The following is a 144,179-nucleotide window of genomic DNA, read 5'->3' as shown; positions in this document are numbered from 1 at the left end:
AGTTCGCCCCCAGTGACACACTTCCTCCAGAAAGGCCACACCTCCTGAGCTTTCCAAAAGGTGCTGGCAACTGGGGACCGAGTATTTACACATCCGAGTCTACGGGGTACATTCTCGTGTAAATGACCACAACTATAGAGCAGGTGAACCTGGAGCTCTGGATGCTGTGTTCCACACGGGAGTAGCCATCCAGAGAGAAACAGGGGACACAATGGAACAGGATATTATCCATTCCCTACAGCACGCAGTATACAGTGAACTTGAGGCCAAATCTACGCTGCTATAAAATTCTGAAGGCTCTAGCCCAGTGCTTCTCTTTCCCTATGGACAGACACCCTCACAAGTCACCCAGATAACTACTTCTTCCTTGACACAAAGGTCTCACTGGTGACCCAGACCTACTAGGTATACATCCTGCCATGAGACTCTGGAGATAGGCATGTCTGAGAGGTGTGTGTGTGTGTGTGTGTGTGTGTATGTGTGTGTGTGCACCCATGTCTGTCTGTCTGTCTGTCTCTGTGTAAAACTGTCTGCAGAGTGAACTATGGACTTGGCTTTTGTAGTGAAGGAGGTGAACACTCCTGTGCTTGATAGTAAGCCATGAACAAGGAATTTTAAGAAGAGCCCAGGGACTAGTCAGGTGTTTTCCTGACTGTACAATCTCAATGGGTCCATAAGAAGTTTAGAGATGTACAAACTGCCAATATCTAATAGATTTGCTTCTCCTAAGTAGGTTAGATTTATGAGGTCCCATAATAATTAAGTCCGTCTTATTGATAGCTGGACTTGAGTAACTGTCACTCACAATATAGTCCTGATCAATATATGAGGACAGCCAGACTGTGGTTTTAAAAATAATACTACTTTGAAATGAAAAAACCAGGAAACGATGTTTTACTCAAACAATAGAGGTTCCTGTGGTAGGCAGTTGTAGATTGAGATATTAAGCCATCCAGAATTTCATTTTTACGGGAAGGGAAGTGTGTGAATCTTTCAAGTTAATAGACTCATAAGGAACATGAAGCAGTCAGAGTTCCATCAGATAAGAGATTTAAAATAAAAATGTTCTGTACATGCAGGGAACATTATATGGACCCAGCAGGTTAGACTTAGGAATCTATGTGTATGTACATCTATGCATACATTGACAATGAAACAAAGAGGCCATGATTTGGAAAACAGCAAGAAGGGATGTATAAAAGTGTTTGGAGGAGGAAAGAAAATGGGAAAAAAATGTAATTATATCATTGTTATCATCATCACCACCGCCGCCATCATTATCATCATCATCTCAGCCAGGCATGGTGGTGTACACCTTTAGTCCCAGCACTTGGGAGGGAGAGGCAGGTGTTCAAGAACAGCCTGGTCTACAGAGCAAGTTCCAGGACAGCCAGGGCTACATAGAGAAACCACGTGTTAAAAAAAAATCAAAACCAACCAACCAAACAATCAAACAAACAATAAAAACATAATTTAAAAAGAAACTAAACCAAAAAATGTCATTTTAAAAATCACTTTCCTGGAGTCAAAAAAAAAAAAAGTTCAGATGCTCACACTTCTGTTCTAAAGACGCTGACATACAGAACACTGTTGAAGTCTCACAGGGAATTAGGTGCAAAATTAGAGCTAGAAGCCCCACGGCTCAGCCCAGCCTCTCCCTGCTGGGTGGCAGTGTCTGCAGAGGCAAGGGTTTCAGAGCTGTGAATTGGTTGGAAATAGCAGAGGAAGAAGAGTGGACTGGGCCCCATCACATATATTGTGTTTCTGGCCATACTAGCAGAAGTAGAAACCAGAGGAGTAACTATGGGGTGGACGTTTTTGCTGAATCCTTGTTTGTTATTCCTCTTTCCACGGGGACCTATCAATTCAGACAGGAGAGCATGAGTTCACAGAACATCCTGCCTTCTACCTACACCACACACACTGCGCCCCCATCCACACACAGCTCTCTGACAGATGTGTCTAGGGGAGCCTTTACTTCTCCAAAGCCACTCACTCCATCACAGGAAAACAGAAGAGCAGGAGAAAGAGCAGCCTGTGCTGCCTGTCATAAACAAAGCATCCTCAATGGCCCAGGACATGGTCCTGAAGCTGAGCAGACTGAAGACTATCCAGCATCAGCCTTGGCGATGTCTCTGAGAAGCAGTGTTGGCCTAGAAGAGAGACGCTGGTGGCCGGGCACCTGCCACAGTCTGACAGAGCTTGTGTGTGAATGAGATCAACAATCAGCTTAGCATAAAGACCCCCTTGAGCCTAGGGTTGGCTGTCTAAGGGTTTGGGTCCTTTCCAAAGGTGAGCAAAAAATTGGATGTTCAGGAATGGACAGAGTAAAAGCTCGGAGAAACTGTTTAATGGAGCAAACAGAAATCATGGGGTCGGGCTCTAGAGCTCTTAAACCTTTAAGTGATCTCTGGGCTGGTCTTTGTAGAGGCTCCGTGGGCTCTCCCTTCTCTTGGTCCCTTTTCTTCTCCCAAGTCCCTCCTCCCCTCTCTCATCCTGATGGTCCTTGGCCTGGGGAGGTAACAGAGGAGAGTGAGGCAGCCTCCCAACGGCTCTACACGTCCCAGTTGTGTCTGTGGGGATGTTCGCTTCCTTCACCTCTGCCCTGGCTGCCTCGTCCTCGCTATCTCCTCACTTTAGGAAATTACCTCATCATTTGTACAGATGCTTCGGAAGCTCACTAAGGTGAGGGGAGCATTTTCATTAGAAGAAAAAAAAAAGATCATTTGCTAATGGACGATTCACTGAAAATGTAAATATCTGTTTCTTAATCAATGTGTCTTCTATAAATAGATGATATTTCTATTTCAGGAAGTTAATCAAACAGGACAGGAGTTATTTTTGGAGCAGACGGTAGCTACAAAACAGTATTCTTAATTCTCCCCAGACTGAGAAACAGTCAGCATCCGGGAGATGAAGCTCTCTACTGTGTACTGAAGAATAACACGGAGTCCAGTAGCCTACAAGAGAGCGTTCAGAATCAGATGCCTGAAAAGCAACAGATCTCAAGTTCCAGCGTGTGTTGTAACCTGTTTATCTCTGTCAGAAAGATCCAAGCTTTCAAAAAGTGAGAGCTTGTTTTGAGTGTCCTTCTCAAATGGATGCTGATACCAGTGTAGAACCATTTCTCAACGATGAAAGAACAGGAAACCACAGTGCCCGGCTCACATCTCTTCCCTTCAGAAGCACAGGGCTGGACCATATCGCTTATGGCTCACATATCCAGCCAGGACAGGAGTCCTGGAGCATGAAGGAGAGACACCAAGGGGAAAAGCTACCACACAGTACTGTGGTCTGGAGATGAAGCACACTCCCCTAAAGTCTAGTGTACCAAAGGCTTGGTTTCAACACAAGCATTTTGAGAGGTGAGGTCTTATGGGAAATGATAGAAGTTTTGGGAGGTGGGGCCTGATTAGGAGAAGCATGTCAGTGCAGTCATACCTTGGAAGGATAGATATACCTTGTCCCCACCTTCCCCTCTCTTCTCCCTTCTTGCCTACCCCTTTTCCTCAGTCCTGACTGCCAGGAAGTGAGAAACTTTGCTATGTACCATGTTCCTGCCACCATAATATGTTACTTCACTGTGGGACTACAATAACAGGGTAGGTGGTAGATCTCCCTAGACAGTAAAAGGAACTGCAAAACTCATGGCAAAAACTGCAAGGGGCTGGAGAGATGGCTCAGTGGTTAAGAGCACTGACTGCTCTTCCAGAGGTCCTGAGTTCAAATCCCAGCAACCACATGGTGGCTCACAACCATCTGTAATGAGATCGGATGCCCTCTTCTGGTGTGTCTGAAGACAGCTACAGTGTATTTACATACAAAATATATAAATAAATCTTTTTTAAAAAAACTGCAAGCTGGCCATATAAACACCAAAGGGAAACACCAAAGGGAACACAAAGGGGTCATAGTTTAATTAAGAACCAGAAAATGCCAGTCAAGCCTGGAGACCAGTCACACGTACAAAGTTAGCAGCTAAATGAAGCAGAATCCAAAGATGGACAGAGGGGGCTTCAGTATATGACCACCATCCCAGTGGGTACATAGGGAATGAATACAGTCACCTCACTAGTTGAGGTAAGGGACATTTTTAGGGTGATAGACCACCATTGACCCAGCACATGATATGCCGAAAGATTTAACCAGAACTAATAGAAATTACCCATCTTTGGTACAAGGGAAGGATCCAGTGAAAGGTGAAATCTTAGTTCTATTAAAGCAAAACAAAAAGTAATACACACACACACACACACACACACACACACACACACACACACACATACTTTCAGCACTGTGGAGATTGAGTTCAAGACTGGCCTAAGGTAAAAAGTGAGTTTAAGGTCAACATGGTATCATGGTATGTAAAGCAAGACTTTCTTCCTACCAAGAAAACATGAAGCTATCGATATAATCACAGAAACAAGACTTGGAGTTTTAAAGATCAAGTTGAACAATATCAAAAAGAAAAAAAAATATTGAAAGCTGCAAAAGAAACTATTGCAACCAATACACACCTTTCAATAATTATTCAATAACTCAATTTCATTCAAAAATAATAATGACTTCAATTCTCCAGTCAAAAGATACAGTCTAGCTGAACAGATTTAAAAAAAAAAAAAACAACCAACCCTAGCTAGGCATGGTAGTACATACCTTTAATACCAGCAGTTGAGAGGCAGAAGCAGGTGGATCTCTGAGTTTGTGGCCAGCTTGATCTATAGAGCAAGTTCCAGGATACAGAGAAATCCTGTCTCAGAAAAGAAGAATAAAAATATCCATCTTTCTGTTTTCTGTAAGAAACTTGGCATTGCAGATAAACACCTCCTTAAGCTGAAACCTGAAGAGAACAGCAAAAAAGCCCGGAGTGATGCCCTAGGAAACACAGACAGAGGCTGACCGAAATGATGAAGGCAAACCAGGATTTGAACACTGAATTCAACAGAGATGGAAACATCAAAGAGAACTCACACCAAAATGAAGATGGAACTAAAAAGCAATAACCCAGTTAGAAACACTCACAAGGTGAAGCCTTACAGGGAGAAAGGACCAAGTAACAGAGCATCGGGACTAGACGATAAAGCAAACGAATTAGAACACAAAAAATAGGAAAAAAAATACAATGAAAGAAAGACTCAGGAATTATGGGACATAATGAAAAGATGAAGCCTTCTGATTAAAGACCAGATCTTCAACAGAATCATGGAAGAAAACATTCTCATATTAATGAAATGTCCTACAGCCACAATCTACCTATACAAATACAAGGACACAGAACATCCAATAGACAGGACCAGAATGTCAACTGCTCATTGCATAGCATAGTTAAAATGCTAAATATACAGAACAAAGAAAGAGAAAAACACCAAATCAGGTATAAAGAAAACTCCATCAAAAGATCAGTTGTTCTCAGTGGAAACGTGAAAAGCCAGAAGAGCCTGGATCAAGGCACTCCACGCTCTAAAGGATGATGTATGGTGACATGGATTACTGTATATAACAAAAAACTCTCTGCCGTGTGTCTCAGATAGGGTTTCATTGCTGTGAGAAGACACTATGACCAAGGCAACTCTTATAAGGACATTTGATTGGGGCTGGCTTACAGGTTCTGAGGTTCAGTCCATTATCATCATGGCAGGAGCATGACAGCATCTAGGCGGGTATGGCACTGGAGGAACTTCTTGTTCCGAAGGCAAGCTGGAGAAGACACTTTGCAAACCGGAGGAGAGTCTCAAAGCCCACTCCCTACAGTAACACACTTCCTTCAACAAGGCCACACCTCCGACAAACATCCCACCACAGATGATGGAGAAAGAAAGAATTCCCATGACATAAACAAGCTAAAGGAATTCCTGTCCTCCAAGTACATAGACTACGGCAAGCAATACTTTGTACGGAAGATAGGAAGAAACATAGCCAAAACCCTAGCACTAGTTTTCATAGAACTAAGAACAGAAATTATAAAATTCATATGGAAATACAGGAAGTCCCCCACAGCTGAAACAATCCTTAGCTGAGAGCAGTGCTCAGTGCCTGGTCTGAAATTATATTACGGAGCCAGAGTAACAAACACACTGTGGCACAAGTACAGGCATGATGGCTAATGAGGTTGACTAGAATACGCAGAAGTCACCTCATAGTTACAGTCCCTTAGCTTCTGACAAACAGGGGTGGGAAGACAGTGTCTTCAACCAATGGCACCGGAGAGCTGGGTTTTTCACACGGAGAATAATGAAACTCCCAGTAATTCATTCTGCACAGAAGTCCATTCAAAATGGTTGACACCCTGAAAGTGATACAGTAAAACAAAAGATGTAAGAATGGATGATCCCGAGGCCCTATAGTGAACTGCAAATGTTAACCCCCACAAGGGGCTGGAGAAAGGCTCAGCAGTGACAAGCACTTCCTATTCTTTCAGGGGGCTTGAGTTCAGTTCCTAGCACCAGGGTCTGGCAGCCCATGGCTTCCTGTAAACTCCAGCTCCAGGGCATCTGACAGCCTCTTCTGACCTCCACAGGCACCTGCGTACACGTGGCACGCTGTCACACAGACATACACACCTACACATAAATAAGAATAAATAATTAACATAATCATTTAATCAATAAATGAGCAAATAAACTAATAACACAATTCTTAAAAGGAGAACATGAGGGACCAAGAAGAACTTGGAATTATTTAACATCTTAAGCTACCAAGGAAATGCAAGTTAACACTGCTCTGAGAAGCCCTCTCACCCTCGCAGAGTAGCTACTACTAGGAGACAAATGACAAATGCTGGCGAGAATCCTGAAGAAAGGGGAGGCAGGATTCACTGTTGGTGGGAGGATAAATGCCATGGCTCTACAGAAATCAGATGGTTTCTCAAAAAACTGAGAATACCATACGACCCAGCACACCACTCCTAGATACACACCCAAAGAACTATTAGTTGAAATACAACAGAGATATTTGCACATCATATTTATTTAACAATAATAAATATTGACTATTCACAAAATCCAAGAATAAGAACCAGTCCAGATGTCCATCAATGGATGAGTGGATAATTAAATGTGGTATATACACACAATGGGATTTTATGCAGTCATTAAGAAAAATGCCATAACTTCTGCAGAAAAGTGGCTGCAACCGGAAAAATCACAAAATAAGCTGGATTCAGAAGGACAAACACCATATTTTCACTCATATTTGGACTCTAGGTTTAGAATATATATGTATGTATAAAAGTATGAAGAGTGCTCCCACAAAGGTTCATATATTAAAACATTGGTCTTTAGCGTGGTTGTATTGGGAAATGCTGTGGCCCTTTATGGCCCTTTATGGTAGGACCCGGTAGGAGGTTCTTAGGTCACTGTGTAGTCTGCCCTTAATGGACAGGATAGGGAGACCTCTCCTCCCTCTCCCTCTCTCCCTCCCCCTCCCCTCCCCCTCCCCTTCCCTTTTCCCCTCCCTTTCCCTTTTCCCTCTCCCTTTCCCTTTTCCCTCTCCCTCTTCCTTCCCCCTCTCCCTTCCCCTTCACCCTGCCCCTTCTGCTTTCTGATTTATGCTGTTTGCACTTTCTCTATGAATGCAGTGTATCACTCTTGGAATAGCCCCAAGCCAAGGCACCCCATAGAGTCTTAGACGTCAGCTTCCAGAGCCATGAGCCACAATAAGTCTCTCCCCCACTTTGAGGTATCCAGTGTCAGGTGTATCATTCTAGAAGCATGAAGCTGAATTATGTAGTGGACATATCTAAATGGTAAATTCAAGATCTGACAGTACATGGAGATATGGATACCAGTCAAGAAAAACCTCTATGTAGAGCTCAGAAGTTCCTTTAGATGGGTGAAAATTAGTAGCATAATGGGAGATGCACAAAAAGACTTTAACATGAACTTAAGTGATGTCTTAGACTTTAGAAATACATATGTGACATTATTAGTGATTTCAAAGTGATTCCATGGTCACACAAAGGAGTGTGTGACCGCTATTCGAAATCAAAGGTCGTTTCCAATAAAGTTCAGATGTCTAATTTTCTGAGCACACTGCAAGAAAATATCCTTAAAGCAGAGCAGGGAGGGTTGGAATGGAACATGATGGAACGGCTTCGAATCTCAGCTTAGCAAAACCTAAAAGGCATCGAGGAATTGTTTTCCTCTTGCAGGTCCCCCCACCCCCAACTTGTTCCAACTTAAGTGTTTTAACTGTAAGTGACAAAGAGAAGAAAGTTGTTCCTTTAACTTTAAGGTGTCTGCACAGCCGGAATTTCTTTACCCCTGCAAGGGGATCAGGGAGCGTGGACACATTGGCTGGGGAAGGATCTCAATTTGCCATGGCTCAGTTTTCAGCACCTCACCACCAAGGTACACTGTGAGGATTCCTACCCCGAGGAGACTTAAGCAATGTCTGTCCCCTTCTTATAAAGTTCCAGCGACAAACCAAAGTTGAGCAGTCAGTTTATTGACCTTACTCACAGAGCATGAGTGAAAGGATATAGGAGTATGGGTGACCCCAAAGTAGATACACTGGGAAGTCTAAGTCTTCACACAGAATGGATGATGGCTTCCCAGCAGCCTCACAGATGGAGCCCCTTCCCCTAGTCTTCTCCAGCAGATATAGTCAGTCACCTCCTGAGAGTCCTATGTGCCATAAAGATGGAATTGTATTCAGGTGGCTGGGAGGTATGGTAGGGAGCAACCAGAATCTTGGTGACAGTCCAGTGACCCACCCCACCCCCTCCTCTGTGAGAGAATGTCAACAGTCAGCAGGCAGAGCTGACCCGATGACAATGGCAGCTGTTTTATTATTTATTACATCCTGATCACAGCCCTGCCTCTTTCCTCTCTTCTCAGTCCCACCCTTACAAACCCTTCCCTTCATTGCCCGCTTCCCTTCTTCTCAGAGAAGGGGAGCCCCCTTGGGTACCACCCCACCCTGGGGCATCTAGTACCAGCAGGACTAGGCACATTCTCTCCCACTGAGTCCAACAGGCAGCCCAAGAAGGGGATCCAATGGCAGGGACAGAGACAGAGACAGCCCTCACCCCCTACTTCCTGCTCTACTTGTTATAGGACCTAGATGAAGACCAAGTTGTGCATTTGCTACAAATGTGTAGGGAGTCTAGGGCTAGCTCCTGAATGCTTCCTGGTTAGTGGTCCAGGCTCGGTGATATCCTATGGTCCCAGGTTAGCTGAGTCTGTGTGTCCTTGACCCCTCTGACTTGCTCACATCTATCCCTCAGTCTTCCACAAGACTCCCTGGGCTTTGCCTGATGTTTGCCTGTGGGTCTCTGCTTCTGCCGCCATCTGCTGCTGGATGAAGCTTCTCAAGAGATAGTTACGTTAGTGTCTGGAAGCATAGCAGAGTGTTACTAACAATGTCAGGGATTGGCTTTCTCACATGGGATGGGTCTCAAGTTGAGGCAGTCATTGGTTGGCTGTTCCCTCAATCTCGGCTCCATCTTTATCCCCGCACATCTTTTGTAGGCAAGACAAATTTTGGATTGAAGGTTTTGTGAGGCGATGGATGTCCCCCTCCCTCCTCTGGCTACAGGAGGTGGCCTCTTCAGTCTCTATATCCCTCTCTGGTAGGAATCTCAGCTAGGGTCACCCCCATAGACTGTATGCTCTCCTGTCCCAGGCCTCCAGCTAGGCCCAGAGATGCCCCCCACCAACTGATTTCCATTCTCACTCCCAGCCTTCTTCCCACCTCCACACACCTGATGCTCATCCCTGTTCCCCTCATCCCCTCCCCCACCCATTTCTCACTCTCCATCCACCTCTGATGACTGTTTAGTCTCCCCTTCTGAGTGAGAGTCACACACCCTCCCGTGGGACTGCCTTACAGCCCAGTTACTTTAGGTCTGTGGTTACTCTATGGCTAATGTCCACTTCTCAGTGAGTCCATACCATGCGTGTCTCTCTGGCTCTGAGTTACCCCATCAGACTGATTATTCCATCCATTTGCTGAAAAAAAAAATCATGACGTTCTTGTTTTCAATAGCTGAGTAGTATTCCATTGTGTAGATGTGCCACATTTCCTTTATCCATTCTTCAGTCAAGGGACATCTAGGTTGTTTCTAGTTTCTGGTTATTGCAAATAAAGCTGCTATGAACATAGATAAAGCGTGTCCCTCGGATACAGTGGTGCATCTTTTGGGAATATGCACAGGAGTTATATAGCTTGGTTTTAAGACAGAACTATTCCCAGTTTTCTGAGAAAGTATCAAATTGATTTCTAAAGTGGTTGTATAAGTTTACACTCCAGCCAGCAATGAAGAAGAGTTCCCCTTGTTCCACATCACCATCAGCTGTCTCTTGAGGTTTTGATCTTAGCCAATCTGATGGTTTTAAGAAGAAATCTCAGGGTCATTTTGATTTGCAGTTCCCTGGTGACTAAGGGTGTTGAACATTTCTTTAAGTGCTTCTCTGTCATTCAAGATTCCTCTGTTGAGAATTCCCCGTTTAGATCTGTACCCCATTTCTTAATTGGGTTATTTGAATTGCTGGTGTCTAACTTCTTGAGTTCTTTATAATTTTTGGATATTAGCCCTGTGTCGGATGTAGGGTTGGTGAAGATCTCTCCCAATCCATAGACTGGATGGTAGCTATTTCAATCAGAGGATGGCACTCTACAACAGTCCTCAGGGATGGAGGCTTAGAGTGTGAAGAGAATGGGAGGAAGCAAGCAAGTCTTAGAAGCAAGTCTTGGTCCTGGGATCATGTGTTTCTAAGACTTGTGGTATGATGAGCACATTCATTTTCTGTGCATTCTGAGAACAGAGAATTTTATTTAATGAGAAAACACCATTCTTTTCCTAATAAGAGAAGAGAGGTTGGTGGGAGATGATAATAGGGATAGACTTAGCCATGGACTGGTTCCACTTCCTAATCTATATGTCTGTCTCTATATCCTTATCTTTAGAAAGCCACGTCTACTGATCACAGCATTGTTCAAATGAGTGAGCTAAGAAGACACACTTCCAGACATTTAGAAGTGTTTAGCATTGTCTTAAAATGGTTTTGACTCTTTATGTTTGAAAGCATGAAAGAAACATGGAAACGTTTAGACAGGAAGTAGCATAGGCTCGGCAGACGTTGCCTCAATTCCCTCATCACAACCTTGACTTTACCTCACCATTGTGTGTGCAGCCCAAAGATGGGGCAGGGCCTGTGCTGGATCATGGTGTGGCAAATCATGGCAAATCATGGCTGCAACCATGGAAGAAGTTTGAGAGCCAATTCTAGATGATGAGATATCAGACACTCCTCCCAGGAGGGACTCTGTGATAGATTTCTAAGTCCTTAAAACAAGATACAAAGAAAAGATCTCTTTCTCTTCTGCTCTGGGCTTTAGAAGGCCGGAGTGTGAGGAGCAAGGTCCTGGAGCACTGACCAATGGTTAGCTGAGGTTCGGAAAGGGTTGGCAGAGGAGAGGCTGGGGAGACGATGGGTTTGACTGCAAGGCTGAGGCAGCCTGGTATCACACTGCTCTGGACCTTGCTAGTGTGTGAGCCAATCCATTCCCTTATCTTTTAAGCTGCCACAAGGTGGGGTGTTCAATTACTTGCAGCTGAAAGCATTCTGGATGATATGGCGATCCCCATCTAAACACACATGATGGATGAATTTTCAGAATAGCCAGGATAAATCTTACAAAGAAAAGAAAAATCCTAAAAAGCTGCCAGCAGGGAGAAAGACAGATAGCCCTCAGAGGAATGAGAATCAGACAAGCAGAAGACTTACGGCTTCTCCAGGAGCTAAAACTATGGAGCAGAAACTTCAAAGACTGAAGGGAGATGGTGCCGCCAAGGTGACAGCCAAGTGTGGGGATGCACTAAAGGAAGCCTGGGACACCTCTGAATTAAAACATTCACCCAGGCTTGGGAGGTGGCTCATCAGAAACAGGCCCTGCTGCACAAGCCTGAGAATCTGAGTTTGGAGCCCTGGCACCCACGTACTAGCAGATGTAGTCGTGCACATCTGTAATCCAATACTGTGGAGATAGCAACAGATGCTTCCTAGAGGTCTACTGGGTAGACAGCAAGCATAGCCTAAATGGCTAAGTCAGGTTCAGTGAGAGACCTAGCTTCAAAAACCAGGGTGGAAAGAGGAAAACATACACACACACACACACACACAAACACAACCATTAAACAATGGTGCATTTTCTTCTTCATAAGAAAGATAATATTCTAGCAAAGCATGACAAAGAACCACCAGAGGGAAACCAATAACCCCAAATACAGATGAGCAGACAGGAAGTCCCAGAACGACATCTAAGCAGCAGCCTGGCTATGAAGCACTTTATACTACAGCCAAGTCTTGGAGAACTCTGGGGGGAGGATCCAGAACAAAGGTAAACCACATGCTGAAGGCCTAGGTGAAGGGGAAGCCATGACAAAGGCATAGCATGTCAGAAGGATGGGGAAAGGCATCAGTGCTCCATAAACCACTGAACGGCACAGGCTCATGATGTCTGTGTGAAGCACCTGGCCTAAACTGGTACAACCTCCGAGTAGGCATGCAGAACAAGAGTGAAATGGGTACTGAGCACGGTGGAGTCCCAGAGAGCTAGCAAGCTCAAGTTATTCATGTTAGGAAGGCCTACATCTCTTCACTCTCCAGACAGAACAGACAAGATAAGATTTTCATACCAAGACACCCAAGAGATTTCATGGGTTTTATTATAGTAGAAGACCCAGAGAGTTTGAAATGATTTCTTAGAATGTGCCAAGGACACTGGCAGAAGACCCACAAAGGAGGCCACACTGGTGGGGTGGGGTGCACATACCTTTACCCCCAGCACTTGTGAGTTAGGAGCCAATGGCTCTCTAAATAGCAAGTCCCAGGACAGCTAGAGATGCACAGTGAGACCCTGTGTCACAACCAAACCAAACCAACAGGATGGAGGAGAGGGGGAGGAGGAGGAGGAGGGGGAGGAGGAGGAGGGGGGGGAGGAGGAGGAGGAGGGGGAGGAGGAGGAAGAGGAGGAGGAGGAGGACATATTGTCGATTTGTGTGACAGTTTAGATGAGAGTAAGACATCCTGGTGAGACACTGCACAGTAGGGTGGTGACAGATGGCAAGCGTGCACTGTATTTTAAAAAGCCAAAGGATTTTTTTTTTATCAGAAATGTGTCATAGACATTGGAGGAGATGACAGTGTTTATCCTGAGCCTGACACAGCAGGACTTGTCTGTAATCCCAGTGCCTGGAAGGTGGAAGTGGGAGGATCAGAGACTCAAGATCAGACTTGGATACATAACAAATTTGAGCCCAACCTGAGATACACGAGATCCTGTTTGAAAACAATGATAATAATGATTGATGGTGGTGGTGGTGATAATGGTGATGACGATAAAGAACTGAGGTCAGGTTCCAGAACATGACTTGGCTCCTCAGAGAACAGGACTCATGTGATAAAAAGGCAGTAACTTTATTTCCTCGTCTATCAGTTTTTTTCTCTTGACCCTCAGGTTCAGATCCAACCACAGAAACCCATCACAACAGTGGAGGGCAGAGGGTGAGTGTCTGGGAAGTGGAAGGCAGGTGAGTAGACAGTAAAGACTCGTATGTGAAAGTAAAGACTCCGGGGACACACTGTGCAACTCTGGGCAGGGACATAGATGTTGAAGATCCGTGAATGTCTCCTTCTGACTTGAATGCACACGCGTATCGTGCTTCTTCGGTGATGCTGATTTTCTGTGGCTCGTTTGTTTCCATCTTTTGGAAAAGAACTAATCAGAAAGTTCCCACAAAGCCCCCACTTCCCGCCATTTCCCCATTTTTAACATTTTATATCAGTGTGGGACATCTGTGACCATGAATGAGCCTGTGTTGACTCAGTGGCTTACCTGTTCTGACTGAGAAAATTCCTTTATAGTTTTGCTTGTTGAGGATTTTTAAAAATCAGTCTAAGTGGGAGGTTTTTAAATGTAAACAGATCAGGACAAATTTTTTCCTCTTAATATATTAGTAATATGCATTATTAGATTTTCAGTAGTAACTTAAAACAATGATAAACATATTTATCAAGTGTTAGGTGATTTGGGGGAAAAAAAGAAAAAAAAAATCCAATACCTTAGACTCTTACCTCACAGGTCACACACACAAAAGCAAATGCCAGGTATGTTAAAGACCTAAAGGTAAAAAAAACTCTGCCATGAAAGAATCAGGGGAAAATATGGGGACATATTACTATACCCCTGAAGCTGGGAAGGCCTTTTCAGCCAAGATCCAGAATCCAGTTTCCAGCAAAGGAATCCAGAGAATTGATTACACAGAAGTTAAAAACCTGTATTCTACTCCCCTGTTCCTGCCCATCACATTCCAGTAGAAAATTCCCACTCACAGAAAGCAGATGAGGTAAAGAGCTGACTGGTGGCCAGTGGTTAGGGGAGGAGGAGGAGGAGGCAGGCAGAGCACAGAAGCCGGTCAGGGCTGTGGTCCTGGTGCTCATGATGCTATAGCAGTAGATCCATAGCATTACACATTCACTCAAACCCTCAGACGGTGCAATGCCACAAGTGAGCCCCTTATAAAGAATGGGTTTCGGGGCATAACAGTGTGTCAACATCATTGTAATGGTGTCCCCATTCATCAACTGTTAGAAATGCCCCACTCGTGAGGATGTTGACAGTTCAGAGAATGTGTATGTGTGGGCAAAGAGGGCACAAGGGAGATCTCTGTACCACCACATGCAGCCTTCCTAAACAGAACTGCGTGCCATAGACAAACCCAAACCGAATGCTGAGCGACAGTGTTTGCCATGAGAGACAAGGGTTAATGCACATCCCATGGAGAAAGGCACTTCACACCAGCAGGAGTGGGAACAGCTCACACTCAGTCCCAGGCTGAGGAAGGAGGGGTGACTGAGGGTGAAGCCAGCCTGGACTGCAAAGCAAGGCATCAAAACAAGACAGGCACAAAAGGGGAAAAAAGGAGAAAGGGCCTGCTAAAAAGTGGATGAAGGTTAGAAGCGGGCAGTTTGCCAAAGAACTCCAAGTGCACAGGAACATGTGCAAATACACTCAGAATCAGGGTGCGACTCTGAGCAACCCTCCAGAATGGCAAAGATTAAAGTGGGCAGTGGGGCTGGAGGCTGGTAGGAAAGTAACCAGGGAGATTTCCTAGGAAATGGTGAGGAGGCAAGTGCCATATCCCCAGCGGAGGAAAGCTGGTTGTGGAGAGACAAGGACAGGCCTGTGGTTGAGACTTCCCAGCAAAGAAGACTGGGAAGGCCAGTGAGGAAGTCCACAGCAGTGAGACCTGCCATGATCCTGGGGTGGCAGCTGGTGATGGTCCGGTCTTGGTCACGGTCGGGTGGATTTGTCAACCTAAACCACAGCCAGAGGCTCTGTGGAGAAAAGCCAATCTGTTCAGGAGTGAGCAGAATCTAAGAGATGCTGGCTCTAACAGATCACATCCCAGGGGGTTGAGGCAGTAGAATTTTAAAGGAGAGAAAGAGAGCCCCATGCGAGCTGTTTTGAAATAAAGATCAGTGGCACAGAAATGTACTGCTGGTTGGGGTCATGGCTATGACTAGTTCAGCCCAGCAGCTCACTGTTGCCAGGGAGATATCTTCCTAGGAACAACCCAGGCTTCACAGTTGTGAAGGTTACAGTTCTCACCGGTTGTGATTAGACAGACGTCCTCACAGGCATGGCCGTGGTTGACAGGTTATATCCAGCAGTCTTTTCTAATAGTACTTCTCATCTACAAACTATGCATGAGGTTCCCCACTGCATGGTCTCCCAGACTCATTGATTCTGATTTTGGTATGAGTGACTCCATTTTAGCATCGGCAACGTCCACAGATAGCGTCTGTCCGCTAGAGGAGTGGATGACAGGGTTGGTTACAAGAGGGCCCAGTCCTTCCAAACAGCCTTCCTCAAGGCTGGTCTTCCTGCCTTTCAGCTCTCCTAGAAGGGCCCTCACCACTCCCTGCCCTCCACTCACAACAGAATATTTCCCTCGAGCTACCTCCTAGCTTTCTGAGTCCCTGCCCCAAACCCATCCCTGCCAGAGAAGTGTACACTGAACACAAAAGATGAGAAACTCCAACATCTATCTGTGCTGTCCACACATTCTGTACAATTTAGGAATTTCCAAACACAAACAAACAAACAAACCCAGCCAGTATCAATTCACCAGGAAATCAAAATAGTTTGCGGCATGATGGTATTTGTCTGAAATCCCAACCTTCAGGAGACTGAGGCAGGAGGACTATCAGTTTGAGGCTAGCTTAGGCTACATAGTAAGATACTATCTTTTAAAGAGAAAGAAAGAAGGGAAGGAAAAGAAATTCATGAACAAATTAAACATAAATGCATCAATTTATAGTACATAATTAAGCACAGAAGCACTAAAGAGAAATTACTCCAGCCCCTTCCTTTTTTGGGCCGATTTAACCCACAATTTAGCCCACAATTTACAGAAGATGACACTTATTCTCAGCCCCAGAGCTAACTTGATACCCAGGAATGAGCAGGGAGGTGTTGGGGTCTGGGAATCACTGCACAAACCACTGAGACACTGATCTCAGCCAAACAGGGCTGGTTTACTGAAAGCATACCCCAAGCCTGATCTATTAGACTCAGGGGCTGACTGTGACCAGGAATGTTTCTCGAGGCCAGTTTAAAAAGACAAAACCCACAATGAGTTCATGGGCAGGTGCAGGAAGTGCTGTGCAGTGGTCGGCTCTGACTCAAGCTATTTTGGCTAGTTAAACAGAACAGTTCTAACTAACCTTTGTTCTGATTGGTTCCAAGTGGAGCTTATGATTGTTGAATTTCTTAGGATTAACAAACCTCAGAGGATAGATAAAATAACAGGGTATGTGGTCAGCATGACCCTGCTCTGAAACAAGCTATTCTGTGTCAGTAACATTGTGACTGACTGGCAGGAATGTAACAAAATGTCTACAGCTATGCTCAGGGAACAGGCTTCAACCGGAGGATCCTTGAGATTCCAGACCCACTCCTCCTCATTCCCATCTCCTGTCCAGGTCCTTCCACAAACCCTTCCTGTTGGCCTAAGCATATCTCAATTGTTGGTAAGACCTCCCTCCCTCCCTCCCTCCCTCCCTCCCTCCCTCCCTCCCTCCCTCCCTCCCTCCCTCCCTCCCTCCCTCCCTCCCTCCCCCTTCCTGTCTCCCTCCTCCTTTTCCTCCCCATCTCTCTTTCTTTCTTTTCCTCCTTTCTTTCTTTTTTTTATGTATATATGTATCATGAAACTATTTCCCTTATGTCTTAATCTTTTGTCCAAGTCCTTGTGATTTCCAACACTGCAGATGTGTGGCGCAGGTCTGTGATTCTCAATACTCTGGGAGTGGACACAGGAAGATCAAGAGCTCAAGGTCACCCACAGCAGCTACATATAGAGTTCAAGGCCAGCCTGGGCTACAGGAAACCCTGTCTCCAGAAAATAGAAGTGAGTTTTGCCCTATCCTGTCTAGCATGTGTATGCCCTTCTCTGCCCTTCTGCTTTCTGTCATGGATAAGGCGGCATAGAGCTTCTCTAGATGTACAGCCACGGCGTTGGGCTACTGTGCACACCGAGATGTGGAACTCCAAGGGACCCAAGGATCATTCATAACTCAAGGTTGCAAATGATGAAACTCCAACTCAAAATGCTTGTCAGTGGGAAAGAGGGGAGCCTGAGGGACTTTCTGGCTTGTGTAACAGGAACTTCCAAGGGAACATTGGGCTTCAGGCAGAGAGGGACCAGTGGGATGAGCAGCCTACTGCCCAGCAACTCTAGAACATGCTATGATTGGCCCAGCTTCAGAGGGACCTTCTCACTCTCAAGAAAGTGAGTTCTCTAATGGCTTGTTCTGAATCAAAATGTCAGACCCTGCAGTTAGAGAGGAGGTGACACTGGACAGAGAGAATGAAGGAGGAGTCTGCGGAAGAAGGTGGCCCGATGAGGCATACGAACCTTCAGCGGTACACCATACACTGTCTAAGCTCCAGTGAGGCTCAAAGTCCTTATAGATCAAGAGAGACTCTTTGCTGGGCTCAAACTCTTTTGTGGGGGCAGAGGATTCTTCTCTAGAACCATTCTCTTCCCAGCTTGAACACCGGGCTCAGCAAGTCTGCAGGGGCATATTAAAGTATAAAAGGCACAGAAACAAAATTGAAAACAAAATTTATGACCCCCTTTCAGACCAATATCCTAAAGCTGACCAAGATAACCAATCAGATAGAGCTCCCTAAATTGCAGAGGAAATTTAACGGACACTTATATTAAACTGCACACATGCAGGGGATTCTGGTCATTTCCTAGCTCCCCAGGGAAGGGATGAAAAATGTCTCAAAGACTTCACTGGAGTTAGAGAGATGAGACGTACTTGCCAACAGCCAGCTCATCCCTTTCTTATTTCTGCTAATATCACTGATGCTCATCTGTCATGGGGTCCTCAGGTCACCTTAACAGGCCAGTATTGCGGCAGAAAAAAATTTGATGAAGCTAAAGAACTTCTGTTACTCTAGTTTAGAGGTATAGTTTGTAGGATACACAACTTGTCCATGGTGTCCTACTGTTGTGTGATATGACAATATTTTTTCAGCTTATGAAGTGGGGTTGTCTGGGCTGTCTACTAATCCTGCAGTATGTGCACATGCATACTCATGCACCCATATAAACACATGTGTACATGCACACCATGCAATCCTCTCAAAGGGCTGGGGGGAGACTCCAAACTGCAGACCTTTCACCCGGAAAGCTCAAGACACTCTATGGGACTGGCATGACTCTTTATGAATGGCAAGTCCCATCCTTACTTCACCCATCAGCTGTTTTCTGAGTTTCCTTGTCAACAGGACTGTGGTTGCATCTCGATAGCAATGTGCTCAGTGTGATGGTGTGCCTTCATTATTGTCTTTCTTAGGGTTGCTATTGCTATGATGAAATGCCATATTCAAAAGCAAGTTGGGAAGGTATGGTGGTTTGAATGGACTCATGTGTTTGAATGCTTGGTCCATAGGGAGCGGCACTATTAGGAGCTGTGGCCTTGTTGGAGGAAGTGTGTCACTGTGAAGGCAAGCTTTGAGGTCTTATATATGCTCAACCTACACCCAGTGTTGTATATAGTCTCCTCTTTGTTGCCTATAGGTCAAGATATAGAACTCTCCATTCCTTCTCCAGCACCAAGTCTGCCTGGACATTGCTGTGCTTCCCTCCATGATAATAATGAACTAAACCTCTGAAATTGTAAGCAAGACTGTCTTAGTTAGGGTTTTACTGCTGTGAAGTGACATCATGACCAAGGCAAGTCTTATAAAAACAATATTTAATTGGGGCTGGCTTACTGGTTCAAAGATTCAGTCCATTATCATCAAGGCAGGAGTATGGCAGTGTCCAGGCAGGCATGGTACAGGAGGAGCTGAGATTTCTATATCTTCATCTACAGGGAGATAGAAGACTGATTCCCACATGGTCAAGAGAAGGGTCTTAAAACCCATGCCCACAGTAAAACAATTCCTCCAACAAGGCCACACATCCAAATAGAGCCACTCCCTGGGCCAAGCATATTCAAATTACCACACAGCCCCAATTGCATTTTTTCTTTTATGAGTTGCTATGGTCATGGTGCCTCTTCACAACAATGAAACCCAAACTAAGACAGGAAGATAGTGGTTTTTTTGGCTTATACTTCCACATCAGTGTTCATCACTTGAAGGAAGTCAGAAATGGAGGTGTGCTGCTTACTGGTTTGTACCCCATGGCTTGCTCAGCCTTTTTCCTTATAGAACCCAGGACCACCAGCCCAGGGATGATACCACCAACAGTGGGGCTGGGTGAAAAATGCATCACAGCCTGCCTACTACTCCAGCTAATGGAGGCATTTTCTTAATTGACATCCCTTCCTCTCAAGGTGACTTTAACTTGTGCCAAACTATCACAAAACAACCCAGCACACTCATCAACCTGACAAGACTTAGAATCACCATTTAAATGTATCTGTATATGTTGTGAGGTGTTTTCAAAGAGGTTCAAGTAGCGGGAGAAGGCAGACCCTGAATGTGAGCATCAGCATTTCATAGACCAGGCTCCCAGGAGAGTAAAAAGAAGAAAGTATGCAGAACACGAGGCTTTATCTCTCTCTGCTTCCTGATTGCCGAAGCCATGTGACCGGTGACCCCAGCTTGTCAGTCTTCCTGCCACCATGGGCTGAGACCCAACCTCTGAGCCATAACAAACTCTTCCTTCCTTAAGTTGTTGTTGTTTTGGTTTTTTTGGGGTTTTTTTTTTTCACATCAAGAAGGGAGCTAAGTCATACAATTAGCAACCAGGGAAAGAAATCATGAGTTCCTCTACCAGTGATTGGTCTTAGAAATGAACATATGACCAGATCTGGCCAATGATATATAAGGACATATCTTCTAGGAAACTGAGTTCGTTTTCCTTTCTAATTGGAGGGAAAGTGTTCCTTTTCTTCCAGCTGTGTGTGCATGCTACGGTGCAGAACAGGGGACAAGGGAAGAGAACCCGAGAATAAGAACATGCACAATAAAAATGTTGTGACGAGATTAATTATTCTGCTTACTAAAAGTTTTAATGTAAATTTCAAGAAGCTCAAGGCCCTGGTGAGCATGACTCTCTACATGGTCTCTTCTGCTACACACTAGCGAGCATCCCACTCCCCCTGCCCTACCTGGTAGAAATGGCTCTAGTCATGGGTTGTCACTGTGCGGGAGGCATGAGTAGGATGTCCACACAGACTCAGAAGTGGGCGGCCACACACTGGAATACTCACGCTACAGGCCCAGCCTGGAGTAGACTCGTAAATACCGTGTCATCGCTCTTACCTCCAAGGTCTGATGATTGTAGTCTTCAGACCCAGTGTCTCTTCCTGAGATCTGGTAAGTGGACTTTAGGGACGTCCTGGCAAGAGTGATTGAAACATCAGAGTGGCTCAGAAACACTGAGCTCTGTCATTTTCAAGCATCAGACAAGATACACCTAGCGCCTATCATAAATAAAAGATGCTATTTCCTCAGAACCTTTTGAAAGTAGGCATCAAATCACAGAGGCAAGCCTTCCAAACGCCCCGTTGAGTTAACAGCGCCTGCCTGCCTGCCTGCTTCTGCCATCCTTTTGCATTTGAAATCATCGTCATTATTGTCTGCTGCCAGGATATCTCCACCCCACACTGGATTAGAGTCAGTGCTTCTGACAAATGAGCCTCCTGTTGTCTACTGAGGGCTACATTTGAAATGTTACCTATGCTTTCTTTTTTTCTTTTGACATAGTAGATACATATAAATTTAGAAACCAAAAGAACACTTTCATTTATATTCTGCGACATCTGTGGGGGAGGCAAGAAGAAGCTTTTTGATATGTTTTGTGCTTTTAGGTTTAGCCCCCCCCCTTCTTCTTTGCAAATAGGATGGAATGTAGTATTTACCAGCTGCAGCATATTCTCTAGGTTGGAGATATCCGTTAAGCGGCCAGTAGGCCAGCCTTCAATTCTTTCCCTCCTCAGAGTGAACCAATTAGGAAATTGTCAAAGCCAAGACTTCCCAAGACTATCAGTCAAAATTGTTAGGGGTGCCTGTGGTGGGTCTATTCTGTTCTCCCAGGTGCTGTTTGTCTGTCCCGTACTCCTGGGTATCCTGAAAAGTAGAACCCTGCCTTATTTATCTGTATGTACCCCACCCCAAACCAGAAAATGTATGTATTTATAGATTATTTATATAGTGTAGTGAGTGTCGTGGACAGTGGGGCGACCCTAAGTATGATGGATAATCTGGCATGTCCACTTAACTGAATTGAAGGATGCCCAGGGAGCTGGGAAAGTACACTTCAGCAAGGGACAGAGAATGCTTCCAGAGAAGACCGGCATGTGGGTCTTAATCTACAAGATCACAGATCACACTAAGTGGAGAAGATGCCTCCTGAATTTGGGTGGGGCACCACTCTGTTTGCAGGGTTGGGGAGGGGTTGACCTGATAGACCAGAACAATGGAAGGAGACTCTGTCTCTTTATGCCCCCTTCCTTCCTTCCTTCCTTCCTTCCTTCCTTCCTTCCTTCCTTCCTTTCTTCCTTCCTTCTTTCCTTCCCTGCCTCCCTGCCTCCCTTTGGCTCTCCCTTTAAGAGCAGGCATGGTTCTCATGTTGCTGCCCTTACACCAGGTTCCTGAGCCTTTGGCCTTACACTGGGGACCACATCTCTATGGTTCTGAGATCTACTGTTTCTGAGACCAGCAGCCTGTGGAAGATGGCTCCTCATGGGATTTCTCAACATTTATCAGGTGTAAAAACCCAATACCTGCCCCCCATATAATACACATCTATCTCCCACTGGCTATGTTTCTCTGAAGAACCCTGACTCCTGCTGAGGGCTCTGCATATTATTTTCTTAAATATTCTCTATGCATTTTACACGATCTCTACTTTGTGAATTTTGCCTTCTAAGCAATTACCTTGCCCAGTGTGCTGGTGGATTCCCCCCAGGTACTGCATGAACTCATGACAGGTCAGGTAAGGCAACTGTCTGCCCGGAAAACAACTGGGTCTCTGCAGTACTGCGCTCTAGAACCTCAACCTCCCAACTCTCAGCCTTTAATATTTTTAAAAATTTATTTACCTTTATTTTATGTGCATTGGTGTTTTGCCAGAATATATGTCTATGTGAGAGTGTCAGATCTTGGTGTTATAGACAGTTGTGAGCTGCCGAGTGGATGCTAAGATTTGAACAGGGGTCTCCTGGAAGAGCAGCCAGTGCTCTTAACTACTAAGCCATCTCTCCAGTCCTACTTTTTAATTTTTTTTTAAGTTTTGTAGTGAGTTGTGCCCTGAGCTCTTTCTTGTTAAAATTTTAAGGTTTTCCTTCTATTTCTAGGGGATAAATTTGTGCCTTCCTTAACGGAGTCTAAGAACTACTAGAACTTTATCTTATGGCAATTGTACATAAGTGATTACCTCCACTTTAAAATAGTCTCAAGAGCTTAAAAGTACACTCTGAGCTCCTCAGGAATGGGGAATGCATCCACAAAGAAATTATCTTCACTAACATACTGTGTTCTCTTTCTTTATGACCCTGGGGACTTCAGGCAAGGGAGCCGGCAGCTTTTGCTTTATTGGTCAATGAATCTGACTTCCAACTTCACTCAAGGTCTTCAAGGGACTATGGAAGGTCTAGGCCGGACCTCAGCAGGCAGCCACAGGAAGACACCTGCTTCTCACCTATTACACAAGCATGGCATGGCCAACCACAAGACAAACCAGACCCAGCTGGAGTCGTTTTTGCATTTCAAGCTTTCAATTGTGTCCAAGAGCCGGGGACAAGAAAACTCTTCACTAAGCGTGCCAAAGTTCAAACTCATCTTCAGTGGAGAAGGGTTCCACGTTAGGGATCAGCTAGAGATTCCCTCTCATGCCAGGCATGAGAACCTTGGGAGGATTTTGCATTTAATTTTTAGCTGTATCTTATAAAATCATATGCTTCTGCATCGTGGTTATTATAAATTCTCTAGAGAGCATGGAAAATACACAGAAGGGTATTTTAAGTTATATGCGAATACTAAGCACTTTATAAGGAATTTGGGCATCCATGAATTTTGTTATCTGTGTGGTCCTAGAAGACAATTCTCTCTCTCTCTCTCTCTCTCTCTCTCTCTCTCTCTCTCTCTCTCTCACACACACACACACACACACACACACACACACACACAGAGCTAGGACTTATATTTTTGGTTGTGAGCCTAGCCTTTAATGGCTGAGCCATCTCTCCAGCTCGAGCTAGGACTTTTTTTTAGCATAGTAGATAGCATGTCAGTCTCCTAAAACTCCACAAACAATTCTCACAGATTTCCTTTGTTGAGGGTTTTACTTTTATTAAAAGACAAGGTCTTGTTCTACAGCCCCAGGCTGGCCTGGACTTCTCTCCATCTTTACACTTCTAAGTGCTAGGATTTATGTGTGAGTCACCATGCCTCCTGGGACTTTTGTTGAGTTTTGCCAACTCTTGGGCCCATAACTAACCTGGGACTGGGTATGTTTCAGACATAAGAGCCCTGTGAGGTTTTCATTTATGTCAATGAGTGAGGCAAAGGTGAGACAGAGAGATGGATGCTGGGACTTCACTTACCTATCAATGACCTAATGACTTCTATGCCAAATCAGCTCAGGTAAGTGTTCTGGCGTTTCCTAAGCCAGTTGGCGCTGGGCACTATGGTCTCAGATTTTTCAGTGTGTTCATTTTCTTATCCTCATTCAAATATGCAGTGAGGTAGTGTGTCCCAAAGACAGCCAGGTTCTAGCCCACAAACCCTGTGGTTGTTGTACATAGTAAAGGGGACTTTGCAAATATTATCCTGGGTCAGTCTAGTACCTTTATATGAAATCAGGAGTGTCCTCCTGGGAGGGGACACAGAGATGTTTGACACAGAGGGTTAAAAATACCAAGCTGCTACACAAAAATTGTCATTACATATATACAGATACATATACGTTATATACATATGCATCATATAAACATACATCATATACACATATATCATATACATTATATATACACACATACATATTCATTACATACATATGGATATATGCTACATATACATATGCATACACATGCACAGACACCATATACATATACATATACATACATACACACACACACATACACACTATATACCATAGTATGAATGTGGAGGTGAGAGGGCAGCTTTTGAAACTCAATTCCCATCCTCTCTCATGTGTGTCCCAGGCATGGAACTCATGTTCTCAGGCTTATCAAACAAGTGTCTTTACCTACTCGGCCATCTTGGCCACTCAAAGCTGCAACTTTTGACAATGAAAAATAGAGCTAGGAGAAATTCGGCTCTAAACAGCCTTGGAGAGAGGGAGGTAGGTAAGTGGTTTCCCTCCTATAGCCCGAGAGAGTGACCCTCCTAAAACCTTGACAGCTGGAGCCAAAGTGCTTTGACATTTCTGACACCCAAGCTTCAAGAGGAATCTCTGTGTGTTACTCTAAGCCATGAGTTCATGATGGTTTGTGGATGAGGCTTCCCGTTGTTTCTGGGTGGCTGAGGGAAGAGTCAGTTATGCAGATGTGAGGACATCTGGTGGAATCTGCTGGGCCATCAGGCTGAGAACACCATCCATCCACAACCTTGCTTGTACTTGGTAAGTACTGTATTCATCCCTCTCTGCTCAGACCCTGGTCCCAGCCTACCAGGAAGCCTGCCTGGTGCCTCAGGTCCCACCAGTTGCAGGCACCTTTGCAAGCTTCCCCTTCAGCATCTGCAGACCCAGAACTTCAATTGCTAATCACCTACTCCCAGGCTGCCCACTTTGGTCTCAGCTATGTGGATCCCTTCTGGACCATTCTGTAGCTGGCTATCACTCTGTCCAATGAAGTCTGTATCCATGACAGCATTTTACATACGTGGGTAGCTCTCCTAAGTCTCCCCAATAGATTGTACTTTTATTGTGGTTAATAATTCTATATTAAGTTCCCCTGAGTGATGTTTGTCTCCTGGTCAGATTTAGCCTACTTTGTATGATTCCATGATGAACTTTTAAATTAAATCTGCGTTATTTTCTTATCACAGTCTAGAAAAATCAACAAAACAACATCTAAGCCCTCACTTGTAATGTTGGCCAATATCCCTTCTACTTCCAATTTCCAGCTGTCAACACATCACAGAACATGGATTTAGGAAGAGAGAGATGTCTTGTGGCTACCATTATCTACAGTTTCTATTGATATAACACACAGATACAAGCCCTAAGCATAAATAATTTGGTAAAATTAATTAGGAAGTGTTGGTTCTCATATAGCATACTTAATTGCAAGTTCAAATAATTAATGGTTAACATGCCTGTGTTTAACAACTGGTTCGCAAAAATTCCAGATCACTTAAAAGTTGGCTTTTCTTGAGTACTACAAACCAGCTGCTGGCCAGCCCTGGGACAGAGGCCTTGGGCAACATGCCAAAGGTGCTGAGTACACTTTCTGTCAGGGCTGGCCTCTTCAGGGAGCAAAGGCGGTCTTTTGATGGCCTGCTGGGGTGAACCTGGGTCAGGAGGAGCCTTCACTGACCACATTTGTCGCTCCTGTCTTCCACTGTGACCTTATCTGCCCTCCATCGTGCCTGGTAACACGTGCACTTCTGGACAGCAGCGTCAGTTACCAGGCCCCATGCTTCTTAGAGCAACGAGTGTCTTGGTAGACACTGTTCCCAAGTATGGCTGAGGTGACTGGGATCAGGCAACCATACCTAGGTGTGCAAGCTTCAAAACTCACCTCACTACTCGCTAGCCAAGGGACTCAGAGCCAATCATCCACCGCCCACACATGCCCAATGAATCATGGTTCCAATGAGGGTGGAACAAGGTCATGGAAGCAAGGACAGGGCCCTCTAACTGAAGCAGCCGTGCTGGAGCCAGCGGCATACTCCCTGGGAACCAGCAGCGGGTCCAGATCACAGAATGCTATCAGATAGCCCAGCCTTCCCCCTACAGAAAACAAAACCCAGGCAAGCCACCTGACCTTTCTCTTGCATGTTTCCCAGGGATCAAAGAGCCTCTAACATTAACCCCAGAGGAGCTATTCCCAAATAGAGATAAAAATATTCCCTGTGCCCACTCCTGAAATTTTCTAAGGTATCCTCTGCGAGGGAGTGATCAGTGCCACCAAGGGGCCAGCTGGCTGGAAACAGAGTGGGGAAGCCTGGGTCGAGGTTCCCAGTCTGCTGCCTGCCTGGGGCCTGTGCTGTCCAGGGAATGAAGCTGCACCAAGACTCACAAGCATCATCCAGGCTGCAGCTTGGGTGTGGTCAGTGTGAAGGTAGCCTTAGCCTGGTTCTTCCTCGGCAAGACACTAGGAAGATGGTCCATGAAAGTGATCCCCGAGCATACATGTGAGGCTAACTCAGAGAGATATGGACAGAGACCCTAGAAAGTTATGGCCAGTGCCCCCACCCTCACCCCTGACTCGCTGCCAAGGGGATTCCCATCTTCCACCTAGGACCGTGCTCTCCTGCTCCCTCCAGCCTGGAGCTGGGGCCCATCCTGGGTCCAGTAGTCCAGGCCTTAGCAAACACCACATTGTGGTGCGGGTCCTCAAAGGATCAAGATTTTCCTCTGGTAAATCCAAAGGGGATGTTCTCAGAAGAGACGACCCCAACCCCAGATGGAGATGCCAGCACTGGACCTGCCCTCCCCACCCTGCCTGCTGCCTGTCTCCTGGCTTCATCCAGAATATCAAACAGCAAGTCTGGCTTAGCGGACCTGCAGGAATGGCCAGATTGTGGGATCTTGCTGTCCAGGAAGACTCCTGTCTAGTCAGTCCTTCCTCGTCTCACCTTTTCCCTTATCCCAAGTGTGGCCAAGCCACCAATTCACAGACATGTTAGCCAATGTGCCTTTTCTTCTTGGTCTTGTTAGTGAAAGGTGGATGACAGGTTAAAAGCAAGGTTCCAGCCACCAGAAACGATGGATAGAAAAACACCAACACACTCTGATATACAGACCTGCAGGAATGTGCAGGTGTACACGTGAGCATATAGTTACCCGCCCACAGTTACAGACATTCACACATGTACGTGTGTCAATGTACATTGTGTATGCATACACTGACTGTTGTCCCTCAGTACCTTCTGAGACTGGTTCTAGGATCCCAATCCTTGCAGTGTTCAAGTGTGGCACGTAAAACAATTGTAGTGTTTACATGTAACCTTTGCACGGACCAATACACAGAGTGAATGCCATCTGAAGAGCTGGTTCTTCCAAGGCTGTATATTTAGAGAATAATGAAGAAAAAAACATCTGTACAAGACCAGGCAGTGGTGGCACATGCCTTTAATCTCAGCACTTGGGAGGCAGGGACAGGTGGACTTCTGTGAGTTCAGGACAGCCAGAGCTCATAATAGAGAGACCACGTCTCCAAACCAAACCAAGCACCTGTACACTCACATGTATTTTCAATCTATGATTGCTTGAATCCATGATCACAATATTTGGGTGCAGGGGGGTGGGAGGGAGGGAGGGAGGGAGGGAGAGAGAGAGAGAGAGAGAACGAGCCATTAATGTACAGGGCTTAACAAGGCTCAAATAGACAGACACCTAAACCAAGCACCAGGTATGGCCTTCACAGAACATTCCTTCCAGACAAGGATTCCAGAGAGGTGCCTGGGCATATCACTTTCATCCAGACCAGGAGGTGAGTGTCCCTGGTTTTCAGGCTCCTGGTGGCAGAGAGTAAAGAGGCCTCTGCTCTTTCCCTTGCTATTCTCTTCCTGCTGTGATATTACTCATGCCTGTGGTTTTAAGTACCATGAGAGATGTCAAGGACTCTTGTCTTGTTCCTTTGGTCTGACTGCCCCTGGGCTCCAGAACCCAGAGATACTGTCACCCTTTGACATCTTCCTCAGACTGCCTACGATGCGTCCATCATCTTCCTGGTGCCCAGCCAGAGCCCTGAGTACTTCTGGGACCATCGTTTTCCCCCATGGCCATCCTTCACCTAACATTCTCATGTTTCATTCCCTAGTATTACTTGGGTCCACTGTGGCTCAGCATCACCATCACCACCCTGAATGGTACCCATCTTCACTCTCCAATCAGTGTGGCCAGACTGGTCTTTGCAGGACTCAACTCTCATCCCACCCCTGTCTTAGTTCTAAGTTTAGTAACAGCTCTTCCGTGCTTTGAAACTATTCTTGTTCCATTCTGCTGATGTAATAAAAATTAAAACAAAGCAAAACAAAACAAAAGAAAAGCACAAAAAACATTTGGGCCAAAAGCAACTTGGGTGAGGAAAAGATTTATCTCTGTTCATGGGTTTACTGTCCATCACTGAGAGAATCAGGTCAGGAACTTGAAGCAGAAACCATGGAGGAAAGTTGTTTGCTAGCTAGCTTATACATGCTTAGCTAGCTTTCTTATACATCCCAGAAACATTGCCTAGGGAATGGTACTACCCACAGAGGGCATGAACATGAATACACACACACACACACACACACACACACACACGCAGAGAGAGAGAGAGAGAGAGAGAGAGAGAGAGAGAGAGAGAGAGAGAGAGAGATGCCCACTAGCCTAATTGATCTAGGTAATCCCTCAGTGGCCACTTTCTTTTCAGGTGACCCCCGGCCATGTCAAATTGACAGTAAAAGCAAACTGCAGCACTTTCTCCTATGCTAGAGCTTCTCTGAAGACTCAGCCCAAAGCCTCCCACGTGCTAGGCTGGCACTCTACCATTGAGCTACATCCCAAGCCTTCTCTTTGCTTGTTTTTGTATTCAGAGTGCCCAGCACATTGGCCTGCGTGATGTAGATGCTTGAGATGCATTTGATAAGGAGGGCAGAGGGAGGAAGTGGGGGAGGAGAAGAGAGGGAGAAAGGGAGGAAGGAAATGGAAGTGGGCAGGGCCCTATCTGTCTGACCAAGTCTCCAAGCTCCCATCTGGTCCTGCCTGGAACTTTACTCTGACTTTTTAAAGTTGAACACAAGTACTGGTCTCAATATGGTCCCTAGGGTTCTCAGGTGTCTAAATCCCATAGGACATGTCCATGTGCTAGGCTGGGGCTAAGCATGTTTCCCAGGTCTAGTGGAGCCTCCCTGTGGATGTCAGTGCTACACACATCTCTACCCAAGAAGTTTCGGACTCCTTCAAGATTTCCCCAGTGGCCAATAAGTAGGTTGAGAATCGGTCCAGACAAGTGTGAAGTGTGTCCAGAGCAAGTCCTGGCTTTATGAGTGTGTGTGCATAATGTGTGTGTGTGTGTGTGTGTGTGTGTGTTTGAGTGTGCATACATGTGTGCTTGCGTGTTCATATGGGTACATATGTTTATCCAGCAGTTTCTAACTCTTTCCACCTTTCTCCACTGGCCAATAAGTAGAGAACCTTGACAGGTATGCTAAGTGCTGGTGATGACTCTCTCTCTCTCTCTCTCTCTCTCTCTCTCTCTCTCTGTATGAGTGTGTGTGTTGCTTGCTTGTATGTGAGTGCCTGTTCATGTGTGTGACTATAGGCATGCATGTGGACCAAGGCATGCAAATGGAAGTCAGAGGACAACCTCCGTTGTTTACACTGTCTGATGCAGAGTCCCTCTATTCATTTGCCACTGAGAATAAGCTAGCTTGGCCTGTAAGTCTCTTGGAATTCTCCGGTCTCCATCCCACATCTCACTGAAGAAGTGCCAGGATTACAGGTGTGCACCACAGCATCCTGCTCTATGTGCTTTCAGGGGATCTGAGTTAGGTCCTTCTGCTTGCATGAGCATCCCCACCATCCTGTGCTGGCTTTAAAGAGAAGCCAACCTGCCTCATCCCTGCAGAGCTCTTGCTTAGCACATCCATTGGGGCAGATACACCTGGGCTGCTCTGCATGGCAGGAGTCTGCTGGCTGAATAGTCAAGCACAAGGGCACTGGACAGAAGGGTACAGCACTGACTAAACCTGTCACTCCCACACAAAGGAGCCATCAAAGTATTGGAGCAAGGCTCTGGCTCCATCCAGTAGCTCTAGAAGGGCAGCCCTGGTCACCAGGGAGGAGAAAGACTTCAAAGAGACATTGGAACTCTAGTATAGAGCCTGTGAACAACCAACAGAGCATGTGGCAGTGAGGCACCGTCCACTGCCATTCATCCATAGGCTAGAGTCTCACAGCAGTGCTTGGGGCATCATGATCCTGCAGCAGGTGGGGGGCAAGGGCACTGACCTAGTCTTGGGCACCCCTGCAGGATCCCAGGAATCCCCATGTCTGGGTGCCTGCTACAGGGACCCCGATCTAGAGCACTCAGATCAATCACAACAGACACTCTGCTCCTGACAACCTGTCCCTCTAGCTACCTCTGTCTAGTACAGCACCCAGTCTCTACCCGGCTCCCAGCACAGGACCTTCCTCAATTCCCAGGGCACCGCCTTCCTTCTAAGCTCTTCCCAGTTGTTTAATAGAGTCAGGACTGGTGAGGTTGTGTGTGTTTAACCATGGCTGCAAGAAGAGGCTGAGGTGAAGTCTTACGTATGGGATAACACACATGCTAAATAGCTTTCCACTCTTCTTACTTTGGGGTAGGACTTCATCTGCTACCCCTCAGCACATCCCATGAGTCATTACTGAAGTTTATTGTCATTAGTGTTTCTTTAAGCAGTTCACTCTGGCTACCTCAAGTACAGACTGACCTTGACCGTCCTGATTAAGACCAAATAGTGAAGAACATTTTACTGGGTGGGACTGGAGTGGAACCCACGAAGCCAGGCAGTAGACAAAGGCTGTACCGAGGAGCCCAGACTGATGCTATTAGCATGGTACTAGTTATCAGCAAGTGAGATGGGGAGCTCTGCTCTCTAGCCTGTCATACCTCCAGTCTGCCATACCCATGTCCAAGTGAGTAAGCATAGCATGACCGAAATCACATGCTGTTAGGACGACCCACACCCCCACATCCTATGAAGCTATGTCCCTGTATTTTCAATTGTTGGTTGCTGTGCAGGCAGAGCTAAGTGCTGGCAGCAGGTTTGGTACTGTCCTCTCAATAGCCCATTACAAGACTTCCATATGTAAATGCTTGTTCTCCCTCGTCTGCCCAATCTCAGACGATTCTCTGAGATTATATTAAAAAGCAAGCTGCCCTCGTGAAGGTCACACACAGCCCTTAACACCAAAGGGCAACCCAGAGATGTATCAGGGTTGTCTTCCTGCTGATTGGTCCCAATGAGAACGTGGCTTTTTGCACAATAAAGAGGTGGCAGCTGGAACAGGAAGTACAGGTGAGACTTCCAGGCAGGCAGAGATGCAGGAGAGAGAATCAGGAAACAACAGAAGCCTACACACATTTTCTGTATCCCAGCATATGTAGCAGAAGAAGGCCCAGTCGGCCATCACTGGGAAGAGAGGCCCCTTGGTCTTGCAAACTTTATATGCCTCAGTACAGGGGAACGCCAGGGCCAAGAAGTGGGAGTGGGTGGGTAGGGGAGCGGAGTGGGAGGGGGGAGAGGGTATAGGGGACTTTTGGGATAGCATTTGAAATGTAAATGAAGTAAATACATAATAAAAAATTGGAAGCCGGGCAGTGGTGGCACACGCCTTTAATCCCAGCACTCTGGAGGCAGAGGCAGGCAGATTTCTGAGTTCGAGGCCAGCCTGGTCTACAGAGTGAGTTCCAGGACAGCCAGGGCTATACAGAGAAACCCTGTCTCAAAAAAACAAACAAATAAATAAATAAATAATTGGAAAAAAAAAAGAAACCCACACACTCATTAAAAAGAGTGACTTCCCAGTGAACTGGTGGGAATGGGCTGGGATCAATTACACTCCTGATGTGAGCCCCAGCAAGTGATTCTGGTGCACAACAGCCTGTGACGAGGCCCATGATCCTGCAGCGGCCACCACACTGACCGGGACATAGCTGAGGACCTGCTATGGCTTGACTGTGGTTTGTGGCTCTCTGTCACTGAATGCTCTCCAGTGATAAAAGGCTTAAATACAAACTGCTTACTATTGAGAAGTGACTGGACTTGGGGAGGTAGAAGCCTTTGCACTAAGTCCTGAGCTACCGACTGTGTAGCCTCGGGAAGTCCAACTGACCCAACAATGAGGAGCTGTGACTGAGAAGTCCAAGAGTCTAGTAGTCACTCAGTCCCACAAGGTTAGGCGTTTCCGCTGGTCTTCTGAATAAGCTGGAATCCTGAAGAAGCAGGTTCCAACAGATGTGCTGGCCATCAAGAGCAAGCAGGTAAAAAAAAGTGAGTCTTCCTTCTTCCATTGCTCTTATGTAGGCCTCTAACAGAAAGTATGGCCCAAGGTGTGTATCACCATGTCTGGACTTGGAATTTGCTCTGTCCCAGGCTGGCCTTGAACTCTGATCTGCTTGCCTCTGTCTCCTGAGATTGAGGGTGTGTACTACCTTGCCTGGTTCTAAGCTTTTCATGGCCACTATGCCTCAAGATCTGGATCAAAAGCGTGCATTATCCCATGTCAAGATCCGGGTCAGAACCCTGTGTCTTCCAACCTCAAGATCAAGATCATAGGTGTGCCCCCCATTTCTGGATTGTAGTTCAAGATGTAGTCAAGTTGGCAACCAGGGATAGCCATCACGGGAGGAAAGGACTTATTCAGCTCACAGTGTACAAGTCCATCATCACTGAAGGAACCCAAGGAAGGGATTCAGGGTACATCCTAGAGCCAGGAACAGAGGCAGAGACCCCGGAGGACACCGTTTACTGACTTGCTCCAGCTGCCATGTTCAGCCTGTTTTCTTATACAACCCAGGACCACCTGCTTGGCAGAGGTCCCGCCCACCACTTGTGTCCTCCCACACCAATAATTAATCAAGTAAATGACCCCACAAGCAGGTCCATGGGCCAGTGTGATAGCGGCAATTCTTGAACCGGTGTTCCCACATCTCAAGTGTCTGAGGTTCGTATCAAGCTCGTGTTTTGCTGTTACTGTCTGAATGAGCACCTCTGCCCAGAGACTACCTACACGGCCACAGGTCTGAAAGAGAGCAGGTACAAACAGCACAGGGAAGCTGTCCTCGCCATCACCATTGGCCACAAGGTTCTCACCAGCACAGAGCTAAAGGAAGCGCTACGCCCTGAACTTCCAGGACTGTGAACTAAGTAAATCTCCCCCTGTCCCCTTTTAAAGCTAGCCATTTTGTAAGAGCAAAGAGCAGTCAATTATTAGAATACTGCACATCCTGAGAATATTGTGCCGTACAATTGCAAACCATCTAAGGGCTTTTTCCATCCACGTAGACTTGTTAGCAGGTCCCTAAACTACCTGAAACTCTTTGAGGAGAATGAGTCTGGGCAGGTTGCTGGGGAAAGACAGGCTTTTGTTCAGAAACTTTGGAAATCATGTGACAGGAGCTCTAGGTTATTTTTTTTCCCATGCTAGGGGATGGAAAAGAAGGGACCTGTTCACCTCTCTCCACCCCTCCCCATATCAAGTCCAGTATAGAAGCTTGGGAGAAGGGTTCTACCACCTCCCAAGACAGGAGGAAGATCGGTGAAGAGGTCCAGGGAGCTTACGGTGTGAACAATGGGGATGGTTGGTAGCAGAGATGCAGAGGAATAGCCTACTTGTTCCAAAGCAGGACAGAGGAGACACTGCAGAGAGGACCTGAGCTCAAGTCATCTTGAGCCAATAGATCTGCTCCAGAAGAAACCTGCATTTATGAAGGACACCAGCAAGGGTTGTGTGAGCTGACAGTTGCCACAGGGTGCAAGAGACAGAGTCCACCATGGATGAACTAGTTTTGAGCATCTGATAGAAAGGACTGTAATGTCTGTGGGCCTTGGGGGAGGACAGGCAAGAACAACTAGTGAATAGGGTGGAAGACTACATCAGGGAAGTGAGGCAGCAGGCAGGTGTGGAGACTGGAGCCCCAAGGCCACACCTCCTATGCTTCCCCAAACAGCAACTGACAACTAAGTATTCAAATATCAGAGCCTGTGGTGAGGGGAGCATCACAGGGCCCTTGCCTCACCTGGCCAGTTTTTTTTTTTTTTTTCCATTTTTTATTAGGTATTTAACTCTCCTGGCCAGTTTTTAAGCCCTGTTCTCATCACAATGAAGATATAGGGATACAGCATGGGAGGAGGGAGGAGGGAGGAGGGAAGAAGATGAAGTAAAACTGTAAGGCTGGGAAGATGAAGCGAGGGTGATACAGGATTCAGAGATGAGAGAAGCAGGTATGAAGGGTGTAACCACGGCAGAGGGAGTAAGGGTGAGGAAGTGGCAGATGGTGACTGAGAAAATGATGGGGTACAGGGATGAGGGATGGAAGATGGCGGAGGAGAGGCTCAGAGAAAGAGACAAGAGTTAGAGGAGAAATGGACGCAGAGATAAGGTCTTCTCTTAGAAGCTATATGTTATATGCTGACAATAGATTTCAAATTTGAGTAAACAAAACCAGATGGGCGGGCTGCCGCCAGGCAGAGGTGGTTCTGGAGAGCCTCCCAGAGGCTCTGTGGGCTGTGTATGCACGTGCTAATGGGAGTAGGAAGGTGAGCCCTCCTACCCCTGCTGCAGTCTGCACTGGCAACATTGTTGACTGCCTTCTATTGGCTAAGTTCCGGTTGTCATTAGAATCCGATCGGCCCCACAGGCTAACCATGACGCCAGCCTCTGTCTCTTAGTGCTTTTCATGAGTATCATGTCACCAGCCCCATCTTCTGAGTATTGTCAACGAGCTTATCAAGTCATCAGCCTGTTTTCTTTGAAAAGACAGCGGTCAGAGGTTAGTTGCAGGTAAGGAAACAGCCCTCTAGGCGGACAAGCCTGGAGGCATCATCACTGAACTCAGGAGCTTTCAAAACGGAAGGTGAGTTCTGCACTGTTTGGAGATATATCCTCTCTGGCTCTGCCTGGGCAGCTCAGCCCATTACTTACCCTCCTACCCCCCATCAGAAGAATCGCTGTTCTCAGTGACTATAATGTGGTCCTAAGGATTCAAAATCCTAAAGGCTGTGGGCATTATAGCCTGGGGGTGGGGAAAGGGCTTTGGGTCTTTTGAGTTCCATCGGCAGTCATGTGCCTTTCTAAATGCTATGCTTTGATGTGGTTTTCACTCTGCTTTGGTCTTCCTAAAATTCCAACATATTAGAAACCCTTTCCTTGATAGCCAGCCTGACTTCACACCTACTCTCCTGTCTAGTTACTCTAAGACCTGCCTGGTTCATCTCACCTCTCCCTGCACTTTAGGCCTGTCCTTCCTGCACCCCAGACCATCTCAGCCACTCATGAGAGTGTTCTGAAGAACACCCAAGCACATTCAATCCCAGGTGCTTTGCAGTCTGATGGGCCTACGTCCTGTTATGAAGTGGCATAATGAAGCAGCATACGGCCCTGGAGGGCTCAAAAAGTGGGCACCGTCGCCTTCAGAGCCTTTGAGAATGGGAACATGGAGGAGGGAGAAGCTACCAACCAGCTCTACAGGGCAGAAATGACAGTGCAAGAGGAGCCTGTAGAGGCAAGCTCACATCACCCTGGGTAGGGTGTTGATGATCCAACCCACAGAGCACCCTCCCTTTAATGGGAAGGAGGCTGGAGTGTGAAGGCTCAGGGCAAACCTGCCTGGGGTGCACCCTGACTCTGGGGCGCACCCTGGCTCCTGGGCTCACTGAGTGAACACTAGTGAACTTTAGCCTGGAATCTTGGCTGAGATCACCCTAAGATGTATAAGTTGTGTCAGGGGCAAAACCAGGGTTCTAACCACACACCCTTAGTGTGGCTAGTGTACACTCTGGCCTTTGGGTGTCCACAGATGTTAACCCAGAAGCCCGTTTCTCACTCTTTTTCTGTCCACCAAGATAATGTTCTGACTTGGTACAGACTCCATGCAGCAGTTATGTGGAAGCAGTTTGCTTTTTTGTTTTGTTTGGTTTTAGTTGTGGATTTTTTGTTTTGTTTTGACTTTTTTGTCTTCAAATGGAACTATATTGCCCCAAATGCTAGAGAAGCCAGGTTTTAAACAGGCACTAGCCAAACCTGGCATTGTCACATAGCATTTTTAAGTATATAGTATAGGGCAGCCTGCCAGGTCTCATGTAATGCCACTGGGATCTCATGTGTGACACTGGAGCTGCACTAGACATGCCCAGGCCACTCAGGGAAGAAGAGCGGCACCTGACTGACATAGGAGGCTTTGGTCCACCCACATCCCCTTACCTGCCCGACCCCCTTCCTGTTTAATTATTGAACTTTTACTTTATTTTTTATTAATCGTTTTATTCATTTACATTTCAAATAATATCCCCCTTCCCGGTTACCTCTCCACAAACCGCTCATTCTATCCCCTCTCCCCCCTCCCCTTTGCCTCTATGAGGGTGCTCCTCCACCCATTCACCCACTCCCTCCCCCCTCTAGCACCCTCCTATACTGAGGCATCAAGCCTCCCTCCCCTCCCTCTGAAGAATGTGTGTGTGTGAGAGAGAAGGGATGTACACATGAGTGCAGGTGTCCACTGAGGCTAGACCATCACATCTCCTGGAGCAATCGTTGTGACTGGTTGTGAGCCGCCTGATGTGGGTGCTGGGAACAGAACCCAGGTCCTCTGCAAAAGTAGTGTGTGCTTTTAGCTTCTGAGCAGTTTATCCACCCACCTTCACAAGCAGATTACAAACTAGACCCTCGGAAACCACGTATATGGCATTCGAGGTTCTCTGACTGGTCACTATCAGATGCCTAATATCTTGCTTGCCCCGCAGGGGAAACACGGTGTCTGGGTGTGAGTATGGGCATGCGTGTGAGCAAGGCTTGTGACGTCAATGACAGGATAAGGTGTGCGATCTGATCAGTAGGCACACAGCTGGATCTGTTAGCTGCAGGATGAACAGCTCTGGCTCTGGAGTCTGTCTCCGCAGATTAAACACCTGAAGGGAGAGCCTGATGCAAGAGAGCATTTACTGCACCGGCGTCTCATTAATCCAGTCCAATCCAGTCCTGCCAGGGAACGGCGATTGCCTCTGAAATCCTCCTAACTTTCGAATTGGTGTTTTATCAGAAACATTTTTAGCCTTAACTGAACTTTTCTTTTTTTTTTTTTTTTTTTTTTTTTTTTTTTTCTTTTTTTTTTTTTTTTTTTTTTCCATTTTTTATTAGGTATTTCGCTCATTTACATTTGCAATGCTATACCAAAAGTCCCCCATAGCCACCCACCCCCTCTCCCCTACCCACCCACTCCCCTTTTATGGCCCTGGCGTTCCCCTGTACTGGGGCATATAAAGTTTGCGTGTCCAATGGGCCTCTCTTTCCAGTGATGGCCGACTAGGCCATCTTTTGATGCATATGCAGCTAGAGTCAAGAGCTCCGGGGTACTGGTTAGTTCATAATGTTGTTCCACCTATAGTGTTGCAGATCCCTTTAGCTTCTTTGGTACTTTCTCTAGCTCCTTCATTGGGGGCCATGTGATCCATCCAATAGCCGACTGTGAGCATCCACTTCTATGCTTGCTAGGCCCAGGCATACTCTGACAAGAGACAGCTATATCAGGGTCCTTTCAGCATAATCTTGCTAGTGTATGCAATGGTGTCAGCATTTGGAAGCTGATTATGGGATGGATCCCCGGATATGGTAGTGTCTACATGGTCCATCCTTTTATCTCAGCTCCAAACTTTGTCTTTGTAACTCCTTCCAAGGGTGTTTTGCTCCCACTTCTAAGGAGGGGCATAGTGTTCACACTTCAGTCTTCATTTTTCTTGAGTTTCATGTGTTTAGGAAATTGTATCTTATATCTTGGGTATCTTAGGTTTTGGGCTAATATCCACTTATCAGTGAGTACATATTGTGTGAGTTCCTTTGTGAATGTGTTACCTCACTCAGGATGATGCCCTCCAGGTCCATCCATTTGGCCAGGAATTTCATAAATTCATTCTTTTTAATAGCTGAGTAGTACTCCATTGTGTAGATGTACCACATCTTCTGTATCCATTCCTCTGTTGAGGGGCATCTGGGTTCCTTCCAGCTTCTGGCTATTATAAATAAGGCTGCTATGAACATAGTGGAGCATGTGTCCTTCTTACCAGTTGGGGCATCTTCTGGATATATGCCCAGGAGAGGTATTGCTGGATCCTCCGGTAGTACTATATCCAGTTTTCTGAGGAACCGCCAGACTGATCTCCAGAGTGGTTGTACAAGCCTGCAATCCCACCAACAATGGAGGAGTGTTCCTCTTTCTCCACATCCACGCCAGCATCTGCTGTCACCTGAATTTTTGATCTTAGCCATTCTGACTGGTGTGAGGTGGAATCTCAGGGTTGTTTTGATTTGCATTTCCCTGATGATTAAGGATGTTGAGCATTTTTTCAGGTGCTTCTCTGCCATTCGGTATTCCTCAGGTGAGAATTCTTTGTTCAGTTCTGAACCCCATTTTTTAATGGGGTTATTTGATTTTCTGAAGTCCACCTTCTTGAGTTCTTTATATATGTTGGATATTAGTCCCCTATCTGATTTAGGATAGGTAAAGATCCTTTCCCAATCTGTTGGTGGTCTTTTTGTCCTATTGACGGTGTCTTTTGCCTTGCAGAAACTTTGGAGTTTCATTAGGTCCCATTTGTCAATTCTCGATCTTACAGAGCAAGCCATTGCTGTTCTGTTCAGGAATCTTTCCCCTGTACCCATATCTTCAAGGCTTTTCCCCACTTTCTCCTCTATAAGTTTCAGTGTCTCTGGTTTTATGTGAAGTTCCTTGATCCACTTAGATTTGACCTTAGTACAAGGAGATAAGTATGGATCGATTCGCATTCTTCTACATGATAACAACCAGTTGTGCCAGCACCAATTGTTGAAAATGCTGTCTTTCTTCCACTGGATGGTTTTAGCTCCCTTGTCGAAGATCAAGTGACCATAGGTGTGTGGGTTCATTTCTGGGTCTTCAATTCTATTCCATTGGTCTACTTGTCTGTCTCTATACCAGTACCATGCAGTTTTTATCACAATTGCCCTGTAGTAAAGCTTTAGGTCAGGCATGGTGATTCCACCAGAGGTTCTTTTATCCTTGAGAAGAGTTTTTGCTATCCTAGGTTTTTTGTTATTCCAGATGAATTTGCAAATTGCTCCTTCTAATTCGTTGAAGAATTGAGTTGGAATTTTGATGGGGATTGCATTGAATCTGTAGATTGCTTTTGGCAAGATAGCCATTTTTACAATGTTGATCCTGCCAATCCATGAGCATGGGAGATCTTTCCATCTTCTGAGATCTTCTTTAATTTCTTTCTTCAGAGACTTGAAGTTTTTATCATACAGATCTTTTACTTCCTTAGTTAGAGTCACGCCGAGATATTTTATATTATTTGTGACTATTGAGAAGGGTGTTGTTTCCCTAATTTCTTTCTCAGCCTGTTTATTCTTTGTGTAGAGAAAGGCCATTGACTTGTTTGAGTTAATTTTATATCCAGCTACTTCACCAAAGCTGTTTATCAGGTTTAGGAGTTCTCTGGTGGAATTTTTAGGGTCACTTATATATACTATCATATCATCTGCAAAAAGTGATATTTTGACTTCCTCTTTTCCAATTTGTATCCCCTTGATCTCCTTTTGTTGTCGAATTGCTCTGGCTAATACTTCAAGTACTATGTTGAAAAGGTAGGGAGAAAGTGGGCAGCCTTGTCTAGTCCCTGATTTTAGTGGGATTGCTTCCAGCTTCTCTCCATTTACTTTGATGTTGGCTACTGGTTTGCTGTAGATTGCTTTTATTATGTTTAGGTATGGGCCTTGAATTCCTGATCTTTCCAAAACTTTTATCATGAATGGGTGTTGGATCTTGTCAAATGCTTTCTCTGCATCTAACGAGATGATCATGTGGTTTTTGTCTTTGAGTTTGTTTATATAATGGATTACATTGATGGATTTTCGTATATTAAACCATCCCTGCATCCCTGGAATAAAACCTACTTGGTCAGGATGGATGATTTCTTTAATGTGTTCTTGGATTCGGTTAGCGAGAATTTTATTAAGGATTTTTGCATCGATATTCATAAGAGAAATTGGTCTGAAGTTCTCTATCTTTGTTGGATCTTTCTGTGGTTTAGGTATCAGAGTAATAGTGGCTTCATAAAATGAGTTGGGTAGAGTACCTTCTACTTCTATCTTGTGAAATAGTTTGTGCAGAACTGGAATTAGATCTTCTTTGAAGGTCTGATAGAACTCTGCACTAAACCCATCTGGTCCTGGGCTTTTTTTGGTTGGGAGACTATTAATAACTGCTTCTATTTCTTTAGGGGATATGGGACTGTTTAGAAGGTCAACTTGATCCTGATTCAACTTTGGTACCTGGTATCTGTCCAGAAATTTGTCCATTTCGTCCAGGTTTTCCAGTTTTGTTGAGTATAAGCTTTTGTAGAAGGATCTGATGGTGTTTTGGATTTCTTCAGGATCTGTTGTTATGTCTCCCTTTTCATTTCTGATTTTGTTGATTAGGATTTTGTCCCTTTGCCCTCTAGTGAGTCTAGCTAAGGGTTTATCTATCTTGTTGATTTTCTCAAAGAACCAACTCCTCGTTTGGTTAATTCTTTGAATAGTTCTTCTTGTTTCCACTTGGTTAATTTCACCCCTGAGTTTGATTATTTCCTGCCGTCTACTCCTCTTGGGTGAATTTGCTTCCTTTTTTTCTAGAGCTTTTAGATGTGTTGTCAAGCTGCTAGTATGTGCTCTCTCCCGTTTCTTCTTGGAGGTACTCAGCGCTATGAGTTTCCCTCTTAGAAATGCTTTCATTGTGTCCCAAAGGTTTGGGTACGTTGTGGCTTCATTTTCATTAAACTCTAAAAAGTCTTTAATTTCTTTCTTTATTCCTTCCTTGACCAAGGTATCATTGAGAAGAGTGTTGTTCAGTTTCCACGTGAATGTTGGCTTTCCATTCTTAATGTTGTTATTGAAGATCAGTCTTAGGCCATGGTGGTCTGATAGGATACATGGGACAATTTCAATATTTTTGTATCTGTTGAGGCTTATTTTGTGACCAATTATATGGTCAATTTTGGAGCAGGTCCCGTGAGGTGCTGAGAAGAAGGTATATCCTTTTGTTTTAGGATTAAATATTCTGTAGATATCTGTCAGGTCCATTTGTTTCATAACTTCTGTTAGTTTCACTGTGTCCCTGTTTAGTTTCTGTTTCCACGATCTGTCCATTGATGAAAGTGGTGTGTTGAGGTCTCCCACTATTATTGTGTGAGGTGCAATGTGTGCTTTGAGCTTTACTAAAGTGTCTTTAATGAATGTGGCTGCCCTTGCATTTGGAGCGTAGATATTCAGAATTGAGAGTTCCTCTTGGAGGATTTTACCTTTGATGAGTATGAAGTGTCCCTCCTTGTCTTTTTTGATAACTTTGGGTTGGAAGTCGATTTTATCCGATATTAGAATGGCTACTCCAGCCTGTTTCTTCAGACCATTTGCTTGGAAAATTGTTTTCCAGCCTTTCACTCTGAGGTAGTGTCTGTCTTTTTCCCTGAGATGGGTTTCCTGTAAGCAGCAGAATGTTGGGTCCTGTTTGTGTAGCCAGTCTGTTAGTCTATGTCTTTTTATTGGGGAATTGAGTCCATTGATATTAAGAGATATTAAGGAAAGGTAATTGTTGCTTCCTGTTATTTTTGTTGTTAAAGTTGGCATTCTGTTCTTGTGGTTGTCTTCTTTTAGGTTTGTTGAGGGATTATCTTCTTGTTTTTTCTAGGGCGTGGTTCCCGTCCTTGTATTGGTTTTTTTCTGTTATTATCCTTTGAAGGGCTGGATTCGTGGAGAGATAATGGGTGAATTTAGTTTTGTCGTGGAATACTTTGGTTTCTCCATCTATGGTAATTGAGAGTTTGGCTGGGTATAGTAGCCTGGGCTGGCATTTGTGTTCTCTTAGTGTCTGTATAACATCTGTCCAGGCTCTTCTGGCTTTCATAGTCTCTGGTGAAAAATCTGGTGTAATTCTGATAGGCTTGCCTTTATATGTTACTTGACCTTTTTCCCTTACTGCTTTTAGTATTCTATCTTTATTTAGTGCATTTTGTGTTCTGATTATTATGTGTCGGGAGGAATTTCTTTTCTGGTCCAGTCTATTTGGAGTTCTGTAGGCTTCTTGTATGTTCATGGGCATCTCTTTCTTTAGATTTGGGAAGTTTTCTTCAATAATTTTGTTGAAGATGTTTGCTGGTCCTTTGAGTTGAAAATCTTCATTCTCATCCACTCCTATTATCCGTAGGTTTGGTCTTCTCATTGTGTCCTGGATTTCCTGGATGTTTTGAGTTAGGATCTTTTTGCATTTTCCATTTTCTTTGATTGTTGTGCCGATGTTCTCTATGGAGTCTTCTGCACCTGAGATTCTCTCTTCCATCTCTTGTATTCTGTTGCTGATGCTGGCATCTATGGTTCCAGATTTCTTTCCTAGGGTTTCTATCTCCAGCGTCGCCTCACTTTGGGTTTTCTTTATTGTGTCTACTTCCCTTTTTAGGTCTAGTATGGTTTTGTTCATTTCCATCACCTGTTTGGATGTGTTTTCCTGTTTTTCTATAAGGACTTCTACCTGTTTGGTTGTGTTTTCCTGTTTTTCTTTAAGGACTTGTAACTCTTTAGCAGTGTTTTCCTGTTTTTCTTTAAGGACTTGTAACTCTTTAGCAGTGTTCTCCTGTATTTCTTTAAGTGAGTTATTGAATTCCTTCTTTATGTCCTCTACCATCATCATGAGATATGCTTTTAAATCCAGGTCTACCTTTTCAGGTGTGTTAGGGTGTCCTGGATTGGGCGAAGTGGGCGTTCTGGGTTCTGATGATGGTGAGTGGTCCTGGCTTCTGTTAGTAGGATTCTTACGTTTACCTTTCGCCATCTGGCAATCTCTGGAGTTAGTTGTTATAGTTGTCTTTGTTAAAAGATTGTTCCTCTGTTGATTTTGTTACCCTCTATCAGCAGGCGTGGGAGACAAGCTCTCTTCTCTGAGTTTCAGTGGTCAGAGCAGTCTCTGTAGGCAAGCTCTCCTCTCTCAGGGAAGGTGTACAGTTATCTGGTGTTTGGACCTCCTCCTGGCTGAAGGTGAAGGCCCAAAACAGGATCTTTCCCAGAAGCTGTGTTGCTTTGGCCAGGAAGGTGGCCAGTTGTCTGGAGTCGAAGATGTTGCCGCCTCAGAAGCTCTGTGGCTCTTGCCGGGAAGGTGGCTGGTTGTCTGGAGCTGAAGATGGTGCCGCCCCAGAATCTCTGTGACTCTCTCGCCCGTCCCAGAAACGGCTGGCACTCTGTATTCCCCACGGTCACCCGTGCAGCCTGCCCTCCGCGGAGTCCCGGAGCCAAGAAGGCTCCCGCCGGCGCCTGTGCCACAAACCTCTCAGGCCAGGCAGACCCCCGTGCTCTCACCAGGAAGGTGGCCGGCTGTCTGAAGCTGAAGATGGCGCCGCCCAGAAGCTCTGCGACTCTCTCGCCCGTCCCAGAAACGGCTGGCACTCTGTATTCCACACGGTCACCCGTGCAGCCTGCCCTCCGCGGAGTCCCGGAGCCAAGAAGGCTCCCGCCGGCGCCTGTGCCACAAACCTCTCAGGCCAGGCAGACCCCCGTGCTCTCACCAGGAAGGTGGCCGGCTGTCTGGAGCTGAAGATGGCGCCGCCCAGAAGCTCTGCGACTCTCTCGCCCGTCCCAGAAACGGCTGGCACTCTGTATTCCACACGGTCACCCGTGCAGCCTGCCCTCCGCGGAGTCCCGGAGCCAAGAAGGCTCCCGCCGGCGCCTGTGCCACAAACCTCTCAGGCCAGGCAGACCCCCGTGCTCTCACCAGGAAGGTGGCCGGCTGTCTGGAGCTGAAGATGGCGCCGCCCAGAAGCTCTGCGACTCTCTCGCCCGTCCCAGAAACGGCTGGCACTCTGTATTCCACACGGTCACCCGTGCAGCCTGCCCTCCGCGGAGTCCCGGAGCCAAGAAGGCTCCCGCCGGCGCCTGTGCCACAAACCTCTCAGGCCAGGCAGACCCCCGTGCTCTCACCAGGAAGGTGGCCGGCTGTCTGGAGCTGAAGATGGCGCCGCCCAGAAGCTCTGCGACTCTCTCGCCCGTCCCAGAAACGGCTGGCACTCTGTATTCCACACGGTCACCCGTGCAGCCTGCCCTCCGCGGAGTCCCGGAGCCAAGAAGGCTCCCGCCGGCGCCTGTGCCACAAACCTCTCAGGCCAGGCAGACCCCCGTGCTCTCACCAGGAAGGTGGCCGGCTGTCTGAACTTTTCAAAATACAATATAATTCTCCTTCATGACCCTAGGTCCTCCCGGTGAAAGCTGGGCTGTTCCATGGGCTTTGATGAAGATGACGTGTGCGACCATCTGGTTCCCACAGAAAGGCTCAAGGTGGCTACATCTGTTGGCCTCATGTGTGCTCGTTTTAATTGTCACTTGGAACTGTGTGACCACAGCAATTTACAAACATCCAGGAGGGTCAAACACCTGAGGTGAGTGAGCGTTTGTCATAACCAGTTGAGTTGTTTTGGTGTAGCTGACAGGCAATCCATCTTATAATCCTTCAGTTTCAGCTTGCAGGAGCAGGGGAGTTGGCTGGAACAGGGACCAAGGAGACAGAGTAGCCACAGGGATGCATTGGAAGATTGCATCTTCCAGTTCTGGCTGGGTTTACATGTCACGATTCTCCTCCCCCTACCCGTCCCCATCCAGTCTCTTGGGGCTTCTGAAGGGCACACCACACTATGATCCACTGAGGGTTAAAGGGGAAGACACTTGTTGCCCTGTTTGGGGCACATGACCACTGGCAGCCTTTGGGCTCCCAATAGCCAGAACAGGAGTACCTGCAGCGGGTAGCCATTCTTATCCATGAAAACCCTGTTCTGTATCTAGGGCCAGGCCCACAAGGTGGAAGCTCTCTTAGCCCTCATCCCATTCTCCCTTAGGACCTAAAGAATCAGGACATAGTGCTGAGGTGCTGTGAGCCGTGAGCAGAAGCAGTCCTCACTCATAAGAACAGGCAATCCTTTAGTTTGTAAACTAGAGTGGGTTATGGGGGTATTGGTGCTGCTCCATGTAGATAATCTTGTTGAATGCCTGCATCAACCCCTGAACTAGCTCACCCCGATCTGCAGAGGAAGAGACTGAGGCCTGCATAATTAAAGACCACAGTCACGTCTTTGAGAAGCCCGGGCTTCATTGCTTTTCTCCATTGCTCCCTGACTCTTGGTCAGCTTGACCTGCCCACTACGTTTCTGACCTCACCTGCCTTCTGGTTCATGAGAGAGAGAAGGATAAGACACACTGCAACCTCTTGTGCACGCCTTTTATCCCAGCACTGGAGAGGCAGAGGCAGGCAGATCTCTCTGAGTTCATGCCAACCTGGTTTATACAGTGAGTTCCAGGACAGCCTGGGCTACACAGAGAGATCCTGTCTTAAAAACAAACAGAAACAAATGCTGCGGCCTTTTCCCGCAGCGTCACAGACTGGCAAATCTTTCTGAAGCATCCAGCCCCCTTGTGTACCCACAATATGCTTTCATCAAGGGAACCTCATGTTAGCAGAGCTACTTGCCCAGTGCCCTTTTGTGTGCTACACACCCAGGTCCCCGGCACTGCTACATGCCGCTGAGCCTGAAGGGTCAGCTCCGTTAGAAACAGCTTTGAAGCCTGAGAAGGGTCGTGTAGCTTAAACAAGAAAAAAATGTATTTTTTCTGTGAAACACACACACACACACACACACACACACAACCGAAACTGGAGCTGGGGTGCAAGCTCCATCGCATGCCCCATCTTTCTGCTCTTGCTCTCTGAGTGTGACCTTGCAGCAAAGGGCAGTCTATCTTCACTGCAGCCCAAAAGAAACAGCAGGCAGGGTCCACTCTGTAAGACGAAAGCAAACAAACGCTGGAAACCGTACTGGGTGCATCAAACACGAAAGGGTTAATACAAGTACACTGTGAGCCTCCCTCATCTGGACCAGGAGTGCTTGGGAGTTTTTGGATTTGGGAATATTTGCATAGCCTTTACTGGTTGAGTGTCACTGATCTGAAATGCTCCCAGATGTGACACTGTGCTGACACTCAAAAGGCTTGGCATTTGGAGGCATCTCAGACAGTCAGCAGAAGGATGCTAACCCGTACATGAAAAATGGGATGAAGAAAAGGGCAAGTATGGGTACCAAAAATGAAAACAAGATTCAAACCTCCGGGAAGCAGGAGTGAGCCCTGGGCTGAGGGATGACTTTGGAAAGAGGGACACTATAGCTCTGGGCAGTGGGACCAGCTGGGGAGCAGAGCTGGAGGCCATGGCATAGTAGGGGCTCTCAGGGACTCTTCTATCTATACCCACACTTCACAGTTCCCTGTAGAAAATGGAAATTTACAAGGCACCCAGGGAGTGTACCACTCAGGGTTCTGCTTCACCAAGAGTGAAGGTTTTCCCCTGTGCAGCAGGTGAGAATCCGCCGTTTTCAGTGAAAGATGCTATCTTCACTCACTTTCTTTTGCTGTGCATGAATGCCACACGCTAGGTAAAGGAACAGAGGTGTGGTGGTTTGGACATGCTTGCCCTACAGAGTGGCTCTATTCGGATGTATGGCCTTGTTGGAGGAAGTGTGCCACTTTTGGGGTCACTTTGACACACAGTGGTGTGTCACTTTGATACCCTCATCCTAGCTGCCTGGAAGTCAGTCTCTCCTGACTGCCTTCCAATCAAGATGTAGTACTCTCAGCTCCTTCCCCAGGCCCACATCTGTCTGGATGCAGCTATGCTTCCTGCGATGATGATAATGGACTAAATCTCTGAAACTGTAAGCCATTCCCAAACAACTGTTTGGCTTTATAAGAGTTAGCATGATCATGGTGTCTGTTCAGAGCAATGGGAGCCCTAACTAAGACAAGAGGTTAATTGAGTTTGTAATTTCGGAGGCTGGAAAGCCTAAGAGTGTGGTACCCATACCTCTTACGTGTCTGGTGAGCATGCTGAACCATCACATGATGGAAGGCATCACATGGTAAGATAGAGCACGGTTGCTAGCTCACGTACCTCTTCCTCTTCCGGCAAAGCCACTGGTCCCATCATGAAACCCAGCCCTCATGAACCTCCAGAGTTACCTCCTAAAGGCCCTACTTCTGAATACATCAACAAATGAACTTAAAGGTTAAGTTTCCAATGCACAAACTTTGGGGACACTTATAGACCAGCAGATGTGTTCTTAGCTGTCTTGAGTCTGTGGGCTGCAGCAGGTGATATAGTTAAGACTCCCGAGTCATGCATACTGGGATCCTGATATGGAAATCATGAGCATAGCTGATACTCGGTATTAGTAACTGTCTTTGTCGCTGTGCCAGGATACCTGATGAACGCAACATAAGGAGGTGAGAGTTTGTGTTGGCTCATGGCATGCAGTACATCCTATGGGGCAGAGGAGGCATGGTGGGAGCATGAGGAATACTGATGCTTACAAAAGGAAAAATGGGGTACACTCCCTCACATTCATGCCCAAGAAGTCTGTCTTCCAGGAGGTTCTGCACCCTGTCATGTAGATAATCAATATTAACCCCCCTGGGTCCCTTGAGGCACTGTCTGTGGCTAATGAGTTAGAGTATAAGATCCAGGAACTTCATCAGGCCCATCAGTGAGCTGAATGTTGCCTATCTAGACAGAGTGTTGGAGAACCCTGCTATTAAGGTCGCCATCCCCTATGACCAGATGGGTTCCCCCATGACCAGATGGCTCTCTGAGCTTGGTGCAAAAAACAGAGGACACCCTTTGTCAGCCTGACTTTGTCCGGATAGTGTCCCTGAACACAGGTGCCTGGCCTTATCTGAAAAATGACCTTACGCAGAGTGACTTCATGTAGCACTTGATCTAGCTTGCTATCTATCTACATGATAATTAGCCACTGTATTAAGGCCTGTTAGCCCTTCCCACTGCACAGGTCCACTGCACAGGTCCACTGCACAGGATGAAGTTCTTGTATACCCTATTCCTGGAACAATAAAGTTGAGCTGTCTCTCTAAAACTAATCCTAGAAGTTAATCCATTGATACTCACAGCCATGTCACTGAACCCGCCCCAATTGGTTCCAATTGGAGCCATCTTCTCCCTTTGTCCTTGAGGGACATGGCCAACAGTAGCTGAGGAGAAGGGAGACCACACAGAAGGGCAGAGGAGGCCCTCCTTAAAGCCAGCTCACAAGGCTGTCCTCTCCATGGATTGCTTCTTGAAGATAACACTGCAAACATGGAAGGCAGACAGAGAAAAGAACTCTTATGTCCAAACTTTAACAGGCATCCTGGGACAGTTTCTGAAGACAAGGCTTCCGGACATTGCTGTCTTGACAACCGCTGATGCACTCAGGGATTTGTCTTGGTCCAAGCCAGGGCTTTGTTCAGAGAAAACATTAGCTTGCTCCATACTTCCACAAAACAATTCTTTTTTGTTTGTTTGTTTTTGTTTTTGTTTTGTTTTGTTTTTTTTTAAAAACATCTCTTCATCTCTGTTCCCTCATTAACTTCTATTTATTTGTTTGTTTGTTTATTTATTTATTTATTATATGTAAGTACACTGTAGCTGTCTTCAGACACTCCAGAAGAGGGAGTGTCAGATCTTGTTACAGATGGTTGTGAACCACCATGTGGTTGCTGGGATTTGAACTCTGGACCTTCGGAAGAGCAGTCGGGTGCTCTTACCCACTGAGCCATCTCACCAGCCCCCACAAAACAATTCTAACTCATACGATTGATATTATAGTGGAGAGATTGACTCCAGGAATACCCCCCACACCCACACACACTCACAGAATGTCAAGTGTCTTACATAAGTGATGACATGTTTGCATGTAATCCATCACACATTTCATGATTGTTTATGATACCGACATGATGTGTCATGCCTCATCACTTACAGTTGGCATCTCAGTGACCCAGTTACATTTGAGTCATCATGTTCCTGTGAGAAACCGCTTCCTCATTCAGATAAACTCACTGGCTCGCTGAAGTAGATGTGTGTGGGGGGGAATCATTACTTTGGTCTATTGCCAGTCCTTATTGGGCATAAACAGACATTTTTTTGTCATATCTCCCAGAAAAAATGTCACAACAGAACTCAAAAGGGGGCGGGAGGGAAGGAGAGAGAGACAGACAGACAGACAGACAGAGAGAGAGAGAGAGAGAGAGATTGATTCTGAACAGGCTCCGAGACAAACATCTTCTCTATCTCTTAAAAATTGATTATAACAAATTGTATTTTCTGAAAATGGCCACTATGATAGCTCTCGTTTTGTAGTGGGTTTTCTTAAAGCTTTTTATTTCCCTCATTAAGAGCTAGAGTTTCTCTCTTTACCCTAAACACAGCAGAGCTTTGTCACTGGATCAGTCAATGGCCAGTTGTGTGACTGCTCATGTGTGACTCCTGGGCTAGAGTTGAGACACGCAACACAGCTGCCACCTAGCTGACAGCATTAGCCCACCTCCTACTCTGACGAAAAGCATCTGAGGTGAGTGCTAAGAAAAAGGGGAGCCAAGCAAACATTTGGTTCATGTGTCTACAAGTTCAAGAGCATAGTACTGCAACTGGCTTGGCTCTGATGGGGACGTCATGGTCGATGGCACCCTGGGCACATATGCAAAGGGAGGGATCATGGTGGTAAAGTTGAGAGTGGCTCATCCTGCCAAAGACAGCACCCCTGTAACCTAAACAAATCCCACTGCACCCCTGTAACCAAGTCCCACTGGTCTCCGCCTCTTGAGAACCACCTTTTAACATCTGCACACGGAGATCAAGCTTCCCACACACGAACCTTTAAAGGGCCAAAGCACAACCGCACTAGGGCTGAGCCAAACCAGAGCCACGTGAGGAGACCAATGCAGAGGCGCCTCCAGGCACAGGACTAACAAGTCTTCCAATGCCTGCGGTCCCAGCCTCTGAGTCTCCCTGCTCTGAGGGGCCATGCAGCAGAGATAAACCATTCTCCTGTGCTTAGCCAAATGCCCAGTCCACAGGAATCTTTGAAAATAAGGCACTGTTTTAAACCACAAAGATTGGAGGTAACTTGCTGCATACCCATAGCAATTGGAGCATTAGGTAATCATAAAATTGTCTGATTTTACATTTACACTTCAGCACTAATCAGCTAAGATAAGCAGATCTAATACACATGTGGTTTTTTTTTAACATGTTCTCTTAAGAACCTATAGGACCTACTGCCTTGGTTGGCTGCAGAGACCTCATATACATTTAAATGGGACTATTTGAGAATTTCCGAGCAAACAGATCATACGCTATTCCTGAAATTTCTTTTAAGGGGATAATCTTTCTTAAGCTCCTGCTGACGACCTTGTGGCAGGTTAGCCACAGCCTAAAACCAACCAAACAAACACAAAACCTTAAATAAAATACAGTAGCTCAATCTAGAAAAGCGGTTCTCAACCTGTGGGCCACGGCCCTTCTGGGGGTAGTCCAGCTCTTTCACAGGGGTCCCCTAAGACCATCAGAAAATGCAGACACTTACATTGTGATTCATAACAGTAGCAGAAGTACAGTTATGAAGTAGCAACAAAAATAATTTTATGATTGGGGCACAACATGAGGAACTGTACTAAAGGGTCACTGCACTAGGAAGGTTGAGAACCACTGGCTTAGAACAATATAATTGAAGAAAAACTAGTCAGTACAATGCTCCTGGTAGATCTGCAGACAAGTTTCAGTGGCAGTAGCTTTGATTTGCAACCTTTCATTCTTGCTCTCGTCCATGCAGAACAGGGAACGCTGCAGAGATCAGTGAGAAAAATGAGCAGACGACACCGGGATTATCATTTTTGGTTTTGATCTAGCAGAGATCTGAGGCTGTAAGCTGTCAAGGAAGCTGAATTCCGTGTGGATCTGGCTCGACAGCGAAACTGGATTTCAGCCCTCTGGCAGGGCACAGGAGACTCGTGTGGCTGCCGTGAGGTATGAGGGCATTATATAAATCTTAGCAGGTAATGGGAATCGAGTCTGGGCTGGGATGCAAGGGTGGAGCAGGACAGAAGCAGGCCTGGAGAAGTCCGTATTCACTTTGGGGGTACTAGCAGGAAGTGTCTACAGCAGAAGACCAAGGAGTTCCCAACTACACAGGTCCTAAGCACGCATCTACAGCAATACTATCCCTCCCCGATTATATGCTGCAACCCCCCACCCATAGAACCCCCACCCTTTGCTTCTGAGGAAGAAGGAGCCTCTAGCAACAAGCACACACGGAAAGATCCGAACAACAGAGGACTACAATCAAACACCTCTCACTTCAGAGGGAAAGAAAGACAGGAGACCACACAGCAGGATCACACACCAACCAAGCAGAGGCTACAGCAGGTAGGCAGGGAATCCCTGTCCAGGAGCCTCTACAGACACAAGGCAGAAGCTAGCTGCAATGGGAGGGAGAAGAGGCAGAGTCTAGGAAGCCCCACACTGGGGTTTAGGGTCTGAGATTCAGGCTGGACCCGAACAGCAGAGAAAACCAGCCCTGCTGTATGACACTCAGCCACAGGGAAACGTGATGCCCTGAAGAAGAGGTAAGGATACAAAAACGGTCCTCTGTGACACAGGCATGTGGAAGCTCTGCGGAAAACCTTACCTCCCTGTCTCGTCCCCAACTTAGAGCAGGAGCTTCCCCTGTTCGCATTCCTTCTACACTCTGCTCAAGAGTTACCCAGCAATAGCCAGGTAGGCCTGGCTTGCTATACAAGGGACTGTTAGGCCTCTCCCTCTCTCTTATTCTCTCTGACTCCCTTTTTCCCCTGTCCCCTTTTCTCCCTCTCTCCCTTCCCCCTTCCCCCACCTCCATATATGTTTCTGGCTGATCTCTCTCTCTCTCTCCTTCTCTCTCTCTCTCCTTTCTCCCTCTCTCTTTCTCTGTTCCCTCTCTTTCTCTGCCTCTACTCCCTTCTCAATTCCCCTTCCCATGCCCCCAAATAAACTCTATTCTACACTAGAATATTCTACACTTGGTTGATACCAAGGCATGGGCCTGCTGAGTTACCCCCTCCCACCTCACCATCCCTTGACCCGTGAAGCACATCCTTAGCTTTTTATAAAACACATCATGCCCCAGTTAGAGAATTGCAGAGCCGTGCCTGTGTTGCATGTAGTAGTTAACTGATGCAAAATCCTCAGTTCCTAGCTAGGCTGACTCATCCTTGTACTAAAAGCAGGTTAGAAACAACACGGACATTTGCTGAACTATCAGATACCTGGGTTCATACAAATGATGTTTTGGCCTTTGATAGAAGAATCCAATTTAGTAAAAGAAAAAGGAAGAGGAGGCCATCTTGAGATGAAGTGAGTTACAGAAATAGACTCCATGGCCTAAGGAGTTGGAACAACCAGATAGGAATTCTAAAATAACTTTGACAAGTATGTCATTTCGATGCACGTGCTGAAAGTGGCAGCGGAGTGGAGGGGTCAGCAAGCATGAGGAGAGGGAGAATCATGTCTGAAAGATGGAATTCTAAGAGTGACGCAGAACACCAGGCATATATACATATTCATATATATTATATATAACTATATAACATGTATTACATATGTGAAAATTTAGACATGTAAGTAAATAAATACAGCTTTGGTTTTGTTTTGTTATTTAAATACAAATTTAAATAACAAAACAAAACCCTTGAAACTACAAAAATAGAAACCATCCTGACCAAGCCAGCTCAGTCAGTCAACCTGGTCTCAAGGGACAGATTGAGGATTGAAAAGAAAAAGGCAATTAGACAACGCTGTAACAGGACTCCAGCCACTGCTGAGGCTGAAGCGGGTTTATTTTTCTCCAGCCTACTTTGATAGCATTCTAAGCACATGCAAAGAATAAGGTCAGTTCTAAGGCATAAACAAAGTAGTCAAGGAACAAACAAAGCACAGACAAAGGTCCTGTGGTTACTGTATTCAGGCCTTAACAAGACCATCAAGATACAGAGAATACACTCCTCAGTTCTATTCATCCCGAGCCTACTTCCAAGTCCTAGCCCAAAGTCAAATTCCTGCCAAATTCCTACAAGGCAGCCCCAAAAGCTCTCCAGATCATCCAAACAGGAAAACATACAACAAAACCAACCTAGACTATTTGGGGGCTATAGGACATCATTAGATAGTCAAGCATACATGTGATTGGAGTCACAGAAGGATAAGAGAGAGAACTGAGCAGGATATATATATATATATATATATATATATATATATATATATATATATTCATAAAGAGATAACAGCTTAGGCTGTTTCAAAAGCAACAAACAATAAACCAAAAACTTGAGCATCTCAAAGGACCCAAAGCCAAAATACCAAAAAGAATGGGAGTAAGACAACCACAGTACATCACCACCATACTACCCCCAAAACATATGTCTATACACATTGTAGTCAAACTACCTAAAAGTAAAGGGACACCATGTTAGGTCCCAAATCCCCAGAATGATAGTCTGGCCTCAGCTCAGGTTGGGTATTCACAGGACAGAAAGAAAGATTGCTGGCCAGACGGATAAAAGCTATCTCTCAGCATCCTCTGGCAAATGTAACCTCCCTCTAACACAGGCAAACGGGGCATCTAGTTAAGTATCAAAGCCCCAGCTAACCTCAAAGCTGCTTTTAACATGCACCTGCAATGTGAATCAAAGCCACTGGGATCTGTTGGCCAGAAAGCCAGTTCCTAGGCTCTTCTGGCTTGCACAGCTACATTTCTGAAGCTACCCTCCACCAGTTCTTGGCAGCATCCCCCCTGACTCCCCCTGCCCATGGCTTCACTCCTCTCTGCCTCCTAAGAGGTAGCCAAGGCAGCCTTAGACTCCCCCCCCCCACCAAGTGTCTATGGCTATTCTTTCTCCACCACCTGAGAGATAGTTACACGGCAGTGCCATACTTACAATAAACCTTTCCACCCATGGAGTTGTCCTGCTCTATGGTTTCACTGTGCCATTGCTTACAAAGAATAAAGCTTGAAAGTTGTCAAAGAAAAACACACCTCACTCAGAGCAGCAAAGGTAAAGGTCCAAATAAAAGAAGCTTGCCACCCAGACGACCATGGTCAACAAGACCGGCTTCCAGGCATGGAGGTAAATAAAGGTGTTCTTCTGTGAAGGAAATTAAAGAAAATTCATTGCTAGCAGACCTGCTCCAAAACAAAACAAAAATGTTAGATAATTCTTTCAGACAGAAAGGATGTTGATAGCAGAAGGAGCCACAGTCCAATAGGAATGAAGCATGCAGAAAGCACACGTATTATTTAGGGTTCTCAAGGGAACCACTAAAAAATAGATGATAGATAGATAGAAGATGGATGGATAAATGGATGGACAGATGGACAGGCAGACAGATAGATTGACTAGACTGGTTTACATTAGCAGAGGCAAAATACTCTTCCAGTGTCCTTGTGTGGGCTGGAAAGAAAGGAAAACCAGGGGACATTCAGTCCATGATGACGGAAGCCTCAGGAGAGAAGCCAATGATGACATCCACTCCAAGGCTGAAGGCCTGGAAGCCTTCTGGGGAGTCCCTGGTGCAAAGGATGAAGATCATGGAGTCTGATATCTGTAGGTTATGGTAGCAGAAATATACCCATGCAAGAAGAGTCAGGCACGCCTACATCACTTTCCATTGTCTTTAGGCCTTCACCCTCTGGGATGCTACTATCTACATTCAGGGCTGGTCTTCCCCCTTAGCTAAGGCTTTCTGGGAACACTTTCATAGACACACCCAGGGGAGCATTTAGTTAACTTCCTAGGGACTTCTCCATTCATCCAATCAGATCTTCAGTCAAGACCAACCATTGTTGGTCTAACTGCTAGAAATGTTCCTATAGTTCAGGTTGAGTCCATTTCTGAGTTTTTGGACTGCCTTTTGGAGTTTGGGAAATTGAAGTCTCCTTTGGACCTAGCAATAGGTAAAGGTTATTTAAAATAACCCTTTCTTTTATTAATTTATTAAGCTTATTTTCTTAAAAGTTTAGGTATCAAAACCCAGGGCCCTGAGCATGCATCATCTTGAAAATGTTGTATATTACATACTATATATTATATAATTCTATATATTACATATTATATATTTCACAGTACATATTTCATATATTATATCATGAATTAATATATATCCATATATATTTTAAGTGAATAAGTTATATTATATAATGTATGACATATATCATAAAACTTGTATATGTTAAATGTTATATGTAAATATATAATGTATTAATACATATATATATAATATAAGCATGATCTCATACTTGGTATTGCAGGATGTAAAATGGACAAAAAGGCTGTATATTCATCCCAGAGTGTGTTTATTACAGTGAGTTCAAATCCTTGTTCCCTCCATGATGGAAGGACTTCAAGAAAGCCCTATGTTTGTGCCTAGACTTTTGTCACAAGAATATATGTTCCTAACAGAGGGGAATGGTAGAGTCCCTATTCTATGCAAGACCCCAGGCACAAGCCCTAGAACCACAAAACCAAAATTTCAAAACTCATAATTTTATTCTTCAAAAATATTATACAATGTATTTTCATCACATTCATCCCTCCTCCACCTGCCTTCCTTCCTCTTCTCTCTGTCTAAAAACAAGCAAATTAATCATCAAGTCCAGTTTGTATTGTCTGACTACTCTAATATGGGTTCTGCCCTGCAGTGGTTGCGATATCAAGTATCGCTTCATTGAAGAAAACCCCAGTTTCCCTCTCCCAGCAACAACTGAGTGTCAGTAACTCAGCGGCTAGGGCTGAGATTTAAGTTTATGAATTATTTATCAGTTGGACATTTGGGTTGTTTCTACCTTGTTACCATTAGGAATAACATCATGACGACAGGGTCTCACATCCTTTGGACTTACATCTGAAAGTATAATTCCCCAATCGCCATGATCTTCCTATTTTACACTCCTTAGATCTGCCCTGCTGTTTTCCAAGATGGTTGGCTCATCTTCTATCCACAAAAGCAGTATCTGAGGGATGTAATTTCTCCACATTTCACCAGTACTCATTCTTCTTCAAGACAGTCATTTTTGTTCTTGGATGATGTGTATATCTTCATAATAATGTATTAAAACACTCGCTCTCTCACTCCCTCTCCCCATCTCCCCACGAGCACTTTGGTGTTCCATTCAGCATCCTGTGGGCTAACATCTTCAGGCGACGTGGAGACGCGGAAGCAGTAGCTCTACTCCAACATATGGACCCCACCTTACTTATGAGGATCTTCTAACTATCCTGAACCAGGATGCCCGCGCATGTGTTGGGAGTGGCTTTCCTGATTGACAGCTTTTACCCCAGGCTTTGTTTCTGTTTCTGATTTAGCACGGAGACTCCACGGCATCAGCATCTTCGTCCTGGTGTTCACCAGCCCCTGCCCTGGCCTCTTCTCAGCCTGAAGAGAGAAAGATAAAGACATTGCCCCCCTTCTGCAAACTGCTCTATTCCTCTCTGACCTCCTCTCTCTCAAGTCCCTGGAGTTTGCTGACCAGTTTGGTAGTAGCTTTATACTCCTGCATAAATTTTCCCTCTTTCTTGGCCATTTTTGGTCATCCTGTCATCTTTTTTTCTTGTTTGCTGGTCTTTGTCTGCTTGTTTGCATGTTTTGGGGAATGATGTAATGGTTTCCACTATTTTCTGTTTGTCTTTTTATTTAATTTTATTTTATTTTTACGGAGAGATGTTATTATCCAGCTGTTCTCTACCATCATTTAAAAATCTTTTAAAAGCAGATTTACTTAGTATTAATTGTGTGTGCACTAACTGCTGAGCTATCTCTCCAGCACTCATAGCACCTTTTCAATAATGTTAGCAATACCTGCAGATATTCTGTTCCCTCTCAAGACATGCCCAATGGTTCGCGCATCGCTCACCCATTGTGTACCTCACTTATGTTAGGCACCGCTCTTCAACCTTACTGTTTTCACAGAACAGAAACTATGTTACACGTCAGCATGTGTTCACGTCCCACTTTATTATTTTTATAAGAAAACAATGGATTTATAGAAGGTAATTTCAATACCTCGAATTCAAGAACGTGGAGTAAACTTTTCTAGATTATCAGGTCAATGGACCAGGTGTTATGGACCCTCCTTCAGAGGCTCAGGCTTTGAATACTCATTTCCTAACTTGCAGCACTGTTTTGAAGGCTGTGTAGATTTTAGGCTGTGTAACCTAGCTGGCAAAAAGTAGGTGACCAGGGGTCTGTCTTTGAAGGACATACCTGGCTCTGGTTCTAGGCTCTGCTCTCTGCCTCCTGTTTGTACCATGTTAAGAGTCACTGCCTCATACTCCTGCCTCTAAGCAGGCAGCTACTCCTGATGCTACATCTTCCTCACCACGGTGGACTGAAACTTCTGTGGAACCAGGAGCCAAAGCAGGTCTGACCTTCCCGAAGTTGCTGCTGTTAGGTGTTCAGTCACAGTGAGAATAAAAGTAATGTAGAACTGGTACAGAAGAAATGGGGCCACTGGTGGGATGACGGAACCTTGTGTTTGACTTTGGAGTTGGGTTACAGTAGAAACTTGAAAGAGTCTAGAGCTGTGGGCTGTTCCTCCACCTCCACTGCTGTCAAAATCTTGCCACTCAAGGAAGTGGGCCTATCTATAGGAAGTGACTAGTCGTGGGGGCTGAACCCTCATGGATTACAGGAGCTCTAGGGGGACCCTGTTTATGAATAGGATGTGATGACCCAGAAAGACAGTGCCAAGATGAAAGGGGTCCTCAGTGTCTCTAACTCCACCAGCACTTGGATATTAGACTTCCCAACCTCCAGCCCAGCGGACACAGAACCTGAAAGTCACACTCAAACCTGGCACCTGGTTGCCAGCAGGGTTTCGGGGGCTGTGACGCATGGAGCCTCCTCTAGGAGCCTCTGCAAGTACGGGTCTTTCTGTGGGTCCCTTCGGGGCTCATGCATGAGTTCACCACTGTGTTTCAAGACTCATTCTTTGTGAATCTGTTTAAACTGTACTTGAAAGGTTCTGTCTCAGAGCCCAGCGTGTAAGCTTCTGGGTATACTTCCAGCTAATGCCCCACTGCCCCCAAAAGCTACCCCTTCCTGCCAACTTTTTAGTATTTGGGGCATAAGTTCACTCAGGACCCCCTCTACGGAGTGTTGACATTCTCAGCTTTAAAACCTGCTGCTTATCTGAGACCTGGAGGCCACAGGGAGACCAACTGTACAGCATGTTGTTAATTCTTTCTTTCACTATCACGTTTAAGTCAGCAACACCCCCGAGGCACTTCCCTTGCTCCACCTCCGCCATTCAAAAGGGAAAGCCTACAGAGCTTTGTTCATAGTGCTAAGGAAGGGCAGGAAGACAGAGTTGGCGAAAGGGTTACCTCTTGCAAAAGAATATAAAAAGTTACTTTCTACACAAGAACACCTGCTTAACCGTCTCCCAGATAAGAGAAGTCAGCCGACTCTTGGAAAAGCCCACACAGCTGGAAACACTGCTAAACTCAAGCTTGGCAATTTCAGGAAACAGCATTGGAACGTAAGGGGCGCGCCCTCTAGTGGCCAGAACTGGAACTGCTCCCACCTACACCCATGTCTCTAATCAGAGATCCTGGAAGATGAACCATCCTTAAAGAGGCGCAAAACCAATTCTCAACAATAACAGAACTTCTGGGGGAACCATCATCCCTGACCGCAAGCTGTACTACAGAGCAATAGTGATACTGGTACAGAGACAGACAGGTTGATCATGGAATAGAATCGAAGACCCAGACATAAAACCACACACAGACACTCGATCTTTGGCAAAGAAGACAAAAATATACAATGGAAAAAAGAAAGAATCCTCAATAAATGGTCTAACTGGCAGTATGTAGAAAAAAATGAAAATAGATCCATATTTGTCACCTTGTACAAAGCTCAAGTCCAAGTGGATCAAGGAATTCAACATAAAACCAGATACACTGACTCTAATTGAAGAGAAAGTGGGAAAGAGCCTCCAACTCATTGGCATGGGGAAAGGGGGAGGATTTACAAAACAGAACTCCAATGACTCAGGCTCTAAGATCAAGAATTGATAGATGGGACCTCATGAAACTAGAAAGCTCTTTAAGGCAAAGGACACTGTCAGTGGGACAAATTGGCAACCTATAGATTAGGGAAAATTTTCTTCACTAACCCTACATCCGATAGAGGGCTAATATCCAAAACATATAAAGAACTCAAGTTTCCTCCAAACAGTTCTTGCTTATAGAGCTAAACAGAGAATTCACAACAGAGGAATCTCAAATGACTGAGAAGCACTTAAAGAAATGTTCAAAGTCCTTAGTCATCAGGGAAATGCAAATCAAAACGACCCTGAGATTCCACTTTATACCAATCAGAACGGCTAAGATCAAAAACTCAGGTGATAGCACATGTTGGAGAGGATGTGGAGAAAGAGGGACACTCCTCTATTGCTGGTGGGATTGCAAACTGGTACAACCACTCTGGAAATCAATCTGGAGGTTCCTCAGAAAATCAGAAATAGATCTATCTGAAGACCCAGCTATACCACTCTTGGTCATATACTCAAAAGATGCCCCACCATACCATAGGGGCATGATGCTTCAATCCTACTTGGGAGGGAGAAGAAAACAATCACAGGAGGCAAAAGGGGGGGACCTTGGTGGGAGGGAGGGAGGGAGGGAGGGAGGGACCTTGGTGAGAGAGGGGAGGGGAAGAGGGAGTGTAAAAGGGGAACATGATCAGGTGTGGGGTGGTGGGGACAGGAGAGAAGCCCTGAGAGCCAGAAGAATGGATGGAAATATGCAACCTGGGGGTGGGGAGATTGGGGAAACCTCTAGAAAGTAACCGAGTCCTGGGAGGTGAAAGACTCTCAGGACTCAAAGGGAGGGACCTTAGATGAAATGCCCAACTCATTGCATCTACCTCCAGTAGAAAGGCAGGGCATCAACTGGAGGGACGGGGTTGCCATCCCACAGTCAAAAACTCTGACCCAGAATTGTTCCTGTCTAAAAGAACTGCAGGAACAAAAATGAAGAGGAGACTGAGGGAAAGGCGGTCCAGTGACCAGTCCAAGTTGGGATCATCTCAAGGGGAGGCTCAAAGGCCTGACACTCTTACTGATGCTACGTTGTGCTCACAGACAGAAGCCTAGCATGGCTGTCCACTGAGAGGCCCAACAAGCAGCCGACCAAGACAGAAGCGAATACTTAGACCCAACCAAAGGACTGAAGTCGGGGACTTCTGTGGTTGAATTAGGGAAAGAATGGAAGAAGTTGAGAAGGGTGACCCCATAGGAAGACCATCAGTCTCAACTAACCCGAACCCCTGAGATCTCTCAGACACTGAGCCACCAACCAGGCAGCATACATGAGCTGGTTCACATATACAGCAGAGGACTGCCTGGTCTGGCCTCAGTGGGAGAAGATGCATCTAACTCTTGGGAGTTGAGGCTCCAGGGAGTGGGGAGCCCTGGTGGCAGGGAGGGCGGGGGGCGGCGGGGGGTGTGTGTCAGTGGGGCGTGGGAGGGGCATCTTCTTGGAGACAGGGGGAGGAGGAATGGGATGAGAAACTGTGGGCGGGCAGAGTGGGAGGGGGCAATGACTGGATCATACTTTAAGGCAGCCCACACTTAAATCATCTAAAGAAAGGCTTGCCCTCTGGGGTTTCTTTTTCCCTTGGAGACAGGCTTTGTCTCTGCATTCTAGCCTGGAACATACCACGTGGTGGTCCAGGTCATCTTCAAAATTCCTGCAACATACTCCCTGCCTCAGCTTCCTAAGTGCCAAGGAGACAGGCATGAGACGCCGCAGCTGGCTGTCCTGTGCGGTCAGTAGAAATATTCCCCAGAGGTACGCTATGGCTTCTGGATCTAGATGTTGGCTAGCAGTCTTGTGCAGATATTAAATGTAGGACTCAGTTTCAGAACCAACCCTGAGCAAGGCTCCCCTGGACTACACTGTTACTGTCTTTTCTCTTCCATAAAGGCCTACAACAGATCTGGGACCACTCAGAAAACACTTGTCACACAAGGAATTTTTTTTTTAACACTTCCAGTGTGTCTATGATCCAGAGTTCTCACCACCTACCTGTTGAAATGCAGGGATGTGTTGAAAACCAACCTTTTCCTTGTATAAGCAATGACGGCTTTACTCCTGATGGACACTCCGACCCGGAAGGCACCGGGAAGGCAGGCTGCTGAGTAATCCTGTCCTGTAAGCTCACCAAGGTTCAGTACTCCTGCCACTGTTTACATCACTCACAGGACCCACTGGCATCTCCCTTGAGACAGGTCATACCATGAAGGCGTGACATCCCCGACTTACAGATGTGGAAGTCTACGGAGGAACTTTAGCTGGGAGGGTGCCTAGCTGCCCAGCCCCCGTGGCTGAAGCTGAAGGGCTTGAAGGTGGAAGATTAAGTAGCACAGTGGGACGCAGGCAGGCCTTTCTGCCATTTTCTTTTTCTGCCTTTAAGTTTATGTTTTTAGTTCAGCTCCCCCTGCCCCCCTGCCCCAAAGTGATTTCAGGCAAATAAAAAGTTCTGGGTTGTCGTGGTTCAGTGTTCGATTTCTTTATTTTACCTTCATCAAGGCAAGCCAAGTACAGATGCTGTACATTAAAAACATAAATCCCCCTCTCACACCGCATCCATCTCCACACACAGGACTCTACACTGCTCTCTGAAGCACATAACCTCGGCTAAATGTACAAAGAGCCATCCGCTGGTCCCACATAGCCAACTCCAATCAGCAAGACATCGATTAGGGTCCATATTCCCAGGCCGCCAAAGCTGAAGAGCTTGCCGAGGCCTTCTCGCCACTGGCCCAGGTAGAAGCGATCGGCTCCAAACCCCCCAAGGGTGATGCTGCAAAAGAAGAGCAGAGGTCCAATGATGTTGGGTGGTTCCCACCACGTAGGAAAGGGTCTAGGAAGACGGAACCCCTTAACCACACATTCACAACAGGCAAGAAGACTGCTAAGATGAGCAAGGACTCAGCATGTGGGAGGCCTGGAGTTGAGTCTCGATGCAGGGGAGAATAAGGACACACAATTTTCGGCTATGCTGAAACCTAACATTTTCTGTTACAGAAATGAGCCTCCCTGAGGGACCCAGCTTGCCGAGTGCTGTTCTGGAGGCGGGAACTGAGTCTTGAGGCACTTGACATACCTGTCAGACCCAAATCAAGTCACCTAATCTCAGGTACTTCTCCCTAAAGGCTTAGTACTGTGCATGGTTCTTAAAGGTTTCCTTTAATTCTACGATCTAAGACTGCTGGGAAATAACGGAATGGCTCAAAGCAAACCTCACAGCGCCCAGGGGAGGAGCCCGAGTACTGGGGCTAACAAGTACCCACAGCGGCTGACTCTGTTAGCGTCCTACCCCTCCCCAGAGCAGAGCAGTCAGCGCTCAGTATCCAAAGGAAGGTTCATCATCCCAGCCAGCCGAACACAAATGCATCTGTACTGGACAACTACAAACTGTACCTCAGCAAGTGACAAGTATTCACTCAGTGTTTACAGTGGATGGCTTAAGTCAGGTCAGATGACAGAAGGTAGAGGAGTGTATGTATGGGTGTATGTATGCGACGTGCAAGCACTACACTATTTGATAAAAAGGGGACCTGAGTGCCCGGGGTTTTGGTATCTGAGGGGGCCATGGAACCAACAGCGTTTGGAGCAAACCACAGACATCTCCTTAGAGTGAGCACTCTGAATAACCCATGCTGAGTTGCGACAAAAAAAGCTTTCATAATTCCAATCAGTTATTCAGTGCAGTGTATGATGTAAAATGTTGACAAAGTTAGGGCCCATGAGAAGGATGCCATGGGAACTCTATTTCCTTTGCAATTTTCTGTGAGATTAAAATTATTTTAAATTTAGATGAGATATGGCTGGTTCAATAGTACTGGGAGGTTGAGGTACGACTGTACCTCTGTGTACGTCTGTGACCAGGCTGGACTACATAGTAAGTTCCAAGCCAGGCAGAACTACACGGCAAGAAGCTATCTCAAGAAGCAATGTGAACAAATGGAGAGACTTGAATGAAGGTCAGTTGTTAGCTTCCACTGAATCACTGCAGCAAAGCCCTGTCCCTTGGGTTCCTCTTTCATTTTTCAATTCTGCCCCTTCCCAGGCAGGGTCCTTCCCTTTCCTCAAGCCCAGATCCTTCTACAGAAGCAATGCTGCCACCCAGGGGACCTCTGGCAAGGCCCGGAGAGATTCTATCAGAACTGGGTGTCCCCCAAGACAAAGAATTTGGCTCCAAAGGTCAACAGTAAGAGGAGGAGCAGCCCCGCCCACCCCAGCATCACCCACTGCAGGCCTCAGGTCTGGGCCAGAGCTAAGACTTCAGCTGTCAACAGCCTAACTTTTCACCACTCATTTGACTGGAGTCCCTTCTGGTTTCTCCTTTCGCGGGAAGAGGGGGTACGATTCTTTTAGACACTGCTGGAAATTTTAATAATACGTGAGTGCATTTTCTTTCCTTTTGTGCATGTAGTACACAGTATGTGTGACAGTGGGGGCCAGAGGCTAACCTGGGGTATCTGGCTCTGTTACTAATCACCTAACCACTTGACTGCACCTGAAGCTCCACTGAATCCCTGGGAGCCAGCACTGCTGCAGGAGGTGCTGGGACTGCTCGTGCAGCAAGCACTCTACACACTCAACCCTCATTTTTATGTAGAGTTACAGGTATACAGTTAGACAGCACAATTACAGGCAGTTTAAATGTTTTTCTTGGGCCAGGAAGATGGCTCAGTAGGTGCAGGTGCTTGCATCGAAGCCTGGTGCCTGAGTCTCATCCCCAGAACCCAAGCAGAAGGGGAAGGAGAGAACTGACTCCACAAAATTGTCCTCTGGCCTCCACATGTGTGCTGGACAGGCAGGCAGACAGACAGACAGACACACACGGCAAAACAAAAATGTTTAAATTAAGTGCTTTAATTTTATTTTTTTCTAATTTTCAGTGAGCACATTACTAGTCTCTGCAATAAATGACTTAAAATATTCATTATTAGACTGTTTTAAACAGTATTTTAGTCATTCAGGTGGGCTTGGGTGTGAAACCCTGGCTGTTTCTAACAACATGTTAACACTAATCCCAGCATGTCAGTCACACCTCGGAAGAGAAGCTAGCAAGGCTCAGTCCCTGAGTTCCATCTCATCTCACATCTGTCTCTTAGCATCTACTAACGAAAGCAGGATACTCAGACGGAGACGAGCCTGGCTGAGCTCCCACTGACCCCACGAACCCCAGGAGCATCTAAACTAAGGAGGGTCAAGTGTACCTGAGAGCCAGGGCTGTCGACCACTTGTAGCCACCTGTCCAGTTGCAGTACAGCAGCTTAGGGAAAGTCCGGTTGCCTTCCAAAAAAAGGGAACATTTTACACTGAAACGCAGGCTAATAAAATATTCTCAGAGACCACTTATGAACAATGGGCTTGGAATTTAAAAGTTATCTCTCTTTACAAAAACATTTGCAACAGCAAACTCTTGCCATTTATAAGATGGATGTAGAGCTTATGTTGTTAACTTAGGGCTAACCACATGGAGAGAAATAAAAAACTGAATCTACCTTATATTATCTAACAAAAATGAATTCCACAAGGATTATAAACCTAAATATGAAAAGCCAAATGTGGTTCTTAAAAGAGAATGCCTTTTATCTTTATAACCCCACAATAAGAAAACAATAAAATCCCATGATAACGGGGCTGGCTCTGAAAGTAACTTAGCTTCTTGGCACTAACTGTGTTGACTGGAGAAAAAGGCTTGAGGATAAGCACTTCCCATGCACGCAGGAGAACCAGAGTCTAGATCTCCAGATGTCATGGAGAAGCTGGGCAGACATGCTACGCAGGCACGGAGGAGGCAGGGACAGGAAAGTTCCCAGCCAGCTGACCAGCGAGAGCGGGAATGGGGGAGCTCTGAGCTCAGTGAGAGATCAAGGGAGGCACCCGACACAAATTTCAGGCCCCCACAAGGGCCAGCACACATCTCCAACCCCACTCCCCCCCCCCCGCACCCCCCACACTCATCATCAGACAGAGATCTTCCACAGAAGGTAGAGTTAGCAGCTAGGGCGACTGAAGGTTGCTATAAGCAACATAAATAACTCCTGTCAATAAAAAGACAGTGGCTGCCAGAGAAGAGCTGGGCCATCAAGGGCAGTGTGCACTATCCACTGCTGGGGACATTCATGAAGACAGCCATTCCAGAAGACAAAGCTAAGGGGCAGGTATCTTCCTGAAAGGAAGCAGAGAATAAAATCCAGATGGCAAGTCACCTCTGTGAGGCCAGAGCAAGGGGAGGAAAGCAAGCGATGCCCCAGGTGGGTCCAGGGCCATCAGTGTCGCTGGAAGCTAGTCTGAGTGAGGCCACCTTGTCTTGTAGACCTGCGGCAGTGCTCTTGTTTATCACAGATTATGGTGAACGTAGGAGAACCAAGGGTCTTTCTGAGAACTGATATATTTGGTTTATTGATTACAAGTCAATAAATGTAGTTCTCAAGTGTGGCTAAGGGCTCCCGAGTAAGCTCAGAAAAGACAAGTTTTCTCACAGCTCCCTCACGCTCCGTTCCTTACCCAGGCAGTGAATGTGGTCACGCACGGTGCAGTTGGCGAAATAGCGCTGCCGAGGGCAAGCCACGGTCATGCAGGTGGTGGAATTTGAACACTCGTAGTCTGTTTCAGGAAGCTGCCAGCAAAACCTGCAAGTCATGTTGATGACGAAGTTCCTCTGGGGTTTGAGGTCTTGATCCTAGGACCAAAGCACAAACTCAATCAGTTACAAGATGGCAGCTCGTTATGATATCAACAGACCCAGATTTCTGAAACACTGTATTTAGGGCCTAGCAGTTCATATAGGAAGAAGGCTCGTATGTAGCATCGAGGGGAAAAAAAATCTATACAGTTTACCTAAAGGAAAAAGGCTATGGACTGGGCATGCTGGTGCACGCCTAACCCCTGGGAGGCAGGGGCGGGTGGAGCTCTGAGTTTGAAGCCAGCCTGGTCTATCTATGTAGGGAGTTTCAGGACAGCCAAAGCTGCAAGGAGAAACCCTGTATCAAAAAAACAAAACAAAAACAAAAACAAAACCGAAGGGTTTTTCAGAGTGGTATTTCATTGTGACTTTTGTTAGCTTTTTAATAATGAGTGTTCATATTTTTGCAAAATATAAAAGGGGGGCTGGAGAAACGGCTCAGTGGTTAAGAACTGACTGCAGATAGGGTCCCAGTGCTGAGAGCGGGGAGAGGATAAGAGCTCCCACCCCTAACCAAAAAACTATCTGCAACTGGTGCCCATCTGCCAAGAAGAAACTGCTTTTCTCTAATGGAGTCTCCTGGGGTTATAACTACACTCAGGGTAGCTTACACGCCCAGGAGCAGGTGACAGCCGGCACAAAGTGAACTCTAGAGTAGTTCTCTAGACTTTTGTCTCAGAGAGCTTTGTTTGGGCGTATTTTTTTCTTGTCTTATTGGTCTTTTGTGTATAGTCTCGTTTCCAATTGTGTGTGTGAGAGTGTGTGTGTGTGGGTGTGGGTGTGGGTGTGGGTGTGTGTTTCTTGGGTTTTGGTTTTTTAAAGAGAGACAAGGGTGTGAGCTGGGTGGGTAGAGAGGTGGGGAGGGTCTGAGAGAGGGGGAAGCATGACCAGAGTATACTGTAAGAAAAGCATTTTTTTTCCCCAATAAAAAAGGACCTCCCTAACTAAGAGTTAAAGAACCCAAGTTTCATTCCCAGTACCCACAACTACCTCTAGCTCCAGGTGTAGGGAGATCTGGTTAGATGCCCTCTTCTGGTTACCAGAGGTACCACATGTATGAGGCAAATACATGCACGTGGTAGATATATGCAGGCAAAACACACATACACTTTGGGGGGTGGGGGGAATGTGTGCTTTCTACCTCATTCTACCTCAGGGCTCAGAAGAACCACACGGCATGTACAGCTCTGAGTCCTGCCATCAGGTGGCTCTCAGTTAGACTGCATTCTGGTTGGCCTGTTAAGTGCTCATGAACTTTACCGAACCCATCTTTCCACCATGAAGAAAGAGACTGAATAGAAAGAAGAAAAACCTTCGGAGACATGGGAAGGGACGAAGTCCCTACCCTGGAAGCTAGTCTATAGTTCCTGCTAGCTGACAGTTAAAAACTTCAAGTCAACTCATAAAGCTAACCCTGCCCATAGAAGCAGTGCTTCCTTCCCTAAAGACAAGGCAGAGTGCTCAGGGTCAGAGTGTCTGGAGCCTTGCCTGCTCCTGTGTTAGGATTCCACAGCTCTAAATCGCATGTTCCAACCAGCTGCACACTTTCATTTGGAAGGCTATGCTTTAAGAAAACTAAGTAAACCAGATCAGACTTTTCATTAAAATTGAAATCAGAAGAATCTTTAAATCTTGTTTAAATTACAGCCTCCATGGCCTGTCAACTTAGGAAGTTACAGAATCACATACACAGCCACCGCGAAGGCACCGAAGTGCAACCCGAAGGAAACAAGCAGCCTTGTCTTGGGAGCGTGTACTGTCCTTCTCTTACGGCTTGCTTTCTTTCTCAACACCCTTTTTTTCCTTTCCTTTCCTTTTCTTTTCTTTTTTTTTTTTTTTTTTTTTTTTTTGAGACAGGGTTTCTCTGTGTAGCCCTGGCTGTCCTGGAACTCACTCTGTAGACCAGGCTGGCCTCGAACTCAGAAATCCGCCTGCCTCTGCCTCCCAAGTGCTGGAATTAAAGGTGTGCGCCACCACACCCGGCGCCAGCAAGGTCTTAAGGTCCTCCTGAACCCGCCTCTGGGATACAGGTGCACGCAGCCACGCCTAAGGTTTTACCCTGGTGCTAGGGACCCAAGCACTGGCCTTCATCTGTGCACAGACTGTTCTCACCCCAAGATTTTCATGTTTGGAAAAAAAAATTAGCAGTGAGTCAGAGGTTGTTGAGGGCAGGGCCTCGTATATACTAAGCATATGTTTTACCGCTGAGATATACTCCTAGAACCAAATGCAAGATTTAAAAATACTTTCCAGTGCAGTTATAAAAGACCACAGTGAAATCATTACATCATAGCGCTGACCAGTAGAGGCTACGCTTTTAATGTTATGATGCATGCCGTTGGGAAAAGTGAACTACAATACTTACGACACAGGTAACAGAGGGCTTCACTGTGCAGTCGAACGTGACAGGCTTCCCGTAAGTGCAGGAGACATTGGTCGCACATTCTATACAGTCTGCAGGAAGTCTGCTACACAAACCATTGCTTGGACACTTCGTCATGTAAGGAGGGATTTCAGTACTTTCTGTGAGGTGAGAGAACAGCTGATTCTCTACGGATGGTGAGCAAAAGAACAGTGAAAGGCAATTTTCAATGGTGGCGAGATCAATCAGCAAGGACACATGTGCTAGAATGCAAACAGCTTGGAGTTGGGGTCAGTGACACCTGCAATCTAAGAGGGTTTCTGTCACCAGCTGGCTGTGACCTGCTAACTGGTGTGATTAGTAAAACGTCTCTCCTTCCTGCTTCCCACATGGCCATGAAAACTATAAGTGCTCATTGAGAGACAATGTGGGCCCAGGTCAGACCCAAGAGCTATTAGCACAGAGGACAAACTAAAGCTTGGATAAGGCAGAGTCTATGCAAAATACCAGAGGACATGTTGGACAGAACTGGAACCAGAACACACAGCTCTCCAAATCCAATCCAATGTCCTTTCCAGCAAAAGTTACTGATGGAAAAATGAAGCCCGGACACGCCCCCTTCGGCGCGCCCCCACCACAAAAATGACAACACCCTCAGCCCTCCAATTCTAGAAAATACTGGTGTTAGTATATACGTCGAAATAAAAATCTGTGAAATGCCTCTGCCAGTTTCAAGTCCAATCCCTGAAATAATAGGACTCCAAACAGATGAACCTAAAGAGCTAGCGGACAGTTAGCAAAACAGGAATACTTGGAAGTGACATGAAGTGGCTAACGCTATAAATACCATTTCCCACTATTGTTCCTATCTCCATGTGGCCCGAGGTTGGAAGGTTCAAATCACAAGGCTGAAAAGGCCTTAAATCAAGATAACTACAGTGGCTGCAAAGGTGAGGAAACAAAGATCCCTCAAAGCCCGATCTCACCCGGATTATCCTCCAGGTATCTATCCAACCTTCTTAACCCAGCACATCATATAACATTAGGGAAGCATTGTAGAGTTCGGTGTTTGGTTGGTTGGTTTTTAACTCAAGGGAAAACAGTACTGGCTAAAGAACTGGAAGAGAGTGGAAAATAAAAAATAAACAGAAACGAAGAGTCCTGTAAGGCTGGATGAAGAGGTAAGTCATAGATTTCAAAAAGACCAAAACTGTCTACTGAAAGCGGCTGTCTGCCCTTAATTTACATATCTAAACAACACCACATCTAACAGCCAAAACCAAAAGGCGACTTCTTATACTAAAGAAACCTGTATCGAAAACAAAGGGGGGCGGGCAACTACTCCTTATAAATATGCACATTTACTAGAATAGAAAACGTCTAGTACCTGCTGCCCTGGGAACTACAGAGAATGTACGTGTTGGGCCCGGATCCTTTATTGCCTGAGCCAGCGGCTGCGAATGCTCTAAATTTAAGGATCCTACAATTAGAAAGGCATGTTATCATGGGATAGGATACCCTTGGTTTGTGTGCTTAACAGGTAGGGGCTGCACTGGGCATCTACGGCTCAAGAAACGGAAATGACGGGGTCGACTGGGGTTCTGGGCTACCGACTCAGGGAACACCGGTTTTCGGGGCGGGCTGGAGCGCAGTGCTGCGGCCTCGGGCTGCGGCGCCCAGGCGTCGGTCGCCGGCCTCCTGCGGCTCCGGGGACCCCCTTGCCACCAGCTCACCCGGTGCGGCCCCCAGCCTTGAACTCACCATCTCCCGACAGAATGTAGCACTGGGACAGGAAAAGCAGCACGCGGGACAGGTGGCGGACAGACCGCAGCGGCTCGGCCGCAGCCTCCATTTTTGTCGCTGCGCGTGCGCACTTCCGGGCCAGGAGGCGGGGCTGTGGTGGGGGCGCGCCGAAGGGGGCGTGTCCGGGCGCGGCCCGCAGGCGCACTGCTGCGGGGCGCCGCCGGCGGGTGTCATTGCTTCCCAGCTCGGAGGTTGGGTGGTCTCCTTGTCGCCGTGCTCTGAGTGCTGTTGGCCAAGGGAAATGAATGAAACTGGGGACCCGCAGCAGCAGGAAGTAGCTCGGACCAGAATAGCCCCTCACTGCCTTTGAAGAGATGCCCTTCTCTTTCCATTGGGAGTCTGGGAAACGGTTGTGATGCGATGTGGTTAGCCCATTTTAGTTCCGCTGACCCATGAAGCCAGGGAAGCAGCTCCAAGAGTCCCATGCACCAGGACCCAGGGCTCCTGCCTTAGGTTTTACCACAGCCTGTTGGGGGACACGCGGAGTTTAGAGTTCCTCTGAGACTGGAAAAACAGGTTAGGTCTCAGGGCCTGGGACAAGAGCCAAGTGTGTGGAATTTTCACGTAGGAGCAGAGTCCAACCCCAAACTGGCCAGGAGAGCAACCTCGAGGAGGGGGAGCTGCTCTCTGCAACCTACGTTGTTTCTATGGCATATACTTCAGGAAGCATGCTGTTGGTATGTCTCTCTCTGTTGACTTGCACTTTGGGGTCCCCAAATTCCCACTTGCACATCTGATAAGTGAAAAAGTACATGAAATGGTGTTCGGCGCACAACAATCCTGCAGTAAATGTTAGCTTTAAAAATGGTTACAATTCGCACCCTACACCCTCACACTGGTTTCATCTATGATGCTTCACTCTTCATGTTCAGGAGAATCAATAATATATCAAAGACTGATGCTTCTCTGCATCTAATTTGAATTCTGCTGCACCTAGTGAAATAAATCTGTAACTAATTTCTCTTTGGCATAACGGTATTTTAATTAAGTGCCAAGACAATAAGGTTGAAATCGGAACTACAGGGTCTGGAGAGCTGAGTCGGCAGTTAGGAGCACTGGCTGCTCTTCCAGAGGACCTAGATTTGATTCCCTGCACCCACCTGCGGCTCACAATCACCCAGAACTACAGTTCCAGGAATCTGGCACCCTCTTCTGACCTCTATAAGCACAAGACACTCTTGCAGTGCCCAGACAACAGACAAAATACCCATGCACACAAAATAAAAATAATTTAAATATATCAGAAATGCAGTCCAGAGGCACAGACAGGCAAATCTCAGTGAGTTCTAGGCCAGCCAGAACTACATCGTGAAACCCAGTCTTGATTTAAAAAAAAAAAAATCAGAAATATACTCGATTCAACATACAAGTGAAACACCCCAGGAAAGCAGTGGTTCAACTCCAGGCAAGCGTCCAACAATGGAACATACCGAGGCTCTAGAAACACCATGTGATGCATTTTATTTAGGACTTTAGTGTTTCTAAAGATAAATATAATGAATTATGATTAGAAGCATTAAAACTGTAACTCTTAACTCACAATGCAAATAACAGATTGTACAAAATCTCTTTGAGGTTTCATAGTCCTTTGCCACTAACAGGATATTAGTACTTCTCTTATGATTGCACACTAAATGAAATAGCAATTCCAGCTTTGGGCATGAGTTTCAGTGTGAACTTTAGTAAAGCAGCCATAAAAATACCTGAGATGTGTGTATTAGAAAATAAGACATCTCCCCTCCATGTTACAAAAGGGCCATGGGCTTTTATTGAAAGCCTATTCCTGTCATTGTTGGGTGAGAGGTGGTGGCTGCTGGGGATGGAGCTCAGGCCTCATACATGCAACGCGGATGCTCTGGTCACGAAGCTACAGCCCCCAGGCTGGAAGCACATCTTTTGAGAAAGAAACAAAGCATGATTTCTGATAATTCTCGCTAGTGTTCCCCTCTTTGAATGGACACCATTTTATCACTGAGGTCTCTGGAGTCTTGATAGCTTGCAAATTTCTCCAGCTTCTCCTATTTAGTCTCAGAACACAACAAATTAAAATTTTGTTTATATCAAATAATCACTTTTCCTTCTTAGGTTGAACTCATTAGAGCCCTACAAGTGGCCCTAGGGTTCTTAGAAGTACTAATATCTTAAGTGACAGGGAAAATACATTTCAGAAGTCAAAACAAGGTTATATAGAAGCCCAAGGAGAAGCCTTCAGAAGTCTTCCTCGGCATTTAGCGTACGTGATTTTTTGAGGTTCTTCAATTTTTCAATGACGGAAGCTATTGATATTTCTCCATGAATTTTGTTGTCTCTTGTTCGAACATTTACTGCATTGTTGATCTTTTCCTTTTCGCCAACCACTGTAGAAATGAAAGAGAAATAAACATTTTTAAATGAGTGATTTACCTGCCATAAGTTAACGTCATTTGATACACACCCGAGTTTCTCCTCAATACTGCTTACTGAATTCCAGTCTCATGAGCATGATTGAGGGGAAGGGTGGCGTCTGAGCCCCTCTCCTATCCACTTCAGAGCACACTACTAAGGTCTTGGAACACAAATTGGAAGGGAACTTTTTTAACAGACACCTGATTCTTCCTATACTCTTTGATGACTAAGGAAATACCACGTGCCTGGATCCAAGCAAGCCAACCAGAATTTTGTAGGATGTGGGGAAAGCCTGTTCTCTCTCGTACTGTGAGAAGAGGTGGGAACCTGCATCCGTGTTTCTTCCCATACAGAAAGAAGAAACAAGTGGAATTAAGATATTCCAAAGGATCAGAGCAAAACAGGAAGCAAACAGAGACGAGGTCCTGGTGAGGCTGAGTCCCTGGTCACTCTCTCAATAGCTTGGCTATTAATCCAACTTCTCAGGTCACCAGTCACCCTAGCACCTTCCAATAAGCTAACGTGAGGTTTGTTTCTATCATAACAGAAAGCCTGACTGACACATGTCACTTCCTTCCGCAGGCAGACCTTACCAGCGATCAGCTGCTGACAGAACGGCTCTGGCTTTGCTCCCTTTTCCTTCCCACTACAGACCCTTTCTACTTGTGGGATGTGATCAGGCCAGACCTGCAGACATGTCGATAGCAGTTTCTCCTGATTCTATTGTTAACTTTCAATTTTTTTTTTGAGCCAAATTGTTGGACTTTGGACCTAATTATTCACAAAACCAAAGGGGAGCCTCTGGGTTTTACATCAAGCTGGGGCCAAAGCAGTGCAGTTCCACTGAAGAAGTCATCCTGGTGTTTGTCTCCACTTGGGCTTGAATGTTAAGTGTTGCCAGTGACGCTGCACCACGGACTCCATGTGGAGCTCTGGGATCTGCCTTGCGCACCACATTTCAACAGTCAACTCGTGATACCTAGTTACACCACATTCCTCCTTTCTATGGCCTTTGTGTAAACCCCCAAGCCAAGCATTGAAAAAAATGAGCTTAAATTACCCAAAATGAAATTATACTGAGCCAGCTGTGCATTCCGTATTTTCTTATTTAGTGTACAACTGTCATCTAAGTCCACATCGGCCATGAAGCCTTCTTCGAAGCATTCCTTGGACACCTAGAAGAAAGTGGGGTGTTTTTGTCATTACACCATGTAACCAGCAGCCCTGTTCCCATCTTCTGATACTGATAGCTCCGTATAGCTCCTGCCATTTTGTTCAGAGTTGGTCAGAAGGCATGGAAGGGAGGGCTTATTACTACTAAATCTAAGTTGCCAAAGCCTGCCACGTGCTCTCTGCAGATCCCTTGCTCTGGAGGGCATCCATCCCAACAGCGTGAGAAGCAACCACACAGTGAAGACCTCAGGAATGGCACCTGTGCCCAAAGGTTCCCCATGAGATGCTATGTTGGAACCAAACAGTTAGGGGCTGGCGAGATGGCTCAGCAGTTAAGAGCATGTGTTGCTCTTGCAAAGGACCTGGGTTTGGTTCCTAGCACACACATGGTGGCTCAAAACTGACCCTGACTCTAGTTCCAGGAAATCAGGTAACCTCTTCTAAACTCCTATAGACACCAAGCATACAGACAGGCATGCAAAACACTCATACATAGAAAATAAATAAGCCAGGTATGGTGGTGCACACCTTTAATCCCAGTACTCAGAGGAGGCAGAGGGAATCTCTGTGAGTTCTAGGTTAGCCAGGGTTACATAGAGAGGCCCTGCCTTAAAAAAAAAAAAAGCTCAAATAAATACATAAGCAAATAAATATATTTTTTAAATGTTTGAAAATAGAACCAGCTAAGCTGCTCCCAGACTATTACCCTCTTCCCCTGAAAGTGAGGTAATAAGTATTTGTTATTAGAAGCTGCAGCTAATAAGGTGTCTCCAATAAAAACAAGTGGGAAAGAGTAAGTGTGAGATGCTTGAAAACACCCATTTCTCAAAAACATTAAGGACACGGTTCTAACACAGCCCATAGACATCACTCATTCATTGCTTCCAACAATGGAAGGAGGAGGCGGCCATCAACATGCTAGCAGGGCATTATCTTAAAACACAAATGACGTTTCAAGACCGTGACCACACAGAATACATGGCAAGTCATTATGTCCTTTGGATGTCTGTGACCTTACCTGTAGTGCATAATTTTCACAAGCTGGGCCTACTGGGATGACCATTACCTGGCGAGGGGACAGCCAGAGAGGCCTGAAAAGTATATAAAATATGTCTATTTAAAGTCACTTCAAACTGACCACTTAGGTGGCTAAAAGTAATCAGAGCTTTCTCAGGGTGACAGTCATGAGACAGTGGTACTGGTAAAATGGCGCAGAAGCATATGAAACTTTATCAAGTCAGAAGGCATCAGAACAGAGTGGAAAGGAAATTTGGAATTTTGATAAGAAAAGCGGGCAGACACATTTTGCCCTCCTGAGCATCTACCCCAGAGAGCCTTGTGTTCACATGCCACACCTCCACACTGACATCCAGGATGGTTTTATTTAGAACAGCTGAATACTGGAAACACCCCCATGTGCTTCATCTGGTGAATAGTCAATCATGGACGACCACACTCTTGAATGCCAAGAGTAATCACGGTGAACCAACTACTGACAGAATAAAGATGGCTCTCAAGAGAAGTCTAGTGGGGGGAAAAAAAGCCAGTCTCAGAAAGCTGCTCACTGCACGACCCCATTTATGGGACGCTCTTGAAATGACAGAATTGCCATTTGAAGAACAAATAGGCTCATGGTTGCTGGATTAGTGGACAGCGGCAGAGTAGAGCATCTGTGTCTGTAAGAGGAAGCGTGATTGGTTCTTACAGGGGATGGCACTCCAGGACTCCGTGTGGTGATGACCTCATGCTTACATGTGTACAGTCTTATGGAACTAAACACACCACGGACAGGAGCACATGTAAGACGGGAACACGCAAACAGGGTTAGCAGCATCAATGCTTATGTCCTGGTTGTGATGCTCTGTACAATTCTGCAAGATATTTCCACTGGCAGAAGGTGGGTGTACTGACTAGTCTTAGGTCAACCTGACACATGCTAGAGTTATCTGAAAGGAGGGAACCTCAACTGAGAAGATGCCTCCATAAGATCTGGCTGTAAGGTGTTTTCTTAATTAGTGAATGACGGCAAAGGACCCAGCCCATAATGGGTGGCCCATTCCTGGGTTGCTAGTCCTGGGCTCTATAAGAAAGCAGACTGAACAAGCCAGGGGAAGAAAGCCAGTAAGCAGCACCCCTATGGCCTCTGCATCAGCTCCTGCCTCCAGGTTCCTGCCCTGTTTGAGTTCCTGTTCTGACTTCCTTCAGTATGAACAGTGTAAGCAATGTAAACCCTTTCTTCCCCTAGTCGCTTTGGTCATAATTTTTCATCATAGCTTTAGAAACCCTAACTAAGACAGCCATGGTGTGGAATTGCCCGGCAGCGGGACCTTACTTTTGAGGACTTTTTGAATATTCAGATAAAGAGGACTCAATCAGTGGTTCATGAACAGCAGCCACTAAGGGATGGATATTCATCATCTCCACCACATGACTGCACCCTCACTAGGTTCCACCTTGCTGCACGTCTTCTGAGGACCCAGTACTTGTCAGTAGCGACGAGTCCTAATCCAGGGGAGCAGCAAGCTAGCTTTGAGCAGTTGACTGCTTTGGGTCCCTTTCATTACGCAAGGCTGGTTTCAGAGGACAGTGATTCCCCTGTAAACATGGTATCTCTGGATGTTGGTTTCTTCTGTTCTGCCAGCAGTGCCATGGGACAGTTCCTTAGCAGAGGAGTGAGGGAGTGAGCCAGCATCGCTGGAGTCAGGAACATCTGTGCTTAGAGACAACTGCCTCGGTAACAACCATGGCACCTCTGGCACTAACACAGCCACCCTGGGACAGGGGTGCGCACACCACCTGCCACTAGTGAAACAATTGCTTGGCCATCAATCACAAACTAAGAAGATGCCCTAGAGCCGGACTTCTCCATATCTGGCCTTGTGATCAGAACGGTACCTGCTCACCACACTTGTGGCAGCTTGCCTTCCGGAATAGAGGACCCCAAGCTATAGCACGTGGGAGCCTTTCCTTTCCTTGCTGGGCCTGTGCTGCTGGGGCAGCTTGTGTACCTAGTGCTGGTGTACTGTGTGGGCTGTGTGTGGATCGGATGGATGTGGTTTTCTCTGTAGTCAGGGAACCGCCCAGGGCCACAGGGATCCCCCAGCGTAACAATCAGAGCTGAAAGGGACAGCAGTGGTAGAAGACTAGGAACACTGGAGTCGGACTTGCTTTACAGACAACCCTGAAACTCCGGTGGGCTTGGGAAGGGTGGAAAGGTAACTCTTCACCACCTGGAGTCCATGCTCCTCAAAGGCAATGGTACGGCTTTCTGTCACTCTGCCTGCGAGCTTCTCTGCTTTCCCACCTGGCAAATAGAACAAGAGCCCTCCATTTGCAGTGTGGATACTTGCTAACTCTAAGCTGGAACTTAATCTGTTCAGACTGGATTTTAGAGCAGTCCTCCAGCGCTCCCTCCCATGTGACTCACCATTTCCCCCCGTAGTTCTCTGAGAGGATGGCTATCATCCTTTCCACAGACCCCAGGATGGCGCGGTGAATGATCACAGGCCTGTTCTTGTCATCCCCATCCTTACTGAAAAAATGAAAAAAAAACAAAACAAAACACATATATTAGGTATGTTTCAAAGGCTGGCTATAAGTTTATCTCCTGACTGTGGTCGGTCTTGTCTGTCGTTAGTGTTTTGGGGCATCTTTATTAGAGAGTTGGCACCTTTCCCCTAGACTTGGCTTTGCTTACTAATCCCTTTTAAATTTATTTTTAAATCACATTGTCAGAGAACATTGCAAATATACAAAAGCAGAACACTGTAGTGGACACCACACACCACCTCTGAGATTGACAAAATGTCCATTCACAGCCAGTCTTAATGATCCAGATCTCCCCTCATCCACTGCCCCACTGTGAGCCTTATTTTTCCAAAATATTTCTGATATTTACTTTAAATACCCATCAGTTAAATTTACCCACAGACTGCAAACCATCATGACACGGGCATCACAGTTCATCATTCCCTCCTCCTCTACAGAAAAAAAAAAAAAAAACCCAAAACTAACGAAGCCAGTTGTGACTGCCAACTTCAATGAAGCAAGACACACCAAAATCCGTGCACACACTCTCAGAAGGTACAGCTCAGTTTACTCAGCATGTAATCCATAACACAGATCTCAAACCTGCATCAGTTAACTATTTCTAAAACATACTTGAAACAAATACAGAGAGGTCCTCTCTTAACCCAATTCACATGGGTTAAAACTGGACAGCATGGCAGCTAAAAGTTGCTGCTGCTAAACACTGCACTCAGGCGGCAATCTGCAGATCCCAGAGAGCTGGGCAGAGCGGGTCGGAAGGGGACGCTCGGAAGCATCTGAACTCATTCTTCTGTGAACTTCTGCAGATGTCACTTACTCCACAGCGGGGTGTGTGTGTGTGGGGGCAGTATGGAATATCCCTAAATCCCTAAATACTGTTTCATGTGGGAAAGGAAAGAGAAACACAATACTGTCTTCACAGGCCTCTATGTATCCAGAATTTTCTGTCTCATCTTTTATTTTAATCAATTAGTGACGTAAAATTATGCTTACACACTGACGCTATCCAATAAACCTTAGAATAACCACCAAACTTCCCTTCAAATAACCCCAGCGGATTAGACTTCATAGGTAGGTTTGAAGATAGTAATTTTGCCATATTCATTCCAAGACTGTGGCCTGAACCTTCACTTAAGTAACTGCTTTGCCTTTGATAAAATCTTATGACGTAAACACCACAGTCTATTTCTTAAGTCCACACTCTTTGGATACTCTGCACTGCGCCATTGTTTCTGAAATGTTTTTGCCTTGTCTTTCCCAGCAGGTGACTGCTGACAAGCAGGGAGGCACACTGGATATTCCACGCTCCACTCACTTCCAGCTCCCTTTCTTTGTCCCTGGCTTGGAGTTCTTATCCATTTGATTTATAGGATTTTTCGGCATGAGAGCTTCCATACGGCCCCTAACTATCAGCAGATAATTCTGGGCAACACTAAACAGGTAACATTCCCACCTTGTCCCTGCTTCTGTTGAGATGCAGCTGTCATTTGCTGGTAAGTGCTCCCTGTCACATTAGGACACTTGTTTCCATCACTTCACAGGAATGGATGTTGAGCTCTGTCTGATGCGCTTCCTCCAGGTTGTGTGCAATGGGTCCCCTCAGTAAGCCTCTCTTACTCTCTAAAGAGGCACATCCATGGTGATGCTTCATTCTCTTGCTCCCTAGGCCTGAAAATCACACCAGCTCCTTCGCCAACATACACCCCAGCACCCCCATGTGGCTCGTCTCCTTGGTATCACCTGGTTCTAACCTTGAGCTGTCTATGGACCTCACTAAGCTCCGCCCCCAGCCGGAGAGGTGGCAGTGGGAAATTCTAGCTAGTAGGAGGTGATTAGGCCAAGAGGGCTACCCAGGAAGAGATGGCTGCCATTCTCACACAGGCTAGTGCTCCAGAGAACAGGTTACTATGGAGCTGGGCTGCCTCCTGCACTCGCTGTTTTCTACACAAAGCTATTTCCTTTTCCACATCTCTGCCCTGTTCAGAAGCAGCAGGGGACCTGTGCCAGATGTCTGTGCCGTGATATTGGGACTTTAGAGCTGCTGTAATTACGGTCAAATAAATGTGTCATTTGCTTATTAACTTAAGGCTTAACTTAAGCCTTTTGATCTAGCAACATAAATGGATGAAGAAAATCCCCAGACTACAAATAAGTAAACAAATGCATGGTGCATAACACAGGCACCAGAACTCACGAGTGCTTATTTTTGTATTGCACGTGATCTTACGACAAATAATGAAGATATTAGAATCACTCACCTCACATATGTGAGGTTAAACCTGATAGGCAGTTGGAAGTCCAGCTGAATTGTAGCACACTGATGGTATCTGCCAATAGCATCTTTAATTTTTATATCGATCTGTAAGTTAAGTAATGCTTGCTTAGAGACAGTTTTCATTTTTAAATAACTCCCCTCTCTCTCCCTTCCTCCCTCCCTCTCTATCCTTTCCTTTCTCTCTTTCTTTCTCTCCTTCCCTTTCTCTCTTTCCCTCTCTCTTCCCCCTCGCTCTCTCTCTTGGCATATCCTCTACTTACTTTAGGGCCATAGAATGCTCCATCTCCTGGGTTTATTTTCCATGGTTTTCCAAATTCCACCAAGCTGTTCTGCAGTTGCTATTTTAAAGGAGAGATCATGAAAACTCTTCTACTTTATCACATATTCATCCTATTGGACAGCTCCTGAGTATCTATACATCTTAGGTATATTCTACTCTCCTTCAGGACATACTTATCAACAACAGCACAGTGGGAAATATATGTATTTGTAGATACAATTTATAATTTATAAATTATAAATAGAAGTAATATAAAATATGTATTAAATAAATATATCATGTGTTATATAAGATATCATAAATATATTAAATAAACATACATAATAAATACATAAAATATGTAATATATAATTATGTGTTGTATATATTATTGCATATATATGGAATTAATGGCAAGTCCCCATAGCCCACCCAGTTCTAAGTGACTGAGAGAGAATGATGGTGACATTGACACAAACATGAAGACAACTGCACATGTGCACGAGCCTGTCACTACTCCACCATTATCTCACATACATGAATTCACTTATGTTTCCCACAGCTTTATGGGTAGGTGTTATCACCTGAGCCCAGGCACCAGGATCACATCTCATGCCCAGTCCTGATCCTGAGAAAGCTGACGTGCGTGAGCAGGGAGAATGGCTAAGCCAGGCTTAGTTAGCATCCTCTTCTTCACTTTCATGTGACTATTAGGTAAACTGAGTCAGCACCCTTCCTGGGAAGAAGAGTGTAGTGAGTGCACTGGGCAGGGTGTGTGTGAGGAGGAGACCCTACTCGAGCCCAAGCCTAGCCTGTGCCTGCACCTCTGCCTGGCATCCATCTCCTCACAGCATGCAGAGGTGCTCTTCATATGGTCACCATGGCGACGAGAACTGGCTAGCCACCTCCCATGGTCTTCATACTCGTTTCGGGACTCCCCAGTTTAAACCCCAAGACGTGCGGTTTCGTGTCTACTGCTTACCCTTTCAGCTTCATCCCATATCTCAATCTCTCCTAGGAAGTGCTCAGGCCTTGTGGACAGGTTTAATTGAAAGGAGAAGCCAAACGTCGAGTAAACGGACTGTAAAAAGTGCAAGCACCCCTTTATTTCTTCTTCGATCTGAAATTGAAGGCAAAACACTCATATGGAACAGCAATTTAAACTCATCTGTGGTATTTATAGCTAAATCATTTATGTCAAATAGTTATTGAAACTAATTTTAAAAGTATTCTTTTAATTTTTATGTGCATAGGCATGACTGCTGGTATATATCTGCACCACATGATACCCAGTGTTGCAGAGGCCAGAAGAGGGTATCAGATCCTTTAGAAATGGAATTATAGATAGTCACGAGTTATGATGTAAGTGCTGGGAACTGAACCTAGGCCCTTGCAAGAACAGCAGTGCTCTTAACCAATGAGCCATCTCTCTGGCCCCATAAAGCCTGATTTTAACACCAGGAGGTTGGCACCTTTCATTGCTAACACTGACTATAATTTCTTTTAGACCTATACATAGGCACGCCAGTGTATCTACGCATATATGCTTTTAGTAGTTACTATACAGCATTGTAACCTACAGATGTCATGGCTAACAGGTTCAAATGAGTATAGAAACCCCACTTCCTTTTGCCCTTCTCCACAAACAGCATCATTTACTTAAGCATTTCCTCTCTCTATATTTAGGGCTACACCAGACAAGGAAATATTTTTGCTTCAACTACTAAATACAACTTAGATAACTCAGAAGGAAAGTGAAACATTTACCTACTTGTATTTTGCGAGTTTTAGAGTCCTTCACGTCCCAGGACTGCCCACCACCCCCTTCCCACAGCCGCCATCCTCCTGAGGGATGACTGATGGCTTGCCCGATGATGGCTCGCCTTCTCTGTAACTCCAGAAGGACATTTTCTCTAGACTGGGGATTCTGGGTTGACAGGGTTTTCTTTTAGTCCTTGAAAAGGGCTGGACTGCACTTTTCTCCTCTGAGAGAACTCTATTTCCTCCTCTCTGCCTTCCATTTTCTGTCCTTCCCCCCTCACATTAAACTCGCACCTTAGCATAGACTTCTCTGGGTGTGGCCTGTCTGGACCTCACTCGGCTCCCTGATAGGTGGTTTGTGTCTTTAAATGGATTTGACAAGTTCTTGGCCACCAAGTAACACCTCCTTCTATGTCCCTGCAGGGGTGGCCGCATGGGGTCAGGTGCAGGTCAATCGCAGCTAGTCCCTTCCCCAGGTTCAATTCTGCCTTTCAGATCCTATTTTTGTATCTATGGATTTTTTCCCTGTCTCCTCTGTTCTACTCATAAATCCAATTACTGAGCTTTGATTTTGGTTTTTAGTTACACATTTCAATAAGAATTTTCTACTTAGTTCTTCACTATAATCTTTATTTCCTCTTTGAGATTTTTCCCTTTTCTGAGTCTTGGCATGGTTTTCATTGGTATGAAACGATTTTGAAACTGTTCCTGAAAGCGTTCTTATGAAGGCTGCCTTAATATCTTTGTCGTGGCGCTGGAGAGATGAGTCACACTGGATTCCCAGGACCCACATCAGGAAGCTCACAACTGCCTATAACTCTCTCAGACGCCTTCTACTGCTGTCCCCCCCACCACCACCTTCTTCCTGCCCCCTCCCATCTCTCTCTCTCTCTCTCTCTCTCTCTCTCTCACACACACACACACACACACACACACACACACACACACTAGCAATAATAAATCTGAAGACCTTTGTCAGATAATGCTAACACAGCGGCCAGTCTCAGTGTTGCTGCTCAAGGGCTATCCTTTTCTTCTGAGATGAGATTCTCCTGGTTGTTGGAACAAGGAATGGTTTTTAATTCCTGAGTCCCGGGCATTTAGGATAAGATTTGGGATCAGAAAATTACTTTGCTGCTTTCACTAACACTGATCCAGCCTGGTCACTCCCAGGTGAGGGTGGAGTTCCTTCTTCAGGACCCCAGGGATGGAATGGCTCATCTTTGCTACTCACTGGCTTGGTAGCCCTGGCTCTTCTCAACAGCACCGGGCAAGGTCATACCATCTGCAAGTCAAACCTCCCCAGTTTCCTTTCTAGTCTGGATGTTTGCGCATTTCTCTCTGGCTTACTTCATCAAGAGACTCTCCAGTATAATAATTACTGATGGAAGCAATGAGAAGTGGAATCCTTACCTTGCTCCTGTGTAGGTTTTTCAGAAGTGCCTGTCATTAGGGTGAGGAAATTCCCTTCTTTCTTTCTTTCTTTCTTTCTTTCTTTCTTTCTTTCTTTCTTTCTTTCTTTCTTTCTTTCTTTCTTTCTTAGAGTTCTCAATGAGAAACGAATAGTGGGGTTTTTCCTGGTGCGTTTCCAGCCTCTGCCAATACGGTAACTACTGAGACATGCCTTCTTTCTTTTGTAAGAAGGGTGTTTTATTTTTATGTATATGAGTGTTTTGCCTGCATGAATGTCTGTACATTGTGTACATGCAGTATCTATGGAGGCCATTAGAGAATGTCCCCTGGAACTGGAGTGGCAGATGGTTGTGAGGCACTGTGTGGATACTGAGGACCAAACCTGTGCTTTCAGCTTGAACAAGAACAGCAAGTGCTCTTGACCACTGAGCCATCTCTTTAGCACCAAGATAGGTTGTCTTCTTCCACTGGATAATATGGTAAATGACAGGTAAGATTAAACCTGTATCTAGTATTATATATCTTCCATTTGTGGGACACAGCTGACATGGCTAGGATGCATTGTCCTGTATCTGCTCTAACTGGATCAATCTTTTCTAGACAGTCGTTGTCATGCTTTGTTTCAGAGTCCTGAAAGCCTCTAGGAGGAGTTGGTAATGACTCCTTCCTCTTCAGTTTTCTCTAATATTCTGTCTAGAATTTTCTTTCAGTGTTTGCAGAATTCATCAGTTAAATCAACATTGGACCAGGACTTTCTTTGTATGGAGGTTTTAGTTGTCAGCTTAATTTCTGAGGTGGTCACAAGACTTCTACTTGAATAAAGACTGGTAGTTTGCATTTTTCAAAGATTTGTCTACTTTATTTGAAAAATTTATTGGCATGTTATTCATAAATACGCCTGAAGAGTGTGACATTGGACTTTGGCAACTTTAAAAGGCCCGGTAGCTTTCTAACTAAATCTTTAGATTTAGTGTATTTATTTGTTGTGCTGATAAAGTCTGTTGTAATGATAAAGACATATGCCTTCCTCCCTGCGTGTCTTCAGAATCTGTACCAATGACACTTCTCATTCCTAATGCTGGAGACTTTTTCCCCTCGGTTTAGTAAAAGCTTACCCACCTGGCTGATCCTCTCTGAGAACCAGCTTTGGGTTTTGTTCGCACTCTTTATTTTTCTGCCTCAGTGAGTTTTGTCTTCATGATTTCCAGGTTAACTCTGCCACTGTGGTAACTTAAATGAAGGACAGGCTTCTTTGGTTCATTGCTTCCGAGTCTAATCAGTTGGCTCTGCTGCTTCTGGAACTGTGCCAGTCAGAGCATCCTGACAAGGAGCCGGCAGAAGAACAAGGCTGCTTCACCTCTTGACTTTTAGAACAGCCTAAGACTCGATAGCTCCTTCCAGGGTCCACCCCATGGCCTAACCTCCTCCAGAAAGGCTCTACTTCCTAAGATTCCCACTACCTCCCAGCAACAGCACCAGCTGGGGTCAAACCTTCAGTAGCAAACTCAAGGAGGGGTTTAAGAACCAGTCAGTACGTCTTACCCTTCCACGTCACAGTCCATCACTAAGGGAAGTCATGGCAGGGACCTGGAGGCAGGAACTAAATCAGAGGATGTGGAGGTGCTGCTTCCTGGCTTGCTCCTCACAGCAAGCCTGCTTTCTAACAGCATCAGGACCATCATCCCACGGATGGCTCTGTCCACAGTGAGGTGGGCCTTCCCACATCAATCATCAATTGAGAAAACACACCACAGGCTTCCCTACAGGCCAGTCTGGTAAGGCCATTTTCTCAGTTAAGGTCCCCTCATCCAAACTGACCCAGGTGCATGTCAAGAGACATAAAAGCTAGTTGGCACGCTCATTGTCACTTCATTTTCTCTCTTCAGTGTACCCTAGATATAATTGTCTCTTTTCCTTTTTCTAGGTTCCTAAGTAGAAGTCGGGGTGCTGTAAATACCCACGTAGACATCAATTTATGCCTTCGCATGTGTTTTCACTCGTATTGTATATTTTCTAATTTTATTTTGGATTTCTCCTTTAACCTATGGGTCACTTAGAAACATGTTGTTTTGTTCCCAAATAGATTTCTGATATTGGTTTTTAACAATAACTTCAGCAGCCATGAAGCATTCTATTTTATCAAATCCTTAAAATTTCCCGAGACTTGTCGTGCAGTGCAGCATTTCTTGGCACACACCCCACATGCTGTTGTTCCATAAGAGCAGTCAAGTCAAACAGACAGTGTTTGACAGTCACCTCTGCATGACAATTTTGATTTTAAATGAAAAGATAAAACTGTAAGTTCCAGGCAATATACTGAAAACAAACAGCACAAGCTCCCTGGAAATATCTCACAGGTGAAGCTTGAGTCTATAAAGGGAAGGAAAACAATAAACCTCGCGCCAGGAAATGACTGACCTCTGATCTCTAAACCAGAAAATCAGCAAAGGTTTCTCTCAGCGCATGCGCAGCGGTGAGGGCCCCTCCCACGCCACAGCAGCTGGGAGAGACTGAGCTCTGAGTGTGCAGCCTCCCCCTGTCCTTCCTTGCCTACCTGCTCCACCATGCAGAAGATGTGCGCATCATCTTGCTGGAAGCGCCTCACTCGGGTTAAGCCGCTTAAAGTGCCTGACAGCTCATTTCTGTGAAGAACTCCAAAATCAGCAAATCTAACAGGCATTTCCCTCCAGGATCGCGGGCGATGTGCGAACATTAAACTAGAAAAGACAGGGGGACAGACTTTACCGATGGACAGAAAACGGATCATCTAAACATTAAGAAACTAAGTTTCAAGATGTGGGTCTTAGGGCAACAGGATTTTTTTTTTTATGATTTTTTTTTTTATTTATCTCTTTGCCAGCAGGGATCAAACCTTTTGCTTGCCACAGTAAGGATGTGCCATCTGTAACTGACAACCCTAGCCTCCTTCTGTTTCTGAGATGGTACCCTGACAGGGCTGCTGAATTTCTCCTCAGGGTCCAGCAACATCTGCAGCCCAGTACATGGTTCCTTCCGTTGTTGTCGTAAATGACCTCCACCTATATGTCCTCATGCTCCTCTGAGCTCCACGAGGAAACTGACTTTGTCCTAATGACTTCTAGCACCAGGCGTGAAAAATGCTCAGCTAAGGATCTCAGCAGAATGAGAGATTAGTTTTCCATAGAAAACACTCTGGCTCGCTTATCTCGGCCCGGCTGCCTATTCTGAAGCAAGAAGATTCAAAACGGCGTTCTCTGCTTTCACGGGGCTTTCCTTGGGGTTGAAACCACAGGCTACAGCTTGGGATGATGCTCACCGGGGAAGGATCCTGAGAGATTAATAATGCATCTGAGAATGTGGGCACAAGCCGGGCCCCGGTTCGTTTGAGGATGATGGAGATTATCCACAGCCTGCTTTTACAACACTAGAGTTGCAAACAATTCTAATTTCTTTGCATCTTTCCTTAAAAAGGCTTCCCTGAATGTCCAGAGACTTGTCTTAGTAGCTGGCTTCTAGTGCCAACATACTAGAAATTATGTATGTTGCTAAGAAAAAAACCTATGTGTGTGTGTGTGTGTGTGTGTGTGTGTGTGTGTGTGTGTGTAAGATTGAGTCTGTTCATTTCTATCTGTAAAATGCATTTATCTTAGAAGGTTAAATGTGCATGCTAACTTTATAATAATTACAATTTCTCATAGACTTCAAAACAGCATTGATTATAGGACAAACTTTTATTTTAGGTGCCACTACGAAAGAAAACTTGGTATGTGTATGCGTGGTATGTGTGTTCACATGTGTGTGGGTGCATGCGCCGACGAGTCACATGTAGAGCCAGAGGTTGGTAACGTTGGGTGTCTTCTTTTCTCCCAGCCCAGCTTATTGTTTGTTTATTTAGCTTTTGAGAAGAGAGACTCAAGAAGACTGTAGCTCACTGACTGGTCAGACTGCACTGCCAACAGCTACCCCTTCCTTGCCCCAAAGTACTGAGATTATTACAGGTATGTGTCATATGCATGCATTTTAATGTTGATACAAGGAAGATGAGCCCAGGTCCTCACGCTTGCACAGCAAGTGCTTAACCCACGGGGCCATCTCCCCAGCCCCAGACAATAACTTCTGATATCTGTTGTGGTATAACATGAACATACCAGCAGCAATTCTAAGATGCATCACAACTAAGAGACATGGAAATGCATAGGAAAAGGTACTTCCAGATCACCCATCAGTCAAGACTTTGTGAATCTTATAATCATCCAATAGTATGTAGGAATTAAACATCTTATGAACATGTATATTTGAAGTATAATTAGGAAGACAAATATAGTGATCTATAAAGTCGACACACACTATTGCCCTCTGAGAAGCATAGCTAACAGTTCACGCTTGCCCAAGACCAGGCATATTTTAAAAAGGAGCTCTATTCCTTAGAACTCAGTAACGTGGTCACATTCCCTTGAATTAAAAGACACAGTAAGATGATTAACAGCTCCCACTCTTCCCATTCCAGAGAATCACTTTTGAAAAGCTAAGCAGCAACGTGAACAGCTGATTCTGATGCAGCGCTAGGTACACGTGCAGGGTCCTCTTCGTGTTCAATACTCACCAGTGCCCTGGACAGTTCATGGGTTTGAGGGCGAAAGTGTCCTTCTCGACGTCAAAGGTGAACATGTTGTTACTGTAATGCTGCCAGTGGCCTGATGTTTCCCAGAGTTTACTGTTGTACATGTTGGGAGAGAGCACTTCTGTGAAGTTACGCTTGTGATATTCCTCCTGGAAGACAAACACGGTTGGTGTTTGTTAGAGCACACGTCCAAGCAGGCAGATACTATGAGCGACTATATTAAAACCTGAGATCATGTCTTCTATTAATTCATGGTTCCTCAGGTGACAGGTTTATGAGTGGCAGTTCTGTGGATTATGAACAAAAGGGTAAACCTTTCACTAGTAGATTTATTTCACAGCACACCACAGGACTACCCTTTGGATATGTCCCCTATAAGGCTCATGTGTTGCAGGGTGGGTCCACAGCTGGTAGATGCATGAACTGAGAGATAAGGGGGCTGTGACTTCAGCGGTGGATTGATTCACTCTTGCAGTCCCAGTTTGATGGTAGCCTGGGAAGGTGAAGGAAACATTCAGGGGTGGGGCCTGTCTGGAAGAAGTAGGACCCGGGGATGTCTCCTCGGGGTCTGAATCCTCTGACGCTGGGGCCCTGCATTTCTCTTCTGTTCCTGACTGTTGGGAGGTGGTGAGTGGCTTTGTTCCTCCAGACCCTCCTTGTGTGATGCCCTGCCTCAGCACAGCCCTCAAACAGCAGAGCAAGCCACGGTGGATGACACCTCTGATGTTGTGAGCCTTAATGAATCCTTCCTCTTTTAAACTGTTTCAGTTATCTTACAGGAAAAAAAATCAAACTAATACAAATAGTATAGGCACAAATGTTTCAATGCTTTGCAACTTAGTAACTGGAATTTGATACACATAGTATCACATTTTACTATAACTAAAAATTTGAAAAAGTGTTCTATGTTTTGAACAAACAATAGCACTTTTTCTCCTATGATTTAGAAGACCTAATAATTTTATAATTTGTAAGTCCTAATGCCATGTTTCATGTTATACTATTGATCCATTTTGTTTTAAGTAGAAACAATACTGAGAGTTCTAATTTGCAGCACAGTAAATGGTTGGTAAGTAATAAGTCAGAGGGGGTACGCCTACCCGCCTACCAGCAGCTTCCTTCATAAATCCATGGGGAGAAGAGAGGAGAACTCCCCAAGGATTTTAAAAGTTTTATTTCTATTTTTAAATCACAATGTATCAATTTGGTTAATTATTACCTAGATACTCTTAAATTACTTGTAAATAATTTTAATGAATATGTGGCACAAATCTAGACCACCATACTTCAAACAAGCTAAAAATATTTCTCACAAATTATAAAGCAAAACCAACCAACAACAATAACAAACTTCCCTCCCCCTTTTGGCAGTAATTATTAGATGGTTATAACAAATGGGTCTATACATTCAGATCAAGAATGATCTTGGAATTGAAGGGTCTGTGTGTACATGCACATGTGAGTGTGTAGTGTGTTTATTAGAGGGCTCTTCTAAAGCTAACTAAGAAGATGTCTAAAAAAAATATATCCATGCTGAACACACTCACATTAGATGGTAATATTTTATTAAGGCATTAGGAAAATATGTCAAAGTGTTCCTCAATAAACTTTGTGTTATCTCCTCAAATTCACAAACCGAAACCTTAGTACTAAAAGACGGCATTAGGAAGTGAGGCCTTAGGCAGCTGGTTGGGCCATGAAGGTATTAAAGAACCAGCATCCCTATCTAAGGAGCCCCTGGCATCTTTCTGTCTCATGACCTAAAGAAGGCAGCAGTCTGCAGCCCAGAAGCAGACCCTCAATAGGCCTGACTGATAGGGTTGGCACCCTATCTGAGTCTTCTAACCCTTAGACTGTGAGACTTATTATTGATGAGCCACTAAATCTCGAGGACTTTATTATTACCATACAAGACAAACTAAGATATTTTCCTAAGAGGCGAAGCATCAATAGATACCATATTTATTTAGGGATGAACCTTTTATTATTGTTATTTGGACAGGGTTTCACTAAGAAGCCCAGGAGAGCCCTCAAATTCATAATCTTCCTTGATTTTGCTCTACCTATATATGATTCTATATTATGTGTGTTACATTATAGAGAGATACATATTACAGATATGTGTGTATTTTATATTTAAAATGTGGTATCTGTTGACTTTCAGACATAATGGGACAAATCTGGGAGGCCAATCAATTTCTCAAAAGCAAAGGAAGGCAATCACTGGGAAGGAGCAAGCAGTGTCTATGGCCCAGCTGTCTTAGTTAGGCTTTCTTTTCTTTTCTTTTCTTTTCTTTTCTTTTCTTTTCTTTTCTTTTCTTTTCTTTTCTTTTGTTTTTTGTTTGTTTGTTTGTTTTGTTTGTTTTGTTTTTCGAGACAGGGTTTCTCTGTGTAGCCCTGGCTGTCCTGGAACTCACTCTGTAGCCCAGGCTGGCCTCGAACTCAGAAATCCACCTGCCTCTGCCTCCCAAGTGCTGGGATTAAAGGCATGCGCCACCACTGCCCATAGTTAGGCTTTCTATTGCTGGGATGAAACACCATCATCAAAAGCAAGTTGGGGAGGAAAGAGTTAATCTGGCTTACACTTCTATATCATAGTCGGTCATTGAAGGAAGTCAGGACAGAAACTCAAACATGGTAGGAACCTGGAGGCAGGCGCTGCTACAGAGGCAACAGAGGGAGCTCCTTCCTGGCTTGCTCCTCATGGCTTGCTCAGCCTGCTTTCTTATAGAACCCAGGACCACCAGCCCAGGGATGGCCCCACTCACAATGGGCTGGGCCCTCCCCTATCAATCAATAATGAAGAAAATACCCTACAGTCTTTCCTACAGCCCCACTTTAAAGGAGGCATTTTCTTGAGAGGTTCCCTCCTCTCAGATGACTTAGCCTGTGTCAAGTTGACATAAAACTATCCAGCATACCTGCACTGCCCATGATCCAGCAGTGTGCCCCTCCATTTGGTCTCCTGCAGAATCTTGATAACTGGCTGAGTGTTGTGAACCACATTTGCCTCCTGAAGTATCTGTCAAATCTCTCTACCTGTGCCTAGTGACCTGGTTCCTTAAAAACATCTCAGTGACCCCTGGGTATCAGTACCATTGGAAAGGTCTTCACATATTCTCTCATTTGCTAAAGCAGTTCTACATCAACAACTCCTTCACAAAGTCCCACTAGATAAAGTTGTGTGTGTGTGTGTGTGTGATGTCCACTCATGTGTGCATCCCCACACCAGCAGTGGCTGCACCCACAATTTAGATGTTTAGTAAACCTGCACCAAGATGACCACACTGACACAGTGGTCGATGAGACGGTGAGAAAGCAAACAGCATCATCCAAGCAGAGGATGAAGAGGGTGCTGAGAGGCACGAGGGATATTGGCACTGGTCATGCTTGCTGACACCTCTCCCCACCCAGACCCATCCACTGTGGTGGCTAATTCTTTGTCAGCTTGACTCCATTAAGGGGTGCTCAGATGAAATGCTCCTTGGGGTGCATCAAAGGAAGTGTTTGTGGGTGAGACGGCATTTGAAGTTGCAGGCTGATTAAGCAGACCAGGGTGTGGATGGGTATCATTCAACCCACTGGGTGTGTGAAAAGGACAAAACAGTGAAGGAAGGAGGCATCTGCTTCTGTTGGCCTCCACTGCCTATGAAGCTGGTATAAGCCAGTCTCTGCCCTTGGACTTGGGTCTACATCATTACATGTCTCAGCAGCAATTCACACGGTGATCTTCTTCCTGTGTATCCCACTGGTCAGTTTCTCTGGTGAATCCTGACTAATACTTCTCTTTTGACTTCTGGCTGAGTTTGAGCACTGAGAAACCACCCCCTTGGGTTATCCTTGTGTGCTCTACCATCCCTCTCTAGTCCCTGCTGACTAGACAATCTTCTGTATCGGTATTTCCTTCACTAAACTCTTTTCAGCTGAACCAATGAGTGCATCACCCAGAACCCTCTCCTCATGGAGAGGAAGTATCCTGAGACTTTAAATGTCTACAGAGAAATCCCCTGACTCTGTAAGGAAAGAAGAGGCCAAAGGGCTCTAGGTGAGTTAGTGTGATGACAAGAGCGTCTCTCCAAGATGCAAGGGAGGATTGTACAGAAGGGACATTGCATCACTGTCTATGCACCATCCATTGTCTTTACAGTTAGTAGTCAGCATAAGCCAAAGCCATCTTACCTCAGAGCGCTGGAGTTTCCCTGGTGTCTGAAAGCACCTGCCCACCCAGCCCACCCGGCTGCCTGCACAATCTTCCACAGAAGTGCAGCTCTAGCTCAGAGGGAACAGGCCCTGCCCACAGTTTCCAAAGAGGCTCTCTGTACTTCCCATCACATGTCCCTAGCTCCAGCCCTCACCTGGGTGGACAAGGACTCTGTAGCAAGTCAGAGGCTATTGCTACTGGACCGGCAGATAGTCCGAGAGGCAGCCTGTCATCTCCCGAACGGTGACTCACAAAAACAGAGGCTCACAAGGAAAGCTCAGGAAAAATGAAGGCAGAAGCAGGCAAATGCAGGGACGTGAACTACACAATGCTCCTCTTACCAAAGATACAGTGTAAGGGAAGAAGCAGACAGGGAGGAAACAAAAAGATACTATGTAAATGACAGCATATGAGAGCTGCTTTGCCTATGTTAATAATAATACACACTTTCAGAAAGACTGTAAAAGGTCAAACATTCTTTGATTTCACTTCTGAGCAATGCCAGAAAGTAGAGCGGTGGTGCCAGACACTAGGGAGGAAGAGGAAGGTCAGGGAATTTCAATTCGGGATCAGGACAAAACCCTGAGCAGTTCCAGGTTTATAAAAGGTTTATAAAAGGAAAGGAAGTCTGCTGTTAACTGGTGATGGCTGTACACCAGTATAAACATGGTCAATGAGGAGCCATAGGCTTAAACATCTTCATTGTCGATATTGACGCTATGTATATTTTACCACAAAACAACCTTATTGAGATACAACTTATATGCAAGAAAGTTCACCAGTTTTAAGTATATAATTCCATAATGTTTAGAGGTTATCTTCCCACCCAGGACAATATTCTTTTTAGACAGAGTTGTTTACTGGACAAACACAATGCCCAGCCTTTTACAAGCTGGTATTTTCTATCGCTATTAAGAAGGCTGAGAACTATAAGTTACAATTTGCAAAACACATGAAACTCAAGAAGAACGAAGACCAAAGTATAGACACTTTGCCCCTTCTTAGAATTGGGAACAAAACACCCATGGAAGAAGTTACAGAGACAAAGATTGGAGCTGAGACAAAAGGATGGACCATCTAGAGACTGCCATAGCTGGGGATCCATCCCATAATCAGCCTCCAAATGCTGACACCATTGCATACACTAGCAAGATTTTGCTGAAAGGACCCTGATATAGCTGTCTCTTGTGAGACTACGCCGGGGCCTAGCAAACACAGAAGTGGATGCTCACAGTCAGCTATTGGATGGATCACAGGACCCCCAATGGAGGAGCTAGAGAAAGTACCCAAGGAGCTGAAGGGATCTGCAACCCCATGGGTAGAACAACATTATGAACTAACCAGTACCCCGGAGCTCTTGTCTCTAGCTGCATATGTATCAAAAGATGGCCTAGTCGGCCATCACTGGAAAGAGAGGCCCATTGGACTTGCAAACTTTATATGCCTCAGTACAGGGGAACGCCAGGGCCAAAAAGTGGGAGTGGGTGGGTAGGGGAGTGGGGGTGGGTGGGTATGGGGGACTTTTGGGATAGCATTGGAAATGTAAATGAGGAAAATACCTAATTAAAAAAAAAGATTCAATTATTAAACCAACACTCAAAAAAGAAGAAGAAGGAGGAGGAGGAGGAGGAGGCTGAGAACACCCCATTGCAGGCTGCTGGGAAGAAATACCTTTCCATGTCTTTTTGATACACAGCTAGGGGAAAAATTAATTGGTTACATTACGTTACATAGCCCGAAGAGGTGATTGGTTTTACTATGCTAGATACTTGCTTAGATTTTAGGGAAACTGCCAGCTGGGCTGGCAAGATGACTCAGAGAGTAAAAGCACTTGTCAGACAAGTCTGCTAACCTCGGTTTGACTGCTAAAGCCCATTAAAAAAAAAAAAAAAAGCTGGAGGCAGTGGTGAACATCTGTAATCCCAGCATACCTACAATAAGGTGGGAGATGGAGGCTGGAGAACTGGCCCAGAGCTTGGGGACCAGATAGCCTGGAGTGCAGAGTGTAGCCAGAAAAAAATAGTAGCTGTGGGGGTTTCACTAGGTATGGCTCCCGTAGTCTCATGGGTTTGAATGCTTGGCCCATAGGCAGTGGCACAATTAAGTGGTATGACCTTGTTGGAATAGGTGTGGCCTTGGGAGGAAGTGATTACTGCAGGGGCGGGCTTTGAGGTCTTCTATGCTCAAGCTATGCCCAGTGTGGCACACAATCTCCTTAAGCTGCCTTTGAATCGAGATGTAGAACTCTCAGCTCCTGGCACTATGTCTGCCTGTGTGCTGCCATGTTTCCCACCGTGAAGATAATGGACTAAATCTCTGAATCTTTAAGCTAGCCCCAATTAAATATTTTCCTTTTTAAGAGTTGCCAAGGTCATGGTGTCTCTTCACAGCAAGGACACCCTAACTAAGACAGTAGCCAGCAGAGGTTCTCTCTCGTTCTGTCAGAGGCCTATGTTGTGGATAGCCGGGGCATATTTGGGAGGAGATTTACCACAACAGGCCTATCATTTGTTGGGCTGTGTTTTTCACTATACAGAAGCCTTCCAGTTTCATGAGGCCCCGCTTGTCCGTCGCTGGCCTGACTTCCTGAGTGAATGGACTCTTCCTTGGGAACTCCTTGCCTACCCCTACCCGCAGCCTGTAGCATATGCCCTAGCTTCCCATCCAGTAGGCCCAGTGCTGATGCTGTGATCCATTGGACCTGAGTTTTATGCAGTCAGAGAGGTGGCTCTAGCTTCTCTTCTCTTCATGGAGAAATCTAGTTTTACCGCCAACATCTTTGTTGCAGATGTTATCTTTTCTCCACTGTGTATTTGTAGCATCTTTGCATGGGCTTAAATCTAGGCTTTTGTTCTTTTGCATTGGTTTATGTATCTATTTTTTGTGCCAGTGCCATGGCTAAGTTTTTTGTTTTGCTTGTTTGAGGCAGGGTCTCATTATATACACCAGACTGGCCTCAGATTCACAGGGATCCATGCCTCTGCCTCCAAAGTGGCATGTACCATCATGCCTAGCCATCGAGTTTCTATTGTTATCATCACTGTGGCTTTGCAGTATAAATTTAAAGTCAGGTATGCTAATGCCTTACATCATTATTCTTTTGGCTCAAGATTGCTCTGGCTATCTGGTGTCTTTTGAGCTTCCATGCGAACTTTAAAATTGTTTTTTTTTTTTCTATTTCTGTGACAAGTTAGGATTTTAATTGGGATTAAATTCTTTTGTTAGGACAGTCATTTTCACAGTATCAACTCTAGCAATACATGAACATGGGAGACATTTCCATTACAAACCCAAGGATCTGGACTCAAAATAAGAATAAGTAATTCATTCAATTTCTATGACTCACCCCAGGCACACAAAAGAGAAAAAAGTATGAAAAAAAAGTTTCACCTGTGTATGATGGTATGCATCTTTACTATTCAGAAATGAGAAAGTGAGGCAGGAGGATTGTAAATCTATGGCTAGGCTGGATTTATCAAAGCTGTGACCCAAGATCAATATAAACCAAATAGAAGTACCCATGGCCTAGCAATTCTATTATTGGAAAATGTCAAAGGACAAAATCACAATGATTTAGTTATCTTAAATGCTTGTCCTTTCTACTCCAGAACTGAGCCACACTTCGTTCTAAAGGACAGTACCCTGACAGCTCAAGCAAAGGACAGAGAAAGACGGAAGGAGGAAACAAAAGCCAGAGGGAAGCCCATCTCAGAGCTATCTTCCTCATAGGCGGCAACAGGAGGCAGGAAGCAACAGGGAGGTAAACTTGGCTATTTGACATTACTTCCCCTAAGAATGAACACAGAGGGAAATGCCACTGTTGTGCCTACAGAAAATGGCCTCTTTAAGGAATTTGGCTATTCTCTCTCTGACCCCAGTCTCCCTGGAGGTGGGGTAAATAGCAAGCTGTCACTTTGGTGGTGAACTTCAGCATGGCTGACTCCATTTGACTTAGAAGCATAGTCCTTCTTGTACTGTCATGTGATTTATATTTACCAAAAGTGAGCAGTTATGTGCACTAAAGAACAAGAACATTCATGGTGGACAGTGTATAGCATCTCTAAACTAGACATGATCTACACACCTACAGGAGAATGGGCTATCATGCATCGGACCCACAAAACAGAGCACCTGAAGTAATGCCCCCAACCCCCATCATACCACCACAGCTTGACTGAATCTCAGAGACACCGTTGGAAAAGAAAGCAAAACAAAACAAGTGCTGTGTGACTCCGCTTGCATGAAGCTAATCTGTGTTGACAGATATCAGCATAGGGAAAACCAAGTTGGGGCAGCGACAACGGGGAGATGTCAGAATCTCTACAGCCTGGTCTCCATCAAGTACCTTGTACCCTCCCCCACCCTTTCTGAAAGGAACTGTCTACTGTACACTTTTCCTTTTCCTTCGTCATCTTTTCATAATGTGGGGTAATAGGGAGGTGGCCAGGAGGTGTCTTGTATCTTCTGCTCACAGGTCTAAAGATAGAGGGGGAATATACTTGCTACCAAGTACCCTCATCTGCACTTGGACCAGATCTTATGGGACACTTACTGGTGTGTCAACCTAATGAGACTTGGAATAGTTTGCTCCCCAGTGGCAGAACAACAGAGAGGGACAGAGCTGACTTTCTTTCAGTCCTTTGGAGCTCATGAGAGTCACAGACCCATCAGCCTATATAATGGAGACTCAGAGAACCATATCCTCCCAACAGGATGAAAGCAAACTACATTGATCGCATTAAACCATGACTAAAAGCAGCTTGGAGAGAAAAGGGTTAATCTGATCTTATAACTCTCAGGTCATATAGTCCATTACCAAGGGAAGCCAGGGCAGGAACTCAAGGCAGGAACCTGGAGATAGGAACTGAGTCAGAGGCCATGAAGGAGCGCTGCTAACTGGCTTGCTCAGCCTGCTTTCTTATAGAACCTAAGACTTGCCCAGGGAGGGCACCACTCACAGTGGGCTGGGGCCTCCCTCCCACATCAATCAATGCCCACAACAGGATAATCTGATGGAGGCATTTTCTCTGTTGAGATTCCCTCTTCCCAGATGACTCCAGCTTGTGTCAAGTTGATAAATAAATAAATCAGGACACCGAATAATCATTGTCCATCTTGGCAGATGGCAAACATCAGAAGACAGCATCATTCTCCATAATTATTCTATACATTATATATGGCACAAATTGAAAAATTATCAGAGGAGAAAAGAGTGAAAATGACATAACTGAAAATTAAGATTAAAACTAGCTGGGGTTTCTGGGCATAGTGGCGTTTGCTGTAACCTCAGCACTTGGGCACTGGAGCAGGAAAATCAGGAATCCAGACATTCATGGATACATAGCAAGTTCAAGGTTAGCCTGGGCTACATGAGTCTCTTAAAAAAAGAAAAAAACAAACATAAGGAAGTAGCTGAGGTCCCTGGAAGTTCTTTTATGCATCATAAAATCAATTACTTCATACAAGGGTATCTGGGAATTTAAGGGGCTCAGCCCTTACCTTAGCATTAGAAACCACTGGGATTGTATATTTAAATGCTTTCCAATGCAGCAACCCATACAATCAGGCTTTGGCCTGATCATCAGCCATGACTGTGTCGTATCTATAAAAGATGAGAGAGCCCTAAAGGCCACCATACCTAGCCTGGAGTTTCAGGTACCAAACTGTGCTGATGCCAGCAAATAGCTCAAGACATCAGCAGTGACCGGCCACTGTCACCCACCAGTCTCCAGAGCCTTCAATGACTCTTCAGGCCTCACTCCCCTGTCCCTGTTCTACTGCCTCACAGTGGCTGTCCTTAATGGAAGGAATGCAGGCTGGGAGCTACTCCACAGAGGTCTACTTCCGCCGCCAGAGTTACAGGGCAAGGAAGGAAGGAAGAGAAGAGAGAGCTGTAGCCACAGTGATGACCCAGCATATCCCATGGATGCCCCTTTTCTTAGAAAGCTCCTGAAGAAAGCCATCCCTTGAATTAGAGTTAGGGAGAAATGAGCACAAGGAAGATGGGCTCAGAGAAGAAGGATTTCAGCATCTGAGACACAAAGAGAGTAACTAGGGTGAAGAAAGGCAGCAGGGGGAGATGCTAAGGAAGACATCACAAGAATTCAGTCATGAAGGTAAGTCTGGAGAGAGGGACAAGAGTCAATTTACTGCACCAACTGGAACCTCTGCAAATAAGCCACAGGGAGCGCAGCAGCCTTTGGAGAGCATCTGTGAACATCAGGACATAGAACTCAGGCAGCAAAACAAGCACACCGCCCCTCACCTGCTAGTGGCTGCGTTCTGAGGAACGCACTGAGGAGCATTAGAGTCCCCACACAAACTAAGGAAACCACAGGAGCGGAACCCTATGGGACCATGAGGCTGCCCACTATAGCCTAGACAACATACTCTTAAGAGTTTACTATAGATCCATAGTCTGCTGTTGACTGAAACACCACACAATTACAGTTACACACGACAAGGCTGTAACGGTCACAGGAAAGACTAAACAGTTCCAGCAGTTGAAGTGGCCCACCTCTGAACAGCATCTTCATGCTAACCCTGCAACACTACACACGTTTAAGCATGGGCGTCAGACACAGCTACACTCTACTCCTGGAGATGTTGAGTATCTGGTCGCTCTGTAGTGAGCACAAGGCAGCAGAGCCATCAGCCATCTTTGAGAAGCAGTGCCCCTGAGAGCAGCATTCTCTGTCACAGAAGAGCTACACTCGGCAGATGGTTAAGGCTCCGCATCCTTAGAGACTTAACGCCTGCGTTTTATGAAATTCAAGAAAGCAAACCAACTCCATGTCGTTAGCCTTTTGTTTTTAGTTCCAAAATTCTGATATTACTAAAACTTAAGGGAAACACTATTGTTTATGAGCAAAGATGGTAAGATGCAGAAAGTAGACAAATAAGAATAAAACGGTTTTTAGGAAGGAACTTACTCGTATGAAATCCATAAGCGCATTGTAAATGAACGCTCCTCTCGGGAGGAAAAAACAGCTTCCAGGGCTCAGATCATGGAAGAAGAAAAGTTCTTGTTCCTAGATGGAAACAATGATTGTATTTCAAACTTCATCTCTTGCTTAATGTGTACCATACCTGAAGTGACAGTCATAAAATATCACTCTATCCCCCTCTCATCTATCACTAGGCATCCTCAGTCCCTCAGTGTCTGTTTAGATCTACAGTGTATATAATATGACGGCACACGTAAAATTATTACTCATACTTATGATTACTTAGCCTTGAACTTGGCTTTTCTGTTATCTTCTGTTACTCACTACTAATTTTCTTAGGGTAAATCTATAGCTAATTGAGTGTTCTTCATACATCTAGAATTGCGGTCTCACATGGGGGCAATATGACAAGGTGAGAAAGAAAAGTGCATTGCAGAAGGCAGGCTTCAAGGAATGGGACCCTTCCAAGGTGTCACCCCTAAGAGCGCCCTGTGCACTGGGCGTCTCCTAGCAACCCTGCCACCTACTCCTCAGGACAGATGTGGCCGGCTTTGCAAATGAATGCCTTGTCCATCCTGTGGCACAGCTCGATCCTGGCAGGATGGCGAACAGAACCTTAGGGCCGCCTACTTTCAAATCTTACTCTCTTTGTCCACATACTGCTGCCTTCTAAATAGATAGCACGTCATCACGTAGGCACGAATTTATTAATAACTTATATCACGATAAAAATAAACTCTCACAAAAAGATTTTAAAACTCTGGCAAAAGATAGAGAAAGGAAGCTGGTTAGAAGACGTCAGCTCAGAGTGTGGGCGTGGAAGACGTCAACAGCCAGCAGTGAGCATTAACAGAGAGAAGAGGAAACATTACTGTGAGGTCCTGTGCTGTGAGGTGCAGCCACGGCCAACCAAGGCATGTCCCTGTGATGAAGGCGCCGGCGTACCTTCCCGATTTTCCTGTGGTCCCGGCTCTTGGCTTCCTCTTGGAATTTTTCCCAGTCTTTCATCATTTTGCTGTCAGGAAAGGATATCCCATAGATCCGCTGCAAAGTTTCCATCTCAGGGTTGCCTTCCCAATATGTTGAGGAGTTCTAAACATCGACAAGATACTGGTTTAAAAGAAAAATCTAACCTTTAGCAGCAAAGCTAATCTTCAACATGTACGCAGGCGTCCTATCGTAGTACCCACAATGTTTAGTTACAGATTTACGGAGTTACAGTCTAATGAAAACCTCCCATTCAAATTATAGCCCTGATCACAAAATCGGGTAGCGTCAACTGTGGATTCTAGGAGTGAAAGTGGCAGGGAGCAGGGCGTAGGGAAATTGAGGAGCAGCTGTGATCACCAAGCTGGAACCAGAAAAGGCAAGGGGTTCATGTTGTGCCTCTGACCTATGGCTTGTGGTGACAAGCATCATTGAGGGATGTGTAACTAAAACCTTGAGAAACAAAGGTCCAGAAAGGGCAGGGCCTCAAAGTCAGCCCTGTTCCTTGTGACTGCAGCACGGTGCTCACACTCAGAGTCAGCCCCGTTCCTTAGGACTGCAGCACGGTGCTCACACTCAGTCAGCCCCCTTCCTTACGACTGCAGCACGGTGCTCACACTCAGAGTCAGCCCCATTCCTTAGGACTGCAGCACTGTGCTCACACTCAGTCAGCCCCGTTCCTTATGACTGCAGCACAGTGCTCACACTCATGCCACTTTTCTCTTTGCCTGCAGTTCATTATTTTTACATGCAGAAAGATTTCTTGTTCATGTTGTGCAAGTCAAGAAATCCACAGTCCAGCTGTCCTTGGTGTCTGCTGAGGGTTAGCTATAGCTAGCTCTTCAGCAGACACCTAAATCCACAGACACTGCCGTCTCTTATATAAAATTATGAAATCGTGCGTTTGCACATAATCTGTACAATTCTCTTAAGCCATCTCTAGATTACCTAATGCAAAATAGATGCTGCATATGTGTTTGCTGCAATGTACTGTTTAGGAATTAATGACATCACCACCACCCGCCACCATTCCCGACCCCCACATGTGCAAAGTCAACGCATACTCAGCATAGGCACTGCTGGTTTTTTAGATATTTTATCGGGGACTTGATTAAATCCATACATGTGACACTTGTGAGAATGGAGGGACATCTAAACAAGGAGCACTACTTAAAACCCAAATGGAGGGTTAGGGAAAAGGCTCAGTAGTTAAGAGTACTTGCTGCTCTTGCATAGGCTCTGTGTTCAGATCCTAGCACCCACATCATGCAGTAACTTCAAGGGATATGACACTTCTAGCCTCTGCAAAGACACACACACACACACACACACACACACACACACACAAATACAAAATAAAGATAAATCTTTGAGAAATGGCCGTATAAAAAGATATGCATTATAGTATTTAGAATAAGATTAAATTATAATCAAAAGCTATATAGTATTTTAATTATCAAGATTCTAAAACATTACTTTTAGTGAAATAAATACAAAGTGTTTTAAAATACTACCATGATCAGACTATAGAAGACATAGTAAAATCTCTCATCTAGTTTACCTTGTTTATTGTATTTATAAATTTTAAAAATCCTTACCTTGAAAATTTTTATGGCTTTAATTTTTCCAGTGTGTCTTACATGGGGGCCTTTACAAAGGTCAATCAATGGACCACACCTATAATGAAAGATTTAAGACATGCCCAGACATAGTTACAGCTTTTTCGTTAAACCCCATTATTGTATTGTCCCAATTAACAATAACTGTCAATTTGACACAGCTTAGAATCATCTGAAAGAGCATCTCAATTGAGTAATTGTCTTTATCAGGTTGGTCAGTGGACGCATCTGTGAAGGATTGTCTTGGTTGTTGTAATTAACATAGGAGAGCCCGGCCCAGCATGGCAAGCACCTTTGTGGTCAGGTGGTTGTGGGCAGTGTGGGAAGCTAGCAGAGAACATGTCAGGACAAGGGTTGCCTGCCTGCCTGCCTTCCTCCCTCCCTCCCTCCCTCCCTCCCTCCTTTTCTTTTCTTTTCTTTTCTTTTCTCTTCTTTTCTTTTCTTTTCTTTTCTTTTTTTTTTGTAGTTTTTTTTCTTTTCTTTTCTTTCTTTCTTTCTCTCTTTCTTTCTCTTCCTCCCTCCTCCCCCCCTCTCTCTTTCTTTCTTTCTTTCTTTCTCTCTTTCTTTCTCCCTTTCTTTTTCTTCTTTCTTCCTTCCTTTCTTTCTTTTTTTCCTTCCTTCCTTTTGTGTTTGTTAGTTTGTTTGTGACAAGGTCTCTTTGTGTAGTCCTGGCTTCCTTGGACCTCGCTATGCAGACCAGGCTGGTCTTGAGATCACAGAGATCTGCCTGCGTCTGCCTCCCTTCTGCACGGTGTCTGCTTCAAGCTTGGGTTCCTATCCTTACTGTCCTCAGTGATCGACCGTGGCTCACAGATGTAAGCCAAGTAAACCACTTGTTGTTGCTCGGAATGTCTTATCACGAAACAGAGAAATGACCAGGACACATATTTTTAAGTGAGAGGTTGCACGTTTCCATACATATGGGACAAGTTTTAATTTAGGGTCAAGGAGGAAAGCAACCCATCTAGCCTCAGATCACAGATAGCTCTCTTTATGCAAACTCAAACAGCACAAAGGATCTGAAGACACTATGTATGTAAAGACATTCATTTTTAAATGGTTCCATCACTGTGATAAATCAGAAAGCCAATCTCTGTCTCCACCAGGACGCAGTGCAGCTGCTGTTGAGCTCCAAGCCCCCACTGAGCCCTGCTTTAAAGCTGGCACACACTAACCTGTAAACAGTGGTCGTCGGAGTGTCCACTTTCTCCTTCAGAATCCGGCACTTAAATTTATTGTACTACAAAGAGAATGTTTACGCATTATTACATATATATACTAATGGGAAAGCTGCTCTTTTAAAGAAGCTCTGACAAGTTGTCTACTCTGTTCAAGGTGTGGGGACACTGTGGATAGGCTGTGCTCACAGCCAAGAGCCACACTGTCCAATAGGAGACCCCAGAGTCACATGGTCGGTTGAACTCTCAGATTTGACCATGCAGTGAGTGAAAAGACACAGGGCCACCAAGGTGGAATGCACAGATTTTTATATTGGTTATGTGTTCAAATTTAATTCCATCTTTACCTTACTCTTAAAATGTTGTGGCCATGTGGTTTAAGGTTATACACTTGGCTCACATTCTATTGGACAGCACTCTTCTAGAAGATCCCATCTTAACTCCATAAAACAAATACAGCTCTTGGGGAACATTACCGTTATTTTTATACATACAAATCTTACATGACATCATTACATTTGCTAAAAAGCCATGGTATCACACTTAACCAATTAAAGTAATTCACCCTTTTCTCTGCTTTTATTGCATTAATCACAGGATGGAGGGCTCCATATTAAATAACAACTTAAGACAGCTGTTGGGAAGAAAAAGGCTTCATTTGTACAATGTAACTGTTCATCCCAATATGTTCAAGTCAAATCACAAAAGTTGGTATGTTTAGTTCTTCAGAGTAGGGAGAAGCAAAAGCAGCCCAGAGAATGGAAGAAAACACCTGTAGCTGACTGTTATTTAGAGACTGACACCAGGAAGATATAAGAAGTCGTTATGATGCAAACCAAGCCAAAAAAAAAAAAAAAATCTACCCTCATTCAAAAACTAACGGACCCGAGCAGACAATTCTACAAGGAAGCTGTACAAATAGTCATTAACTGTGCTGAAAGGCTCAGCATCACTGTGTCCTCAGAAAAATGCAAAGCAAGACACAATCATACCCCACTCCACACCCAATGGATGGCTCTTATAAAAATAAGCAGAATCGGGCTGGTGAGATGGCTCAGCGGTTAAGAGTGCCAACTGCTCTTCCAAAGGTCCTGAGTTCAAATCCCAGCAACCACATGGTGGCTCACAACCATCCATAACGAAATCTGATGCTCTCTTCTGGAGTGTCTGAAGACAGCTACAATGTACTTACATATAATAAATAAATAAATATTAAAAAAAAATAAGCAGAGTCCAGAAAATGAGTGTGGGTAAGAATGTGGGAAAACTGTACAGACTAAAAATGGAAATACTGCTTTGGAAAATGCCATGAAAAGTCCTGAACGATTAAAACTAGTGCTCCCTATAATCCAGAAATTCCATTCCTGGTGTGTATGTGTGTATATATACATACATAAACACACACACCCCATAGCATACATATGTACCATAGACATATATATCTATATACCATAGCCAAAACCAGAAATCTGTATGTTCACATTTATATTAGTATATACACAACAGTCAGAATATAAGCAATTCTGGTATTCACAGGCAAATGCACTGATAAACACAATCACACACACACAGACCCACATGTACACACAGACACATGCATGCACACACACATAGACATACAAACATAAACACATGCATATACATACAGACAAACACACACACAGCAGGAGTTGCCATGTAGCATTTTTCTAAGAAGGCAATTCTGACAGATTCTGCAGCACTGGCGTCCCTTGGGAGCATTACATGATGGGACAAGCCAGTTCCAAAGGTAATCAGTGTGTAAGACACTGAACAGGGGTTCCTGTCACATTGTCACATTCACAGAACAGTAAACAGAGGGCTGATGGCCAGGGCAGGGGTGGAGGGAATGGGCGTTGGTCCTTAGAGGTAGAGGTTTCACTCTGGAAGATGTGGGTGGATGGTGCTGATGTCTTCATCACCCTCATAATAGCTGTCCAGACTGTGCTTGTGACCTTGACACCCTCACAACAACAATCCAGACCGTGCATGTGACCCTGACACACTCATAACAGCTGTCCAGACTGTGCTTGTGGCCCCTGACATCCTCACAACAACAATCCAAACTGTGCAACTGGCTGCTGGACAATAGTCAGTAACTTCCAGGGACGGAAGAAAACTAGTCTATGTTAGTAACTTTTCACATTCCTAGTGAAAGGATCTTACGCCACATTTTCCCAGTTACCTTAAACATTTCCAGGAGAGTGTCCTTGCTGACTTCCAGTCTTTCAAACGGTTGCTTTTCTTTGATGATAGTTTTACATATGTTCTCCAGGGCAGACAACTCAGTGCTGGACACCACTCTAAAGAAACAAAGAGACTCTGAGCCCCAGGACACTCTTCCAGATGCCACCCAGCCTTTCCTCCTCGGTCCTGTGGCCTTCATCACTAGCTGACACGCGTTCTAGACTGAGTCGGTGCTTCAGGCACATATGTACTATTGTTCAGAGAGCTCTATGATGGATTCCCTATACCCCTGCCCTCAGTGGCTTGTAGAAGCTAGCCTCATGGGAAGGTTTGTGCACACTGCAGTCACACACACACACACACACACACACACACACACTCGTTCTGCACAAAGGCTGAGCTTTCATTTGCTCCTGGTTGGAGCTCTCTCCCTTCCTGACACATTGGTTTCTTTGCTATGCCTGAAATAGCCATACACAATTCTGGAAAGAACGGGAGTTTTCTCTCCTTACTCACCCCTCCATTCTGGCCTCTCCTTTAAAGATACTGCACTTTTTCAACCACCTGCCTCTTACAGCACTGGTGTCCCTGTGTGTGTGTGTCCGTGTGTGTGTGTCCGTGTGTGTGTGTGTGTGTGTGTGTGTGTGTGTGTGTAGGTCCCTACAGATAGCACAGCCAGAAGCACAATGATCCTTGAAGAAGTGAGAACGAAAACTTGGTTCATCCCAACTTGGGCTGGATCTGACTTTGGTAGTCTGATCCCAGGCAGTTAATTGACCAGCATATTTGAACACAGTTCAATTTGGGGGTCACATTTCCTGGTGTAATACAATCCCCAGTGCATAGAGAGGCATAATTACATTGAAACTCAACTCAAAGTATATGCCATTTCTTCCAAGAAGATGGGTTTAGAGATAGGCTACCTGTATTATTAGCTTAGGGGCCTAGGGAAGGCTCTGGTGTGGTCTTGGTTATACAGATAACAAAGAAGTCATTTGGACTATTAACCATCTCTGGTCTTGGTTGTGGGCGCTTGATAGAGCCTGGCCCTACAGATAATGTAGACCACTAGGCTGTTAATCACTTCCAATTCTTAGCCTTCTGGATGAAAATACAGGTTATATATCCTTTCCTTTGAGAGGCCAATTCTGGATGCTAACATGTCTGGTTTCCCTGGTGATCTGTAGGCACAAGAACCTTCTGCCCACAACACTCCTGGATTCTTTTCCTTCATCCACTAATCACTATCTGATGGCAGCTGGTTATCTGTGTGTTGTCTGTCTTACCCCAGCTAACTATCAGCTCCATGAGGACAGACTGGTTATTCACAGCCCAGCCAAGCCAGCCCCAGTACCACACATAAGGGTAACAAACTATCAAAAAGCTCCTGTTGCCTGCATGAAGCTGGGAGGCTGGTAAACAGAGAGGCCATTGGATACACACTGTGATCAGAGTCTGGGCCTTCGCTGCACTGGTCACATGAAGGGGCCCTCCAGAGACTAAGGCATTACTAGAAGCCTGGAACTTTAGCCCCAAACCCCACTCGAGAAAAGGAGAGGAGACAGAGAGTGAGTCCATCGTCAATGGCACTATTTTGAACCAGAATTACGTGCTCTATCCTGGAGAGCAGTTGTCTGCTTCTGCTCACGATGACCAAGGCACTGCCAACTCCACTGAATGTCTCACATACTGAGTGCCAGGTGGTGGTTCACAGCGGTGTCACACTCAGTAGGTTTGTGCTTGGAGACATGGCCCGCTCTCTCACCCTGCCTCACCCACCCCAACTCTGTATCTCTCACAGTTCCTAGGGACACTGCCAGTGACCAAACTGAAACTTTGTGTCCTTCTAACTCTTCTATACTCCTCACCACCCCAGTAGCAGCCCTGCCTAGTTTCCCATTTTTATCTCCTAAACATTCCTGTCTTCTTTCCCTGTGGTTTAACTCAGACTCACAGAGTCTCTTGCGTGGGTGAATAAAAATAAAAACAAACAAACCCCCCAGCTACATAATGCCAGATACCCTGTTAGGGAGGTTATTACACAGTATGGGGGTGATGGGCAAGGGCTAAAATGTCCTATATTCACCCAATGGTCAATGATTTCATCAAACATGTATATGTTACAAAACATCCATTGAGGACTGGAGAGATGGCTCAGTGGTTAAGAGCACTGGCTGTTCTTCCAAAGGATTCAGATTCAATTCCCAACACCTCATGGCAGTTCACAACTGTCTGAAATTCCAGTTCCAGGGCATCTGATACCCTCATGGAGACAACATGCAGGCAGAACACCAATATACATAAAATAAAGTATAAAAAACCAAATAGATGGTTTATCTATTGAAAACCACTGAACAAGGCTCCAAAAGCTACTAAGCAAGTGGGACAGCCCAGGGGGCATGGAAAGCACCATACCCCTCCTGGCTGTGCATCTATACCCTTTGTAACAGCTTTCATCATCATCACAATAATAATAATAATAATAATAATAATAATAATAATAATAATAAATAGTCCGCTATGAGCCCGTACCAACCACTGAACCCAGAGTGTGGGTTGTGGGTCAGATGTGGGAAGCTTCAACTGTGACTGGCATCTGCAAGCTGGCAGCCTTATAGGGCTGAGACTTGAACTATAGGTCTGGGCTAATGCTTAGTTGGTATCTAGAAGGCTGGAGAATCCGTTGATGTTTGGGGGAAAAAAAGACAAACAAAATACCCACACACTTACAGTCATTGGTATTATAAATAAACATACTCTAAACTTATAAGTAAAAACAGCTCAAACTGGGCAAGTCTGTAAGAAATATCAACATACGACAGATGTGTTGGCACATGTTTTTAATCCCAGCATGTGGAAGACAGAGGTAGGAGACTCTCTGTGAGTTCAAGAACAGTCTGAGCTACATAGTGAATTCCAGGCCAGGCAGAGATACATGGTGAGACCTTGTCTCAAAAACAAACAAACAAGCAAAAAATATACAGCACACAATATCCTCCCAGGCAGAAGAAAGACCAGGTCGAAAGTTACTCTCTAAGCTAAGCTCATTTGAAAACCAGTTTTCACAAATGGCTAACCACTTGACAATCACACAATACACAGTGACTGAGCTAACATGTAACCATTATAAAACAATGGCATACACACAAGCAATCATTCGGCAGCCTTACCTGTCTTCAATAAACATATCATAATAAAACCCATTTTCAATGGGTGGGCCATAACACAGGTGGCCTCCATAGTAAAGTTCCATGGCCTCCCCCAGGATGTGAGCGCTGGAATGCCAGTACACCTGCAAGATGTAGACAGGAAAGCTGTTAGCTACCAAACCATCACAGGCCATCAGCAGTAAAATAGCACAGGTAATCAAGTGAATGGACATGGAGGGGATAAACACCAAAAGTAGAGAGTCCCCAACACCTATGTGGAAGGGAGTGTCCCTGCCTGCATGCTCCCCTGCAAACTTAGGTCTAGCTCAGAGTAGCTCTGCCAGCCACTGCAGCTACAGTGTAGCTGCTTCCTAACTTTCCTTCTATGCCACTGACTGTACAGAACCAGCCCATCTGCTCAGAACACTGAGCTGAGTGGCCACATGGAAACAGGGATGGGGGAGTACCAGTTCCCCGAGTTTCTCCAAGACAGCCTCTCTGGACTCAATACAGACAGGGAAGTGGCTACTTGGGGATATTAACAAAGTCAATGGGACTTTGTGTTGTCTTGTGCTGGCTGGTCTTATGTCAACTTGACACACAAGACTAGAATTATCTAGAGGGAGAGAATCTAGATCCAATTGTAAGGTACTTTCTTAATTAGTGATTGATGGGGGGAGGCCCAGCCTATTGTGGGTGGTGCAATTCCTGGGCTGATGGTCCTGGGTTCTATAAGAAAGCAGGTCAAGGGGCTGGAAAGATGGATCAGGGCTCAGTGATTAAGAGCACTAACTGCTCTTCAAGAGGTCCTTAGTTCAATTCCCAGCAACCACATGGTGGCTCACAATCATCTGTAATGGGATTTGATGCCCTCTTCTGTTGTATCTGAAGACAGCAACAGTGTACTCACATACATAAAAGAAAGAAAGAAAGAAAGAAAGAAAGAAAGAAAGAAAGAAAGAAAGAAAGGAAGGAAGGAAGGAAGGAAGGAAGGAAGGAAGGAAGGAAGAAAGAAAGAAAGAAAGAAAGAAAGAAAGAAAGAAAGAAAGAAAGAAAAAAAAGACGCTAAGCAGGTTGAGCAAGCCATGAGGAGCAAGCCCGCAAGCAGCACCCCTTCATGGCCTCTGCATCAGCTCCTGCCTCCAGGCTCCTGCCCAGCTTGTGTTCTTGTCCTGATGATGAACAGTATTATAGAGGAATAAGCCATGCAAACCCTTTCCTCCCCTCTTGCTTTTTGGCCATGGTGTTTCATGACAGCAAGAGTAACCCTAAGTAAGACAAGTCCCCATATGCTGAATAGCATATGACTGTGCAAGTTTGAAAACGTTTGTAAGAAGGCTCAGGAAGGAAAGGTGACGCCAGGGAGTGCTGCTGGCGGCTGGAGACCCCTGGAGTGTGTGTATGGGCTAATTTCCATAGTCCAAGGGCAGGTTATCAGCCCCACAGACTCGGAAACCCAAGGAGTCAGTATAATTTCAGGGGAAACAAAAACAAACAAAATCAGCTTAGTTTATAAGGAATTAATTTTAGTTTACCTCTGAGTTAAAATTAACCAAGTCACCAAAATAGAGATGCCAAAAGTGAATGATAATTGAGTCCTAGGTCAAAATGTTCTTCTCTTTTGTTAAGCAAAGAAGAGACGGTACAAGTAACAGTAATATTTGATAAATCAGAGCAGAAAGAAGTAGATGTAGATGTAGAGAGGCCGTGTATAACCCTGGTCTACTGCAGCAGGCTGCATATGCTCAGGAAACAGGCCACACAGGCCATCTTCCCCATCACCTGAACTCAGCGTGCTGCTGAAACAGCTGGCTCACTGCCTGCATCTTCTTTGGGGCATTGTCCTTATCCACTAGATATTGACAAACCAAGCAATATGTTAGATACAAGGATAGAATAAATAGTAAGAGAAACAGAGATTATGTCCTTGGGGCAGCTGTGCCTACTGAAGGGAGTGACACACAATCGTATGTCTACCTAGATGTACCTCTGTTCTTGGTGTGTTACACCTGTGCATGGCAGCTATGAGGTGAACACGGCTCAGTAATGAATAGCGAAGTGGAGGAAGGTCTGTGTGACTGTACGTGGAAAGAGAGGAACTTACCAAGGTCTGAGGGGTAGGAAAGAACCAGCATCAGGCAGACCACAGCAAGAGCTTGAGTTTTATGAGTTTAAAGCAGACATCAGTCAAGTCATGTTTTAAAACAGCTGGGCAAGGGTGGATTTCAGAGAAAAACATTACGTAGCCAGTTTGGGTGGTGATGGTGTAATAGGCCAAGTGTAGATTCACAGCCAGTGGTCACAGAGATGGAGAGAAATGTGCAGGTTCTACATATATTCTGAGAGTACAGACTACTGGGCCTGCCTATAGCATTGAGATGAGGCTCGATGTGGGGAACTAAGCATGCGTACCTGCCCAGGTCTGGAGCTGGAGCTGGGTATATGATGAGGTACGCAGAGATGGGCAAACAGCAAAGGAGCAAACTTGGTGGTTAGAGTCAAGAATTTCTAGCATAACCCCTATGTGGAGACCGTGCTGGGGTGTACCACACATGGTACTGACGTGTGTCTGCCTGGAGATGGCAGGGAGTGGACAGGTCACAGACTTGCATTTTCAGAATCGCGTTTGAACACGGTTTTATTACTATCGCATTGCTTAACAATCTTGATGGAAGGAATGAATATATATATATATATATATATCACTGAGGCAGGCTTTGAGAGTCTATAGCCTCTCCCAATTTCTAGTTTGCTCACTCTGCTTCCTGCATGTGAGTGGAAACAGGACCAGCCAGCTTCTCCATCCAGCCACCTGCTGCCAGGCCTCCTGGTCGTAATGGACTGCCCCTCTGGACCCTAAACCAAAATAAACTCTTCCATAAACTGCTTTTTGTCATGGTATTTTAACCCAGTAACAAAAAAATAGCTAACAGCCTTGGCATCCTTGAATCGGGAATTATACAGTTCTTAGCATCCAGGAAGTGTAACAATGTAGTCTCTGCTGACCATGGCTGGGTTTTAGAGGCACTAAAGCCAGTTGAAAGGGAGCTCCAAGCTACGCTGATGAGTGTATAGAAGACATACACAAAAGTGTGGCACGTATAAAAACACTGCACTACCAGTACCTAAAGGGTTTTTCCAAATTCTCCTACAGATATTAAATGACAGGAGATGAGTAGGAATTGATTCTTGAATAGACACTAATTTAATAGCTAAAACGTTTAACTTAAGGGAATAATTTTATTTTAAGAAGTAATAAGCATGGTCTATTTATTTGAGCACATATTCTACAAATGCTTGTTAGTTATCATTAAATGCCATGTTGGAATTTTAAATGTTGAAAGGCCAAGAGTTTCATCACCCTTGATTCCAATGCATGGTACTTCCCATAATTCTCATATTATTAAGACCCAACTCTGGCTGGTTGGTTTTTAAATACTTACAGCCTGGGCTTCCTCGTTGTCAAACATCAGCAGCTCCACAGTGGAGTCCCCTTCCAACGGGCGGTCCAGATCCCACAATACACCGTTCACTTTGGCAATCACTGTATGTTCAGCCAATTCCTTACTAGTAGGAGGAAAAAAACCCACTTGAGGTTAACATTTATAATATTATACTTCACTGTAAGAAAAGCTTAAAATAATTTCAGGATTTAAAAGAAGTTAGATAGAAAGTACAGATGTGAACTAATAGGATACAGATATTTTACTACATAACAATTATTTTATGAATAAAAGTCATATACACTTGCCATTTTTTTTTAAAACTTGAGAAATAAAGCACAAAAAATAAAATTAAAATCTCATATAAATCTTACCCCTTCGTTCTAGAAGTAATTGTTTATAACATTTTGGTACATGGTACATCACTCTCTGGTTGTTTCTTACACTGGCATCATACCCAGGTTATAAAAACATCTAGTTATGAGCATAATTTCATAGCCTACTTTTTATTGCTATGTTATCAGCCAGAATCCCCAGGCAGGCTGGAAGGGCCCAGTTTAGTGAGGGAGCCCTGGCTTTTGCACACTTGGGTCTCCTTCGGTTTTGCTCTCTCAGATGATATGTGTGGCCATGAAAACCTGTGCTTCCTTGTGCCCCTGTAAGTCCACAGAAATAAAAATAAAGTCAAATAAATAAAATATAATAGAAAAGTCCACAGGATGAGGGCAGGTGCCTTCACAAGATTCTGATAAATATAGGCTCAGACACTTACACTCACCCTAAATGACGTTTCAGATCTTTGCCAGTGTGATCTCGAACACTGGCACTTTGATTTTGTTGATGATTAATTTTACCTTTAATGCATTATCTGCTTCCTTTACCTATTATCTATAGAGACCTCCCTCCCTCCCTCCCTTCCTCCCTTTGCTCCCTCCTCCATATTCCAAAAATGACATTTATGGTTTGAGAACTATTGGCAAATAAAGTTAGAAGAAAAAAACTAGGAAAGCATGGGATGGGGTGGGTACACTTGGAGCTTTCAAAAATGACTGTTAGCATTATATATTCTCCAAATCTTTTATATATACACCAATATAAAAAATTTAAGACTGTCCTGTATATCTTACTTTGTAACCCACTTCTTAAAGCTAAAAATAAATGATAGCACTGTGTCTATCTGCAGACAGACTTCCAACATATATTATTTAATCGTTACGCGAGAGCCAAATGCTAGGCATTCTGGTTATACTTTTGTGGGGTTTGGTTTGTTGTTATAACAAACATTCTTGAACACATACTTTCATAGCCAATTCTTTCCTATGGAAAAAAAATGAAAGTGAAATCATGATGTCATAGACAATGCGTTGTTCATGGTTTATGTTGGAATCCAATGCCAAGCTTTCTTAACAGCAGAAAACACCAGAGTCCCTTCCCACGGCTCTCAAGCTAGGTGCTAGGAATTGCATTGGACCTCAACAGCGTTATAAGAAATGGGGCAATACCCCTCTAAAAAGAGGAAGGTCATATTAGGGGAGGATTATGTCACAGCCTCTAAAGCAGTGGTTGTCAACCCCTTGAGGGGGTCACATGACACATAGGGGTAGCCCAAGGTCATTAGAAAACACAGATACTTATGATTCATAACAGTAGCAAAATTACAGTTATGAAGTAGCAATGAAAATAACTTTACGGTTGGGGGGTCACCACAACATGAGGAGCTGTATTAGAGGGTTGCAGCATTAGGAAGGTTGAGAACCACTGGTCTAAAGGGAGGATGGGCCTTCATCTCCAGTGAGGGTGGTCCTGAAAGACTGATATTTTTCTACGGTTCCCTGGTAAACAGCCCCCAAACAACTGCAGACAACCATTGTGACACCTTACTGAGTGAACTTGCCCAGTGTGCAGTTGTAGATGTCAATGTCCAAAAGGCAAAGGATCTGTTTCTGTCACTGGGGTCTTGGGAATCAGTCTATATGTCACCTGATAACACAGCATGGAAGGGACATGGGCAATCTTCACTAAAAGTCAGGGGATATTCCTGAAGTCATGGCTAACCTCTCCAGCTACTCTGTAACCTATGGTCATCTAGAATGCTTACAGCCTATCAAACCCAAAGCCATAAAGATAGATGAGCCTTCTTGAAGATTTAAATATCTGACATGTGCTGGTATCTTCTCTGGGTGAACAAAAGCCTACCCCATGCAGACAAAGCAAACTTATTCTCTAAGCTGGGTGGGGTAGTGCATACTTTTGATCTCAGGATTTAGGAGGCAGAGGTAGGCAGATCTCTTGGGTAGACCAGCCTGATCTAACAACTGAGTTCCAGGACATCCAGGATACACAGAGAAATCCTGTCTTGCAAATCAAATTAATTATAATAATAATTCCCTAGAATAAAACTTCTGAGTTTCCACAACCTCAAGAACACAAGACTCCTTTTCTGCTTGTTAGTTTGGTTTTTGTTTTTTCAAGACATGGTTTCTCTGTGCAGTCAGGCTGGCCTCAAACTCAGAGAGTCACCTGCTTCTTTCTTCCAAGTGCTGGGATTAAGGTGTGAGCCACCACTCCCCAGCATATCTTAACTTCTTAAATACAAAGATAAGTCCCATTTACAAATCTATCAGTGCCAAATCCATGTAAGGAACAGTGTGACAGGATTTCATGCCTCTGGAACAGAGTCAGCAGAGCGTGGGCCTCTAGGAGTGTTGATGGTTGTTGTGGGTGTAAAACTTCTTTGTATAATAGTGTACATATTTTCTCATTCCTCCTTTAAGGAATATTTTTTCTGCCAAGGTTAATAATTCCATGTTAATCAGAGAAAGCACAAGTCCAGAAGGCTAGGGTATGTCTATGTCTCAGCAAAATGGTAGAAGGTTGTGACCTTCAGGACAGCCCTTAAGGCTGTGGGAAAGAACGCTGAAAACATGAGCGCACCAATATATAATTCCTCAGCCTGGGACAGAGGGAGTTTAGATCCAGGCCCAGGCATGGTAGGAATGGTGATTTCAGGGCGGGGTTCCACCCAGCTATCGTATTGTCTGTGCTTGTGCTTGCACTCACAGTCTTTTTCTAAGATGGCTCAGTGGTTAAGAGCACTGACTGCTCTTCTAAAGGTCCTGAGTTGAAATCCCAGCATTCACATGGTGGCTCACAACCATACGTAATGAGTTCTGTTACCCTCTTCTGGGGTATCCGAAGACAGCTACAGTGTACTTACATATAATAAATAAATCTTAAAAAAAAAAAAAAGAAAGAAAGAAAGAATCAGTGGGCTGGGGTCAAGGGATGCTGATTCATGGGATAATCGAAAAGGAACCTGGGGTAAAGGCAGAATTTATCTTTAAATAAAAATCTGGGCTTTTGATCTGCAAGAGATGAGCTATCCAGAGAATTTTTAGAATAGCAAGAGAAAGCAGTCTCAAGGAGAGCAAAACAGAGAGCTGTCGAGAGATCCCCAGAGAAAGCAGAACACAGAGATCAGCCTGAAAAGCTGTCTCTAGCAGAGCGCAGAGACACACCAATCCGTAAAGCTGTCTCAAGCAGAACATAGGTCGTCAGCTTGGATCCACGGCTTGACTTTGGGTTGTTTGTTTTGCTGTTCCCCGATACCCCATCTCTTAGAACCCCTCTCAAGTCAAGGCTAGTCCTTGGCTTATCAGTAGCTGTAACCTGACTTTATGCGTGGGTTTTCATTCTTTTTCTTTTGGCACTGTTAGTATAATATATACTCAATGCTTAGAACCTCACACCTTTTTCCTTTTTCTCTATTCTATCACTGGATTCCTTCCTAAAATTGTTCTTTTGTGCTTCACCACATTGTTGTTATGTAGCCAAGGGATCTCACCCCTGGGAAAGAACTATATAGAGATTGCTCTCTGGGGCCAACTGTAACCATGGCTTTCTTGATTCTTGTCCTTTGGGGAACACTGGCTGGCATAGTCATGCTATTCTTGTTTGGACCAGTGTTTGTAGGCCCCTTGTGAAATGTGAGTCTTCTGGGTTCCAGACTGGGCTTGTGATGTAGGGGTTCCAGTAAATCTTTGGCTTCCTTTCTGTCTCCAGTTCCATGCCTTGAGTTCCTGCCTTGGCTTCCCTTCACAATGGATCCTAACCTGTAAGCCAGATAAACCCTTCCCTCCCCAAGTGGCTTTTGGTAATCACGCTTATTACAGCAACAGAAAGCATATAAGACAAGAAGAAACTGCCTCTAAGCAAGACTTCATTAATGCCTCTATTTCCTAAGAAAGACAGGTACCATGACAGATAACAGTGTCATCTTACATTTTCAATTTTCAATTTGAAAAACTGTAAAATGCATGGAAATTACTTAGTGTATGGAAATTACTTAGTGTATGAATAAAGTACTGTAAAGGGTACAGATTTCTTTTCTCTAGTACGTATTTTTATTAGAACTTTAAAATTCGGACTTTTTAACTAGGAAGGGATCATGATCCCGTATACAATTAATGTTGTCTTCTTAGGAGTCAGGGGAAAATAGTCATTATATTTAACTCAGCTGAATAAGGGAAAAAATATTTTAGTGTCAATAAAACCTTTCAACGGGCTCTGGCACAATTACTTAATGCTGGAGTATATGTGCTTCAAACAAACAGGTAGGGAGGAAAATAGACGAACAAGGAGTCTGTGGGCAGGTATGTATGCTTGTGCGCATGCGTCTGGCGGGGGCGGGGCGTCGGCAAGGGGGCGGGCCTTACCTAATTCCAGCGGCCACTTGATAAGGTGTTGTTTTCCACCTTTCTCCTTGCACTGTCTTCCCACCAGCCACCCTCACTGAAATCACGTTGTTTGTGTTCTTCTTTTCCTGAGTAGCAGGTAACAGTTGATGATCTGTCTTCAATGTTTCAAAAAGCTGCAATCTCTCTTTTATAAAATTCGGTTGCTTCACCTGAAAGTCATTAGCATACCGTTAAGGACTCAGCCCACGGAGCTATTGGCTCAGCGGGTCCTACTTCACCTCTCCGCATGCTCCCCCTCTCTTGATGTCCCCTCCAGCAGCCCTTCCCCTCTTACCTAGTGTCTCTGAATACTACACTCATGGACGTATCCCTCTCCCACCACTGACTGTATATTTATGCAATATTATATATACAGTGTAGCACTTCTTAATAGACAACCCTTGGTATCCCGAGAACTGGATTCCTAGAGCCCCGTGGATGCTCAGGTCCTTAATAAAGTCACACAGTTTTAGCACATCTTCTCACATCCTCCCATATGCTTTAAGTCATCTCTAGATTAATAAAAAGCAAAATGCAATGCTCGGAAAATAGCTGTTATACTGTACTGTTTGGGGGGAATGATGATCAAAAAAGTCAGTCAGTACAGGGCATTTTTCCCCAAGTGTTTTCAGATTTTAAAATCCACAAGTGAAGAACATGTATGTGCACATTGGGGGCTGCCTGTGCCATATCTCAGTCTACCTCTACTTGTTTGTCCTTAGTCTGTCTGACCTCTATAGCCAGAGTAGTACCTTTGAGGCTAGGTACTCCTCCTTTGGGCCTAACAAGTGCTGGGTCTCTATAAACCCTTGCTGGTAGAAGCAGGAAATATGACGTCAGAACTCTATTATTTCACCTTTAAAAAACGTGGAGAAAGTGGGTGGTGGTGGCCCACCCTTTAATCCCAGCCCTTGGGAGGCAAAGGCAGGTAGATCTCTGTGACTCTGAGGCCATCCTGGTTGACAGAGAGAGTGTCAGGACAGCCAAAGCCTTGCTACACCATGTAACATTGCATAGATACACTGTAAATAGTGGGAGAGAGAAATGTCCATGGGTATAGTATTCAAAGACCTTAGGTAAGAGGGACAGAGAAGGCCTGTTTCAAGAAAAAACAAAAAACAAACAAACAAAAAAAGAAAAAACTAAAACAAAAGAAAGAGAAAAGAAAGAAGGAAAAGAGTAGAGAGCCCTTGAGCCAGTGGCTAACTTGACTCTAAGAGGTTACTGGTGTGGTCCAGACAATTTCACCAGTAACTATGTCCTTACCCTACGTCCCGCAGACCCAGGATTACTAGTGAACATTCCATTTCTACAGCAGCGACTTACCTCCCGGCCAGGCTCACTCTGCTTCAGCCTCTTCTTCTTTGTGTCCTTCTCTTGGTTTTGGGTAGGAGGCTGAAAGATAATGGGAGGCAAGAGCAGTACATGAGAAACCCGGGGAAGGAGGAAACCCAGAGAGCTCACGGCAGGGCCCATGGTTGGAGAGTCCCGGCTGGGCTGTGGGAACCAGGATCTACTTATAACCCTCAGGGATCTGGTTTCAGAGTTCAGCCCTATCTGTCCGAGCACATTAAAACTGGGGGTGTAGCTCAGTAATAGAGCACTGCCCAGTATTCACAAGGCCATGGGTCCCATAGCCTGCAACACACACAGTCTCTGTGTCTCTCTGTCACTCTTCCCTAAACTTTAAACAAATAATGTCACTGGAAATTGTGGCTGCCACCAGACTCTTATTCATTGCACTATTTCATTAGATGTTGCCAGAGCAAAAACAAAACAAACAAACAAAACAAAAACCAAAAACCCCTCAGTTTTAGAAAGCCTTTAGAACTTAGAAAAAAAATTCTTCTAATTTGTTACTTAATAATCTTCTAAAACATGAAAATACTGTAATCAAATACTTCTGTTAAATATACAGATCACATATAGGCCTCAAAGCAAACCACCAAAATAAGACAGTAAAAATAACCTGTCTTCAGATAGCACAGAACCAGCCAGCAGAGAGAATAGAAACTGTTAGGTCCTCTTCTCCAAGGATACTGTGACTCTTAAACACTGAAGCGGCCTTTTAAAAAGTTTTTATTTGAGACAGCGTCTTCTCATATTGCCCTGGCCGACCTGATTCTCAATATTTACTCCAGGCGGGCCTTAAATTCTCAGCCATCCTCCTGCCTCAGCCTCCAGAGTTCTGGATTAGAGGCATGCACCTCAGTTTGATCTGCTACTGGAGGGAAAAAATGTTGTTTGCAGTCTGTCCAATGAAGAGCTGAGAAATTATACCAGCTGGTCAGTTAGGAGGTTGGTGGAAACCTAGCGGTTCCCCAGGCCGTGGGCAGTGGGCAGGGCGCGGGCGGGGACACACCCTGCAGCCCTGTCCGCACCCGGGTGCAGAATTGGAACCCGCTGAGTGCGTACTCCTGGGCCGCCGGTTACCTCGTGCGCCGCCGCTCGCCCGGCCTCGGTGCGGCGCTGCTCCGCCAGGCGCAGCCGCAGGCCACACAGGCGCTGGTGCAGGTCGCGGTTCTCCGCCTGGAGCTGTGCCACCTCGCGTGTCAGGCGCGGGCCCTCGGCTTGGCCCCGCTCGGGCCCGCGCAGCTGCTCGTCCCTCAGGCGCTGCACCTCCGCGCACAGCCAGCGGATGTCCTCCTCCTGCCGCTGCAGGCGCGAGGCCACCGCCTGAGCCGCCAGGGCCTGGGCCGCCATGGTAGCTTCCCTGTGCCACCTGAGCCCGCCAGCCCAGCCAGAGTGACAAGGAGACGGGGCGGGGCGGAGCTGAAGGACTTCGGGAGGCGGGGTGAAGTGGGGGTGCATCACTATATGGGGCGGGGCGATGGAGGAAGAGGGGCGGGGCTGGAGCTGGGTATCCCTGCATGGGGCGGAGCGATGCACGGGCAAGAGGCGGGGCCATATCGGGGCAACTGTGCAGAGGCCAGGCGATGGGCAAAGAAGAGGGGCGGGCTATAGGATAATGAAGGGCGGGGCAGGAGTGATGGGAGGGGCAAGGGTAGGCATCATTTCAGAGGAGAAGCGATGAGACAGCGCGGCATCATCGCTGGGGAAGATGAGACGGCTGAGCAATGCTTCATAAAACAAGGAAAATGGGCAGGGGAGTGTGGCAGGGAGCACGGGCAGGAACACGGCCAATGTTGGGTGCACTGCAGGATTGAGAACTACGCTCTGGACCTAGGCAGCAGGAGTGGGACCACCGGATGGGCATCTTTAGCGTTTGGAGGCATGTCCAGGTGCTACTGGAAGTGTGTTCAGTCTAATGAAACTGGAGTTTGAGATATTGAAGCCCAGAGGAGGTGCGTCTCTTGACCAGATTGTCCAAACCGTTAGCAAAGCCTGATGGATTTCTTTCATTCCCCTCTTAAATTCTTGCAGTCACCACACTGTGCAAACAGGTTCTGAAAAGCGGCCATTGAAAATAGACCTTCATGCCAAGGCTGTGCAAATACAGTGGCACTTGGCAAGGACACACAGAAGAGCACTACAAAAACTTCAGCCTGGCCAGCACAACATTGTTCACTATTTGAGTCTAGAGCAAATGCTGTTTATAACTGTCTTAAGATTATTTTAAGTAGAAACATTTGTGCTATCGGACTTTGGAAACAGTGGTCCGCAAAGAATTAAGCTCTCATCCTGGAGCAGGAAAGGGCTGAAGCCCTGCTGCCCCCTGGGGGAGGAGTTGCCCTAGGAATTGCTGGACAGACTGGAACTAAGCCGATGATGGAGCCACACCTCCACCACTGGCCTCTACTTAAACTTAAACCTCATATTAGCACCCCAATGACGGGCTTGGGGTAGGTGGCTGAACCCCTGTAGCTGTTCATCTTCCCACTGTAACCACAATGAATAAATCTCCTTTCTCTGCTTTTTATTGTTAACTGTCATTTTAATTGGCATGTTTCAGAGGGTTAGCTGAGCTTATGTCGTTGAAACTTCCAGAAGCCAGGCTTTGACTCTAAAGACTCCAGTAATAAGTTCACACATGACTTTGTTTCTCTTATAACCATGAGCAAGAAGCTTCCTGTGGCAAGAACAAAAGTTGGCTTTTACTGTTCTTAAGTTCCTAGAATGTGCCAAGACATGAACGAAGCGATTTGGAAATAGTCACTTCTTAAATCTTCATTAAAAGAGATGATACCATTATACCCATGTATAATGCAGAAACTAAGGCACAGAGGGTAGCATTTAGTCAAACATGTCTCATGATGTAATCTAGGTAATGGAGGCAATAAGAGTTCCAAAATAGGGTTTATCTTGGGGTGGGATAGTTCAAGGGTGAGAAATTACTCTGAGAAATGGAGTCTGGGTAATGTGAGCAAGGTGGACAGACAGGTGGATAAATGTAACTCTGGGGAATAGGTGGAAGGAGCTGAGGAGTTAATCAGATTCACAGATCACTCCCAGCAAGAGATGCCATTGTCTTCCATGTGGAAATTGAAGACCTCTTCTGTGGGAAGAAGAGGCACAGCTGGGTGCAGTGGTGTACATCTGTACAGCACTCCTGGAGGTGGAAGCAGTGGTAGTGGTGGATGGGGGTAGCCATCAGCTTAAAGCTAGTCTGGGCTACATAGCAAGATAAAAAAAAAACTAGAAAGAAAGCAGAAGGGAAGAAGAAAGGGGAAGAGAGAAACAGAGAGGCTAGGATAGCTCAGTGGTGAAGTGCTTACCTTACAAGCATGAGGACCAGAAAGTGATATCCAGCACTGATGGATAGACACAGGTGTATCCCTGGGGGCTTGCTGGCCAGCCAGCTTATCCTAAACGAAGAGTCCAGGTTTTAGTGAAAGGCTTTATTACAAGGTAGTGGGTTCCTGGGGAATAATACTCCAGGCTGTCCTTTGACCTCCCCATGCAAATGCACACATAGGAAGATGCATCTGCACACTCACAGGCAGGCACAACACACATCTGCACACATGCACACACACGTACACACACTTGCACACATACATGCATACACACATGCACACACAACACATATCTGCACACATGCACACACATGCACACACACATGAACACACACATACACATGTACATACACATGCACACACAACACACATCTGCACACATGCACACACACCATAGTGCCACAAGAGGGAGCAGAGGTACAGAATTTTAAATGAGAAGAATAAAATACTACAAACGTTAGGAGCGCATGAATCTGAGAACATATAAGAACTAACATTTACAATGATAAAAACAAAAGAATGAAAGCTATCGATTAAAAACTCTAGAAAAGGGCCGGCAAGATAAACCAATGACAATATCAAAGAAAACTGCATGTAGTTTTCCCCCAATATCCACAGGTAATTGGTTAATGGGAAAGAGTTATTTCCCAAAGATATCCCATAAGTGCTTCAGTCCTTTACATAACATGTCCAAATTCTTGCATTTAACTTGGCTGCACCATCCTGTCTTCCTTACATCATCTCTAATGATGTACAGTGTAGATGCTGTGTCCACTGTAATGATGTGTAGGAAGGAGTGGGAAGAGAAGACTACATGCTGTATAGCTGTGATTCTTCCTAAATACTTTCAGTCTATGGTCCATTGAACCTACAGAAACAGAATGAATAGAAATGGAGGGTCTACTGTATACATGGCTCTTGCTGGGAATTTATTCTGTAGATATATTTCTTTCTCTTTTTTTCTTTCTTTTCTTTTTTTTCTTTCTTTTTTTTTTTTTTTTGTTTTAGAGCTTTATTGTAGAAAGGCAGAGAGAAAGAGAGAAGGTAGAAGGAGAGAGGCTGGCCATGGCCACGTGGAGAGAGAGGAAAGGGAGGGAGAGGAGAGCTAGAGATGAGAATGAGAAGAGCTTAAGAGCTGTAGATATATTTCTAAGAACACTAAACTGCATTGGTACAAAAATTTAACTCAATGATGTGTGTGTGTGTGTGTGTGTGTAAAATTACATAGATGCTGGTTTCATCAATTTAATACAATGACCCAATGGAAGATCATGTAGCAGTTTAAAAGCCATCAGGGAGATCTTTGTAAATTTATATGGAGGCAGCCAGGCGGTGGTGGCGCATGCCTTTAATCCTAGCACTCGGGAGGCAGAGGCAGGCGGATTTCTGAGTTTGATGCCAGCCTGGTCTACAAAGTGAGTTCCAGGACAGCCAGGGCTACACAGAGAAACCCTGTCTCAAAAGAACAAAAACAAAAACAAACAAAAAAATGTATATGGAGGCATTTCCTGGAGGTACTGTTAACGTGAAAAAGAGCTAAGTTCAAAGGAGCTTAAGTGACATGTTACATAACCTGTCTACATCTACTTATCAGCCCAGAGAGAAACTGAGGTGTAGACCAGCAAACAATGAAATGAGCTATCTACAAAGGACCAGGAAGGAAGAAACCAGTGGAAGACACCCAGAGAATCACCCTGCTCTGGCTACATCCTTTTGCTGTGTTGACTTTTGAAGGCCTATAAACAAATAACATGTATTTACAACTGATAAAGCACTAGACACATTTGAGAGAAAATTGAAGCAAACATAAATTCCAATGATCATCCAAACAGAAGACAGTAGAGAGGGAGAAAGGACGAGTGATTTCACACAGTCTTGGCCGAGGGAAGGTAAAAAACTGTGAAGAAATACTGATGTCATTTCAGGAACTCAAATGGAAAGAGACTGGGTATATACTGACTCAGGATCCCGAATTCTCCCTGTAGAAGAGAGATATTATGGAGGAAGACCAGTGAAGAAGTAGATACAAAGTGGCAGTTAGGACTCTGACAAAGAGGACTTGCCCCCTCCCACCTCTCCACAGTGATGAAGAGCTATGTCAAGGTCGGAGCATGTGAACCCAAGATAAGACAGGAGAAGCCTGTCTTCTTGTGGAGACCAGGGTAGGGCTCCTCACTAACACGACAACGATATGTCATGGGGAGGCAAGAACCAGCTCAAAGGACTTTGACTAACTAAGCTGGGGCCATTTGTACGTAAAAGTAATTAAGTACCATAATGAATTATAAGCCACTGAAAATATAATTATTCACACATTCATACAAATAATTCTTTGAAACTGAAAAAGAAGCAGAGCTTAGCTCACAAACCAATGTCAAGGGCTAAATGGGGAATCAGCAAGCAGAGCACTTAACCTCATATAATAAAAAGACAAACAAGCATTTGTAATTAAAAATACTAATATCATAAAAGACTAAACCCATAGAAGTGTTCCAAACTAAAGAGAACTGTTGCCATGATAACCAAACACAACATCTAACCCTAAACTGAGTCCTGGATGGGGTAAAAACCGTGCATGGTGCCATCCCTTGCCAGGTGGTCCTTAGCTGTATAAAAAAAAAAAAAATTAAGTTGAGCATGCCAGGAAAAGCAAGCCAATGAGCAATGGCTTCTGCGTCAGTCTCTGCTGCCAGGTTCCCGGCTTGAGTTCCTGCCCTGACTTCAGAGCTAAAACTCTTTCCTCCTAAGTTGCTTTTGGTCAGAACATTGTATCACAGTAACAGGAAGCAAAGGAAGACAGCTAGATAAGACACTGTCTGTAGTCCTTGTAAAGACAGGCTTGGGAGTTTATCTCGGCATTATGTAACATGGCCAAATGCTTCAAGAAAGAGAGTTTTAAGGAGAGTGAACAGATGGTACAGGGAAGATAAACCTACGGTAGCATCAAATGAGGGCGTCTTGTAGTTAGGGTAACTACTTCCATGTGTCTCTGTTCATCACTGAAGAAAGGCATGAGAGGAACTCAAACAGGGCCAAAAACCTGGAGGCAGGAGCTGATGCAGAGGCCTTGGAAGGCTTGCTCAGCCTGCTTCCTTATAGAGCCCAGGACTACAAACCCAGGGTTGACACCACCCACAATGGGATGGACCTGCCCACATCAATCACTAATTATGAAAATGCCCTACAGGCCTGCCTGCAGCCCTGTCTCGTGGAGGCATTTCCTCAGTTGAGGCTCCTCCTCTCAAATAACTTTAGTTTTCATCAAGTTGACATAAAACTATCCAGGACACTTCTTAAACTGTCTATCTTACCTTATCACTCCAGTGGATTCAGGAGTTTCCCTTAGCAAATGAAGCTCGGTAATTCCTTTGGTGGTGGTGTGATTAAATAAATAGGCTGCAGAGAGCACCTTAAGGCGGAAGGGTTCATTTTGGCTCACAGTTCAAAGGTATGGCCCATCGTGGTGGAGATGTTGCGGTAGCTGGATCTGAAGGCAGCTGGTCAGAGCGTGGGGGATGTCTGTGCTCAGCTCACTTTCTCGGTTTTTATACAGTCTAGGATCTCAGGACAGAAAATGATGCCACCCACAGGGGACAGGGTTTTTCCAACATCGATGAACCTAATCAAAATCATACCCGGTAGGCATGCCAGCAAGACCAAGTGCCCAATGCTCTCTTAACATTGCCCTATGGCCTGCATCCTAAAGCCTGTGTGCTAATTCATCAAGCTCTCAGATCCTTACACTCTAGTCTTCCCAGTAGCTCATGAATATTATCTGACTTCTTTTCAACTTCATTAAAATTGTGTGTGTGTGTGTTTTATTTATGTGTGCATTGCATATGGAAATCAGAGGCCATCAGGAAACAGTTCCCTCCTTCTACCATCTATGCCCCATATTAAACTCAGGTCTTCAGGCTTGGTAGCTAATGCCCTTACCCACTGAGCCATCTCTTCAGCCCAGTATCTAACTTATTTTCATCCCAGAGGCTTTGGCTTAGATGTGCCTCTTCCCACTCTCTTTGAGGTAGCCCTGCCCACAGTCTTTACAGGTATCTTTCCAGCTATGAGACATCACGATTCCTTGCATTTGCGTTCTTGATTTTTTTTTTACCTGACCCTACCTTCGCCTCCTCCTTGCAGTTGGGAGGGTGACTGTCTTATTCATCATTGTTCTCTATTATGTACCTAACACAAATAAAGTGGGTCACTGAGCAAAGCCTTTGAGTAAAAATTGGCCTGCAACAAAAGATGTGTGCCAGGGTCTGGGGGTGGGGTGTGAACAGAGAGCAGAGGTGTCCGGGACCGTGAAGCAGTTCTTTATGACGGTACAATGGTAGACAGTTGTTCTTGCCCATTCTTTCAAACACACAGATGGCACAATACAGGCTGAAGCCGACTGTGCCAGGGCCCTGGAGGGTGATCTCACTGAAACAATGCACACTCTGCTGGGAGATGCTGCCAACATGTGAGCCGCCTATGGGCAAGGGTGTGGACACTGAGTGAGGCCACATGCAGAGCAGGATGTGGAGAGTCTGTACTTTTTTGCTTTACTTTGCTGGGAATACAAGAGAACTACAAATCGTTTCCAAAAATCAATAAATAAGTATAATTAACAGCAAACCTGGGAGAACAGTGGCCACAAAGTACCATAAGGTGGCGACATTTCTCCCAGAAGTTTTTTTTTTCCTTTTTTTTTTTTTTTTAATTAGGTATTTTCCTCATTTACATTTCCCAATGCTATCCAAAAGTCCCCCATACCCCCCCCCCACTCCTCTACCCACCCACTCCCCCCTTTTGGCCCTGGCGTTCCCCTGTTCTGGGGCATATAAAGTTTGCAAGTCCAATGGGCCTCTCTTTCCAGTGATAGCCAACTAGGCCATCTTTTGATACATATGCAGCTAGAGACAAGAGCTCCAGGGTACTGGTTAGTTCATATTGTTGTTCCACCTATAGGGTTGCAGTTCCCTTTAGCTCCTTGGGTACTTTCTCTAGCTCCTCCATTGGGGGCCCTGTGATCCATCCAATAGCTGACTGTGAGCATCCACTTCTGTGTTTGCTAGGCCCCGGCATAGTCTCACAAGAGACAGCTATATCTGGGTCCTTTCAGCAAAATCTTGCTAGTGTATACAATGGTGTCAGCGTTTGGAGGCTGATTATGGGATGGATCCCTGGATATGGCAATCACAAGATGGTCCATCCTTTCGTCACAGCTCCAAATTTTGTCTCTGTAACTTCTTCCATGGGTGTTTTTTTTCCCAATTCTAAGAAGGGGCAAAGTGTCCACACTTTGGTCTTCGTTCTTCTTGAGTTTCTCCCAGAAGTTTTAACGAGGAGTCCAGTTAGGGAAATGGCTGGTGCTAAGAACACAGCTGGGATTCTGGCTTCCTCGCCTTGGCTCTGAAGCGCACAGGCCTTTACCATATCATCCCAGCCCAGCCCCTCTTTATACTTTCAATATGTATTTATTAAGTGTAGTTTTTATTATTACTCAGATAAGGTAAAGCCAACAGATTGGCAGACAACAGTACTGGGAAGCCCTCCAGAGAAAGTACATCCCGGCTGGAGGGAAGGGAAGGAAGCAAGGGGCAAGAGGATGAAGATACAGCTAGAACCTTTATTGTGGTTTCTATGGCAACATTGAAGGCAAGGTATCCCATTTAGGGTTGACAGATCTGAATAATTTTAGGGTTTCTGGGATAAGTGTAGGTTCTGTTCCTCACGTCTGGTGCCTGATCTAAGGTGATAAGGGCAGGTGAACAATGACAACCCCCCTCCCCAAGTCTAAGAGCCTGGTAAAGAGGTGACTGAGGGTGGGCTCTGGGTTGCTGGATTTGCTCATTAAAAAAAAAAAAAGCAAACTCTCTTGAAAGTCCTTTTGCTATCTCCAGGGGTTGACTAATCTAGAAGGGTCAAGTCTCTCCAGGGTCAGCATGGCGAAAATATCTTAGCACGAGAAATATCTTAGCAAGGTCACCCGTGAGGTTGAAGCAAATCTTCCACATGCATGCTACAGAAGATCTCATTCCTTCTAGGACCCAAACCAGTAAAAAATATTATGGTGGCAGTAGACTTTGTCCCCCAATTTCCTGACTCAGAAAAAGCCTACAACATCAGAGCTTCAGATCACTCCTCATGACAGGTTCATGATCACCCGGGGGCCAAGAAAGGAAGAAGAACCCTGCTGCTGTGATTCACTTGTCTACACGCCTGCAGAGAAGCCAGACAAGAGCCCCTGTAAGAAGCAGCCATCCAGGGTGCTGACATGAGGTGAACCACAGGGACAGAGAGTTTCCAAGTGGATGTGAACATGAAGGCAAGCTGGACACAACTGTATTATAGCCACGAAATCTTGAGTGACACATTGTTTGTGGCAGCAGCCTCCCTCAAGCCAGCAATAATCCCTTGTAATCTGGTTTCATTAAATGGACACTAGGCGTGGATCAGGGGAGAGGGGTCCTGTATGAGACTGCGCTACTTAGTCTAAGGATCACGTTGAAGCTTTTAGAGTTCTTTTAAAACACAAAAGGACTAAGCTCTTTCAAAAAACATCATGCAGGATTCGGTTTCCTGGAAGGGAGAGAGGCTGTCAAACAACAAGTGGCCTTGACTCCGCACCTGTAGCTTTACTGCAAAGAGGCTGCAGGCACCGGAATGGGTGGTAGGAAGTGCACCTACCACATGTAGACAGCGTGTAGTTCTTGATACAGCTACCAGTACTGTGATTCAAACTCAGCCATGAGCATGGCAGATTCCTTACGTCTAAAAGGATCATTTGGAGAGTGAAGCGTTAGGAAAATGATTATTTGGGAGGTGAAAGGAAGAATATAAATGTAAATAGACTTCAACTAGGCTGCCTCCTGTCTTTTAAAGTTGCCTGTTGGGAGGGGCTGGGGTTAGAGAATGTAGCACAATCCTCTTGGGCCAAGACTATCCTGGGGTTAATCCTATGCCTCCCTTTCCACTGCAGACCTAGAATAACTCCAGACAGCAGGCAGCCTTTGCGCCCAGGTGTCTAAGTGTGTAGATCCTTCCGGCAAGGCCTTAGAGCAGCAGCCATCAGGAGAGAGCCCTGTCCGCAGCTCCAACAGGGCCCAGCATGTTGGAGCGAGGAGCTAATTCTTGGTTTTATTCCTGTGAAACCAGGACGCAGAGGGAGAAGGAGAAGAGGAGTCAGCGGCTCGCAGAGATACTGAGGAGGTACAAAGAGCAGCTGCTGAAGGACTTCCACCTGGCCCGGGTGCTTCCCTACTTGGTGTACGACGGTGTGTTCTCCCTCAAAGAGTACAGAGAGATCCTCTCGCAGGCCCGCTACCCGGAGAGAGTGGAGTGCTTTCTCCTGAAGCTCTTCTCCAAAGGTCCGAGTGCTTTCTGTGCCTTCTGCGCTCATCTGGAGGAACTCAGCCCTTACCTGCTCACCTCCCTTTTCCTTTATTACCAAGGTAAGAACACGATTTGCTCTAGAGGTAGTAGCTGTAGCAATGATGACCCAGAGATCTGCAATAGCCCAGGTCACACTATGGAATAGCAAGTTTCAACACAGCATTGATCTATAGCTTCCTGAAAATGTCCAGGCTTCTAAAAAAAAAAATAATCCCACAATGTAGAAATAAATGCTCTGATACAAAAGAAAACTGTGCTTAGCTCCTCACACAGCCTGAGGGGTTTCTAAATATCTAAGTATTTCTTTTCAAGTACACCTCACAAAGTGCTCATGAGCTAAGAAGACTGGGCTGAAATTTTGTTCACAAAAGACACAAATATTACCATGTCTTTTCAAAAACATCAGTTAGCATGTGACTTGGAAGTTCTACTCCTGGGCATCTACCCAGAAGAAATGAATGTGTGACCACACAGAGACCTGCAAAACAATACCCACAGGAGCACTGTCCATGGCAGCCTCAAAGCAGAAAGACCATAAATGTTCATCAAATGTCAAGGGAACAAATTCTGCCATGCAATTGGTTATTCTGCCATTAAAGGACTGGAGATTTTGTGCATGCTGTAACACAGATGGACTCTACTCACAAAAATGCAATGAATCACATTCATATAATGTCCAGAGCGGGGCTGGAGTTGTAGCTCCTGTGGTGGAGCACTTGGCCCTGGTTCAATCCCTAGCACTGAAAAAAAAAATCTCAAATAGGTAAATCCATAGAGACAAAAAGCAAATTACTGCTCACCTGAGCTGGAAGTAGGAGCCATAGAAGAAGGGAATGAGTGTCTGTGTCAGTGGAGTGATGATATGCTCTGGAGTGAGTCCTGATGGCTGCACACCACAAGGAAACGCCATGTGTGCGAAGTATGTGTATACGAAAATGCCTTTTAAGTCATCATGAAAATATATGCCGTTTCCCTTCTCTCGGTCTTCCAAAGAAAGCGCTGTCATTGACTCACTCTCGATGGCTTCCTTCTATAGAGAAAGGATCATATCCTGCTGAGATAGTGTTTGGACCAAATCAAGAATAAAGGTGGGCAGGGAGATGGCCTGAAAGTGGGAAGCTAGAGAAAGCCTGGTTCAGGAAAGGGACGTTGACATGCATCCTGGGACAGCTGTGGGGTCAGTGAGGACAGAGCAGGGACAGGACACAAGTGGCTTGTGAGGCTGGGGCTTGCATGGGTGTACAAAGAGAGCTTTAAATATTGTGAAGTGGTATCAGGTTGCTGGGTTCCATTCATTTATGACACTTCTCTGAGACTGAACCTTAGGGCCCAGCTTTCTAGTGGTGACTTTTAAAGTTTGTCTCTGAATTTCTATCCTTAGCTTGCAGGCTGTCTTTGTGGATTACAGGTTATGGTAGGTTGCCCATCCTACAGCCTTTCAATAAAATAGTTAATATATAGTCAGTAGACAAACCAATAAGAATACCTACAAGTGACTTACTTCATTAGGATATAATGCAATATACATTTCTGTGTCATAGACATATGTGGAACTGGTCACTTATGGGTTGTTCAGGCTAACCTCATCATGTCTACTATGTATCAGTGTACTATGGTCACTGGAATCAATTTATAGTGCCAAATACTTTACTGCTACTGAGTCTTTGGTGTACTTTTGAAGAGCGATAAGTATTTTTACAGTGTAATTTAAGATACCGGTAAGTAAAAACATAAGTCACATATCTATTACTGTCACTATTTAACATTTTAGGTAAGGGACGAACACAGAGTTTGGTTAGTTCACTTGAGATGTTTACTGTATATTTAATATTTTATCCTGCAAAACAATTGTAAAGCATGTATCGAAGTGTTGGTATTTTTTAAGTCTAGAGTTAGAAATTGGATCCCCTCAGGCTGTCACATTATCTTCTGTATTTTTCTGAATGTTTTAAAATGTTACTAAGCAAAAAAAAAAAACATAAATAAATAAGGTTTTTGTTTTTTGTTTTTAAGTTTGAGGGGTGGCAAGATGGCTCAGTGAGTAAAAGCGCTTGCTGGGCAAGCCTGGAGATCAGAATTCAATTCTCATTGGCCAAGTAAGGGGAGAAGGAAAAAGCCAATTCTACAAAGTTGTCTTCAGGCCTCCACATACCATGACATCATCTGCCCTTATCATACACACACGGACAATAGCAAACAAACAAAAAAATTACATTTATTTAAAAAGGAAGTGATGTGATTATAATTATGCAAATTGCCCAGCTGATAGACTCTTGAACAAATGAAGATGTGTCATAACTAACACCATAAAACAACCAGGGAAATATGAATACCATCTGTAGTTCAGCATTGCACCAACATCAATTTCCTCATTTTAATCAATGTAAGATTATAAAAAATGTTATTAAGAGAAGCTGAGAAATGCCAACGTGAATCTCTGTGTTGTTTTTGAAGTTTCTATGGGACTCTAAAGTTATTTAAAGATTGAAAAGCTACAAAGGAAAGATAGTATCAATGATGTCATCAAACTCATGAGCCTCCTGCCTCAACCTCCCCAGTACTGAGAGCACAGGTTTGTATCTGTGTGCTCAGCATTGGAGAACTGGTTTCTAATATTAGTTTTGAAAACTAAAAGAAAAAGAAAAAAGCTCATGTTCTCTTAGCATTTGAATGTCAGAGTTTGTTTGAGTTGATTGACTGAGTAAGGGACATTACCTAGTGGTAATTCTGGGCCCTTAAGCAACTTCTCTGCAAAAGCTCAAATCCCCCAGTGCTGGGTGATCCATCTCGAGCTATGGGACTCACCTTTGGTGGCCCAGAAGGGAGCTGCTTTAGGATAAGCTGTAGTGACTGACATCCACCTTCTTCCTCTCACTGTGTGAGGGTAGCATCAGTTTATGTTAACGCCAAAGAGACCTTGACGTTCTTGCAATGCCAAAGGGGCCAGCTGCTACTGGTCACGTGCATGCTGTTAAAGGCATCCTGGAGAACCCGAGTGAGCAGCTCTCTCGGGCAGAGCTCTCTGAGGGAGGCAAAAGAATCTATCTAGTCTGAAAGAGGAGCGTGTCTGGAAGGACAATTCAGGTGTGAGCAGGCGAGGACACACCCAAGAGAACAGTCCCCAGTCCATTTCTCCTCCAGCTCATCTCCAGCATAAGCATCTCCTCCATGGGTTTTAGTACAGCTCACAAGTCCTGAGTCTGCAATGGGCAAGCCTGGAGCCAGGCTAAGCAGAGTAGTTACGTCTCTGTTGCTGTGATAAAGCACCTTGACCTGGGCAGCCTAGAGTAGAGACTGTTTATTTGACTAATGGCTCCAGAATTGCAGAGAACCATTAGCAGCACACTGCAGGCGTACAGCTGGATGCTGAGAGCTGTAAGCATGAGGCAGAGAAAGCAGATGGGGAGTAGGTCGAGGAGCTACACTCTCAAAATGCAGCCTGAGTGACATGTCTCTAAGCACTTGGGAGGCAAAGGCAGCAAATCTCTATAAGTTCAAGACCAGAGAGTTCTATGCTGCGCTGTGAAACTTTACCTTAAAAGAAATGAAAAAAAAAAGAAGGAAGGGAGGGAGGGGAAGGGGAAGGGGAAGGGGAAGGGGAAGGGGAAGGGGAAGGGGAAGGGGAAGGGGAAGGGGAAGGGGAAGGGGAAGGGGAAGGGGAAGGGGAAGGGGAAGGGAAGGGAAGGGAAGGGGAAGGGAAGGGAAGGGAAGGGAAGGGAAGGGAAGGGAAGGGAAGGGAAGGGAAGGGAAGATGAATACCATTGGTTAGTTTTCTGAGTCAGGAGTCTCCCTGTGACACAGGCACTGGCTCCCAGGCCAGTCAAGATGGGGAAGGTATGAATATCATTGGTCAGGAACAGAACAGGCCATGCTTGAAAGAGATTCTGATGTTTTCGTCTTCTTCTCTTGCTCCCATTTTTAAATATTGTTTTTTTTAAGGTATTTTTTAAACATACATTTTATTTACTGTGTGTACAGGGGTCAGAGGAAAATTTACAGCTACAGAGTCAGAGCTCTTCTACCCCTTTCTGCCTTCCCCTCCCCTCCCAGGGTTCGGGGATCAAACTTAGGCTTGAGGGCACAAGCCTTTTCCCACTGATCATCTCACTAGCCCCCAAATGGTTATTTACCCCAAAAACCTCTTTATCCAGGGAGAAAAATGCCAGTATGTTTTTTGTTTGTTTGTTTGTTTGTTTGAGAGAGACATAAAGAATTCCCAGTCAAGACAGACAGTCTTTATTTCCAACAGTTAATGGCTATTCTAGCCAGGGCCTTGTGCATCCCAGGCTGGCCTCCAATTTGCTCTGTGATTGAAGATGGTCTTGAACTCCCGATCCTTCTGTCTCCACCCCTCAAGTGCTACGATTAGAGCATGTGCTCTGATACCTGGATCATTTTTAAATGAACTAACATTATGTGTCTTTGGAAAAATGCGAGCTGAGTCCTATTCGTCCATTTATGTACCATCTGAGATGACCAAATCTACAGTAATCTGTCATTACAACTTTAGAGAAGGAAAGAGGGCTCTGATGGTGGGCCGGCTCACACTAGTGTCAGAATGTGACAATCCTCTGTGTTATAATGCAGAACAAACCCAACGGGTCCTACAAGATGTGCTTGTGGCAGAAGAGACAGCGAGGAGCAGGAATGGAGCTCAGTGGGACTCCAGCACTGTCTCTGACCCAGAGGACCAAGAACAAAGGGCTCGATTGTTTAACAAGTATGTTATCATTCTCGGTGTGTTTGTGACCTTGACATAGTCCTGCCTTCCCACTTCTCATCTCCCCCCCTTCCTTCCTCTCAGGATCCTCACTTCACTGTGCCCTTCAGCTGGATACAAAGAGTTCTGCTGAGGCCCCTGTTCTGTAGGATGTGCCAAGGCCAGTGGTTGCCTTCTTGGTTGTTAAATTGTATCATAGAAGAAGCTGTTTGAAAGCCTGTATCTGACTGTAGGCAGGTGACGCTGGCCTGGCTCATTTACGGCACCCCAAATAACTATATGTGTCAAAGCCTAATTCTAAAATTAAAATGGGACTTATACGTTGAACTGCGGTCCTTTAAAAAGCACGCCGATGCCTCTTTCAAAGAAAACTCAGACGCTCTTCACTTAGACAATCTGGAATTAGTCAACATATATAGACTTCATCTGAATTTCAGCTCATAAATTGCCTGCTTTATGGATGAGACTAAAATCTGACCCGTGGTTAGACTTCTTGTTCATATCTTGCAGGCGCAAGCTCCCTGAGGGGAAGGGGTTTTGTAAAGGGAGAATTCAAAACAGCCATTAAAATGGCTGTCCGTGTTCCTTGATCTTCCAAAAGCATGGGATGAGATGCGGGTGGTGTCAGTTTTCTTTAACTTGCTCAGGTCTTCTAAGTATCTCAGATGCCATCAGTAAATAGTCTAGAACATGCTCAAGTCATTGTTGGCTGTGTTAATTTGTCAGGCTTATTGTAAGTACACTCCTCTGCCACAGTCAGTTCCTGTTTTCTGTGCTGGGAGGAGACCCTGCAGCTTGCAGCCAAGCTGACAATGGTCCCCAACCTGACCTTGGGCTCCCTGCAGTGCCTGAAGACTTGCTCAAGCCTGAACTGGCTTGCTGGCCCAGGAGTGGCCTTCCATGCAGAGCTAGAGATCCTGCAGGCCCTGTCCAAGAGATGAGGTCTGGCCCCATGCTCCCATCCCTTCCTGTTCAAGGTCCTGGACTCTGGTACTTCTGGTATTTGTGACAGTGGGAAAGAGTCAATTGCATTTCTATGTAGATATAACATAGAAACACCAATTGTCTGATTTTTGAGGAACTGGCTCACACGATTTGGGGGGCTGCCAAGTCCCTAAACTGCTGCTCCGTGGGAATTTAGGCAGGACTTGCTGTTGCCACCTGGTGACAGATTCCCAGGAATCTGGAGACAGCAGTTTCCTCAGGGCAGCTTTACAGAACCTCTCTCTACACTTAGGTTCTCTGATTAGATGAGGCCGACCTACAGACAGAGAGCAATATGCATCACCCCAGGTCTCTTGATGGAAATGTTAACCATATCTAAAAATTTTGGGCAACCTGCTTTAACTGTGTGTGTGTGTGTGTGTGTGTGTGTGTGTGTGTGTGTGTGTGTGTGACAAGCAGCAGAACTTTGTAGATTCTGACTTGCTGTCTTAGGTGAAAGGATTATGCTCCTTCCTTCTTAACATAGGTCACACATCCCTGGGATCTTTCTTCTTTGGACTTCTACCTCAGGATAAAGTTAAGCACAGAGTGATATTGTGTCAACTTGGCGGGGTCACAGTGTCCACAGAGTTCATCAAACATGATTTTGGGTGTTTCTGTCAACTGTACTCTGGCTGGGGTGAACATTTACACTGTTGGGTTTTGAATAAATGTAAGATATAAAAATGTGGATGGAACTTCCAAGATAAGCTGAAGACCAGAAGAACAGAAGAAAGAGCGACTTTCCTTTAAATGCAAAAATTCTGCTGTCAAACTGATTTGATCTTTTCCCTTCCTCCTCCTCCCACTCCTCACTCCTAATTCTGTTTCTAAATATAAGTGGAAATAAAATAAAAAGGTGTTCAGCCATGTCTATTTTGGACCTCAAGAACATAGAAGCCTGGGTCCCAAAGAGCCCCTTGAAGTCGGCTTCCTTTCCAATTCCTAGGAATGTCTATACCTTGTTTTAAATCCCTAAGTTTCACATTTGTCACCACTTTCCCCCTCAGCATCTGCATTAACATAGGAGCCTGTGGGCTATGAAGTACACTAGAAGAATCTGGAAGTATTCACCTGGGCTCCCTCTGTCTGAAGCCCCAGAGCTTGTTCTCCTTCTGAGTTCAGTGGTCCTAACCTTCCACTTCCACATCTTTAGGTTACCACACTCATAATGACAGTCAGTTATGAAGCTTCTAGATCACATCATCATCCCTTAAAAGTACTTCATGAGAAAAATACTTCATGAGTATTTTCATGAGTACTCCCTGAGAAAAGAAAACAGTTCGTGAGAAAAAAAATTCAGATAAGTCACACACACACACACACAGGCACACAGGCACACCATCCTGTTTAGATTATGAGCTAATAGGCCAATTGCATATACCTAATTTTATGAGGGAGTTCTGAATCACTTTCGAAAATGGGTTTATACCATATAAACATCGAACTAAAATGTGATGCCCTTGACCTGTTAGAGGACATTTCAACCGCTCACACATTGCTGTCTTTGTACAAGCAAACCTCCAGGTCCTCCATGCTGTGGGAAACACACGCTCTTCCTGCTTTCCTGAGCTCACCATTGGAAGGCAGAGTTGCTGAAGCTGACCACCACTGTCACACGCATTGTGAAAGGCAGGCCAGAACAAGGCCTTCAAAGCTGACCTCATCCCTGCTCAGCTAACTGAGATTTGATTTCAGAAGAATTACTACGTCTTTGTGATTGTTCTCTTCTCACTGAAAGGCTAAAAGAATGTAGTTAACTGGGACACGGCAGGAGCTTGCTCCCCTCTTTTCCCTCCTCATTCGGTCACCAAAACAACAGCAGCCTTACTCGCTTGCTTGCAGAGGCGTACATGAGAGGAAAAATGAAGCAGAGATCAGGGCATGTCACAACCCACTTGAAGTGTCTGTGGGGATAACCTCAATTTTTAGAAGCAGAGAATAAATGGAAATGACTGTCCACAAATATCTGTATGAAGTCACCAAGGCAACTGTATCCTGTATCCGGGACCTAGAATCTACCAACGAGAAGCCAGTGAGAGGCCGCATCTAGTCAAAGCTGCAACATTCAAGACCAAACCAAGCCCTGCAAATGCTTAATGCATCAGAAAGAAAGGCACTGAGACACGTGCTGGTCAAACTTTATACATAAAACTGTCTCTCAAAAATTATGTCCCTTCAGTGACTTGATAATTCAAGGAGAGCCTAGATTGGCAGTTCTCAACCTGTGGGTCATGACCCTTTTGGGGATATGTAGAATGACTGTCACCTAAGGACATTGGAAAACACGGATATTTCATTACAATTGATAAAAGTAACAACATTACAGTTATGAAGTAGCAACAAAAATAATTTTATGGTTGGGAGTCACCACATGAGTTGCAGAATTAGGAACATCGGGAACCACTGGTCAAGACACTTCCATGAGATCCTGAGACATTTCTTATCGCCGATACAAGCCTGCACAATCCACAAGGACTTACCAACACATTATTTTCATATCCCTTGTGTAAGGTTATCCAGATGCCCAAGGTTTAGGATCAGGCATAAACAAGGACAGAGTGATTTCCTATAGGATTCTTTTGTTCTTTCCAAAGCCCCATGGTTTCCAAAAACCTTGTGCATCTCAACATGGGACACTGTATCTAAGACCTACACAGATGAATGTGGCCAGGCTAGCTCTTAGCCTAAGGATGAATAGCTAGACTTATTTCCCACTCCTGTCTACCAGAAACTCCACTGTGGGTAGAAAACAGCCAAATCACAGCCAACCTGGTCCAGCACACTGAAGCATAGTCACCATAGCAACAGCATCAACATATGCCTGGGATCCATGCTCCTTGGCCAATTAGTTTTCTGGGAGTCATATTTCAAAATTCACCCTGTTTCCGCCTGTCCAGGAGCTTGTTGACTCTGTGTGTTCTGGAGCATTTGTTGGCTGGAAAAAGCAGGACAGGGCTGGGCTGGGCTGCCATTCCAATCGGTGCTTAACTTAATGTGACCAAGAAGGTGTGTGGGTATAGGAGATGGCAATTCTTAAATTCAATGGCAATTATAAATCCTTGGGTCAGATCCCAAGACCTAAGGAAAAGTTGTAGGGGAATGCTTGGTGAATGTGGTGGGCATGGGTGAATGTTTGGGAGAGGAGCCTTGGAAAAAAATACCCTCATCTATGAGGGAAAATAATCGAAGTTCATTTAGAGTGGAAACATACATATTAGACCAATCTGCTTTGGGTTTGAGGCTCTTTAGGGTTAGATAAATTCTTCCTCTTGGAGAACCTGAAAGACAAGTAGTCTTGGATTGGCTTGGAAGAGGGGCCAGTTCAAAATCCAGAGTATGGAGATCAGAAGGCAGACTTAGGAGGAGACATTTTCTCCTCTTAAATGTCTTTTCTTCTAGACACTCACCTGACATCCATTCTAGTTTGAGAGAATATTTTGCACTGTCTACTATCTTTTCTGCATCCCATACACCCCATCCTCTCCCCCACTTTTTTTGAGAATGAGCACAACTAGATCAAGAACTTTGTGATTCTCTTTAAAATACTTTAATTGCTTTTTGTTGGTTTTGGTTTTGTTTTTAAGTTGGGCCAATGAACACTGATTAGTGGTGGCACATGGCTTTAATCCCAGCACTCGGGAGGCAGAGGCAGACAGATTCTGAGTTCAAGACCAGCCGCATCTACACAGTGAGTTTTAAGGCATCTAGGGCAATGCAGAGAAACCCTGCCTCAAACAAAAACAAAAACAAAAAACAAAACAAGTAATCAGTCAATCAAACAAACAAAACAAGCAAAAAAGTTTAGGTTGATAAGATGCCTGCATTCAATTTCTGGAAACCCACAGTAGGAGAGAAATCGCTTTCCAATTTGTTCTCATATGTACAGTGGTGGCACATTGTACATCAACATGCACACACATGCCATACACAAACGATAGTAAATAGACAACATTTTAGATAGCATGAGGCCTTCTTTCCTCATTATATGAGGCTTTCTCAAAATACACACAACTCCTTTCTGTCTTGCTTCTCTCTCTCTTCCCCTAGTCGTTTTCCTTAACCCTATTTCCCTGCACGAAAGGATCTGCCCTTGAATTCTAGAGCCCAAGGGACCTGGGATGGTGTTCCCTCTTTGGTAGACAGAGGGCAGACATGGAAAACAGTGCCTCTCTAAGCCTAAGTTTGATCTTTTCATAATGTCCCAAATTTTCTGGGTGTTTTGAGTTAAGAACTCTTTTTACATTTGGCATTTTCTTTGACAGATGTATCAATTTATTCTATGGTATCTTCTATGCCTGTGATTCTCTTCCATCTCTTGTATTCTGTTGGTGATGCTTGCATCTGCAGTTCCTGTTCTCTTTTCTAGGTTTTCCATCTCCATTTGTGTTTTTGTTTTTTTTTTGTTTTGTTTTGTTTTTTTTTTTTTTTTTTGGTGCTTCTATTTCCGGTTTTAGGTCTCAGATTGTTTGTTCATTTTCTTCACGTGTTTGATTGCATTTTCCTATACTAGTTTAAGAGATCTATTTGTTTCCTCTTTAAGGGCTTCTACCAGCTCAGTTGCGTTTTCCTATATTTCTTTAAGGGAATTATTTATATCTTCTTTAAAGGCCTCTGTCATCTTCATGAGATAGGGGTTAAAGGTCACAGTCTTGCTCTTCAGGTGTAGTAGGATACCCAGGGCTTGCTGTAGAAGAAGAGCTGGGTTCTGATGGTATCATATTGCACTGGCTTCTGTTGCCTATGTTCTTGTGCTTGTCTTTTGCCATCTGGTTGCTTCTGCTGTTGGCTGACCTGAGTATCCCTGGCTGGAGCAGGCCTCCTGGGAGGCAGGTGGAGCTGTGAAGTGGGAGCCCATGCACTGATCTGAGACTGCAGGTGGAGGTGTGGAATGGAGGGAAGATGGAGTTCCGGGAGGGCAGGGCAGAGCCCATGACTACTGGGCTTGCTAGGGTCCCAGCAGGAGGGGGGATTGGGTCAGAGGGGGCTCTCACCTGTGCATCTCAGGTTAGGGCAGACCTCCTGGTCAGCAGGTGGAATTGTGGGGTGGGGTGGGGTGCAACACTCCAAGCAGGTGTGAACCGGAAGGAGTGGTGCACCCCTTTTTATTATTTCTCTTTTTTATTTTAAAAACCGTGTTTACATTTCCAGAGCTGACTGGTTTTCTGCATTTCAGGTGACTTTAACTGTCTTTTTAGATAACCATTATATTACTTGACTTAAAGTTTGTGAGATTCAAAACATAAAAGGTGGTTATTTTTCCTTCCATCCTGACCTTTATTTAGGTCTCTTCCTATGAACAGCTATAGTTACTTTTTTTTTTAACTCATTACAAACATATTTGCTGTATATGTACTTTTTTCTTAAAGAAAAATATCACTAGAAATAGGGAAGACATACATAAAATATTTCCTAAAGTCAAATGGCAAAAACCAAGAGCACAACCTGCTAGAACCTCTGGGATACAGCCAAGGTTGCACTCTCATTCATAGGAAGAGACCATAACAAAATATGAAAACGCCATAGAGACACCTGATACTTTGTGAGCTAATCAGAAATACTAATTATAAAGAGAATTGTGCTCATGTTCAGCAGTATACAGTAAAGATGGATAGAGTATCTATTCTGTTTTTAGTTTTGCAATTACATAAAATTATATTGACTTAGCAACATTATTTAAACCATCACCTATTGAATGAAGTCTGGCTTCTCTCTTGTTTTTGCTGTCGTAATGAGACTCACAAATATATATATAAAATATGGATAAATTCCTAAAGGGGGAATTGACTTAAGAGGATGCGTGCGTGCATAACTGTTATGGATATTAGCTAACTGTGCCCTGTAAAGCATTGTACTTTATATTCCTCAAGTAATACGACTCCACTTTATTTCCCTGTATCCTAGTAACACAGAGCACTGTTACACTTGAGCATCTTTGCTCATCTGCTGGGTAGAAACGACAGCCTTTTGTTCTTCCAGTGTGAAAGTTCTCATTTAGAGTGAGACAGAACATGATTTCATCTCCGAAGATTCATACAGCTTCCGTTTCTCTCTGTCCCTATGCTTTGCACATTTTCTGTTAGATGTTGGTCTTATTTTTCAGCTTATGTTTTAGAAAGCGTGTGTGTGTGTGTGTGTGTGTGTGTGTACCACAGGAAGCTAAAAGGTGCTGTGTTTCCTGGAGTTGCAGGCAGCTGTGAGCAGCCTGGTGTGGGTGCTGGGAACTGACCTCTGGTCTTCTGCAAGAGCACTGTGTATTCTTAACTGCTGACTCACTCATCTATGCTGGTTAGCCTTTCTCAACTTAACCCAAACTAACAACTAACGAAAGAGGTGACTCAGCCAAGGGATTTTCTCTATCAGACCAGCCTGTGACTATGCCTATGGGTCATTGTCTTTTAATGATGCGTATTGGAGGGCTCAGCTCACAGTGGGCAAAGCCTCCCCTGGGCAGGTGGTCCTGGACTGTACAAAAAAGTAGGCCGAGGAAGCCATGAGAAGCAAGCTAATAAGCAGTACTCCTCCATGGTGTCTCCTCAGTTCCTGCCTCCAGGTTCCCGCCCTTGCTTGAGTTCCTGCCCCAAATGTGTGATGGGTTATTACCTGGAAGAAGAAACAAATAAACCCTTTCCTCTCTGAGTTGCTTTTGGACATGGTATTTCTCACAGCAGCAGAAATCTATGTAGGACAATGTCCTGTCTTTTAAAAAATAGACACATCTTCAATAGCATGTTGGGTAGTGGTATGGCTTGAATGTTTATCTCCCTCAAGACCCATGTTAAAATTTGATTGCTGTTGTGATGGAGGACTGGAGTCGGGTGGTTCACAATCACCTGTGACTCCCCTCCAGAGGACTAACACTGTCTTCTGATGTCCAAGGTTACCTGGACAGGCACGGGAGTGCGTGTACACACACACACACACACACACACACACGAGAGAGAGAGAGAGAGAGAGAGAGAGAGAGAGAGAGAGAGAGAGAGATGCTACCATTATTATGTGATTAGACCCTGAACACTTTATTCTCACAAGTGGGAACAGCTTGGGGTTGTTCTAAAAGTGGGTGTTTGGTCCCTTATTCCTCCAACACTCTGTGGTGCAAGGATGAAGTATTTTTACCAGATGAGAAGGCTCCAATCCATGTAAGTTTTCTTTGGGTCCTTTGGGAGTGCTCCGAGTTTTTCTTCATACAGATTTCTACCTTAGAAGTATTTATCCTATTGAGACGTGTTACAGTTCAGACGTGTACTGTTCCCCTAAAAATCTCAGCTGCTGAAGGCTTAGCTTGGTCTCCAGTACAGGCACTGTTCCTGCTTGGGGTTTTAGGAAATGAACGAGTCAACAGGGCTCTGCCTTTATCACTAGATTAATACATTCGTAGATTCAAAACCTGAACAGACTTTGGGAGGTAGGAGAGCTGTGGACGGTTGGGCCTGATTAGGGGAAGTAGGTCGCTTGCAGTGTGTCTTTGAAGGATGCATCTTACCTGCACTTTCCCTCTTTCCCTTTGCTTCCTGGCTATCATGTATGAAGCCTCTTTGTCTATCTAACCCCCTCCCTCCACTCCCAGTATGCTCTTGCCTCATTTCAGGCACAAAGTAACAGAGGGAGCAAAACTAGGAGTGACCCTTCTGAAACCAGGAGCCAAAGTCAACCTTCCTGCTTTAAGGTTTTTCTCTTGAACTATGTCACAGTGATTAAAATTTTACTAACACAGTATATTGGGACAAGAAAAAAAAATCCAGACACCTTTGCAGATTAGCACAACGCTCAGTTCTTGTGGATACAAAGGTGGTGAGCGCCTGGCCCTCTTCTGTCCTGTGGCTCCTCCCTTTTCAATAGGTTCCTTTTAAACACAGAGGCCAGAGATCTTGAGACAAGGGAAGAAATGCTGGAGAGACTGAGGTGTTGACAGCCTTTATCTGAAAACAATATACTTTTCCCATCATTGTATTAACTAAACTAAGGCCATCTCATTGCAAGGCTCTGGAGGGACAGGTCCCTTTTGTGCCCAGGAGAAAATAGGGGACAGCCCTCAAGGAACTCGAGGAGTTATTTGGAAGTCATTGTAAACTATTAGCAAGGCAGGAGGGCTAGAGGGATATCTGGTCATTTGAAGTTCCAAAACATTTTATGCAAGGCATCTTCTATCAGGAAGTGAATGATGGGGGTGCCTTGCCCAACGAGAGACAAACCAAGGCAGAGGAAATGAAGACTTCAAACCAAGCCCGTGTCAAGAGCGGCTCTGATGCTGGTGAAGGGCTTCTCAGGGTGGCAGCTGAGGCTAAACAGAAAACACACAGTGCAGACCTGATGCAGCTGTGTGGGCATTTGCAGAAAAAAAAAAATCGATTTACTAAGAAAGAAGCAGCAGAAAGGCCCCTAGCCAGCCCCAAAAGGTAGATGCAGGGTGTGTGTCAGGGAAGGGACTGCCTGTCTTCGGGTCTCGGTCTACTCAGAGTGTTCCATGAGCTAACAGCTCCCCTTCTGCGATAGCAGTTGGCTAATATCCTGTCACTGGCCACAAACACATCCCGGAGGGACACCGGATAACAACCAGCACAGAGAAAATAAAGCTTGCCCGGAAGGAATTCTCAGTTCTGTTAGGGAAATTGTATCTGTCATTAGCAGCCACGGTACTCCTGTTCTGAGACCTTGGTCTCCTCAAAGACCGTGTAATTTCAGCTAATTTCCTTGCAAGTAGTGGGACTTAGGAGTCGGGCTATTCCTCAGAAATGAAAACCATAATCTTGATGTTGCTCGCTGCTCTTTTATAGAAATATTTGACCAATGGCATTTTCTTTCTCCCTAAGGGAATCGGAATGTGAGAACGGATCCTAAATCAGTAAGGGTGGTGGGCTGCGGAGGTGGCTGAGCAGGTAAAGTGCAGGCAGGCAGGCTTGAGGGGAGGCACTCGGGTTCCCCAGAACCCACAGAAAAACTGGGAAAGCCTGGAGTCCCCCCTGTCACCTCGGTTCTTGGGAGGTGGAGATTCTCAGGGCAAGCTGGCAGCCTGAACTAGCAGAATCTGGCAGCTTCAGCAAGTGACCTTCTCAGGAAATAAAGTGGAGAGCTAGGGACATCCCGACACCAGCCTTTGGTCTCCACTTAGAAGTGTGTGCATGTGCACGTGCATGTGCATGTGTGCCTTCACACACTCATGCACACACACAGGGCACACACCTGAATATTTACATTTTCTTTTCAGACCCTTTATTCTTGTAGTGACATCCAATCAACTAAATTGTAGATTCATACATACCTGAGTCAGTTTTACATCTATATATATATACATATACACATATATACATATATATATGTACACACACACACACAAAGAAAAATAAAATTATACATTCACATTGAATCTTATTTTGTGTGAATATGGTCCCCCTTTCTGTATGTGTGTGGTGTGTATATGTGTGTTGTGTATGTGTGTATGTGTGATGTGTAATGTGTGCGTGTACGGTATGTGTGTGTGATACATGTAGTGTATGGGGTGTGTGTGTGTAGTATTTGTATGTGTGTGTGTGGTGTGGTACGTGTATGTGTGTGGTATGTGTGTGTGGTGTGATGTGTGTATGTGGTGTGTGGAGTGTGTGTATGTGTGTTGTGTATGTGGTGTGTGGAGTGTGTGTGTGGTAAGTGTGGTGTGTGTGGTGTGTGTGTATGTGTGTATGTGTGTATGTGTGTGGAGTGTGTGTGGGGTATGTGTGTAGGGTGTGTGTATGGTGTGTGTGTGGTATGTGTGGTGTATGGGGTGTGTGTGTATGTATGTAGGGTGTGGGGGGTATGATGTGGTTTGTGTATGTATGGTGTGTGTGTGGTATATGTATGGTGGGGTGTGTGTGTGTGTGGTGTTGTGTCTGTATGTGGTGTGTGTGTGTGTGTGTGTGTGTGTGTGTGTGTGTGTGTGTGTGAGATGGTGTCTTCCTCCTTCACTCCCCTTTATTTCTGGAGAAAAGTTCCCTCACTGAACCCTTGGCGATCTTAGGCACGTTGGCCAGCGAGCCCCAGGAGTCCTCCTGTCTCTTCTCTTCTCCAGCACTGGTTCCGGGTGAGCTGTAGCCCTGGCTCTTTTGCTTTGGATCCTGAGAGATCAGTTCTCACGCTCCGCGTGCGTATGTATCACTGCAAAGGCTTCACCGAGCAAGCCATCCCCAGCCCTGGGACTCTTACTCATATCTAAGCAAGTCAGACCTGCAATCCTAAAAATCATGTCCTTATCATTACAGATATCAGCAAACCAAGTGTCAAGTCCCCTTTT

General features: G+C 45.1%; 2 protein-coding genes and 2 long non-coding RNA genes across 5 annotated transcripts; 2 read left to right on the top strand and 2 right to left on the bottom strand.

Moving 5' to 3' along the window:
• Positions 1 to 61,865: 61,865 nt before the first annotated feature.
• Positions 61,866 to 70,362, bottom strand: Tm2d3 (TM2 domain containing 3). Of its 2 annotated transcripts, NM_178056.3 has the most exons (6): positions 70,210 to 70,362; positions 69,836 to 69,928; positions 68,452 to 68,636; positions 65,909 to 66,083; positions 64,612 to 64,687; positions 61,866 to 62,186 (listed from the first exon to the last, which is right to left on the bottom strand). In NM_178056.3, exons 1-6 carry the CDS (start codon positions 70,298 to 70,300, stop codon positions 62,021 to 62,023), a joined length of 786 nt encoding a protein of 261 aa, NP_835157.1. In that variant the 5' UTR covers positions 70,301 to 70,362; the 3' UTR covers positions 61,866 to 62,020. The 2 variants fall into 2 exon arrangements, with proteins under 2 accessions (NP_835157.1, NP_081071.1); NM_026795.3 differs by lacking the exon at positions 69,836 to 69,928.
• Positions 70,337 to 73,720, top strand: Gm33234. The gene is made up of 2 exons (XR_391545.3): positions 70,337 to 70,928; positions 73,219 to 73,720. It is a non-coding gene; the product is annotated as a predicted gene, 33234 (long non-coding RNA).
• On the bottom strand, positions 71,686 to 118,881 carry Tarsl2 (threonyl-tRNA synthetase-like 2). The gene is made up of 19 exons (NM_172310.2): positions 118,565 to 118,881; positions 117,458 to 117,526; positions 116,111 to 116,301; positions 111,396 to 111,519; positions 107,974 to 108,095; positions 104,802 to 104,919; positions 102,596 to 102,660; positions 101,400 to 101,478; positions 99,760 to 99,906; positions 98,800 to 98,898; positions 87,649 to 87,815; positions 85,621 to 85,783; positions 80,875 to 81,012; positions 79,894 to 79,971; positions 79,617 to 79,717; positions 77,237 to 77,341; positions 74,828 to 74,900; positions 73,697 to 73,811; positions 71,686 to 72,608 (listed from the first exon to the last, which is right to left on the bottom strand). Exons 1-19 carry the CDS (start codon positions 118,832 to 118,834, stop codon positions 72,460 to 72,462), a joined length of 2,373 nt encoding a protein of 790 aa, NP_758514.2. The 5' UTR covers positions 118,835 to 118,881; the 3' UTR covers positions 71,686 to 72,459.
• On the top strand, positions 85,778 to 96,909 carry Gm51484. Its single transcript, XR_003946788.1, has 3 exons — positions 85,778 to 87,043; positions 95,476 to 95,627; positions 95,958 to 96,909. It is a non-coding gene; the product is annotated as a predicted gene, 51484 (long non-coding RNA).
• Positions 118,882 to 144,179: the final 25,298 nt, after the last annotated feature.

Source organism: Mus musculus, chromosome 7 (assembly GCF_000001635.26).
Source record: "Mus musculus strain C57BL/6J chromosome 7, GRCm38.p6 C57BL/6J".
NCBI lineage: Eukaryota > Metazoa > Chordata > Mammalia > Rodentia > Muridae > Mus > Mus musculus.
This window is presented reverse-complemented; position numbering and strand designations above follow the sequence as displayed.

Coding starts and splice junctions, on each gene's coding strand:
- Tm2d3 (NM_178056.3), bottom strand. CDS start 70,300: ATGGAGGCTGCGGCCGAGCCGCTGCGGTCTGTCCGCCACCTGTCCCGC. Junction 68,637..69,835: donor TGTAGTTCCCAGGGCAGCAG/GTACTAGACGTT, acceptor CACCATCCGTAG/AGAATCAGCTGTTCTCTCAC. Junction 64,688..65,908: donor TGACCACATTCACTGCCTGG/GTAAGGAACGGA, acceptor TTTTTTTGGAAG/GCAACCGGACTTTCCCTAAG.
- Tarsl2 (NM_172310.2), bottom strand. CDS start 118,834: ATGGCGGCCCAGGCCCTGGCGGCTCAGGCGGTGGCCTCGCGCCTGCAG. Junction 108,096..111,395: donor ACAACGAGGAAGCCCAGGCT/GTAAGTATTTAA, acceptor TACATCTTGCAG/GTGTACTGGCATTCCAGCGC. Junction 72,609..73,696: donor TCAGTATAATTTCATTTTGG/GTAATTTAAGCT, acceptor TCATTTCTACAG/TGGTTGGCGAAAAGGAAAAG.